Source organism: Emydura macquarii, unplaced genomic scaffold (assembly GCF_026122565.2).
Source record: "Emydura macquarii macquarii isolate MOO-44397 ecotype Brisbane River unplaced genomic scaffold, CSIRO-AGI_Emac_v2 contig_2273, whole genome shotgun sequence".
NCBI lineage: Eukaryota > Metazoa > Chordata > Testudines > Chelidae > Emydura > Emydura macquarii.
In genome coordinates, this window is record NW_027132410.1 from 53 (window position 1) to 115349 (window position 115297).

The following is a 115297-nucleotide window of genomic DNA, read 5'->3' on the forward strand; positions in this document are numbered from 1 at the left end:
CTCAGTAGCGCCTGCTCACACCCGATCTGGATTTGTCTACCTGTCCCAGAACTGACCTGCCAGCCTGACCAGGCCTCTATCTAGCAGAGAACCTCCCGACCCTCTGCTCCCAGGGGATCGCAGCCCCCAGGGTGCAGGGCCAGATTCCCATTTATGCCAACCCCTGTTACACCGCCCTGGCTGTGCAAAGGGCCCTGACAGTGAGTGTGAATGCCCTGGGTGCCCAGTCGAAGGCCCTGTCCATTGCCAGATCCATGTCAAGGGGCCATCGTGTAACTGAGAATTCCTAGCAGGACAGACTCTCCCATGAAATGGACGGAGCCATCGAACGCGGCCGGAGCCGTGTTTGTTTCAGACCCGCCTGTCACCCCTGGAGCCAGGCCAGCAAGTGGATCCTTCCCCAACCTGGCACCCTGAGCGTGCATTGACCTAAGGCCAGGCTCACTCGTGCTACATGTCAGTGTATAAAGAAACAGTCACATGCACACACACATTCACACCCAAGAAGTTCTGCATGAATTACCAGTCCTTTCAGGCGCTGGTCGAGCCAGCCTAGGCTGGGCACGAGGAGGGAGCCGGGCCTCTGTCGGTCGTGAATCTGATGCTCCAAGATGCCAATTGCAGAGCAAGTTTCCCTGTTCTTCCCCCATCTTTGATACTTGCTGGCTCTGCTGTCAGTCTGTGGCCGGGCTGTGTCATGCTGTCTCCGGGTTCAGTGCAGTTGTCAATCACCAGCTAATTGCAAGCAAGACTGTTCTCCTCTTTCTGTTCTGTCTTCGTTCCCAGAGTGGATCCGTCTGTCCTTTAGGGTGGTTTATTTGCACTTTGGGGGCGTGGCCAGGCATTCTTCGGCGTTCAGGGGCAGGCTGGCAGTCGGTGTCTTCACTCCCCTCTGTTGTCAGAGCAGTTTAGGTTGGCGTCTGCACATACAACACCTCAAAAAACAACAGGCCTAGCTCATCTCAGCTGAATTCCATTGACTTGATCGGGAATAAATGCTGCTCTTTGTCATTACCTCCAGCGTCCTGGCCCCGATCCAGCAAAACACTGCAGCAGGTGCTTAACTTTAACACATGCAGAGTCGCGCTGATTGCAATGGGATCGCTCTCCTGCTTAAACTAGGCATTTAGCTGCGTGGCTTGCTGGCTGGGGCCAGGTGCTCATCACCCTTAGATGTGCAAAGGATGCTAAGTGCATGTGTAACATAGCAGCGGCCAGAAGACAACCGAAATGTCAGCATCCCCCATCCCTCCTTTACCGCAGTCCTCTTTTGCCTTGACCGGTACGTGATGGTCCCTGACACATCCGTGGAGGAGGTGGTAAGTAAGCGCTTAAGAGATTATAAATGTCAGCGGGGGGCTGGGTCTAATTTATAGCAACTTCAGCCTCAGGCCTCTACGTCCTGCATCGCAGCTTTACAACTTCCTTTCCTGTGCGGTCCAGCACAGGGCGAGCGGGTGCGGTAGCCATCAGAAAAGTATTGTGAGAAGAATGAAACTGCACCGAAAACAAATAACCTTACCGCTTTTTTCAAAGGAGAATATTAGCTGTGTGAGATCTAGGGGCTGGGGGGGAGCCCTTGAACAGGCTAAGATGGGCCAGGGGGTCAGTCAGGGGATAGGATGCCTGGGTAGGTCACGAAAAGCCTGCTGCTTGTCTGCTGAAGTTCATGGGAACTCTGCCATTGACAGCAGGGGTGCGGGGCTCGTCCTGCAGAGGCTGCTGCACGAGCTTAACGGCACGCACGGCGAGCAGTCCCACTGCCATGCACTGAGCTACGCACGGGCGGGGCTGCAGCGGACTGAAATCGGTGGAGCTATGACACCCTGCACCAGCTGCACCGCCCTCCCCACCATGCATAAAGCTAAGCAGGTGCAGACACTTTTGCAGGATCGGGGCTTCTGGGGGGACTGAAAGGATGGTGCTGCTGGAGGTGAGAGGCCCCACAACCTCCTTCCACAGCTCTCGCTGCAAAACATGCCTCGCCTTGGGCAATGGGATGAATTCTACCTTGCTGGGGTTTGGTAAACGGTAGCATGTTCAAGTGGAACGGGACCTGGGGCGCCTGGATTCTCTTCCCAGCTCTGCCACGGACCTGCTGTGTGAGCTTGGCTTGGCTCCGTGCCTCAGTTTCCCCATCTGTAAAATAAGACTGGGCTCCTTACCTTGGGGCCTGAGCTTCTGGAAACTGCCCCTTCCCTTGGGTCTGTATTTGTCAGCCTACAAACCATGCTGGGAGACCCATGCTGCCCGGGAGAAGACAGGTGCTAGCCAGCAGCGAGGGAGAAGCTGTGCAGGTGAATTAATTTGGAGTTACACGGATGCAGTCGCCGGGTCATTTCATGTGATCTTGGGTAACCCGTGGCTCTGCTTATAAATGATACGTGTATTTTGGGATTGTTCGGGGATCCCGCAGTATCACACTCTTCTTTTACAGGGCAGCACAAACCTACAGAAAGAAAGAAAAGGCGCTTTCTTTGTAAAGGATTCTGAGGTCTGCGACTGGAAAGCGCTGTTACCGTGAGAAGCACTTCCTTCCCCAACGCTTTGCAAGTCAGATCTCCCTTCCCCTCCTGGTGAGTAGAACTGGAACTAGTTCTTCCTCTTTGCTGCTCCTGGACCTTGCCTGTCTTGCCTGCTGCAAACTCTTCCTGGGTTGGAAGCGGTGAGCAGCAAAGCGCTTGCAAATAGCAGGCTCGGTTTGGTTGCTAGTGTCTGCGTTGGGGGCTTCTAAAGGAAGCGGGGAGGATATTGTGAGTAGGCTGGTGTGCGGGGAGCGGTCACTTTATTCTTGTGAAATGAGAGAGCTCCCTGCAGAGACACTACACAGAGCAGAGGAAATCGTTGACTGACAGTCTCCAAAGAGTCTCTTTCCTATCCCTCCGTTCCAGAAATTCGCCTCCTCTGTCATCTCCGGCTGTCAAGAGCAGGGAGGGCAGCATGAAATATTCCAGCTACTAACAGCGACTGGGGCAACTGATTCTCTCTGGAAGCAGATCATGAGGATCTCCTTGTGCCTGCTGCTTTTCTCAGTGGTCCACGGTGGAGGTAAGCTGTGCTCATTGTTACAACAGTTTGGGGGGCGGAGGGGGCACCAACGAAGGCACGAGCCATGTCAGCAATAGATGGGAGGGGGCTAGATGGCTCACGAGGACTGTTTGGGGCTACACTAGGCTTCACCTTGAGGTCGCTGGCTCAAATCCACAGCAGCTTGGTGGCCATGCGGTGAGGATGGGGCTCAGTCCCGTCCCAAAGGGACGAGCATCCTTGGCACAAAACCACCACTGAAGCTGGTTCTAATGATCTCCCCTTGCTGGCAACCTGATCGGAACAGTCAAGGCCGGGGGAAACGGACTGTAAGAGGGTAGAGGGTCTGGTCCTTTAGCATTGTGGTGGATCCGTGCCAAAGGGACTGGAGTGCAGGTGAAAACCTGGCCCTCTGCGTCTGAATTTTCTTCATTTGGTTGCATTAAGCCATTGGGATGATTGCAGAGAAGCAGCAGCGCAGCACCAGTGCAAAGGAGAATCTGGCCTCTCAGTTTACCTACGCTCTGCCGTGGGCTTGAAACTCGCCATTTGCAGATATGTACGGGAACAAAGCGAGTGTGTGAATGTTTGCAAAGAGCAGCTAAGCAAAGGCTGCAGGCCGGCTGATTGAAAGCTGCCAGCTGAATTTGGCGAGTGGGCTGTGCTAGGGTTTTCACACCGCTGCAGCAGCTCTGCAGTGGAATAACAGCCGTGAACTGCACAGACACTAGCAACTTTCTTCAGCTCTGGGGCAACGCTGGTGATAAAGCCACTGGCCTAAATCTTCCGAAGTGACTGGTGGTTCGGATGTCTCCGTTTCTAGATACCCACCTTGAGATGCTGTCAAGGCAGATGTTTCGAGGATGGATCCCGTGAAAACAAGCCCCCTTTGAGGTGTCTCGAGTTGGGCACCCGAAAGCGGAGACGCCAGGGCATAGCTAGTCACTCATAAAATTCAGGCCGATTCGTGAACTCACCTGGGTTCTGCACACCATTTTGTGTTCTGTGCACGGAGGGGCAGTTTCATAAGTGCCTAAATCCTGCTGGCTTTCAATGAGATTTAGGCTCCTGAGGGCGAGATTTTCAAAGGTGTTTAGGTGCCTGAAGATGCAGAAAGGATCCTAGTAGGATTTTCAAAATCACCCTGGCACCTAACTCACCTAGGCACTTTGGTGCTTTCGAAAAGGCATCTCGGCACCTATGGGAGTTAGATGCCTAGTGGGATTTTCAAAGTCACTGTGGTGTCTAGCTGTATCTTTAAGTGCCGAAATACCTTTGGAGATCTGGCCCAAAGTGCCCAAGTCAGTTTTGAAAACAGGACTTAGGTGCCTAACTCACTTGGGTGCTTTGGAAAATGTCATCCCAAGTCTATTTGTGTTGCAACGTTTTGGAAGACGCTGCCTTGTGTTCTAGAGTCCCCTTGAGACGAGGCTGTCTCTAGGTTCCAAGGCACTGGGTACCTGTCTGGGGTAAGGCTTGTTTCCTTCAATAGCAAGATGCGGCTGGTGTCTTCTGCTCTGGGGTGATTTGTGTGGGTGGACTGGAAAAAGATCGGCTGCAGGCGTGATGTCAAAGCGAACTGATCCCTGAAGAGTGGGTGGTGCAGCGGGCTGGTAAGGGAATACAGCCCCTCTCACGGGTACAGATCCTGTGCAGGCCTGCAATGGCTGGCTGGTATCGTCCTCTAGACGCGGTTTGGTGCTCTGCCCCATGTGAAATGCTCTAAACCCACTTCTCGTCAGAGGGGATCAGAGTCCACATCCCAGTGTTAGTGGAGAGACCAAAGAGAGCCTGAAAACCTGCCCCGGCCTCACTCCTTCAGACCGATCCCTCCTGCGCAGGATTGTGGGGTTACTGGTGCGAGGTGATGCTGCCTCTGCTGAATCTGTTCTCTGGCAGCCTGCTTGATAGTCCTTCCGTTGCACCAGGGCCTGGATTAAGAGAAGCTCAGGCAAACGATTTGAGCGAACAAGTGTGGTTTAAACAAAGCCCAGTCAGCGAGTTCTTGTTCCCAGTTACACTGGTCTGAACGGTGGCCTGGCTCTGTGCCTTGGATTTACGTCAGTGTAAATAAGAGCAGAATTCAGCCCCGTGTCTCTGCGTTGCATGTATATTACTCTGACTTGGTCCGCACCGGGGCTGCACAGACAAACCAAAGCACCTTTTGTTCTCTGCTCCAAAGAGTTTAGCTACTATAGGTCAGACCCTCTGCTGGGGCCAGCTGGGATCGCCGGAGGAATTGCCACGGAGCTGTGTCGCCTGACACCAGCTGAGCATCTGACCCGTGTCATGTTAGAAAAGGCACAAGGGAGAACAACAGGATAATAGCGGAAGGGGAGCAAGACGGCAAACCTGAGATCTTGAGGTTGCAATGGTTAGTTGTGTCCATTACAGACGGGACCTGCTATATACGTTGTGCGTACTGCACATAGACAGGGCACGGGGCACAATTCCCCTCTCACTCACACTGGTTTTGCACGCATCTCATTTCACAGGAGTTGCCCCGATGCGCACCGGTGTCAATGGGAAGAGAATCAGGCTGGACGTGACCCCGATCCTCAGCAGCTGTAAATCCCTTGAAGCCAGTGGTGTTACGTCCGTTTACACCAGCTGAGGATCTGGCCTGCTGTCTCTAAGCTGATGATTTAGATGGGGCTGGTCCTGCTTTGAGCTGGGGCTTGGACTAGATACCTCCTGAGGTCCCTTCCAACCCTCATCTTCCAGGATAACTCCCAGTCCCACAGCACAAGGAACTTACTCTGGGTCGGTTGTACTCAGATCTCAAACCAAAGCCAACGCTGGTAGCCAATCAAGGTTGAGGCAAGTAAACATGCACAAACAAGGTGCAAGCTCAGATTTGAAAGGGAACAGACGTGTCTGTCAGAAGGAAGCTCTTACGTCCTGTGGCACTAACCCAAGCCAAGCAGCCTGGGGATGTCTTGCTTGTGTTTAGGAATCTTTGCTCCTCAGAGTCCAGAGAGCATAAAGAAGTCAATTTCTCCTTAACAGGCATTGTTACTCCCTGCCCCCAGCATCGAAACTGTGATGCGACGCAGGCTTGTGCACGTCACCTCTTCAGGGCGACGGAGAAGCAGACACCCAAGGCGTCTGTGCACAAAGGCTTGTCTGGTGTCTTGCTCGCCTTGTGGTGGCTCGGAGGAGAGAACCCTTCTTGTGGGAAATTAGCAGTTCACATGTGGTGATGCTTCTCCCCTGACAATGGGGAATTTACACCTTAGCAAACATGCTCAGAGTCACAGAGCAAACGTTTCAACTTTATTTTATGTCATGGGAGGCGGATATTAATACACGCCGCCTCCTGCACGCGGTCCATAAAGTCTAAAGACTACCCGCGTTTGTGTGCCTCTGATCTCTCCTTTAGTAACACTAACGCACAGGTGAGCCAGACGGGTTCCCTGCTCTGCATTTGTCAGCCTTCAGTGAGGTCTAGGGGTCTGCCAGCATCCCAATGCTCATCATGAATCAGATAGACGCAGCCAGGGGGTACTCTGCTGTGCTCTGGGGACGCGTGTGTGAAAGGATCAAGTCATGGGGTGATGGCGGGTTTCTCTGTTGCTAGAATACGCAGCTCAGCTTTGGATAATTCAGACCGAGAGAGCTTACAAACCGAAGGGAATTCACGGACAAGCAGCACAAATTACCGAGGGGCCAGGAAAACTGACTTGTGAAGAGAGGTTAAGAGAGCTGAACGGGTAGGAGCTGAGTCTGGTTCACACTAAGGTCCCTTTAGATCACGCTGGCAGGGGTAAAGGGGCCTGAAGTGGCTGTAAAGGACAGTTGCTCCCACTTTAAAGCGGTTTTAGATTGCCAGAGGGGTGTCCAGGGGCCTTAGTGTAAATGAGAATCAGGCTCATGGCTGGGTGCTATGCACGGATAAGGCTCTGGAGTGGGAGGGAGAGAATAGATCTTCATCGGGTGCAAACTGACACAGCTCCATTGCCTGCAGTGGAGACGTGTTTGCTGATTGACACCCAGCTGAGGATCTGGGCCCCCTGGCTTCTGTTCCCCGCCCCACAACGAGGCACAGTGTCAGTCAGGTTGCTGTTCCGTGCCTCAGTTTCCCCACTTTGAGCTCAATGGATGTAAAACCCTGTATGGTGAGTTGGTGGTTGGTATTGTTTGAGTACAAGGGTCAGTTTCTTAGAGGAAAGCGAAGTCTCAGGGTCATGCTGAGCATGGGACAGGACTTACTGGAGCTTCTTTCTGTGGACTGTCGTCAGGTAATTCAACCTTGTCCCTGTGGCCCTTTATGTAAAGGTGGGTGGTGAAGGGCGCTTGTGTTAAACAGGGCTGCCAACCCGCCAGGACTGTCCTGGAGCCATTCAAGGAGTCTTTGATGAAAGATTGTGTCATGAGATGAAACTGCCAGGTACACGTCCCACCACGTTTGGCCCCCCCGGGGTTAAAGCTGACACTGACTTGGCTCTGTTCTGGAGCATGCCATCTAAGGGAGCGGTTCAACCTGTGAGTTAAATGTAGCTCAGCCTGTGTGCGAAGCAGAGGAAACACAGACCACAGTGCCCAGAAAACTCACGCTGTTCTCAGTATGGCGGGCAGGAGACAGTGGCTATGTGTGTGATTCACTGTACAGTGCCCCACCTGATGTCCTGTGGGCTGAAGTGAGACTTCTGCTTCAGCTGTGTGCAGGAGTCAGTTTCACCTAGAGGCTCAGGCCTGGGCCCCAGCTGCTCTGCGTGACTGAGTCACCAGGAGGCTGCGGGAAGCAGGCAGCTGAGGGATCTCCTTGTTTCAGGGGAAGTCTTGGGTGAGTAAAGCCAGGGTGGGAAGTGTGCCGGGGAGGGGGGATGCCAGGTGTACAAGGGACAGGGGCAGAGCACACACAACTTTGACAGATGCTTGCACGGGGTAAATTAGAGCAGCCCTGAAGCTGCTCTAAGTTACGCCAGGGACCGCTCCAGTCTCTGAGCTGCCCGAGATAAGGGGCGTGGAAAGGTCTCATAGACCCACTCGCCCCAAATAGAAACTGGGCACAAGGGAGAACTGAGCCCTGGAGACCAGAGTCTGATTTACGCTCCCTGGCAGCGTAAAGGGCCTTTGGTGTGACTGAGACTCAGGCCCTCCATGTCCTGCTGTGGCTGCCTGCGCCCCATGGAGCGGGTCTACGAGGAAAGCGTCTGTAACAAGGGCGCTGGCCTCATCCCAAGCACAGCAGCGGCTGCCCTGCACCTTCGTGGGATGTTGCGCTAGATGGACCAATGGTCTGACCACGTGTGGAAGCTCCGGTCCCAGCGAACCCGCCCACCCCATCCACGTAGTCTCCATCCCGCCACCCCCAGCGGCCGTGACGAGGGAGATGGAAGCCGTTTCACAGCCTGTCCTTCCTCTGAGGGTCCACAGAGCAGCTTCTGCGCGCTGCGGGCGCCGAGAGAATGGCACACACTGAACCACACACAGGAAAAGGCTGATGAGCAGAAAACGCTCGCGCTTGGGGGCGTTATTTTTCAAGAGCTTTTTAGTTCGACGCTTTGCAAGAGCTGCTAGCGTCCAGGGGCTGCTGCGGAGCTGGTGTGGAAAGGGAAGGTGGGGCGCCATGCAGCCTCTGGTGGGAAGGGGTCCAAGATCTAGTCCATAAGGGCATCCCGCTGGGCACCGTCATCTAACTAACCATGAGTCAGAACTCCTTTCCCGCCCTTGCTGGCAGGCTGAAGAACGAAGCCGAGGCCCAGATGAGCCAGAGAGACTAGCCCGGAGTGTCACTGATGATATGCTGGTAGTACCCAGGGCCACACTGTGTGGCTTAGTGGTTAGAGCCCTGGGCTGGTGTTCAGAAGACCTGAGTGCTATTCCTGGCTCTCCTGCTGAGTGACCTTGGGCAAGCCGCGTCCCCTCTCCATGCCTCAGTTTCCCCACATGTAAAACAGGGGTGAATGATACTGATCTCATTTGGAAAGCACTCTGAGATAAGAGCCGGGTGTTCTTAATACATGGGATGCTGTGCATACGCAGTCTCTACCCCGGAGACCTTACATATAAACAGAGAAGACAGAGATTGGAAGGAAAGAGCATCCTATGAGTAGCCCCACTTTACGGGAGGGGGAACTGACACACAGGTAGATGAAGTGACTTGCCCAAGGTCACCCGTGTAGTCTGTGGCAGAGCTGGCAACACTGAACCCCGGTGTTCCTGAGGCCTGGCTCAGTGCCTTTAGCCCAAACACGCCCCTTCCACCTCTCCTGGAAGCGCGAGACAGTGGCATGGACAGGCCTGAGGAACAGCCTCCCAGCGACATGGTGGAAACCCCTTTGTCTGCCAGAGTTAGAAGTGGGGTAGAGCAAGGCTGACATTGGCCCTGGGGGCTGGCCCCACCCCGGTGCAGGTCAGTGCTGATGCACAGTCACAGTCACCACTGTCTTGGGGGCAGCTGCTCTGTGGTGAATAGAGGACTTCAGGCCCATCAGTCCAGCATGTTTCACCAGCACTAAATTCCACACACCGGAGCCAGGCCCCATTTCCCTGACAAGCCCAGGACCCGGTTAGCCCTTCACTCCTCACCTGCTCCTTGTATTTTTGAACCACCAGGTTGTAAAGAAACTGAAGTGGCTGCAATCGCAGGGAAATCCGTCCAGTTACAGCCTGTGAGATTGCCGGAGCCTAGGGGAGAAATCATCTGGAAAGTTAGATTAGACTCAGCAGTGACCTATCGGATTCTAACATTTAATGAAAGCAAACTTGAACTTGGGGCAGCCTCGCATTTTACCAAGAGAGTCACTTTCCACAATGAGACTCTCTCACTGCTGATTGATCCCGTTCAGAAGTCAGACAGTGGCCTCTATTCCTTGGTAATTGACATTGGAGGAGGCCGTGAAGACATCAGAAAATTCCGTCTCTCTGTGTTTGGTGAGTATCAAAGATCCCGTTTTGTACAGAGCTGGTGGCATCCCGCCTCCCTCAGCCTCTCTCACCAGGATCTCTCCTTCCAGACCAAGTTGGGAAGCCAAACCTCACGCTGCTCTCGGCCCACCTGGAGCCTGGACATTGCAACGTTACCCTCTCCTGCTCGGCGCCTGGCGCTGACAACATCACCTACAGCTGGTCCCGAGGCACGTCCCTGATCCTACCCGTTAGGGTCCTTCCGTCCCATGAGCACCAATCCCTGCTGCAGGTGGTGATTAATGCAGACAGCAGTGACGCTTCCTTCACATGCAAGGCTAGTAACCAAGTCAGCTGGGATGTGAACACTGTCGATGTCAAAACACCATGCAGCTCCCCAGCCACAGGTGCCACAGGTAATTCCGCAAGCAAATAAATGTGGATTTATGCAGAGCTCTGATGGGCAGAGCCACAGGTTTTTATAAAGCTGGTGTCTTTGCACCAGTGCAGAGCTTTGATTAATAACACCTGCCTCCAGGGCAGCACTGCTCATTCATAGATCTCAAAGCACTGGACAAAGGAGGGCAGTATCATTATCTGCGTTTTACAGGTGGGGAAACTGAGGCACCGGGCGAGGAAGTGACTTGCCCAAGGTTACCCAGTAGGCCAGCGGCAGAGTCAGAAACAAAACAAAAAAGAGTTTTGTTTTTTTTTAAATAAATTTGCCACAGAAAATTTTGACTTTTCCTCCGTAAGCCAAAATCCAAAGACTTTTGTTCAAAAACCATTTTTCCAGGTTTGGGGGTTTCTGACGCACTATAAAGGGTCCGCAGGAAGCGAACCCTTCCCATGAAAAATGGTTAACTTCATCAAAAAATCAACCTGGGTCCGGTTCTCAGATCCCAGCAGAGGGCACAGCGAGTGAAGCAGCTTACCAGGGCAAAACTCCTCTGTGAAGTGACAGGTTTTTGGAGCTGACCCAAGACCATGGAAGTTTCTCCTGCGTGATCTAAGAACTGCCACAAACCTCATACTCCCTTCCACTCCCAGTGCAGGGAACACGCCATCTTCCTGTCTTTGCTAGTAAGACCACAGAGCTCATCACAGTACATAGACAGACAGGGATACACCTGGGGTGTTAGCATGCACAAACTAAAGAGAGTTAGCCTGGCTCAATACTGCTTGGATGAGAGACCCTCTCAGAAAAGCCAGTGTCAAGCAAAACATTTCATTTCAATGCAACATGTTCTGATTTGACCTTTTCATCTTTAAACAAAAATGATATCAAAAGATGAAATTTGTTGCAAAATGAAAAGCAAAACATTGCATTCAGAAAATGGCATTTTTCTTCTGGTGTCAAAATATGAAGCATTTTCATAAACAAAATTTCACTGAAGTCTACATGTGTTTTCAAAATGTCACTTCTGACGAATACAGGAGGCTTCATCAGAGCTTTTCAATGAAACGTTTGTGACCAGCTCTAGTTAAAAGCATTGTAATGGGTGATGTCATATGCTCATAGAACCAGCAGTGAGGGAAAGAGAGCTGATTGGTCAGCCAAACTGGCAATCATCCAGAGAAACAGGGGCGGGACTCCTCTTCTCTGCAATGCACTCTGGGTAGGAAAGCCCTTTATAAAATTCCTGACTCACTCTAAGCAAGAGAGTGAGAGTTGTAGGGCTGATGAGGGAGGTCACATTGTCTGGAGGAGCCCGGCCCGGCCCGGCCCTGCTCTGCTGGACTTTGGCTGAGTAAACAGTCTGATGGCAAAAGGTCTGTTTTGTTGGGGTTTTTTATTTAGAAATTTTGATGCCTTTTTGTTTTTGCTAAATGCCTCTGAACTGGATCCTGCTGATTTACTTGGGCAGACTTCCTGCTGCACTTGGCCCGTAGCATGCTAAGGACATGAATGGCATGTGTTATGAGCACAGCTGTAGAAGGTGTTCTAGATGGTCATGTGCCATAGGTTAGGGTTGCAAACGCTTGTCATTTTGTTGTAAGTCTTAGGTGCTTTAAGCATTTTCATTAGAGCCCCAACTCCTGGAGTCATGCGAGTAGTGAGTCCCTCTGCTTTCTTTCTTTTTTTTTTTTTTTTTTTCTTAAATTAAGTTTCTAGCTATCAATGGGTTTGGGAGACTGACACACTGTACCCCATGTACACCAATCACACCATCAGGGTGCATCATTGATGTTCACCCTTACAGTGTAACTGTGCATGGTCTGATGCAAAGCATCTGATGTAAGGTGGTGGGGTTTTGTTTGTTTGTTTTTGGAATGCTCATGACACACTGAAGATGATCGTTATGGTAGCACGCTTCCTGCAATGTCATGCATCTGTACAGATACGAAACACTGCTGTGTCATATCCCCAAATGTGTGTCTCACATGGCGTGAATAAGAACACAGAGCTGTGTTTCCAGGCCCCGCACAGGCAGGCAGACAGGAACAATGGACTGGCCTAAGCACCTGTGAGCACTTTGGCTGAAGTGGAAGAAATCAGGCCCCTTGCTGGACAGGGCCGATCACCCGACCCCAGGGGATGTTGGGGAAACTTGTTAAAAGCTGAGGCCTCTTTGTCTCGGGGTCTCCCCTGGAATCCATCTTGTAAGCAACACCAAAGACTGCGAATCTACCCACAGGGAGGGGGGCCTGGTTGCTAGAGGCATTGCAACCAGCCTGTGTGGTAAGCAAATACAGACTGATGTATCAATCGTAGGTTAAGATTTGAGTTATCTTTTAGTTAGTTGTGATTAACTCCTTGACTTATTAATATCGGACTTAGATTCACTTAAAATCTTACTGTAGTCCAACTTGTTTGTCTTGTCTTAAACCAGCGCATGTGGATTGAGGGTGTGCAGAGACCTCCCCTAGCGTGACAGAGCTGGTGCATAGCCATTTCTTTGATAATTGATGGACACATGTAAATGAGCTAGCAGGGTGCAGTGTGCAGCACTGAACCCTGCAAGACGGCTGTTCCCAGGGTTGCATCTAGGACTGGGGGTGTTTGCTGGGGGTCTAACCTATGAGTGGCTGGCCAGAAATGCTCCTTCACTAGGCCAGGGACCGATTTCTTGCAGGAGGCTGGGCGTGCGCTGACCCAGGAGTGGGTGGTTCATACAGCAAAGCTGGGTAAGTCGGGGCCCAGGAGTGAGGCATTGGGGTGACACAGCTACACACCAGTGCAGGTTGCGGGGGGGGGAGCCGTTAGAAACAAATCTGAAAATATGACCTAAGTGAACCCTAGAGGCTTGGAAACCAGCGGGCAAATAAAGCAACAATAACGTAGATTTTGTAACCCAAGCTCTTGATGTTGTTGAATACAAGGGGTTGGCAGTATTTTTCAGCAGTCTGTTGGGCTCTCTAACAATTGACCGATCATTCATCAAAGCATCTACTCCGCATTAACTAACCCGGCACCAAAATGCTATCCAGTACGATGAAGAACGAGGGTTAGAAAAGGCCCTGACATTCTGCAGTGTAACGAGAGCTTGGCTTTCCACCGTTCTCTCTTCCAGATATTTTTGATGTTGTCCCCCTGTGGGTGCTAGTTACAGGGGTAGGTGTGCTGCTTCTGCTCGTGCTCTCCCTTATCTTCCTCTGCAAGCATCGGAAGAAGAAACGTAAGTGGTCAAAAAAGGAAGCTCCTCTAGTACAATGTCCCTTTCCAGTCATGAAAGCTGGCTAACGTGAGGGCCACCTACGGATGGCGGAGAGCTGTCCGTGCACCCTCAATCCTCCCTGTGAACTCTGGTGTTACACCGGAGGTGAGACTATCTGATCACAGTCGTCCTTTGACGCCATTCTGAAAAATCTATGAATCAGATGTGAGAAATTGCCCCTATAAACCCATAATAGCCCCATGAAACTGCTTCTCTTGTCTGTGGAGTTTTAAATGCCTGTTCTGATTCACTGCACTGTAGCCTGGGAACCCACCACCGAGGTAAGAGGCCAAGAGGCAGAGCAAATGCTAAGATTGCTGGAACGAAGATGGGTGGCTCTGGGGAACGTGAGGGCTGAGGGTGATATGTCACATCCCAGCAGCAGAAGGCTGGTGGAAAGCGGCCCATGCCTCTTAAAGCAAAGGGCTTTGCCTGGGGTAACTTTCACCCTGTGAGAATGGGATGCAGTGGGGTCTCTTGAACAAATCGCTTTGTTCTCTCTTCAAAGGCTCCAGCAAAGACGTTGACCAGGCCCTCACCATCTATGAGGAGGTGAATGATGTCCGCACCAGAAGAAACTCGGTGAGTCCCACGGGAATCCCTTTGTTTTCCCCTTTTGTAGGCACGGGCAGAGCAGTATGGTTACTGCTCACCTGGCTTAACGAGGGCAAAGGCTGAAATCTCTAACAGAGAGTGAATCTCATTGAACACTGCCCTGCTTTTCCAGTTAGAACGGATATCGCTTACAGCATTCGCACCCGGGTCTGATATAAAACCCCTGCTAGAATCATGGGAATTGCCAGACTGGGTCAGACCAAGGCATGTTGGTCCAGTATCATGTCTGCGTGGCCAGCACCAGGTGCCTCTGGAAGGCAAAAGAACCCTTCACTAGGCAGGTGTGGGATAAGCCTTCTTTGAGAGCAGGTTCGTTTTCACCCCTAGTAGAGATTGAGAGAGTTTTATCCCTTCCAAAACTCTGTTTGCATTAATTGTTATAACGCTGAATATCCTTGTTAGTCATATAAACGTCTCCCCTCTCTGACTCTTGCTCGGTTCCTGGCCTCCATGACATCCTGTGGGAATGAGTCCCACAGTCTAAAGCGGAGTTCATCGAAAAAGTTCCTTTTATGGGCTTTAGGTTTGTCACCTTTCACTTCCATTGAATGTCCCTGTCTCACCACACAAGTGGAGAACTGAGACTCCTGTGCTAACATCCTAGAAAGCCCCGCGTAATGATATGTATCTTAGTACTTCTGTTGCCGCTGCTTAGCCGTGGCGCACAAAGCAGTATATGAAGTCAGGTCAACTTCATTATCCCCATTTTTATGGATGGGGAAACTGAGGCACAGAGTGGGGAAGGGACTTGCTCAGGGTCAAAGCGGGGAGTGGAATCTAGGTTTCCTGATTCCCACACCAGTACAGTTTCCAGTTGGGGTGACTACCATTTGCCTGCCTAAATCCCCCCTAACGTTCCAAAGACTTGTGGCATTCTTTACGTCCCACCTAAACACGTGTGTCCTGTTGCTGCATGGCTGTTAAGGACCTGCCATGCTCCACCCCAGAGGTGGCTGCCCTGCCTGGGTGTGGGAAGTGAACCCTGTCTATAGTGTAGACATTCCTCTGCAGATAGAAGTGCTATAGAAATACAAGCTTGTTGTAAGGCATGAAGTGAGAAATAGATATTGCATTCACCTTGTTTAAAAAATATAGCAACATGCAGGATTCATTCATAACCAACTGCTGCCACCTTTTGGCCAGTGTACAGCGGATGCTCCCTTTCTGATTTCTGATCATCTGCTGCCACCTGGAACTCACTTCAGCTCACTTTTTTTTATTTGGAGTGTTAGTCGTAAAATACTTTCCCCGCAGTTTTCACATCATTTCTTGTTTTGTTACATTTCATTTCTCTGTATTTCTTAAGTCAGTGGAGCTAATGTCTTGTGAACAATGGGTTTTTCATACTAAAATGACAGCTATTAAATGTACAAAAGCAACCTCAAGTCAGAGGGGATACTACCAACATAGTCACCCACAGTGTTAACGTGTTGGTTCACGTGTATCTGCACCACTGCCCTCCACTGGCTGGAATCAGAACTTACCCGTGTGTCACAGGCCATGTACTGCTACTGGGGATATGCCTTTAGCTCCGGTTTCAGGGACGGGAACTTCTGTAACGGGGAATCTGAGCTCTAGCTGTGCTGATACTGAGGCGCTCTGGGGGACCCCAGACTTGTTCAGTGATCACTGAATGGCTGACCAAACCAGCCGATGCACCAAACGAGGTTCAGGTGATGGAGGGAATGGCCAGAGCTGATCCTTGTGGTCTGGCTGGCCTATGGAAAGGCTGCCATGACCTGTGAGGGTCCCCTCCAGCCAGTTTTCAGTCTGCACCACAGTGGCCTGTCCCAAGCTAAGACCTATTAGCTTTGAGTTTATCTTTAAGGAGACATTGTACCCAATACTCTGACACCTACTGCGTTCTCGTCAGCCATGTCTCTCGCATCTGGCTAAAAAAGCTGATCAAGTTTTTATCATCATGATTTACAGTCCCCCAGCCCTGCTTGTCGTTCACGGGTCCGTCATCCTCCAGGAACCTGATCCAAAGTTCATTTGAAGGCAGTGGAATGGTTCCTATTGACTTCATTGCCCCTTGGATCGGACCCTAGAGGATGGTTGAATTTTTTTTCTCTCAATAGTGGAGCCAGTATTCCTGATTTAAGAGAAGGAATTTGGTTTTCTTCCTATTCTCCCCTCCCTCCCCCCCACCCCATATGACTAAGATATTTAAACCAACCTGGTTATTTTTCCCCCTGAACAGAATAGAACTGCCCAGAGTCGAATTGTAGGAAATACCATCTACGCGGAGGTCACCTCCAACCTGCCAGTAAGTGCCCAGTGGTCCTTCCAACCCAAGTTCACTTTGCTGCTTTCAGACCTTAAGTTTTGTTTTACGTCAAGCTACGCCATGTGCCGGTATATGGATGAAGAGTCCCTTCTCAGACCTGTGACCAGATCCTCGGTGTAAATTGACATTGCTTCATTGATCTGGCCAATGGTTCTTGAAGAATCATAGAAATACCGGGCTAAAAGGGCCCATGAGGTCATCAAGTCCAACCCCCTGTGCTGAGGAAGGACCAGGTAAACCGAGGCCTGGTCCCGGGAAATTCAGAAGTGGTCAACGGGAGTTACGCAAGCTATTCTACGTAGCTTATGTAACTTACATGTACTTACTAAGTTCTCTTCTGTGTGTCGTCTCCAGTACGCTGTGCCGATGGGAAATGCGTACCCATCAATGCAGAGCTACGCTTTTTTTGGAGGCAGTTTTATTTAATTGACTTCCAGATCAACTGAGCGGGTGGTCTTCTGCTCAACTGATCTAGATAAATCGATCTGATGGCGGCGAATTTGCCACCCTCAGAGAAGACATACCCCTAGACCACCCCTGACAGGGGTCTGTCCAACTGGTTCTTAAAAGCCTCCAATGCTGGGGATTCTGCAACCAAGCTCTGGAACAGGCGTCCAGAGGTAACTCCCCTTAGAGTTTAGAAAACTTTTCCTAACATTAAACCTGCTGCCTGATTTGTGGAGTGGGACTGAGCATATTGTTGAAGAACTTCCAGCTGATCACGGATTAAGTTTCTGAGGTTTGACAGGTTCTAGGCTTGGTATCAGCCACAACAGAATCCAGTTCAATGTCCGGTGGGGAGCCCCCATGCGCACAATGCCCACACTCTCACTAAGTGTCGCTATTCTAAAATATCCAGAGCTGGTATCTGTTCATATTCCTAGGGTTCCCTGATCTCACTTTACATGCACAATCCCCTAAACACACTATTCTCCGTTCCCCAGTAACTGCTGGTGACTCACTTTCATGCTCCGGTTGATAGTTAGCCTAATGGTTTGAGGCCTAACTATCTCCCAGGGTGTAGACCGTAGGTGTCTTGCATCACTGCTCCATGAATTACCCTCAGGAGAGCTCTGAGCTATAAACTTGAATCTCCTTGCTGCAGACTAAGCCCGTTACTACTTGCCCTACCTTCAGTGGACATGGAGAATAACTGATCCCCCCCATCCTCTCTAGAACAGCCCTTCTCCTATTCGAAGGTTGTTATCGGATCCCTCCTCAGTCTCCAATTTGCTCAAGACCAAACATGCCCAGTATTGAAACGTTTCTCTAAATCCCCTCATTTTTGTGGCCCTCCTCTGGAGTCTTTCTCCAGTTTGTCCACATCTTCCCTCAAGGGCAGCACCCAGAACGGGACCCAGTACTCCAGCTGAAGCCCCACCAGTGCTGAGCAGAGCACGACCATTTTCTCCTGTGTTTTCCGTACACTGCTCCTGTTCACACACCCCACAATCTTAGCCTTTTTTGCAGCTGCATCCCCTTGCTGGCTTGTATTCAGTTTGATCCCCTGTAACCTCCAGATCCTTTTCAGCAGTTCTCCCACCTCCCCATTTGATAGTTGTACACTTGATATCCCCCCCTCCCTGCTTCCTAACGGAAGTACTTTGCACTTGGCTGTGTTGAATTTCGTCCTGTTGAATTCAGACCAGCTCTCCAATTTGTCAAGGTCTTTTCGAATTCTAATTCTGTCCTCCACTGAGCTTGCAACTTCTCTCCGCTTGGTGTCCTCTGCAAACTTTTTATACATATCTTCTCCACTCCATTATCCAAGTCATTAAGAAAAATATTGACTAGTGACTGGCCCCTGTGGGTCCCGCTAGATAATCCTGCTATTTTGACAACGAACCCTTGATAATTTTGACAATGGCTCTTCAATCCATGATGTTTTTGCTCTATTCAGATATGTTCTAATCAAAGCCTAATTCTCTTCTTGAGCACCCCCTGATAAAGGGCTGTGGTCTAGTGGTTTGTCCTGCCAATTGGGATACCTAGTCCTCAATCTTAGCTCTCCAGAGGACTGACTGAGTGAGTAAAGTGTGCTGAGATCTACTGATCAGAAATAGGAAGTTACCACAAGGATCCTTGGGTCAGGTCCTCAACAGGTGTAAATTTGCATTTCTCTGCTGAAGTCAATAGAATTATACTGACTTTACACCAGTTGAGAGCTGGGCCCTTTGTCCGTAATTTGCCCTTCATTGATGTGGATTGTCTTGGCTTTCCCATGTCAGCCTGAAGGCCACGCTCCCCAGATGACAGACGTCACGGTGTATGCTGCTGTCCAGAGGGTAAGTCTGTCTTGCTATGGTTGTAACCATATCGGGGCGAACCGTGGCCAAATAGCAGTGCTGGATTCTGCAAGGGTTTTATCCTACAGGTCTGGGCCTATGAGTGTCTAAAGGGTGAACTTTCAAGGGGCTTGGCCAGGTTCCCCTCCGTTTTAATGGGCGTTGGCAGCGTTGTTGTAGCCATGTTGGTCCCAGGATATGAGACAAGGTGGGGGAGGTCCTATCTTACGTTGGGCCGACTTCCGTTGGTGGAAGAGACACGCTTTCGAGCTACACGCAGCTCTTCTTCAGGAGCAGGTCTGGGGATGGCGATCAGTGTCTGAGTGAACACAAGTTGGGCTGGATTGCTCAGCCCACAGGGTCACGTGTGTTGGAGGCTCCTGGAAATGGAGTGGGCGATGGGGGATAGCATGTTATGCAGAAGAGGTCTGAAGTGGCATTAAGGATTAGCAGGCAGGGGTGTGTTAAACCTGGTTGACCTGGCCTGGTGCCTTGCATGAAATTTGCACCTTCAGGCTGTGGTTTGCAAAGGGCCCTAAGGGAGTTAGACACCCAGGATGGGATTTTTAAAGGTATTTAGGAGCCTAAAAAATGCAGATTTTCAAACCTCCCATCTGCATTTTTAGGCTCCTAAATAACCTTTGAAAATCTGGCCTCCATTTCCATTGACTTTGAAAACTCAAGTTGTAAAGGTTCGAGGGTAACCTAATGACTTAGATGGTCCCCATGGGGACTTGTGCTCCTGACATTAAAGGAGACGTCCTGACCCTACTGAAGTCAACGGGGCCAGGATTTCAGCACCCTTAGCCAAGCCTTAAAGGTTAGAGAAGAAGTCCCCCTGCCAGCCGGTGGGAGTCCTGCCCCTACGTACCATAGATGCTTTTGAAAATCCCAGAGTCGAACACACGAGTGGACCCTGGGCAGGGCGTTCCCAGGGGGAAGGATCGCTTTGCCCACAGGCCATGCCCAGCCGGCCCCATGACAGCAGTGACACAGCTAGTGATAACTCGGCACCGCCACCAGTCCCCCACATGGAGGCAGGGGCACAGGAGCTGGGACTGAGGTGAGCGTGCAGATGTCCCACCGATCTCCACCGGCCTTGAAGGGGTCCCAGGAGAAGCCTGCCTTTGCTTTACCATTCTGGGCGCTGCAGCCCCATCCAACAGGGGCATGCCCTGCGATCTCTAGGATCCTGTCCCTTAGGGACATTACCTGTCCTGATGCAATAAGGTTCAAAGCCCTCTGCAGCCCTCGTCTCCCCAGTGCCTGCCGGCTCGCTTTGGCAGTGATGAATGGCAAGGCCGACGTCTTGCCGAGTAACAAGCGTTTGCACGTGTCAATGCTAGAGCGTGGCAGGGAAGCTGGGCTTTGTTGCCCTGCTTACGGATCTTATAACCCGCCGTCTCGCTCTGATTCACAGCCTCGTTCCATCAAGAAGCAGAAAATCGACCCGGCCTTGCTCTCGACCATCTACATGGAGGTAACGGGTGGGATGCTCCAATCCTGCCGCGTGGAACCCCAGTGGTGCTAGAGACCCAATGAGCCCTACCAGTGGCTGAATGCCCCCTCCCCTGTGCCCCACCAGAGCAAAGAAGGGTTGCAAATCTGAGAGCAAAATGCCGGCCTTGTCCTCTGACCCCACTCCCCGCGATGGGGCGAGGGAGCAAGTGTTTACCCCTCCTCCCGCTCGTCAAAGGGAAGGAAAGAGGAAAATGCTACATAGCTGTGGGCCAAATTCCCTGCTCCCTCCGTTCCATCAGCTCTGGTTTCAATGGGCACAGATCCTGAGCTGGGGTAAAATGAGCCACCCCATTGGAGTCTGAGGGGTAAATCCTCACCTGGTGCGGATAGATGCAGTCCATGCTGGCTTATGCCGCCTGGAGATCTGGCCCCACATGTTTTTTCTCCTGCCTGGGGCCTGATTCTTCCACGCCCTGCGCTGACAGCGACTCCTCTCCAGCCGCGGCTCTGTTTCAAAGCAGAGCAAGGTGGTTCTGCTCTCCCAGAGCCGGCACTGGAGCAGTCTGACCCTAGTCCGTCGAAGGAACCCCAGGGGGGAGCAGTTGTCTTCTGTTCTCTACAGCTCTGTCCCGTCTGCCAAGCAAGCCCGCTCACGTGGGTTAACGCTCCCAGCAAGCCATCTTGCTCTGGCTTCGAAAGCATAGCCCAGCAGCCCTGGAGTGATAAAGCAAAGGACACTCAAGCAGATTCCTCAGTCTTGCACCAGCCGCTCACCACTAGACCCCAATGTCTATCGATTTGTTAAAGTTCAGGGCCGGGCCCCCAGCTCCCATACATCAGCTTAGTTTCCTTGTCATAGACCACCTGGGCGCCTCTCCCACCCAAATGCTATCCTTCTCACTCCCTCCCCATCAGGGCTTGATTTGGATGTGGTTAATTTCCTTTAAGAAAATTCTTATCCAGCCTCGTGGACCGGTCTCCTTCCCCCTTGTCCGCCCAGGATTGTAAATCTCAGTAGTAGACTGTGGGTTTGTTTTCACTGTGAGTTCCTGTTGTCGAAGCACATTCAAGGTGGCTGGTTTTCTTGTAGGTCCAAGGAGCTCCTTCCAGACCCAGGGATCCTCAAAAGCAGCGCTCATCTTCATCTTCACCTAGTCCTGGGCATCTGTATTCCTAGCATCAGCAGCCCCTCGCTGCATGACACACGCTGCCTTTAAATGCCTTTCCCTGGGAGGAAGCTCCTTGTTGATGGACGGACCTCCACCGGTGCAGATAAGCACAGCTTTGATCTGAGCGAGCTCTTTGGATGTACAAGACTTCACAGGAGTTGGGGGTTCTTCCACCTTGCAATCAGAGTGGAAATAGCACCACAACTGTATCTTCTTTCGTACCTTGCAATCCCAGGCCAAACCTTGAAGACTCACTGAAAACAAGTACAGAGGAGAACTGAACTCCTCTTTCAGCAGGAAAGGTTTTGCTTGAGATAAGACTTGATGTGGAAAGATGGCTGTTGGGGGGAGGGGGAGTATTTTTTTTGTTCATTTTAACCTTTTTCAACATTTCTTTGCAGTTCACATGCAGGAGTGTGTATAGATTCAAGTGCCTAAACAATAGATGTTGTGGTTTAATTAGCTTAATAGATTATTTATAATTTGAAATGTAACTCAGCAGGACAGATGGAGTGTGTAATGCACCCTCATGCCAGCGTAAGTCAGGAGTAACTCCACTGAAGTCAGCTGGGCCAGATACCCTGTGTAAAATAACCAAGCGCCAAGTTCCAGCTGTGTAAAACCAGGGTCAGTGAAAGGAGACTTCCTCCTGCCTCTGGGGGAGGTGTGTGGGAGGCAGGGAGTGGCACTGGAACTTGGGGTTAAAAGTTTTGGTGAGTGAGTTACAGAAGAGCTCAGACACAGGTCTCGCATCACCTCAGGTGCTAGTTCCAATCGTATTTTACACAAGACTAACATAAGGGGATGCTGGAAGGTCCAATTTAGGCACAAACTCTGTTTTTGTTTTAACTTTTTTTACAAAAAATAGCTTCTGTATGTCTTTTGAATGCTGCTTTTTGGTTGTTTCGGGGATTGGCGGCTGTCCACGTCATAGGTCATGCATTTAGGGGCAGAAATGGGAGCTGGCCCCCACGTAACTGTTTGCCAAAGCCGAGACTGGCATCTGGTTTGTGTGTTTAAAATCTCCTGGGATGGGATGGGAATTCTTTCCAGACTTCAGCTGGTGATGGTGTCCCACTGCAAAGCGTGACGATGGAGAGCCCTGCCTCTTCCTAAATAACGCTAGTGGCTCTCGGGGGGAGGGGCTGCGCTTATTTATCTGAATGCCTGGGTCAGGATATTCCACTCCAGTTGCACCCTGTGAAGCATGAATTGGGATCATTAACGGGAAGCTGTATTGAGAGCCCTGAGCAAGCACTTTCCATGCCTACTCCAAGAAGAAAGTTCAGCAGGACTGGGGAATTGTAATGGCGTGATGCTTTGCAGGGTTTGTAGGTGTGTAGAACTTCCAAGCCAGATCCTCAGCTGGTAAAACCGGCACCAGCTCTGCAGTTAATGCAGCTATGCTGCCTTAGGCCAGACCTTTCTCTGGTGTAATGTAGTTAGAGTAGCTGGGAGAGGAATACCTCCTGCATTATAGTTCAGATGAAGTGCAAGGCCCAGGAAAAATAAATACTCTTTTCTGACTAGTCGATGTGGTCAAATTTTTCTCTGTAAATAACTAAATGTTTATACAGGGACTTTCATTAGATCTCAAAGCACTCGCCAAATGTACCCCCCACCTTTTTTTTTTTTTTTTTCTGATTGCAAACGATTCATAAGATTTCAGTGGGAGGTGAGCAGTGCATAGACTTTGTCCTGGCCCTTGGCACGGGGCTGAATTTCAATCTCCAGACACACCTGCCACTGAATCACCAGAAATTTTGCACAGAGGGTTTGATCTTATGCCCCTTGCAGTTAATGGAAAAACTCCCGTTAACGTCAGGGGAGGAAGGGGAAGATGACCCTGCGTATGTAAGCTGAGGGGTCTCTCTCCCCCTGCCCACGGGCTGGGATTACAAGTTTTATAATCCATTCTGCTGCTGCAACTCGGTCTAAAGCATACTGAGTCGGGGTTTCTCCCCTCTGCATTATCTATATTTCCTCACCTTCCTGCTATTGTGGGGCATCTCTCCTTCAGGTTCATATACTACTGATCTCAGCTTATCAGCATCTACGTCAGCGCGCTGCCATCCCACTCTGGTGGGCTGACACGTGCGGGCTGTTCTTCCCCAAAAGCTGCTGTTAGCTCGTGTTTCTGGCGTTGGCTGGAGTCCCTGTGGACAGACTTCCCCACAACTGAGGGGTGAGCGTTGGCCTATCTATGTTTGCCAAAATTCATAGGCCTCAAGCTTTATGCTAACTGCTGAGGCTGGTGTCTACCAGGATGCAGGCCTGGGTGTTCCTGGGGTTAGCGCTCAATAAAATAAAGGCTAAAGCTAGTTCTAGGACTACAATTGAAGACGGACGAGAGACAAAAATTGAAGTCCTGTGACAACCTCGCGTTGAGGTGGATTCATATCTTCATGGGGGGTTTCAGCTTGAAATGTCAGCTCTCCGTGTTTCTAACAAGCAGAAATAGTCCACGTGCCGTGAGTCGAAGCCAGACGCGGGCGTCCGTCCGCACTTTCAGCTCCCGCCGAAGCCGTCATGTCATCGTCACGTATGTTAATAGGCTGCTGTGCATGTGGTGGTCCAGGGGCGTGCTTGCCATTAACACTGATGCACTGGTTTGCTACATCGCAGTACAGTTACTCTCGTGTCTTTGCATGTTTCCATCATCAAAATATAGCAAGCCCCAGGCTCGGGGTGTGTGCCCCAGTCCGTTCTTTACAAGCTCTGGCTCTCTCGCTCGGCCTATGGATTTTTGACGGCTGGTATCGATCTGACGGCGGCTGCCCCGTGAAGACGACACTGTCGCCTGGGTAATGGTTTGTTCTTAATAGCGTCTCTGCAGTGTTAACATCAGCTCTGCTCCGGAATGAATGTGAATCTCTCAGGGTTAAAATGAAAGCAGGTCAGTTCTCAACAGGCCCCACGGATTCCCCTTTGTTTAATTCACTGCCAGTTCGCTGCTCCAGCAAGGGTCTAACACTTGGCTTCCCAGTACCGCATGTGGGAACCTTTTAGCATTCATTTGTCAGCGGCTCCCCCTGAACACAGCCGCTTAAAGCGCACTGGTGCGTCTTACTCAGCACAGAGATTCGCTGCGTGATGTTCCCCGCCGTTTCTGCTGACATCGGTGATTAAAAATAAGTGGTTACTACTTTGTGTGGTGGTGTGTAAGTGCAGCGGTCCCAGGAGATGAGCGAGAGATGGTGAGTGAGGTAATATCTTTTACTGGGCCAACAGCTGGGGAGAGAGACAAGTTTTCCAGCTGACGCAGCGCCCTTCTTCGGGTAATAAGAAATATTGTCTCCGTTTATTACTCTGACACTTCTAAGCCACACGGCTGAGAGCAAGGGGGCTGGATATTATTGGACGTGTGGACTTTTGTGGGTGATGTACAGTGCCCCAAAATTCAGGAAAGCGTCCCTATTCAGGAAAGAGCAAAGCACGGGCTTAATTTTAAGCATGTGCTTAAGAATTGTTCCTCTCCATGGAACTTAATCACAGGCGTAGAGTTAAGCAAGCGCAGGCGTCTTTCCCGACTCGGGCTGAGTCGCAGTTACTGAGCTAATCAGCTACTGCCCTGCGCTACCACTGAAGGCATGATCATCCAGGGGAGCAGATGGCCTGGAAAAGCTTTGGATGCTGACGCTATGAAAAAGCGCAAGCCGCGCGTACAAGGCTGGCGTTTCCTAACCCCCCTGCCCGCCCGTCTCGCTTGTGAGCTGGTCGCATGTGAAGCAGAGGGGCCGAGGCACAACACGCACAGGCCCTGCGATGACGTGAGCAGATCCGCGCTGTAAGCGGCCGGTCGGTCGGTCGGTCCACTCAGCTGAATATCCCAGGCAGATCTTAGCCGATGTGAATCCGGATTCAGCGTCTCTCCATTGCCTCCAAGGCAACTCTGTTGGCTAACGCCCGTTGAGAATGTGTTTACGCCCGTAGCGGTGATGTAATGTGCAGCTGAGAAATGGCCCCAGACTGGTGATTTCTAGCCAGTGTGGCATTTGTACTGAGAGAGCTGCGGGGGCTCAAGTGATTTTTTTTACTTTCCTAACTGCCACAGCAAACCTGGAGGTGCCAGGGCTATGACCGGCCAAGCCCCGAGGTGCCGGGGCTCCCCCCTGCCACCAAATAAGCCCTGGGTATAGCAGCTCTATCGGAGAAAAGATTGACCCTGGGGTCTGAATCTTAGCCCCGCTCTTTTGTACCAAAGCTGAGGGCTGGGGCTGCGGCCATGCCCGGCACAAAGGCAGCTGGTGCGGTACAGCATCTCGGCCGAAGGAGATGCTGGGTTGAGCTATGTGGGCTCTAGGTGGGCTATCTAGCATACGGTGGGAGAGAACTTTGTTCCCTTCTGTCCAGCCGGCTACCCTGGGGATTTCGAGGCTGGCTGCGCTCGTTCTGGGGCTGAAAGTCCAGTACAAAAGGACTGTAAATGAACAGGGCCGTCGGTGACGTTGTTGGTGAAGTGATACAACTCAGAGGGGCACCCGCCTCCCTGCCCTGTGGGGCGGGAGATGCGAAGAAATCACGAGCGAGGCTGTGACGCTCGCGGGTCTGCTGTGCTGGATTCTGCACCACAGCCTAGGCCTGAAATGCGCCGTCTATGATGGCTGAAGGAAGTGGTTTCTTATGCAATGTGTCAAGAAAGCTCTGAGGAAGTTCACTTCACTGAATCTGAAGCGCAGTCACAAAGAGAGCCCTTGCCTCATTGCGCGTCTCTCCTTTACAACAGGTCCCTTCAGCCGGGGGTACAGGGGCCTTCATGCAGCTGTACCTGTAATTTAGTCCCCCATTAAGGCCCTTTTGCACGGCGAGGAGAAGTGAGAACTTAGATTATCTCGGATCTGATTTTGAAAACGTCCGTTGAGCAGGACAGGTAGACTTTGAGGAAGATGGCGGCACTTGCAATGATTTCCTGCCTTGTGCTAAGCATTTTACAAGGTAAGTCAAAGGTTTTGTGTTTCTTCTTGGAAAAGGGGGGCTTGCTCCACATTCCTCTCTCAGCAGTCCGGCTGTCCTGCCACTTCTCTCTAGGGCTGTAAGGCTGATCCCTTACGAAGGGCAAGTGTCTTTCTAATGTAGGTTCCAGCGTCGCCTCCGCCCTTTTTGGATCCTGATTGTGGATTTGGGTGTGTGCACGCGCGCTGCTGATTTGATTCTTTCTCAAACTCCCCTGCCTGGTGCTCGATAAGTTATACCTGGGAGGGGTGGAGGTGGGGGAAGGATATCTTGGTTGGTCTCCCTTAGCCTCTTGCTGTAGAAGTGACTGAGATGGTGAAAACCAGAGGGAGGGAAAAACGTGTATGGACTTTTCAAAAACTTCCCATGAAAATTTCTCAATCAAAGTTGACGTTCTGATCAAGTAAAGGATCAATGCCTCCTTTTAATAGCAGCCCTTAATTCAAGAACGGGGGGGGGCAGCAAAAATTGGCTGTGAGATGCAGTGCCTCAAAGGGAAAATCATGGGCAAGCTGGCTGGAGTTTTTTTTTTTTTTTTTAATTTCAAGTCTTTTTTTACAAAACTGGACAAGATTGTTTATTAACGACTGTGACTACTAATGTTAAAACTCCATGGTTCATAGCGGAGTCTCTCCCCTCATCCATGCACAGAGCGAAATGAAAAGCAGTAAAACAACAAGAAGGAGAAAACTCTCAATGGAAAGTTTTGGCTGAAAATGATCATAATCCTCTCCCTCCTTCAAGGCTGAGCGGAAGGCTGGTGTTTTTATTAATCCTTATGTTATCCATTACGTCTATGGCAGCTTCAAGGTGCTTGTGGGAGGGCCCTTCCTTTGCAACCGGTGCAGAAAAGGGAATAAGCCGAGCCTTTAATGGCAGTTTTTGTGTTTGGGAGAAGACAGAGATTGGCTGGCTGAAAGAGCAAAAAACCGCACCAGCTCATAATCACGCAGCAGCTTACGACACAGCACGTACAGTGAATCATGAGACTATAAAAGGAACTGAATTTCCTCCAAAGCCAGCCGCGGTCACCTCTAGGGCATTTTGTTTGCTCCAAGCAAGAAGCAATAATAAAAACAATCACCCCTAACTCTCCTCAGCTGTGGATCCCAAAGCGTTTTTAAAGGAGTTTGGTACCATTGTGCCCATTTCACAGAGGGAGACGCTAAGGCACAGAAAAGGGAAGCGACTTGCCCAACGTTACCTAACAGGACATCCAGCACTCCTGAGTCCCAGGCCAGTGTACTAGCCACTAGGCCATAGTGTCTCCAGTGACTGGCACCCATCCTGTTTGCGAGGTTATCAGTGCTAAAGGTCCAACATATAAATATGAATGTGTTTAACACACTTAGAGTGTGTGTGTGTGTGTGTGTGTGTGTGTCCGTCCGTCCGTCCGTGTCCCCTCGCACTCTGGGTGACAATCTACTACTACTACCAGCTAGTGGCGTTAGTTACCCCTTTAGCTCAAGTGGGAGACATCTGTTCTGACTGCTGATAATCCTGGACCCTAGAGATGGCCCCTGCTGGATTTGCTACTTGTGTCACTCATGAAAATGCTCATTCCACAATTAAACAAAAATCCCCAACCCACAGCAACTCCCTCAAAAGATGAAGTGGCCCTGAAAACAGGAAATGATGGGGACAGGAAGTTGCTCAGTGTAAAACAGCCTCTCCCACTAATTCTGAGCAGTTGATAGATGGGTTGCGGTGGACGGTACAGGAAATGTAAAAGATGAGACTGTTGTATGTGGATAATTGATTATCACCCCAGAGAAAAACTTGCGGGGGGGGGGGGAAAGAAAATAAAAACGAGAGCAGTCTAAGCCTAAACTGGAAATAAAAACAATATTTGGCGTTTCTGTAGCAACGTTACTTAACAAGGAGCAAAGAATGCAGACATTAACTGCACCTTGCCACAGCTCTCGCTGGGAATTAGCTGGGAATCGTTACACCGATGGGGAAACTGAGGCACGGAGCAAGGCAGTCACTTGCCCAAGGTCAGCGAGTCTGTGACAGTGCTGTCCGGGTGTAGCTGAACGTGGCGGGATCCAGCTGCTCGAGCAGATGAGGAGAATATTGTTGCATCAGTTAAATCTCGCCGGGCAGGAAGAATATTCCGTCCCATCCTGGCGCTTCATTGGAGCCGTAGCGCTTCATGCTGTCCAAGGGTCCCCGCCCTGGATGAGTGGCTGCTGTAGTCTGGCTGGGGCACCCAGCCCATGGAGGAGAAAGTGGGCGTGAGGTAACGTGCCTGCCCAGGCGGACACCGATGAAAGTCAACCTAACGTGAAACGTTCCATTTTGATTTTCCCACCCTTTGAGCTGAGCAGCCCACGTCTGGTCCCGAAGGCCGATTTGGGGCACTGGCCCCAAGAAACGGACATCACCCTCTTGCCAGTCTCCCTGATCTCTCTGTTTTGGGGGACAGGCATTCAGTGTCCTTTTATCCGTAGCGACACCTGCCACCCTTCTGCCCAGAGATCTGCATTTCCTTTAGCCGGATTGTCTTTAAATGGTGTTTCTTCCCTCCTTTCCAGCATTCGCTTCGCTTCTTCCTGCTCTTCCTCTCACTTCGCCCTCTGTGGGTCACTTGGATTTTTCCCTAGCTCACGCCTCTGTGCAGATTGTACCCTAGGCCCACAGAGAGTTCAGGCCTTAACTGTCATTTGTCCCCCCGTTTAAAATCGAATGGATTAGCCGACCGCTTATACGTTGGTTCTCACTGATGTCAAAATCTCAGTGCCCTTCTTGTTCCAGGCCCCCTTTGATACCAGCAGGCCCTGGTGCGTGCTACATCGTTGTTGGGAAAGAAGCGTCCGACAAGGTTTCAAAGGACAATATCACAGCGGTTCAGGAGCTAGTGGGCCCCCAGAAAGGCTCTGTTGTGCTAGGCACTTAGAAAATAACAATACCTACAGCCAGGGCTTGTTGCAGCTGTAGATCTGTGATACTCTGGGTCCGGACCCCCCAAGGAGAGAACAGAAGGTTAGGCCTCCCCCCCGAAAAGAGAGCAACTGAACCAACCAATCGCCCATTGTATTGTTGGACGAGGGGAGTATATCGAGTAAGGGCTTTTATGAACGTTTGTAGCAGGCTGAACTTGCTGTTCATTATGAAATATGTACACAGACTGTGCTGAAACCGATGCATTGTGTAACAAACCAGCATGCAATCAGTTGGTTCCATTGCTTATTTGGGGGGCCTAAACCTTCTCTTTTCCCGGGGGGGTGGGACCCTGATTGTCCCAAGATCTCAAAGTCCTTCACAAAGAAGAGCAATAGCATTAACCCCATTTTATAGGGGGGAAACTGAGGCACAGCGAGGGGCAGTGATTTGCCCTAGTTCACCCAACAACTAACTAAGAGTAATGCTTATTCCGTGGCTTCCCATTGCAACCCTGATGTTTGTCTGTTGGCAGCTTACGAGGCCACGAAGGGGCCAAGCAGTCAGATGAAGGAGCCGATCAATCAGGTGACCGGGATGGTCAATGGCACGGTGTATCTAAACCCCAGACGGCCAGGCTCAGGGGATTACCAGCAGATCACCTGGCGGTTCAACGACTCCTTAAAGATCCTGATTAAAAAAAAAAATCCCAATTTACCGAGTTACCCCAATGCCTATTTTCAAAATAAGCTGCGTTACCACGAGAATCACACCTTGGAAATTAACCAGCTGCAGGAGCAAGACAGCAGCACCTACACGATGGCTATGGAAGACTCCAAAAGCGAGGAGACCAGCGAATATTTCCAGCTGGCTGTGTACAGTGAGTCGGGAGCGGCTTCTTTGACCTGGGGTGGGAGATGGGGAGGCTGGGGGAGCTCGAAGAGCCTTGCTAATGCAGCCTCCTCTCTGGAATGCCCCCAAGGCAGGAGAAGGAGCAGGGTAACAGCCTGGAGGGGATAAAAAAGCTCCAGGAAGCAGAAGGGACATTGGGGGAAGGGGGTACATAAAAAAAAAAAGAGTTGATAACCGCCCTGGCTGTGCTGGTCAGGGTCATGGGCTTGTGGCTGAAGCTCTGGAGTGGTGCCTAGGAGGTTTAGTCACTTAAGCCCCAAGTTTAAAAAATGACAAAGGGTTTTGGATACCCCATTTTTGGGGCACACTTTAAAGGGCCCCGCTTTGCAGAAAGTGTGCAGCATCTGGGCTCTGAAAATCGACCTCCTCCAGGGGGCCCAGAATTGAGGGACATGCCCTCACTGGTCACATTGGAAAACCTGGGCATCATTCATAGATTCCCGGGCCAGAAGGGACCATGCTATCGTCTACTCTGACCTCCTGTGTAACCCCGGCCAGCCAGCAGCCCCCAAACAACCCTGACAGCAGATCTTTTAGGAAAGCATCCCACCTTGATTCAAAAATAGGCCGTGATGGCAAGTTGTTCCCCTGGTTAATTACTCTCACCATTCAAAATTGTACACCGTATCTGCAGTGTGAATTTGTCTAGTTAATAGATCCTTCTGCAGAAAATCTATATGGGCAACGCCCCAGCGGGAACATCTCAGCTTCACCAGAACACCACTACTTTACACCATCTGCAGATCTGGCCCCGGGTCACATCTCAGTCAGGGTTTGGCCTATAGTTTAATTTCCTCTTTTCTCTATTTCCAGAGCCCGTCCCTAAGCCCAGTGTGACGGCCACTGTGACAGCCAACAAAGATGGACGGTGCAAAGCCACCCTGAATTGCACGGTTAATGCCAGCAATGAGACCTACCGGTGGCGTAAGGATGAAAAGGATTGTGCGGGCGACCAGAGCACACTGGACGTTCAGTTAGAGGCAGACAGTTACGCAACTTATAAATGCATCGTCAGCAACCCCGTCAGCGAAGAGACGGGCGTCATATATCTAAGGCCCCATTGCCAGTGGACTGGTAATATTCACTTTGCATTCATTTCTCTTCCAGGGGTTTGCTGTGTCTCTCCCTAACCCTAACCCGGGGGTTTGCTGTGTCTCTCTGGATGTGTCTCTCCCTAACCCGGGGGTTTGCTGTGTCTCTTGGGATGTGTCGCTCCCTAGCCCTAACCTGGGGGTTTGCTGTGTCTCTTGGGATGTGTCGCTCCCTAACCCTAACCCGGGGGTTTGCTGTGTCTCTCTGGATGTGCAGGCTAGCCCGGCAGCCAGAGGTTTTGGTGACTCTTGAGTGAGATTCATTTCCCTGGTCCCTAGTGTGTCTTTCTCCCCACTGGGGACACCATTGCATCTGCTGCTGACCTGCCCTGGGCTCGGATTGCTTGTGAAGCACCAGCCACCCCGGTGCTGGGCTGAGAATGTCGTGCCGCAGGAGGGGTGGGGGAGGCTGCGTTTTGGATGACCGATGCTGGCCACGTGGTGTGATGCTGCCCAGGGTTGGAAGGTTGTCCCCATCTGTGCCTGTTACGCTGCGGAGAGCCGCCTGCTGTTGCTGTGCGGGGCTGTTGCTCACCTGACGGGCCGAGTCCATCGGCTCCAGGGGCCAAGGCCCGTGCTTTGGAGCTAGAGGCTGCAGGGACAGTCCCTGGGGGTGGGCCAGCGAAGGGCGTCCATCAGATACACGGGTGCGGTGTCTGTGTTAGCACCAGGTATAAAGTGATGCAGCGGGCGGGGGGGGGTCAGTGTGGTCCCCTCTCCACCCTAGGAGGGGCTCCCTGGGGAAGGTGCAATACAGCCTGCGTGTGCTAGGGGCGTCCCCGGGGATCAGCCACAGCTGCGGGAATTGCCCGGTGGTCTGTGCCAGCGTGGCTGTGCAGCAGGGCGCTGGGCTCTGGAGCTAACCGTGAGGTTCGGGGACCCTGCAGAGATAATGGGGGGATCCTCTGGGTTCGGGGGGGGGTCGTCTCCGTAGCTCATTTTGCACAGGGAGGAGAGGAACTTCGTCCTGGGTGATTGAAGCAGATGGAAGCAGCGGGGGGAGCTCTCTCTGCACCCACTGTGGGGGGCGGGGGGCTGGGGCGGAGGGTGCTCGAGCCAGGGAGAGGGGCCCCTTTGTTTTTTTGCTGTGCATGCTCCCCGAGCTCTCTACTCCTTCAACCCCTGGTCGTCCTTGTCCCTGCCCCCCAAGTTCCGTGTGGGTATTCCACGGCAGGGCCGAGCCAGCCCATCTTTGTTATTCATAAATAGCCTGCACGGCCTATAAATAACAGGCTCTTGTCATGTTTCAGAGAAAAACTCGGCCACGTGCTTGTCCCTGGCTCGGAAGATGGTCTATTCCATCGTGGCTTTTGGATTTCTCCTCCTCGTGCGCACCTGGGTCTAAGGCTGCTGTCCTGGTGGAAGCCAGGGAGCGCCCCGGCTGCCTCGCCTGCGTCCGCCTTTCTGTTCCCGGGCAAACATGGTGAAACACAAGATCAAAATGAGCTCCTGAAATAACCGAGTCAGACAGCCCCCCTCCATAGGGCCAACGCACCGGGGATTGAATCAGGGGCTGTGAGAACTGTGACGGGGTTCCCGTGGTGCAACCTGGACTGTGGGACACCTGAGATCTCCATCCAAACACCTCAACCTGGCCTGCATCAATGCTGATGCCAAGCTACAAACCTTTGAAACCAAAGCCATTCACAGGCAGGGACGCGCTCAGCCGAGTTACATGAATCATTTCCCAGCCGTTCATGAACCATCTGTTGAGAGGCTCCAGCCAATTCCCCCCCACCCCAGCTCCCGCCCTGAAAAAAAATGTTTTGGGGAGGGTGACGTGAAACAATTCCCTCCCTCCCCATTTTTTGGTTTGGCCACTGACCTGAAAAAAAACCCCATTATTTACACAGTGCTATTTGGGTGCTTTGTATAGTAAAGTTCTTTTAACTCATAGAATCGCAGCCATGTAGGGGTGGAAGGGACCTTGAGGAATGATCAAGTCCAGCCCCTTGCACTGAGGTAAGGCCTAGTAACCTAGACCAGCCCTAACAAATGCTTATGTATCGTTTCCCCTATGGAAGGCGTGTACACACACACACACACACACACACACTCACAGAGCTATTTTTTTTGTTGCTCTGAATTTTCTCAGTCAGTTACTCTCCGAACCTCCTTGTCCTGCGCCTTCCCAATGTGTTTACATATTTAATGCCAGCGCCGGTCCATTTCTGGTCCTCCTTGAGTGCAAACCGGTGCTTAGACTGAATAAATACCTGCCCGGTGAAGTTTTTCTCTCGCCTTCTTTCTCTCTGGCAGGGAAGGGGTTAAGTCGGGGTGCAGCTTCTTTGAAGTTGGGGGGGGGGGGATGAAGGAAGCTGTTGGGATGTTCCATTTGCCCTACAAACGGGGGTGGGGGGACGCTGATGTATAGCCCAGTTGTACAAACGAGCCATGAAAATAATCACTGGACTCCCAGGGATAAAGCATGAGAAAGGAGCGTGCGAAAACGGGAACTGAAATGCTTTGTGTGTTCAAGGGGGGGGACTAGGAATCATAGATTCCTCTCCCCATCTTCACCCCCCCCCCAATTAAAGGTGGTTCAATCACCTGCTGCAGGTGAGCCATACCTGGATGCTGACTGCCATGGTAACTGCTCCTCCTGGGGGAGATGGTTGGCCCTGTTAACCCTTAGGCTGCTGGTTTGCCCCCCATGCAGTTCACACCTTGGGGGCCAGGCCAGTCCCTGGGGGTTTGGGAAGGGGCCAGCAGGGGGCGCTGCGCTGGGGTGCTGGCTCCTGGGAGCACCCGGCCCCGACCTACCTCCCTGCTCCATCCATCGTTCCCCGGCACCCCCGTGCTCCGGGCTGCCCCCCCCATTGCAGAGGACAGACGGGGGAGGAAAAGGAAACGGGCCAATGCCACCTTGCTCCCCTCCCGCCCGGTGCATGGCTGGCAGCAGCTTGTCCCTGCCCCCTACGTGGGAGGTACGGGGGGGCAGTTTGTCTGTGTGGGCAGGACAGACAGGGCTTGGGATGCTGGGGGGGATGGGAATGCAAAGGGGAGACAGCTGGGGGGGGCAGGGAAGCAGGGCCGGGGGTTGGGGGTTGTGTGTGTTGCTGCAACGGGGTTATATAAGGATGAAGGGGGGGGATGAGTGGGGGGAGGAGGGAGGGGGAGCAGGGTGGGGGGGTGATAACGGAGGTAGTGCAAGGATATTACTCAATGGCTACTGTGAAGCACGGCCCGGCGGCGAGGGCCCTAGCCTGCAACTCTGGGTCCAGTGCCCAGCTCTACCAGACACTCCCTATGTGACCTTGGGCAAGCCCCTGAACCAGTCAGTGCCTCGGTTTCCCCAGTCTGTACCATGGGGAAGACAGCACGGCCCTGCCTCACAGCGGGGTGAGACCGGGACGTCAGGTAAGTAGCTGAGATGGGATGTGCAGGTGGTATGTCCAGGAGCCAGCTGTGTGCTGCAGAGCCTGCGGCGTTACGTACGGATCCTGCAGCACTCTGAAAACCCGCCGCCCTGAACACGGGCCTAATCTGAACTCAGGCGCTGGCCCTGCCTCTCAGCTCAGTGTGATGTCCCAGGTCCTGAACCCAGGCCTGGAAGTCCCCAGACAGCTGCTGCATCCTGACCCCCCATCCCTGTGTCTGCTGAAACCTGGGGGGCTGAGGACCAGCTAGTAGCACTATCGACTGGAGGATCGCCCGGCTCCACTGACCGGTCCAACCACGCTATTGAAGCCAGAAGGAGGCATGGGAGGTTCGTCTGAGCAACAAGGAGGTTTCCTGTCCTGCTGTGGCTGTATTAGCCTCTGCTGGTGCCTGTCCCCAGCCCTGTTCCTGCTCCGCTGCTGGTTCTTGCCTTCGTTCCTGTTCCCACCATGCTCTGTCCTCGCCTCTGTCCTCCATTTCCTGCCCTCACGCCTTGTCCTCCAGTCACTGATTACCGGTCCTGGCGCCGACCCGGCCTCCACTTGCTGACACGGAATCTCTCTTGACCCTTGGCTCTGACGTTTGGTATCTGACCTTGGCTCTGACCCTCAGCTTTGATTCCTGGTTCTCACTCTGGTGTTGACCCTCGTTCCCCAACTGGATGCCTACTCTGCCCATTAGAGCTGACTCCTGCTCTGACTACTAGGCCAGATCGCCTACGGCCCCGTCCATAACACTTGGTCCCATCCCAGCAACTCACCCATGCTGGAACCTGGCTCCAGGGCTAAAACCCTACAAAAGTGGCCACTGGGTTTCCAATGACCCAAAGGGACTTTGGCTTTACGCGTGATCTGCCTCGTTCACTTAGAAAAACGAGGCACAGGTGATAAAAGCGAGACATTCTGCTGTGGGAGAAGTAATTTAATTGGTTGGAACAGGGAGTTCCTCTCGATTTATGCTGGGGTGAATGAGAGGAGAGTCAGACACTAGGAGTGAAGTAGCCAGACTCCCTGGAAGAAGTCGGATCAGAAAAGTTTGTGATGTTCTTCTGCTGCCTCCCGTGTCTTGATAAGTCACAGCTGCCGGCCCCCATTACAGACACTCAGCCTGGGCCGCTGGGACGAGCTCAGGGTATCAGGGTCATGGTTAGACGACTAAATGCAGCCTTGGGTAGGTAAGTTCCCCAAGAACTCAGCATCCAGCAGCTCCCACTTCGGCCCACTTCATTTGGGTGCTGAGCTCTGTGCAAATCTGGCCGTCCAGCCTCCTTTTGTGAACAACGCCGCTCCCAAATGCTCACCTCGCTTTCCTCTTTCCACACAGAGAGGCCTCCTCTGAGATGTCTTTTCCTCCTGGATTTCTGAGAATGTCTAGGAGAAACTATTGGTTCGGTGTTAGGATGGTGACCGTGGGAGTACTAGGCTGGCTCTTCACGTGCCTCTTCCTCACAGGTAAAGTGTGTGTGGAACTGGTTGAGAAATCTCCACTGGAATGGAAGAAATTTCTGCAGACCTGAAACTTTCTGTGGGAAAGCTTTCATTTTGTTGAAAGCTTTCATTTTTTTCCAACAGAAAATTGGAAGGGGGAAAGAAATTTCTGATTGTTTTGACCTAAATCAGAATACTTTGTTCTGTTCAATTGACCCAAAACGTTTAATTTCAAATCAGTTCAACAAAATGTTAAACCAGCATTTCCCTGTCAGTCCATTGCCTCGTGGGAGTTGTAGTTTGGGCTCCTTTCTCTCCTCTGAGCTGGGCTTGCTGGAAGACTACATCTCCCATAATGCAATACAGGGTCCCCTCTTACCAACCTGTGTGGTGCATCATGGGAGTCACATGACTCTCCGTGCATTATGGGAGAGGGAGCCTGGCCCACAGGGTGTCAGGGGCATCCAGCTCCAAAACTACAGCTCCCATGAGGCAATGTGCCTCAATGGGAAAATGTAGATGAATGTTGAACTGATTTGAAACAAAGCATTTTGGGTCAGTTTAACAAATGTAAATGAAACATTGCTATTCAGGAATGTCAAATGTTTTCAATCAACAGTGCCGAAACAAATTCCTTCAACACTTCCAAACTGAAAAATTTCAGGATTTCCATTTGCCAAAAAAACTTTGGAATTTTGACTTTTCATCTCGATTTGGGATGAAAATGAATGTTGAAATATTGTAACTTCCCAGGGTATGGAAATTCTGAATGTCACTCAATCGGTAGATAGATGGAGGAAAGTATATGGGGATAGAGGGGCGTGCGTGGGGATGGATGGAAGGATGAATAGATAATATCGATCTGGATGAAATATCTGATCTGACTGAGAAATCAAACTCACTTTAAAGAACTCAGCTCTATCTGGGATGGACGTTTCTGTTCCATCGATTTCCTAACCTTTCTCTTTTTTTCTGTGTTTCTAGATGCACACGCCACCAAATCCCAGACGACCCAGCTGACTTTGAATGGGATGGTGGGAGGGTCGGTGGTTTTCCCTTTCAAGGTTCCCCCGTGGGTCCTCGTGGAGACCATCGTCTGGAATTCAGTCACAACCCTCGCCACAGTTACCCCCAGGAAAGGGAAACCAGCTGCTCTTAAAGTGCTGGATAAACGCTACAAAGGCCGGTTGAGGATCTTGGACCGTACCTATTCGCTGGTGATTAGCAACCTGAGCATGCTGGATAAGGGCATATACAGAGCCCAGATAAACACGGAGTTCACCACCACCGTGACAGAATACAGGCTGATCATATACCGTGAGTGTGGGTGTCTGCTGGGCGGGTGGGAGGCGTTTATACCAGCCGAGGGCTCGAGCCATTGGTCCGTGGAGTTGCTCCTGCTTTTCAAAGATGCTGAAACCCTGCAGATCCCTTGGATTTCAAGAGGAGATGCAGCTGTGGGGCACTTCTGGAAATCAGACTGGAGCAAGGGAGAGGAAAATAAAGCTCCCGTCTCCTTTAAATTCAAGACGTGTCTGTTTCAAGAGCCTGCCTTAAACAAAGACCCCTAAGGCCAGCTTCATCAAAGGATCAACAGCGAGCTAGGCAGCTCCTTTGAAGCTCTTTAATGAGTGCCTGGCATTCTAGCGCTCTGTTTTAATGAAGGGCTCATGGTAATTTCTCGTCTTCTACGGCTCAAATGTGGATCTCACAGCCCTGTGGGTAGGTGTTTATTTCAATACCAATATATATTTTTAGAGAAATTCCCCATAAAAATATTTGCAAATACCATCCAGCCCCGGCTTAGACACGTCCACAGTGCTTCATGTGTACATAATGCTGTTCATCTTGAAAGAGCTTGTCAAGCGATGGGCCTGCCCCTGCTCCCTTTGAAATCAAGGGCAAAAATCCAAAGGTAGCAGAACCCCAAAGGGCCTCTAAACAATAGTTTTGCTCCGACACAGGGCTCTTCATTCACAGATCTCAAAGTGCATTACAAAGGCATCAGCATTTCTGGCTTGGGTCAGTCCTCACAGAAGAGCCCTTGGGGCATAGGTACATGCCCCACATGTGGGTTTGAACCACTGTGGATCTTTGAATCTCAGGACAAACTTCCCTGGCCTTGGGGAGGTTGGGGGAATTTTTTTTCTCAGTTCTGTTTTTAGAGGGAAAACTGGTTTGTTTTGTTTTTTATTAAATGGATTTTATTTACCTGCAGTTTCTGCTTGGAAAATGTCAATTTTTTTTGGTCAAAAAGCCTCCATGGCCAAAAACTGTTTTCAGGCAAAAAACAAAAAATTTTCAAAGTATTTGGATTTGGACATCCTACCCTCGTGCCTCATGACAGCTGTAATTTGATGGCCCCACTGTCTTGTTCTCCTCCGTGGGCTTGGCTTCCCAGCCAGACTACATCTCCCACGATGCACTGCCAACAAGCACGACCTCCCCTCACTGACGCAAGACTGTGATGCATCATGGGAAACGTAGTCTGACCAGGAAGCCTGGTCTGTAGAGAAGAATGGAGGCAGAAGGCATCTGAACGATGACTCTCATGAGGCACCACAACTGTATATCAGAATTGAAATATTTTAGCTTTCGATTTTTTTACCAAAAACTTAGACGATTCCATGGGAAACCCCCGTCTCCCAACCCTCATTTTCTGGTCAGCCCTACGCGTACCCTGCATTAACACAGAGTAATTCATTGTCTCCAGCTAGTGCCTATATCATGTGCAGAAACTTAGGTTGCCATAGGAGACTCGTATCGTAATGACCTGGTCCTTTAGTTCATGCAGTAGTTGCTTAGGCTTTTAGATGCAGAAGGATGGGTTCATTTCATGCAGACGACCCCAGCCAAAGGCGTTGTTCCAGAATAATCCTGCGGCTGTGCTATGTGATGAGCCAAGAGGGTAGGGAAGCCACGGTGATGACCTGGGATTGCAGAGAGGGGATCAAAGTTATGTGCAGCGCAGGAATCCTCACTGTTCCCCTTCCCGTTTCATATTCCCTCCGACGTGCAGAGGAAATCCCAGTCCCAGATATTGCAGTTGCCATCCTGAACGGAACCTGCAACCTGCTGCTGAACTGCTCTGTCGCCCAGGGGGCGGAGGGGGCCACCTTCCTCTGGAAGTACACCCGCAGGAGGATCGTCCAGACCAAGCGAGGACCCGCCCTGCGCATCTGGAGCCGGCCAAGAGCTAGAGACATGCTCCACACCTGCCTGGCGAGGAACCCCGTCAGCCAGCGCTCGAAAACGATCTCCATAGACAACTACTGTGGTAACGTCCTACCTCCGCCTCCCTGGGCTTAACCTGCGAAGCTGAAAGGCATGATGGTGCAGTGACAGCCCTGGGGTCAGCGCGGCCGGGACACAACTGCAAGAGTTATGATCCCACTGCATGAAATTCACGTCTGTGCAGAGAGCCAGCTGGGTGCTTCTGCCCCATTTGGTCCTAGATGCAGGCCCCTGTCCTTACAGCACCCTGGCAATGGCCCAATCCTTTCAAATGTTGCCCTGTTGGGCATAGGCCAGGTCTGCCCTGTAGAGTTCTCTCGGCACAGATGTGCTGGGCCGGCCAAGCTCCCCACGTAGAAGCAACTGTAGTGACAATGAGTCCTTTTTGCCGATACAGCTTGTGTCGTTCAGGAAGGTGGCTTAACTACCCTGACCAAAGATCTCCTTATGTGGGTAAAAACTGTCTTCACTAGGCAGCTCTGCCGGTCTAGCTAAACGAAGATAACTGTCTCTGTCAGCTTTTCTAGTGCAGCCTAGTCTGTAGAGAGAGAGACGTGGAGGGCCTGCTTCTCCATTGCCCTGCCTCTTGCCCAGTCACTTAAACCAGTGGAGAGTCTGACCTCAGGAAGCCCCAAAAAATCCCTTCTCATGTAGCAGCATTTTGTACCCTATAGCACTGGTGTAAATGCCTGCACCTGGTTGCGAGCTGTTTGTACAGCGCCTTGCACCACGGGGGGCCTGCAAAGCAAAGAATAAGAAATAAAATGCAGGTTAAGCAGGAGCAGATAACTGTCTCCATAGTCAGAAAATAACCATGGAGACCTAGAGATGCTCATTGCAGAGGTAATTCTTCACTGCGTCTTTGTCTGTTTCAACAGAAAATGGCTCACCGGCACTTATTTTCCAAGTGATGAAGGACACGTTCTTCTTAATGGTCTTTGGATTCCTCTTCAGCATGACCAATATTGTAAAATAAGGGCCACGCGCTGCCTTCGAATGCAGACCGGAACGACGGGAATGCATGCAAAGGAAAGGTTCGTTGGTGAGTGGAGTACACAAGACGTAATGCCAGCAGCGTCAAAACGCCACCCACCCTCGCAGTAAGTTACCTCAGCTGCAGGCGTTCTAACCTGCAGCTGGACACGAAGAGCTTCCGCTGCAGAACTTATTCCTGTGGGTGTTTTTTTTTAAAAAGTCATTGTAGAATACAAGCAGCAAGAGAAGATGCAAAAGCATTTTACACCTGCCAGCAGAAGGTGATTGTCTCCTAACGTCTCCTGATGAGGGACGTGAAACGTCACACGTGAGATCCAGCCAACAGCATGATTCTTTGCTCATTGTTTTGACTTCTGTTTATCAATAAAATGCACTTCTCAGTCAGGCCTGAACTTGCTGATCTGCTCATAAAGATGCGGGGCTTGTTTTCCAGTTGTGTCAAGGCTCTTTTAGACCACTCTGGGTGTTGCTGTAATTTTTGCTGGGCACGGAGTAAAGGGGCCTTAGTGTAAATGAGAATCTATGCCCCAGGCACTTCAGCTAATAAAGACCCCTCTGCAAATGAATGGCCCTGATCCTCCCCGGCTTGTATGCCATGGGCCTGATTCACCATTGCACTATGCCAGTGCTGGATGACTGCTGTGGTATAAACCCGGTGGGCAGGAAACTCCTCCCCATTTAACTTCCAGCTTCCTCTCTCGTTCTTTTCTGCATGTGAGTTCTCAGTGCATTTATCTGGGCAGAGAGAGCCAGTTACGTGGGGGCGGGGGGTGTTGTCAATCCCACACGTTCAGAAATCATGAGCCAGGCTGCCTGGAAATTAGGCTTTGAAAATCACACTTTTTTTTTAATACTCAGTGGTGGGATTTTTCTTTGTCTTGTGGTTTTTTCAGCCTTCAGGGCTCTCGCTTTCAAGCCTTCCTGTACAACCGGGGCGGGGCGGGCTAGATTCATTTTTTTTTTTAATGAAAGCAAAGATTCTCGGGAAACCACCTTCATCCAGGAGCTGGGCTTGAAGAAAAACATGACAAAATGGTGAGAGTTGGTAATGTGCGGCGAACTTCCCTGCTGCCCAAACTGTAAATGGAGGACAGGGTAGGGGTCAGAGGAAGGACCTTCCTCTGTGAAGAGGAGGGGGAGTCCTTTATTTTGGCTTTTACACTCTTGATCCCACTTGGAATAGCCATGGGAAACACTTACCTGGCCTTGTCAGAAGCTCAGGTTGGCCCCAGGGGGCAATGAAGTGTATCCTGGGGCGTGTGGCTTCCCGGCTCTGAACGGTTTCAGCTCTTCCGTCCCAGCTCCTGGAGGTAAACAGTGAAAGGAACATTGGCACTGCGGATACCGCTATACAGCCCACGCAGTGCCCGGATTAGCCTGGCTTGAACCAGCTAGCGCGGGTGACAAGAGCAGGGTGGGCTTCACAAGAGGCTAGGGAACAACGTATGTGCCCAGGATCCATGCTGGGCTGGCACTACCCACAACCAAGCTGCTGCTGTGCTCTCTGTACAGACATTGTGAGCTGCACCGGCTGGATTCGAGCTTGCTCAGACAGGCTGGTCCAGGCACAGAACCTCTGCTGCTCTGCTGCTTGACTTTAGCAATTCACACCAACTTCCAAGGCCTCGGCAGCCCTTCCCTGGAACCGCAGGAAGGGAGCAGCCAGGCGAGAAGTCCAGGAGAACGTGATTTCCTTTGGCTAGAGACGAACGGGGTGACAAATGTCAGGGCGTCGAGCCGGCAGCGCGCAGAGCTGGCTAAGGAGCCACCTTTGTTGCAGAACAATTCAGGGTGTCATTGGCAGCTGCTGCTTCAGGATGCTCAGGACTTCACACGCCTGCTCCTGAACCAGCTGCTTTTTCCAGCCCACTTTCCTGCGTCTTGCCCAACGGGGACAAACTTCTGCATGGCGACGCTGCAGCATCGTGTCTCAACACAGAGGAGCAGGATGGCAGCACATCGCCCAATGTCCTCATGATCGAGCAATCTGTCCCTACACCCACCTCTGTCTGTCTGAGGGATTTATGCTGCCACCCATCACCCTACCAGCCGGGTGCCTTCCACCTAAAACCAATCACAATGCCAAGGTTCATAGTGGACTTCATGGAGTCTCTGGCCTTTATCCCTTCTGAGGGTCAAAACTGCATAAAAACATCATCCCCGAGTGCCGGCACCATGCCGTTGTGATGATTCATCACCTGTACTGTGGTAGCAACCAGGAGCCAAGACCCCATGGTGTTCGCTGCTGTAGAAACACAGAACAAAAAGCCAGTCCATGCCCTGAAGAGCTTGCAACAATTGATCAGGGAGACCAGGTGGGTGAAGTAATATCTTGTATTGGACCGACTTCTGTGCTGAAAGGTGCAAGTTTTCAAGCTACACGAAGCTCTTTTTAGGTCCAGGAAAGGTGCTCGGCATGTCACCGGTGACAGATTGGTTTGCGTAAGGAGTTAACACGTGTTGCAAGGTAAAGTGGGCCATTAATACCTCTGCATGCGTAGGACACAGGAGGGTGAGCGGGTTACAGATGGCTGTAATAAGCTAGGGTCGCTGTAGGGTCTAGCGAAGTTATGCATTTAAGCTCCCAGGAACCACCGCGGCTACAGCAGCATTGCCTACAACCATGGAGGCCAGTGTGCAGGCCCAGGAGATGATGTCCAGGTCTGTTAAAATCCTGCAAGCTAAGAACCGGCAAAATCAGACCAATCCCAGACATCTGAGAATGAGTTCGCGCATATAATTAGCCCCTCCAACCCCCCTCCATGTGAAACACTCTCGTGTGACCTTTGGGTAGAAGAAAAGTGACACCGTTTACAGTACAGCCCTGCTGCGGGTGTAAACCAGTCTGGCTCCACTGCCTTCAGTTCCAGGATCAAGAGCCACAGAGTTTCTTCAGCTGCGGTTCCCCTGCCTGCTGTCTCCCTCTCTGCTAAATCTCTCCTCCGAGGCAGTGCGGGGCCAGCAGGTGTCACCAGTGCCTGACAAATGCAGCCTGCCCTTGCGTGATACATGAGTTGTTCGTTGTTTCCTTCTCAGTCTGGGCTGTGGCTGGGGAATCTCTTTTTATAAATAGCTTTCCGTGGCAATGACTGGATTCCCCAAAGCGTGGGCTGGGCTATGCTAGAGAGAGGGTGCATTTAGTACTGGGAACTCCTTTTCCACCAGCTCGGTTTGCTTTTTAGCCCGTTATCTCTGACATCTCCCATGCAAACAGCGTGGGTGCCGGGGAAGATGCTTCTGGTACCCCAGTTGCTTCAGAGGAAGGTGCAAGGTACCCCCTGGTGGACAATAATGGAATGGCTTGCCCCGCGTGAACGTTCTTTCCTAATCTCTACCATTAGAGGTGAGTTTATGCTCTGATGCATGAGGGTTTATATCCTTTCTAAAAGATTACCAGTCTAATGTAACTTTGGGTGGTCTCTTTATCCATATATATGTATAATCTTTGCATTAATCCTGTTAAACGTTTGGTCTCAATATCTTGTAGCAAGGAGTTCCACAGATGAATTATGCATTGTGTCAAAAAGCTTTTCCTTTCGTCAGCTCTACATGAGTTGCCTTTCAGTTTAATGGAACATCCATTGTCCTTGGAGTGTGAAAGAGGGTGGATGTTCCCAATCTCCCTTCTCTGCACCATTCATATGAAAAATGCAATATGAAACGCTTTTTTAAAATATGTTCACATTTTTATTATTTTTGATGTTTTAAAATGCAATTGTGGGGAAATTCTCACTTTCTCTCAATTTTTCCTGAGGGAATGGGAAGGGGGGAAGGTAAAAATAAGTAAGAACTTTTTTCTCACCTTCTCTTACTTAAAAAGAAAATTCCATTGGAAAAGTCTGAAAAACTTGTTTAAAAAAAGGGAGACGGCGTAACAACTTCACCCACTTTTTTTACTTTTCTCCCACTTTCACTGTTTTACTTCCCGAGTCCTATTTCTTCAATGGAAGAAAAAGGCAGGGACAAAAAAATAAAAAAAGGGAGAGAAATGGGAAAACATCGGAAAACTCAAAACAAAAATTTTGAATGAATTTTTTTCATAAACAATTTTTTAAAAAATTGTCAGATGAACCAATTGTTTTCTCTTGGAATTTTTCCTGTAGAAAGAAAAAAACATCTGAACAATTGTAATTCTCAGTATTATTTTCCATCCCATTGCGTACATGTCCTAATAGTTTGTTTGCTTTTCTTTTGTTTTGCCTCTGCTCCTCACTGGGCGGCTATCGTCACTGAATTGCTCACAGTGGTATCCAAATTTATTTCCTGAATGGTTAATTAATTTAGAGCCGTATATGGTAAACTCCTTGGGGCCAACACACTTGTGAGAATTGGGCCTTCAAGTTGACTCTGTGAAGAGTGAGTGAAAGTTCATAAGATATCACAATAACCTATAACAACAAATGTAGATGGGAAAAGTTGCTAAAATGAGAGAGATTGAATTTGTCCCAAGTAAAAGGCTTGCTGATACAGCTAAGGAGACTGTGTTAAGATCATGCCAGGTAAAGAAGAAAAATTGTGGGACTGGAAATTAGTGAACCAAAATAGGTGGGTCAGAAATTAGGCCCTACTGGTGGACAAAATAATGTGGGGACAGGCTATTCCACCCAGCACGTCCATTCTGGAGTCCTTAAAGAAAAAGACTTCAAGAGAAAAATTGACTTCTGGAGCGAGCTTTCCCCTGGAACCTCAGGCCTTCATCATCGTGAACCTGAGATATGTCCTGACTAAACCGGACCAGAGAGGGACCCAGATGGCAACACCACCACCACTAGCTCCAGCTGAATCCTGAACACCATCTGCGACGTGAGACTGTCTCTCCCCTCACCCACCCCAACCTTCAATGCGTCCTTTTCCTTCTCCACGTCATTTCTTCTGCTTTGTAGCCCTCTCCCTTTTCCTGCTGTCTAAGAGACAGCCACGACTGCGTGTGTTACAACCCGGCTGTGAGCCTGTGACCTGAAAGAGGCAGCTAAATACAAGACCCTGAAAAGGCAGGTACCAAGTTGCCAGCTGTCAGACCATGAGCTGTGCCTGTGTTTGCCAGCTGTGGGGCTGCACGTGACACTCAGCACCAAAGACAACAGCTGCATTTTCTATCTTTGCTGGTCTTTTCGGTCCCCTTTTGTGTGCGTTTGTCTCGTTTTGTCTTCTAGGAAAAGGAATCAAACTGTAACCACGCCAGCAACAGTGATACCAGACCATCTCCGCTAACGTCTCCTTCCCCCCGACGGACAGTAACACCACCTCAGAGGCTGTCGGACAAAGCAGGTTCCCTGCTAAAAATGAAACGGGAAGGGAAGAAGAAATTTTGCTAAAACAAAAACTTTACTTAGTATTTTACAGTTCAGACGCTCTCCCTCTTTTTCCCTCTTTTCCCCGTCTCTAACAAAGAGTTAAGAAAGAGGCTTGCCATGGTGCGAAGCAGGCTCAGAGTTCTCTACACCGAATCCCAGCCTTGTTTAATGTGGGACAGTTTCAAGGTCATGTGCACACCTATGCACTATATAATAATAATGTGTTTAACAAATAGTGAGGTACATGAGCGGTTCCATGTACTCCTTCTAATGGGGATTACTTTTAACGCGTCACCGCTGCATTTCATCTCCCTCCATGCTGCCCATTCAGCAAGAACTCCTGCTAACAGCTGACCAGTATACGGAGAGCCCAGGGGTTAGGGCGTTAGCCTGGGGTTTCATAGAGTTTAAGGCCAGATGGAAGCATTAGATCATTTATTCTGATCTCCTGCACATCACAGGCCATTACATTCCACCCAGTTACACCTGTATCCAGCCCACTGGCTCTAGACTAAAGCATCAGCCATCAAGAGACTAAACCGTTGGCTGCCAAAGGCGGAGAATGGAAGAGACCAAGGTGCCACTGTGACAGAGATGGTGATTTCCCGCAATCTCTCGGGCAGATCTTACTGCTTCCCACAGGCAACGTGAGGCTGTCTGCAGGTAAAACGAGGGTAGAGCTCAGAGAGCACAGGACATAAGGCAAGGGTCTCAGGCTGGGTAGCCCTTCTAAACAGCTGCCATTAAGTACGTTTCCGCAGGCTGGCTTTTCAAATGTCGGCCCTGCGTGTGCTTAAGCAAAGCTGGGGGCGAAATCCCAGCTTGCGTTGCAGTAGGAGGAGGAAAGGCTGCAGACTCCCGCCTAGCAAGAAGGCGCAATGCCCTCGTGGGTCCTGACCGGACTGTAAAGTAAACCCATAACTCTGACTTCTGAATACGGTGCTGTCAACAGTGCAGATCTCCCAGTATTCTTAACTCAAAGCTTCTGGATTTAAGAGCGTGCGGGAAAATCTCAGTTTTCATTTTAAATAAAGGACGTTTCTAGCCTTGTGGTTGCAGAGAGAAGCTTGAAAACATGCACTGAATGACTTTAGAAGCGCAGAAAAAAAAAAGACAGACACAGAACTTATTAGTTACAATTTTGTTTTTACAAAAGAGCGCCTGATTTTTACAAAAAGCTCCTGATTTATAAGCCAGTCTCAGGATTTTGTGGGACCAGCTTTATGGAGTTTGGATGCTGCTTTACATGGCTCTTTGCATGCAGGGCATGTTATGTGCTTGTGAAAGTCTGAGATTGGAGTTGGAGGTTGGAGTTGAGGGTCTGTTTTACAGTGGGAGGTAGAGGAATGGAGACAGTGCTGCTAACGTCTGTGAGGTGACAGCATGATTCGTGGCAGGGGAATGGTTAAGGTGACAGATGGTTGGTTTTTTTGGTGAAGGGAGCTTCCTGCTGGTCATTTCTTCACTTCTCCGAAAGTGAATTGGCTGGATTTTTCATTTAAACAATCTTAGCTGTTACTTAACACTGGCTTTTTGTTTTGATCTATCTATCTATCTGTCACTGACATTTCATTATATATAGCTATGAGCTGCTGGAAAGCCAGGCAATGAAGCATTAAGCGACGTGATTCTATATACTTTGAATACTTTCCACCCAAGAAAAAAAAAAAAAAACCAGCAGATCAAAAACAGGAAACACTCATAGTCCCACGAGAGGCTTTTGACTTATTTAAATACACCTGTTCTGACTATGCTGTGTCGGCAGAAGGCAGACCTTTAAATACCAAGTTCACTGCAAGCAAAGTTTCACGCATCGAGAGATGGACTGCAGTGCATGCATTTTGCTGATCATTTCTTTTTGCTGTGCTGGGGGTATGTATGTTTTCCTGTGGTTAAAAGGGTTGGTGCAAATTGATTTTGGCGTATATTTGATATTCAGATCTATATGTGACAATGGCTTGTATAGTTCTTGTTGTATATGCTTCTGTGCTTTATAGAGAGAATACAAATCCGTATTGAAAGAGGAACAGCTTACTGCACTGTGTATGCTGTATTGTTCATTAGACTGTGAAGAGACCCTAAGTAGACAGCTCGATCAGTGAATTTACAATAGTGAATCATTTTACAATGTATATTAGACCTGGGTGAATAATTTGTAACAAATCATTCAGCTCCTGTTTCTGCCACCGTCACTCACAGTGTGTGCCGTACCTCACTTCACAAGTAATCCTGTAGACGTCAGTAGAACTAGTCAGGGAGTAAGATATTACTAGCAGAATCTGTCGCTTACTGTGTTACGCAGGGTGCCTATCACGGTGGGGTCCTAGTCTAGGACAGGCGTTCCGAGATGCTACTGCAATAAATAATCATGATAATGAATCAATACCTAGGAGGAATGGAGTGAGGAACTCGGAGGAATGGCGTGAAATTAGTGAAGGGGAAAACCTCGGCTGGCTGTCAGGCAAAATTTAGAAATGGTGAGCTCTCTGTCCGGCTGTCGAGTGTGTCTCAGAGTAAATGGTGACAGCCCCGTAGCTTGCCTCACTTAAAACTAGATGGGTCAAAGTGCTAGACAATGGATTGTGCAACAGTCTCCATGGAACAGCCTGTAAGGAGCCAGCATGTATTGGCCAGGCTACTGCTGGTGGGATGGATGAAATTACCTGAATTCTGCAAGTCTTTGCTCTCCCCGATTTCTATGTAGAGAAGAATCTGTTCTTTTCAGGGCGATGGAAGTGGAGAGGAGGGGGCTATACTGGCCACTATATGTCCAGGGAAGCACAGGCCGTGTCTTGGTAAGGGAGGGTGTGTCTAATGGTTGGTGGGATTGGAAGTCAGCACTTAGAGTAGGAGGGACGGGCGTCAGGACTCCTGGGCTCTATCAGGATTTGTCTGTCATTCAGGGGTGGCATAACAACCGCCAAAAATGAAGATGAAAAAAAATCTTTCAAATTATTTTAAGATGGTTTGGTTTTTAAAAAAAAAAAAAAAAAAAGCCCGTGCAAGACAACAAGGACGAGTCTCACATCAAACAAAGCCAAGGGGACCGGAGCTGAAGTCAATTGTCTCTCTCTAACTCGGATATTGTGCCTCCCTCTTAGACGGGGCTCAGGAATGGTGCATTGCACCCCTATTGCTCCTTCCATTCAAGGGTCTCAAAGCCCCTTCGAGGCATTAATGGCAGAGCCTCACAAACTCCCTGGGCCCTCGGCAGTGATATTATCCCCATTCCACAGAAGTGGAGGAACAGGAAGACTAAGCAATTGCCCATAATTACACACCAAGGCAGTAGCAGAGATGGGCATAGGACCCAGGCGTCCTGACTCCCAGCCGCCTGCACTGGCCAATAACTTAGACACCAGCCCAGAGCCAGGTATGGAACCCAGGCATCCTGACTCCCACTCTGCTCTTCTAACCACTAACAATGCCCAAGGCATCATCTACTGAATGTGCTGCAATAACGGGCAAAATGAGATGAGTTAAAGACCATGAGGCTGCCTCAGTTTGGAATTTCTCCCTGGTTTGGTTGGCTCAAAATTGGCTCCATATCAGGCGAATACACGCTCTAAATTCCCCGTGGGTTTTTCTGTGTCAGGGGCATACCAAAAAATCCCATTTGGCACAAGGGCTGCTTTAGATTCACCACCTGTCTATGCTCCCATCCCGAGCGCCTCCGTTGGAACGCTGCTGGCCCTTGACTCTAGCTGGGTGTTAACCTGGATTCTGTCTTACGCGGCTTTGCCTGTGGTCCAAGTCCAAATGAGATGCCTGCTTCAGACGGGCTGTGCGCCCAGTCTGGGAGCTCTGCCCTGCCCGAAGGATTTTCAAGGTGATCTCACTGGGCTTTTCCATCAGTGGCTATTAAGATCGTAACCACAACACACCACAACTGGTGTGTCACCATAGCCAGTAACCATATAGCAAATACCAAGCAAAAATAAAGCACAGCACACCTCTATGATGGTAACATGCCCTTGGTGCATAAGGTATTGTTGACAGAGACTGAATTCAGGGCCTCTGGGGCCTGATTCTCATTTATACTTCATTTAGCATAAATGAAAAACAAGCACATAATCTATTCCTGCCACATCCTGGGAACACACAACTACACGCTAGGTTAGCTGCTTTGTGAGCGTTTGTGGTATTTACTGAAACAGTCCGATGTAGGGTGAGTGGTTGTGTGTTTGCAGGCTAGGCCGGATGGGGATCTGCTATTCTGGGGGTGGGGAGACAAACCCTCCCCCCCTTTTTTGTGTGTGTTGGGGCAAGCCCCCTCCTCTCATGGAAATAATTAAAAGGAAACAGCGGGTGGTAAAATGAGTTGTTTTCTCTTCCAGTTTAACTGACAACAACACAGTCACTGATGAGCTGTCATCCCTCATCACTAAAGTTTCCTACAAAAACAAAGTTTTGGTCACCAAGAGGATTGGTGACTGTGAATCACTGTATCCTAGGCCATGGGGGGAAAAGGCTTCTTAGAGAGAGCCTCCAACCCAGGCATGCTGGTGCCTTCACCTTGTTATCTGCAGGAGAAACGGATGGCGTTGGGCATTTTTGACGGACCAGAGGTCACCCCAAGCTAGCTAGCTGTGTGCGCACGCACACACACAGACACACACACACAGAGTTGTCCCCGACACTTGAATGCAGCATTGAGCCCCACAAACTACCTTTCACTTGGTTTCCAAGTCCAAATGTTGTTTTTATGAACTGGTTTTTCTATGGCGCTTCTCAGCGCATTGTCTGAGCCCCTCGTGGGAGTTCGGCCTTCCAATAGCCTGGTGTGAAGGAGACGTATTGTCATCCTCCTCTTACAGATGGGGTTTGGGTTCCCAGCTTGAGACACTTGAAAGGCACCGGGTTTCCAGAAAGCGGGTGCTCAGCGCTCTCTGACAGGGCAGCCCCTCTCGGATGTCTCCCAGGTTGTTTGATTTCATCCTGTTACCCCTGTATTGAGCCCAATAACTTGTGCTTGGCTAAAGTGTCTCTTCCAGAAAGGTCCTCAGTCTTCATGTGAGACATCAAAAGACGGAGAATCCACCGCTTCCCCCGGCACTTTGTTCCAATGGCTAATCGCCCTCCCTGTGAGAAATCTGGGCCTTGTTTTGAAAGTTGGGCACCCAAAATCACGAGCCACTTTTGAAAATCTTAGCTGGGGAAACTGGGCACCAGCGCAATGCAGTGAAGGCTACGCGAGAAGTGTATAGCAAAGGCAGGAACTGAACATGGATTTCTTGGTCTGCAGTCTGGTGCCTTAAACACCAGATCATCTTTCCTCCCTGACCATCTCTCTCTAAAGGATTCGTGGCTGAGTTCCATCCGCTTTGCGATTTCTTTGCAAACATTTTGCAGCAATCCATCCTCGAGGGTTGATTCCAGTCTAGTTTTAAGGGATTCAACCAGGGGGCTCCCACCTGACCCCACAATCTAACAGGCCTCATTCGAAGGAGATTGCCCTGTGTGGGGAAATTTCCCCTGGCACAATTTCAGCTCCTTCCTCCTGGGCATTTCCCTTTGTTCTACCCCAAACAATTCCCCTCCTGTCAAATACTTAGAGACAGTGGCATAACTTCTTGTCTTCTTTGCAGTGGCGGAGTAAAGTTTTCCTTGCTGGGGATTCCCTGCGGCCCCTCTGACACTATGATCACATTTCGTATTAAGGGTCCACTTAGGATTAAAGAGCAAATTGATGATACAAGCATGTTACAGACACGTGCTATAGATCAGTGGTTTTCAACCTGTGGTCTGCAGACCCCTGCGGGGGCTACAGACTATGTCTAAGGTTTCCAAAGGGGCCCACACTGCTACTGTGTCATTTTTTCTAAGGAGCTGACAAATCATTTCCTGTCAGCTCTCATGGTACGCGAATCAACCCAGGCTTCTAAAAACTGGGCCAGCCCTTGCCACCCTGACCTGGCCGTGCAAACATTGCTGCTGAGTTCAGGGCGACAACGCTCCAGGTTCTCAGCTGCGGTCAATCGGCGTAGAGCTACAGCAACGTGCAATAGCCATGCTGGCCAAATGACGCCGGCTGGGGGGCTGGCCCCATGGACTGCAATGGAACAAAGCTGAGTGACACCCGTTGGGGATTTCTTAGAAAGAGACGCGTTGTCATTGTTCCTATTTTTGCTACTAAAATAGAGACAGAACATCCATTGAAATCATTTCCTATTTCTTGCAAGAACTGGCTGGCGTGTTCTCGACACCAGCCTCTTGGCCCTGGTGGATGTTGTGATGCTCCCAGCGTTGTACCACCCAGGGTTCTCGTTAATACAGACCTAAAGGTGTGTCTACAGCGTGCACAGCACATATGCTACCTGCCTGCCTCCCGCACGGGTATGAGCAGCTGTGCAGACGGTGAGGAAATGCTTAGGCAAGGAGAATAAAGACACGCCTGAACCCTGGGGCGTGCACCCTACGTGCTCTCTATCCACCCAAGCTGGGCCTTCTATGTCCACACTGTTATTTTTAGCAGCGTAGCGTCCCGCTGCCTCCCTCCCATCAGAGCCTTTCACTGCCACGTGGCGCTGCATGCAGCTTGCTTCACAGCGGTGTGTAACTACACAGATCCTACACGCTGCTGCCAGAGGAGCGCAGCAGCGTAGATGCAGCATAAGGCTGGATTGACTGGTTGCAATGCAAGGGCCAGGAGCTGAGCACACAAGGGAGAAATTTAGAGAGGCACAATTCATTCCCTGCTTCCCCCTTCCATCATCAGCCTCCGGCCCTCACCAAGTGTGTGGCGCCAGGTGCTGGGGGTGGAGCCAAAACCGCGCTCCCCCTTGTACCTCAGTGCAGCCCAAGACACAATCACACCCTTAGTAATGGGAACAGGGCTTGTTAGTTAGTGGGGCTTCGCCACCAAACTTTTGCTGGCTTTGACCTTGTCGCCAACTCTCGTAACTTCATCGTGGGTCTCCGGCTATTTGGCGGAGGTTTGCTCTGAGCCTCAGCTCCTGGAGTCACGTGATTAGGTGAGCATCTCAGATGTCATGACAAAACTAAGGAAAGTAAGTTTCTAGCGCTCCTGTTTGTGGACGAAAGCTGGAAAAGCAGGCCTGACTGCAACCCTAATGGCTCAGAAAGCAGACGGCAAATAAAAGAGCTCCAGAATGTATTATTTTTTTAAATGTATGACTCAAATGTGAAATTGCAGAACTACTAACTGTGGTATGTAACCTATCATTTAAATCAGATTCTGTACCAGATGACTGGAGGTGATAGCTAATGGGATACCAATTTTTTTAAAAAGGCTTTAAAAAGGCTTTTTTAAAAAAGGATCCTGGCAATCACAAGCCAGTAAACTTAACTTCAGTACTAGGCAAATCGGTTGAAACTATAGTAAAGAACAGAATTATCAGACACATAGAGGAGCATGATTTGTTGGGGAAGAGTCAACATGGTTTTTGTAAAGGGAAATCATGCCTCACCAATCTACTAGAATTCTTTGAGAGAGTCAACACGCATGTAGACAAGGGTGATCCAGTGGCTATAGTGTATTTAGATTTTCAGAAAGACTTTCACCAGGTCCCTCACCAAAGGCTCTCAAGCAAAGTAAACTATCATGGGGTCAGAGGGAAGGTCCTCTCCTGGATCAGTAACTGGTTGACACATAGGAAGCAAAGGGTAGGAATAAATGGTCAGTTTTCAGACTGGAGAGAGGTAAATAGTGGTGTCCCCCAGGGGTCTGTACGGGACCAGTACTGCTCGACTTATTTATAAATGATCTGGAAAAAGGGGTAAACAGTGAGGTGGCAAAATGTGCAGACGATACAAAACTCCTCAAGATAGTTAAGTCCAAAGCAGACTGCAAAGAGTTACAAAGGGAGCTCACAAAACTGGGTGACTGGGCAACAAAATGGCAGATGAAATTCAATGTTGATAAATGCAAAGTAATGCACATTGGAAAACATAATCCCAACTATACATACAAAATGATGGGGTCTAAAGTAGCTGTTACCACTCAAGAAAGAGACCTTGGAGTCATTGTGGGTAGTTCTCTGAAAACATCCACTCAATGTGCAGCCGCAGTAAAAATGTTAACAGAGTGTTGGGACGCATTAGGAAAGGGATAGATCATAAGACAGAAAATATAGCATTGCCTCTTTATGGTACACCCACATCTTGAATACTGCGTGCAGATCTGGTCGCCCCATCTCAAAAAAGATATATCACAATTGGAAAAGGTACAGAAAAGGGCAATAAAAATGATGAGGGGTGTGGAACAGCTTCCATATGAGGAGAGATTAATAAAACTGGGACTTTTCAGCTTGGAAAAGAGATGACTAAGGGGGATATGATGGAGGTCTATAAAACATTAATGGTGTGGAGAAAGTAAACAAGGTAGTGTTATATACTCCTTCTCATAACACAAGAACTAGGGGTCACCAAATGAAATTAAAAGGCAACAGGTTTAAAACAAACAAAAGGCAGTATTTCTTCACACAATGCATAGTCAACCTGTGGAACTCCTTGCCAGAGGATGCTGTGAAGGCCAACACTATAACGGGGTTCAAAAAAGAACTAGATCAGTTCATGAAGCATAGGTCCATCAATGGCTATTAGGCAAGGATTGCTGTATGCCAGAAGCTGGGAATGGGCGACAGGATGACGATTACCTGATCTGTTCATTCCCGCTGAAGCACCTGGCATTGGCCACTGTTGGAACACAAGATAATGGGCTAGATGGACCATTGGCCTGACCCAGCGTGGCTCTTCTTATATTCTTAAACATCTCATGATTTTTTTGATGTCTAACTCGTGGTTTTTGAACTCCTGGGCTGACGACGCTGTCTGTGTGCCTTCTGTACAATATCCACGCACGTCTCTGCTAACTCTGTCTCTTTGCTCCTGGCAGGCGTGAGCTCTGGGTTGGAAACCCTGGTCTATGGAATCCTGGGGAGGTCGACGCTGTTGAGCATAACACCTGAATTTCAGAATGTTACTGAGCAATTTAGCCAAGCTATATGGAAACGAGGTCCTTTGGCTGACCTCAAAAAGAAAATTATCATCGTTTATTCTGGAAACAATTATACAAATTACATGAAGGATCGGATCAAGTTTCACCACGAAAACTTCTCCTTGGAAATACTGGAGACCAGGAGAGAGGATGCAAACCACTATGAATACACGGTGATCAAAGGACCCGAGGAAAATTCTTTGCGCCTCCGGTTGGAAGTGTATGGTAATGAGCACAGGATTCATATGCAGGTTTGGGGAACTACACTGGGTCCCAGTAGCTGGTGTAGCGTTGTGACTAGCCAATCCATACGAGAAAAGGCTACTGTCGTGAGGAAATGGTGCCTGGCTTCGGTTATTCCAGCCTCACCAGCAGGGGATGCCATAGGGAGCGGGGCAAGAGTCCTGGCTGTGGGAGGAGCTCCCACCGACTCCAGTCCCAGCCCCTCCCTGCAAGGGGCGCTGTAAAGACCCTGGCACTCACCCACTTCAGCACCCACTCCCCTAACCAGCACACCTAGACTCCCTCCTTCCCACCCGCTACAGACACCCCAGCACCCATCCACAGCACGTTTTGTGCAGCCCTGGCTTGGGGCGCAAGCCCCTAAATTCATGAGTGCATGCAAATTATTCGCAAAACGCAAATGAGCCAATGGCATAATTTGCATAAGACACCACTCATGGAGCTGCACCAAACTCGGCAGCGAGGGGAGGCCGTAGGAGCTGCAGCTGCTTGCCCAGTTGAATTGCACCAATGGCCCTGGCATTTAGGCTGGAATCAGCCCCGGAGAGGGGGTGACCCAGAGCAGGACTGGGGCTGGTCACACCCCCACTGGCTTCTCTGAGAGCCAGAGCAGGCCAGCAGCATTTCACGCAGTTCCACCCTTCCCAGAGAATGAGCCCCTCTCCCTTCCCCATCGCTCCCTGCAGAGCAGGTGTCCAACCCCAACATCCAGATCATCAACAGCACCCAGGGCAACGACAGCTGCACCATGACCCTGGGTTGCACAGTGGAGCGAGGGGACAACGTGACCTACCACTGGAGCTGCGGCCAGGGCAAAGCCCCCCCGCTGTTCCTGCACAACGGAAGCCGTCTGCACCTCTCCCTCAGCCCGGAGGAGAGCAGCTTCTTCTGCCTTTGCAATGCCAGCAACCGAGTCAGCTGGCAACCCACCAGCTTCAGCTCCTCGGTGGAGTGCAGCAAGGAGCGAGGAGGTAAGCGGTGCAGGAGAGGGGGCAAATCCCCTCTCACTTTGCAGTGCCAGGCACACCTGGGGCCAAGGGGCGCTCGGCTGTTGACTTCACTGGCACCAGGGGTTGGTTGCAGAGGCCAGATCTCCTGCTGGAGCAAACCAGCTGTGCCAGGACTTGGCCCTACAACTTTACCTTGCATTGGGTCTTCCATGCAGATTCTGGGTCCAACTCCACCCTCAGAGACAGGGATGGGATGGGCGCCTGTCTCTGAGCTCAGAACCGGGCCCCGGGTCCTGCCAGCCCGGTTTAAACCCGTGGGTACCTCCCAAGACATGGACATTGAAATCAGCACTGATCCTCTAGCCGGTGCCGTTCAGCATAGCTCCATTGAAATAAACAGGCCTGAGACTCCTCTCGCATATGCCCGTGTAAAGCAGGACTAGCTCCAAGGACCCGTTTCAGCAGCCAGATGTGGGCTCGGGGCACTCAGAGCTCTGGGTAAGGAGCTGCATGTACGAAGCCGTTTGCAGTGGTCCTACAAACCCCAGAACTATGCCTCGTGTTCTTGAGCTTCCTCTGCTGGCACCTTATCTCCTCATGATTTACGTCTATACAGACACCACGTTCCTGTTATGCTGGGAGAGTAACAGGATGATCAGTTTCCCTAGGGGGGCTGAGGACTTAGAGGGCTGATTTACACCAGAGCCTTTTTACACCATTCTGGCTGCGTAAAGCGGCTTTACCAGTGGGTGTGACTGTAATTTGCATCCACTTTAAAGACCTCTTTGCCCTGCCAGGGCTTTCGTGTAAATGAAAACCCCATCTCCATTTCAAGGTCACTTGATTTCCAGCTCTAACCATGCAGGCAGCCCCGGCTTCTGTACAGTAAAGCCCAGGTTTGGTTATAAATCACCCCTAGACCGTAACATTAAAACCCTCAGTGGGAACTTCCTCTTGAGTAGCCTCTGGGGTATAGAGCTCGCTTTCTAATGGGGTTTTTCTGACACCTCCTTTATGATGCAGGGGACTTTTTCGGGGTGTTTTAATGAGACATTTAAACCTCAGCCTGGGACATTTTTCTTTGAAATCTCCATGCATTTGAACTGACATATCTGGAGGCTGCAACATTCAGATTTCTACCCTGCCCCTTGCTGTGCTGTGTTGGGGGAAAAAAACACATCCCCTTGTTATCAGTAGGGCCCGACCCTTTACAAACAGAGACCACATGTCAGTCCTTCTGCACAGGGTAACTAGTGCATGGAGGCTGGCTGGGAGCCAGCTCCAAACAAGAGGAACCGGTATACAAATTTTAAAAAGCCCACAAGGATTCTGTGTCTGGTTCTCCGTCACACTCAGGGAACTTGGTGTGAGTGGGAATCAGGCCCACGGTTGTTTTACACTAGCGTGCTGACCCCCCCTTGTCTCGCTGTTTCCTCTTCGACCCATTGTCTCTTGTGTTCCGTGTAGACTGTAAGCTCTTTGGGGCAGGGACCGTCCCCTTTGTTCTGTGTCAGCCCGCCACAGTGTAACACTGGTCTGAGTGGAGTCACGCTGCTGTGAAACCAGCGCGAAGACGTGATACGTGTAGCGGCTCCAGGCATTTTGCATGTGATGGGGGAGCATAAGAGTTTGTTCGGCATATAGGGTAAAGGGTGCTTGTCAGCGTGTGCCCTCACCTCCACGGTGCCCCCAATGCCTGGACACGGCGTTACAGGGGACCCTTTGTCCTCCTGTCTGTGGTGTCCACTTCCTTGACCCCGTGATGGCCAGTTCCAGCCCAGGTCTTCTTCCAACTTCCTCTCGGGGTCTTCTGGGACTCAGCCATCTGGCCAAGTCACGTGACAGTTCGCTCCCCTGCTGGGGTCACTAACGCCCCAACTTAAAGTGCACAAACAAACCACGTCCTCCTTTCTGTTCTGCCCCTCTCGGGCTTGACTGGCATCCTCTGCTCCCCCGGCCCGGCCGAGCTTCTCCTGAACGGCTTCTTCCCCACCATGATTGCCCCACTGCTGCCCTTCACGGGCACCCCAGAACTCTAAACGTCTCCCTGCTCCTGGCAGGCCCTGTGTTGGGGCTCCCCCCGACAGGGAGCCCAGCCTATTGCCTCCGGCAGTTCCTCGCACGGGAGAACTCTCCTTGTTCCTCTCTCCAGGATCCTCCTCCTTCCTCCACTGAGTTCCCAGCTCCATCGCCCTGCTTCAGCCCTGCAGCCCAGGTCACTAATTAGCCCTAATGCTGTCAGCTCGTCAGTGAGGCTGAGGGACAGCTGCCAAGTCATGCGTAAGGCTGAGCCCAGCTTGCCTCAACGGCCAACCTGCCCGTGATCGCGCCTAACACCGGAGAAGACAACGGCCCATTTTCAGAAGCGACTTAGGGTCAGATTTTTTTAAAGGAATTTAGGTGCCCAACTCCCATTGGTTTCAATGGGAGTTGGGCGCATACATATCTTTAAAAATACGGCCCCTAGCGACTTTTGAATTTCAACGAGATTTAGGCTCCTATGGTCCGGATCCTCGAAGGTATTTTAGGTTCCTGACTGCCTTTGAAACCAACGGGGGCTGGGAGTCTGAATACCTCTGAGGAGCTGGACCTTAAGTCACTTTTGAAAATGGCATGTAGGCTCCTAAATCACCTAGGTGCTTTTAAACATTTTACCCTGAGTCCCTGATCTAGCAAAACCCGAGTATTCTTTAGCTTTAAGCACCTGAGCAGCCCTAACACAGGCTCTGGATCCGAGTCTCCTGTGTACTGGTCTTTACACCAGTCTGGTAGTGTAAAGCGGTTGTCATTTACTACCACTTTTAAGTCCCCTTTACTCCGCCAGAGATGTGTGTGTAATGTAAAGGGGAGTGAGAATCAGCCCCAATGGGGCTATTTGCATGCTCAAAGTTAAGGATGGTGGATCAGGGCCTTGTGTGTCTGCACTTCCTGTGTTTTCTTTCAGATGTACAAAGATAATAAACCGTGATTAAAGAGATCAACGAAGCTGAGATGTGATCTTAAAGCCATACGAGCACTCGCTTCTGTTCAACTATCACCTCCCCTTAGAATGAGGCGTCAAAGGGCAGTGACAAGTTGTTGACCATTTTCTTTTCTTTTTAAATTACTTTTCAGGCTCTCTCAAAAATAAGGTCTTGATGGAATACATGGTGCCAATAATCGTGGTTCTGGTCCTCTGTGCGGGGGGTGTCAGCTACTATGTAAAACACAAAGGTAGGTTTTCAAGGCATTGTTATAGTCATAGGCCGCGTCTACACTACACGGTTGTCAACTTAACTTCCGTCAGCAGGCAGCCATCCCGGTAATTCCAGCACTGTTGCCTGTCTACACTTTGCTCCTTGTGTGGGCGGTTTTCGCACTCTTACCAGGGGAGCTTGTATCGATTGTACGGGCATTGTGGGGCATTGTGGGACAGCTCCTGAAAGCCAGTAAGAGTCGATGTAAGCAACGCCGTGTCTACACTGACGCTGCGTTGACCTGATTACATCCACCTTGACTTTACGCCGCTTGAGGGGATAAGTTAAGTCAGTGCAGCAGGAAGTTATGTCGGCGGGAGCCAAATTTAAGTGTAGACATTCTGCTGAACTGCTTCTTCCCCAGCATGATTCCCTCACTGATCCCCTTCACAGGCAACCCAGACCTCTGAGCCTCTCCCTGCTCCTTGTCGGCCCTCTGTGAGGGCTTCCCCACAGGAGCCTACCCTATGGGCTGCGGCAGCTCCTCCCAGAGGAGAACTAACTTCCCTTGTTCCTCCCTCCAGGCTCCTCCTCCTTCCTCTACTAAGTACATAGTTAGGTTGACGGAAGCTGCCATGCGTCGAGCTAACTCTGCAGTGTAGGTTAACACAGTTTTTGTCCTGGTGTAACGCTCCCAGTTAGGGCTGTAATTGTTTATACCAGTACAACTCTATACAGGAATAAGCACCTTTCCGGCTGGTCTAGCTCCATCTACCCTTGCGGGGCTGGAGGACTTTACGCCAGTATAGTCAAAGCAGTGCAACGTTTGTGCTTAGATGAGTCTTTAGGGTGAAATTTATCCCTGTGTGCAAAGTGCTCGCACCCAGCCCTTCCACCACTTAGCTCCTCCTTCATTAAACTATGGAACTCACTGCCACAAGATGTCACTGCAGCGAAGAACTTAGCAGTATTCAAAGAGGGGTCGGACATAGACACAGATAATGAGAAAATCTAGAGTTTTGTTCATCTGAGGTACTTACCTGGCCCCCCCTCATTGTAGCAACTGGCACCTCACAGTTTTTAATAAAGTCATCCTCACAGCACCCCTGTGATGGAGGGAAGTACTGTTATTTTGCACATGGGGACCTGAGGCATGGAGAGGTTTAGGCCAGAGGGAAAAGCATTGCAAGTATATAGCTATCCTGGCAATTCCCCCTAGTGTGGATGCAGTTTATGCTGCCAAAAATTGCTCTTGCTGGTGTAGCATATCCTGGCTCCCCAAACGAAATAAGCCATAGCCGCAAAAGCTCTTTATTTCTAGTATAACTGCGCCTTTGCTAGGGCTTTCGCTGGCATTAAAACATCATTAAAAGTCACATCCCTAACCACGTTATCTCTCCAGCCAAAGGTTCTAGTGCAGACCTGGCCTGCAGCATCTGGTGCGTGGCCATGGTCACCCATGAGTGCTGTGTCTTTGCACATTCTCAAGGGAACTCCACCTCGCAGCTTGTTTGATAGAAGGCTTATTTTCCACTGCGCATACAGATTAAAGAGACAGGAAGGAAACAACGATAAAAAAATATAACCACTTAAACATTCGTGTGACTCACATTAAACTTCATCATATACCGTTCTGATATGATCTCCACTCATGACTTCAAGGGGAAGCGAAGGATCTTAACTTAGATACAACACGGTAGGTATCTCAGATACATCCAGGATAAACAGAAAGACAAGGTGCAAATAATTCACGTTTGTGCTGCACTTTGTGCAGGCGCTTAAGTTAGTGCGATGCGAGTGCAAATCCGAACAAAAGTGTTTCACACCCACTTTGCACTGATGCAAATGATTGCACAAAGTGTCAGGCCATGGACAATCCTCATAGGAGTTGTAGTTTGGGTGCTTCATGTTCCTTTTGTTTTCTATAGGCGAGGTCCCTGGTTGAACTACGTCGCCCATGATGCACGTCTCCCTTCCCACTTCGTGAGGTGAGCTGGTATAGCGTAGGAATCCCTGGGCAAGGTGCATCATGGGAGACGCAGTCCAGCCAGAGAGCTCAGCTCATAGAGAAGAATGGGAGCATAAGGCATCTGGAACTACAACTCCCATGAGGCACTGTGGCACCATTTTAAATGAACATATTTCAGTTTTTGGCTTAAATATTTTTTTCAGGAATTTGATAGAATATTGAAATCTTCTGCCAAAAGCAGACACGTCTGATGAAAAAAAATTTGTTTAGTCAAAAACCTAATATTCTGTCAAAAAAACCCAGTTTGGATAGAAATTTTTTTTACCTGCCCTGTCCATAAGCCCTTCACGACACAAGGTTGAGTTGAAAGGGGACACAAGTGGTTTCAGGAGGCTGAACTTCAAAAAGCTTGGGAACTACAACCATAGAGGAAGCCAGAATTTCATTAGGACCTTATTCTGCCAGTGAACGCTTAGCCTGCGAGAACTGTGATGTATTCGGAACGCGGCCATGCCTGTATCTCCAAGACTCTAGCTTGCAAGGCTGACGTGGTCACCTCTGTCTGTCCCTCTTCTCTCTCCTGCCCTGACAACCCTTGCAATTGTTTTTCCAACCAGAAAAAAAAAAACATTCGGAGCTGAAGAAGAAAAAGGAAACGTGCACGATTTACTCACAAGTCCAGAAGGTGGAGGTGAGTGTGGGCGTGGGGTCTTAGTGTGCGACAGAGCCTGGGCCTGGCCTTCAATTACAGGGTTAGAGTCCCATATGCAATGTGGGGGAATTTCACCCCGGGGCAGAGGTCCACAAGGCCCATGGATCACGTCCCTTGGGTTTGAGTGGTGCACGGGGGTTCTGCCTGAAGGGGAACCGACACCCTTGTGGTCCTGATTTTAAACTGCATTAATGTCCAGCTGCATGCAGAAAACTCACTGTATCCAGCGAGCTCCTTCCTGCTCCCGGAGCCTGCGCCCTCGCGAGTCACTGAATCTGCTCATTTTACCGCCCCAATGAAGGTTATGCCCCCGTCTGCTGAGCAGGGCCGGAGGAGTGTGATGGATTCCACGCTGCCTCACGCAGTCTCTGCCAAATGGCCTGGCCCCGCTGAGTTTTCACAGGTGCAGTTTCAGAGGCGTTTCTGTGGGGTATGTCTGCACTGCACCTTATGTTCCCGGCCTCTGTGTTTCCAAGCCTGCGCCTGAGCATCCAGGATGCATTGTAAACCTGAACAACGAGAGTCCTGGAGCACCTTAAAGACTAACACATTTCTGCGGGCATAAGCTTTCGTGGGCTGCAACCCACTTGGTCAGATGCATGAAGTGGAAGTCACAGAGAGGGGGTGTATATATACATCCGAGGGCAGGAAACACAACAATGGGGAGGGCAAGTGCTAACAAAGTCAGTTCAGTTAGGGTAGATGAGGCCTATTCACAACCGTTGATTAGGAGGTGGTAATGTGTGAACAGTGACAATCACTTCTTGTAACGAGAGAACCATTCCAAGTCCCTGTTCAGACCCAGTCTGGTTGTGTCAAGTTTGCAGATCACTTCCAGCTCTGCAGTTTCTCGCTAAAGTCTGTTTTTGAAGTTTTTTTGTTGAAGAATGGCAACTTTCTAGTCAGCTACAGACTCTCCTGGGAGACTGAAGTGCTCTCCGACTGGCGTATGGATGTTACCATTTTTTATGTCTGATTTGTGTCCATTTATCCTTGTGCGCAGTGACAGCCCGGGTTGGCCAGTGTACATGGCAGAGGGACATTGCTGGCACCTGATGGCACATGGTACATTAGTAGATGTGCAGGCGACTGAGCTCCTGATGGTGTGGCTGATGTGGTTAGCACCTGTGATGCTGTCACTAGAGTCGATGTGCGGGCAGAGCTGGCAGCGGGTTTGTTGCAGGGATAGGTTCCTGGGTTAGTGTTCTTGTTGTGTGGTGTACGGTTGCTGGTATTTGCTGCAGGTTGGGGGTCTGTCTGTAAGCAAGGATGGGCCTGCCTCCCATGGCTTGACCGTGTGAGGGATCATCTGCTAGGATAGGTTGTAGGTCCTTAATGATGTGTTGGAGAGATTTTAGCTGGGGGCTGTCGGTGATGGCCAGTGGGGTTCTGTTGTTTTCTTTGTTGGGTCTGTCCTGTAGTAGGTGACTTCTGGGTACCCCTCTGGCTGTCAATTTGTTTCTTCACCTCTCCAGGTGGGTATTGTAGTTTTAAGAATCATCAGGAAGCGTTTGCTCAAGTTACAATCGCCAGATGTGGCTCTTATTCCTGGGCGAGTCGGAACTGAGGAGAAAGCAGGCAGCTTTTTGCCACTGGGTGTCGGTAGAGATGCATAACTGAATCCACACACAGCGTGGTCCAAACCTCACACCCGGTTACACTGGCGTCAAAGCCAGTCATTCCGCTGACGTTCATGGAGCTCTCCTGGATTCACACTGGGGAACTGAGAGCAGAATCGGGTTTTGGGGACCTTTTTGTTGCAAAAGCTGTGGTGGCTAATGCAGGACGGCAGGGGCCGGGTGGAGCAGCCGTTCAGCGCCTTTGGATTTCACCTGGCTTCGCACCCAGCAGCAATCACACTCCAGTGAGACGAGCTTGATCTCTGTCCGGACACGGGCAGGCAGTGGGCCCTAGCTGGGAGTTCTCTGCACGGCCACGTCTCCTGCCCCGCTCTCTACAGCACCTCTTGCTGGGAGAGGCTGGGGCTGGAGTGGCGGGGAGCATCCTCAAAGCCAAGCCCTTTTTGCACCTACAGCCCCCCCCCCTGCACATCCAGCCAGTTCTGCCGGCTGGTGCAGAGGGGCGTGCAGGCCTGTACGTCGGCCTGGGGGAATCTAGCCTTTAATTCGGCAGCAGCCAGGGTACCCAGGGTAATATCAGCTGCAAGTAGACAGAATTACTCCCAAGCCACTCCCAGTCACAGGTGGTTTCCTGGCCCACTTTTGGGTGTGTGGCGTGGGCTCCAGGAGGCTGAGCGTTGCGGTCAGCACATGTGGCTGCCCCCATCTGGGCAGGAAGTGGTGGGGGGTCCGTTGAAGGCGTTCGGCTCATGCTTTTCTCTTTGCACAGAAGCAGAAAAACTTTCACCTGCCTCCCGCGGTGGCCCACTCTGACTGCACCACCATCTACGTCTCTGCCACTGGGCTGCCTCCAGACACCACTCAGGTGAGAGGGGATTCTTGTCCAGTGAATTGCTAGTCCTGCAGGTAAAACCGCCTGTCATCAGCAATCCCCCCTGCAAAGACCTCCTTACCCCTATTGCATCCAGCCCTTCGCTGTAGGAAAATGAGGGGTCACAGCCATAAACACAGGCCAACCCATGCTGGGAAGGAAATAGGTCGGGCCAGATTCTTCACTGGGTTCAGTGAAGTGACTCCTGATTTACGCTGGCTGAGGCTCCGGCGCGGGTGGTGCAGATGAGGGTGTCTGAGGATGTTTGCCCAATTAATTCGCTGGCGCGGGAAGAGTCCGGCCTTGGATTGTCCCTCCATTCCCCTGATCACCCTGGCAGCCCTTCTCTGCACCTGGTCCAGTTTGAATTAGATGGCAGCAGTAGTAGGCTGTTATCTTCCAGTGGCCCATCACACACGCACACACACACACTCTGCCGGCATCTGACACGTCACCTTCTTCCTGCAGGGCTGGGAACAGGACAGGCAGTTCCTCAGCTTGCCCAGCTGTTGGACCAGCTGGTGCTTTGCTTCCCACTGCCTTTATGCTGAAAGTGGCAGGCGAGGCCATGGGGCTGCAGGACGTTATGTTTGCGCCTCCATTCGTGTGCGTTGCTGGATTTGCAAGCGCACTCACTGTCTGTCCTTGCACCATTTTCTTTCCCAGACTCAAGATCCAGGGCCGATGACAGTTTATGCCAGCGTGATGCCCGCAAAGAGCTGAGCCCCTCCCAGGGGAATGTGCAAAATCGTCGCCAGGCTGGAGAGACCTACAGACGTTTACCCTGTACGCAGCAGAAACCCACCTCTCCAGCTGGCTGAACTTTCGCCCGTGGCGTCTGCATGGAATCCCCCTTGTCTCCCACAGAAACGAGGTAAAAGGCCACGGTGCAATATCGTCTGGCAAAACGTCTCTCGTCCAAACTGAGCCCCAAAGGTTGTCAGCAAGAATCACAGCGTTCAGAGCCGCGGAGCAGCGGGGAAGAATCTACGTGAGGCAAGACATCCACTGGGGACTTGGCTATTGGCTTTACGTGAAAGGCACCCAAATGCAAAGGAGATGGGGGGCCGTATAAAACCCTAGATTGGATGGATAGATAGATGGACAAGCGCGGGAAAAGGAAGGCGGACTACAGGTGAGATTGGCTGGGGAGGGGAGACAGAGGGAGATGCAGAGAGGCTGCTCCAGTTGACCAGAGCTGCAGTGGAGAATGTTCTCGCAAAGTCTCCGAAAGAAGTCTCCTGCTGGAGGGTTTCAGATATAAAGAGAACTGGATCCCAAGGACCAGATCCTCAGCTGGTGTAAATCAGCCGACCTCCCTGGACTCCAATGGAGTGACACAGATTTACATCAGCAGCACATCTGGCTCATGTGGTTGTTACCCCTGTGCATTATCACCCCGCTGCTGCTAGGATAGCAATGTTAAAACCTGGCTCTTCGTTCCAGAGCAGGATCCGGCTGCACGTGGCTTGATTGAGCCAGTCCTGATTCAAACAGCTTCACATGGAGGATCAATTCCAGCAATGCTGAAACGTCCCATTCGACGTTTTTCAGAGCGCAAAGTTTCAGTTTTTCTTTCAGAAAGGACTTTTCATTTTGACTTATTTTTAATTTTGCTCTCTATATTGCAATGTGGCTTCTGCATTTGCATTCTGCTGCAGCGGTTTTATAAAACACTGACCTCAGAATGAAACATCGTCAGAGCGAAATGTTCGGACTGCCCCCAAACTATTTCAATTTGTCATTTTGATTCAGAACGAAGCCATATTTTGAAATCTCCAAAGTCCTTTGTGAATCAGAGCTTCTGCCATGCACACGGCTCCGGTTATACACAGCCCTTGGGCTGGCCCTATATGCAGGGGTGAATTTCACCACCAGACGGCAGACCCCTTTCAAACCCAGAAAACGTCACAGCCGTGGGCAGAACCTTTCCTGGCGTACTTCCCCCTCTGACCTGTGAGAAGGGGTAGAGATACTGCAATCAATGACACAGACTGTTTTAAAAAGGTTCTCGTGGTGCATTAACTTGCGAGGCAACATATCTAGTCACAGTGACTAGGCAACCGGACTCCTGGATTCTCGTCTTCACACCACCATGAACTGCTTGCGTGACCGTGGGTGAGTCACTTTGCCTCCCTGTGTCTCAGTTTTCCCCCCCCGACCTGTAAAATGGGGATATTGATACCGACTTACAGCACAGAGGGAGAAACGGCACTTGTAAATTGCTTTGGAAACCTCTGAGAACAACGTAGTATTACTCATGCAGCGTGATCTGACTGTGTGGGCCAGCTAAAGGAAAGGGGAAAACCGAGTACATTGACAATAAAATCTGCCACAGAAACGTGTTGGGGTTTTTATTGCTGGGATCCACACGAGAGCACTGAAAATCCAACCAACCTGAGCAGACCGAGCTCCAGCCATAGGCTTTCACATCCTCCTCGAGCTCCCTGCAAGAGGTGCTTTCCTCCAGGAAGGGAGCAGAGCCTGCAGCCCACAGTGCCGGAGTTCAAGCAGCGCCCAGTTTTGTTCTTAGTACAGATGTGGGGCCAGCTCTTCTGCTGCGGCTGTGGGGCTGCTCCCTGCTGCTGGGGAGATGCAAAGGGGCCCTTTGTGCTTCCCCAGTCCTGGGGTTGCTGGTGGAGAGAAGCGGTGGGCGTAACATGAGCTGGGCTCGCACCCTGGGCAGGATGGTGTCCTTAGCGTCCTGGCTTCTCAGAGAGCGCAGGGCCGTGACTGTGCTTTCTGCAGCGCATGTAGTTCACACCTCGCCGCCTCCTCCTCCGCGAGGGAGCAGGGTGTCTTTGCCGTGGGTGGCTCAGAGCTCAGCAGCAGGATGGCCATGTAAACCCAGCACAGGAATTTCAGACACACGAGACTCTGCATCTAATGGGCCCCGGCGGGTTTCCCAGGCCGGGGAGGCGTCTTCTGATCTAGAAAGGGGTGGATCCTTTCCTCCCCTTTTCTCCTGCTACAGGTCAGGCCACAGGGTCTGTAGCTCACAGCGTGGGCATCCTAGGCACACAGGAACTGGGTCAGGCCTGCACCTAGCCTGGTCTCCCACACCTGGCACTGACCCAGCACCAGCTAATGCTGAGGAAGTCTCAGCAGCGCATGTTGGGCTGATGGGGGATAATCTGCCTTCCCCGTGCCTCCCCCCCCCCCCAATGCTTAGGATGGAGGTAGGTTTTCTTGGTACTTATCTTTGGGGGGGGCATGTGTGTCATCGCACCAGAGTTACTCCTAGCTCCCCAGAGAGTAATGAGCTTTCATCAGTCAAGGGCATCGCGTCTCCCTTTAGATCCGCCTGCTTCTCCTGACAGAACCCAGGCCCCTCCCAGCGAGAGCAAATCCACCCAGATGCGACTGTCCAGAGGGAACGGACAGAGCTGGGCTGCGATGTCTACGAAGTGGATTCTGTATTGAGGCCGCTGGACACAGACAGGCCCCAGGGCTCTCTCTGGCTCCCAGCCCGTGTTGCCTTATGCACCATGGCGGCTCCTTAAACCCTAGCCTGGGCTAAGCCATTTTAGCAGGAACAGCTGGCTGCAATTCCAAGGTGCACACAAACTGCCTGGTGCTGGGGTCCCCTAGGTGGGCAGTGCTGGCCAGGGAAAGCATGTGTCTGTCTCACATTTAACAGATCTGCTGGGGAGCAGAAATCCATGGGGGGAGGGCAGGGGGTTAAACAGGAGCCATCCTCCCCCTCCCCCCCCCAGAGTGGAATCATTGATGCAGGGGGTGAATGACACCTCGCCTCCGTGGCACCTTGTCGATGGAAAGCAGTAGCGGGCTTTAAAGGTGAAACAGGATCACACAAAATCCCCCAACACTAACCCACTTTGTTTCAGTTTTGTAAGTGGCTTTTGCTCTTTGCACGTATCTGTGTGTGGCTAGCAAGAAAAGTGATCGGGGCTTTGATGAGAGGCCTGGCGCAGGGCAGGTACACCCCGACACCCTTTGGGGAGGGAGATGGGACGTTACAGCTGCATGGCTGAGTTTGGTCTATGGGCCTTAGCCTCAGGGCCATATGGCCTAATAGTTGAGGCCAATACGATGGCCCTCCTTGTCCGGGCTGCATGGCCTAATGGCCAGAGTCAATATGGCTGCCCTCTTCAGTAGGGTTGCATGGCCCAATGGTAAACGGGGATCTGTCCGAAACACACTGCCTCTGTCCTGAACCCACAACCGGATCAATGTCTAGTTCCCCGAGGCTACGCCCTATCCTGCCTTCCAGTGCGGTAGTCCACGGGTCCCCTGGGTCTCTGGGGTCATTGGCCGGCGAAGCTCTTGATGGCTCTGTCCCATCTTGGGCTTCTGCAGGCAGCCGGGTATCTGCCTGGGTCTCAGCATGCCCGGCCTCAGACATCCTCTCTCCATCTGTAAACTGGGTATAACAGTCCTTTATCTCCCAGGCTGTTGCAAGGAGACATTCATCAATATATTTGATTTTCTTGAATATGACACCACCCCCCATGGAGAAGACTATAAAAATGTTGGACCTGTTCATGTTTTTGCTTCCTTTCTTGTCTGTTGCTCATTTCTTCATTTTCCTCTAACTCTTCCTCCTTGTAAGTTTTTGTTTGCTCAGAGCCTTGTAATATCTGAGCAGCGTTAACCGGCCAGACTCTCCATCTGTCACCACAGCGAGGAGGGGCTCTGTGTGATCCTGCCCAAGTCACTTGATGAGCTGAGGGAACGGAACCAAAACCTTGTGAGGAGTCAGATGCTCCTTCCGAGCTAAGCAGCACTGGGAAAATATAATGAATCCAGTAAGTCAGCTGTGTCCCTGCCCCTCATTCTCAGCCTCACTGGGAAACCCTAAGGTTGAGACAGCGGATCAGTCTTGTGGGGACGTGGAACGTCAGAGCACTGCCTGTTCCGGCTCCCGCCTCCAGCCACATATTCCACCCTGCCCCGAAACGCCCCCTATGATGGCAGGGTTGGGAGAAGGGGGGTGTAGAACTGTCTACGGTGGTCGAACGTCTCCTGAGGATTCCCTACCAGGGCAGGAAAATCTCCAGCTGCCCAGAGCAGCGTAAAGGAGATGGAGCCAGGTGCTCGGGTTTGGCCTGTTACATGTTAAAGGAGCACATCTGGGCAGTCTAGGTCTGATAGTGATGCCCCTTGGCTGAGCAGCAGGAGATGTGGAGGCTTTCCTGTTCAGAGGAGAAAGCAGGGAGGGGGTATTTTCCACTGTAACTCGTTTATTTGTGTAACCCTTCTGCCAGGCAGAGCCGGCTGCAGCGGGTTCTATACTAGGAGTCCCTGTCAATGACACAACCCCAAACTGGCTCAAGCCCCCACCCAGTCACCTGGGAAATCGCACTCTATCCCCTGGGCGCCCCAAGGGGCAGGACTTCCCCTCTCGCTCGCACAGTCTGAGTGTAGAAAGTAACACTTGTAATAACAGAAGGGAAGTAACACAGCTCTGGTTTGGGAAACAGCGCAAGCAGAATTCATGAACTCAATGAGCCGAACCCACCCCAGAGCACAGGGCGTGTCCTTCTCCTTTCCCTTCTCGCTTTCCCCTGCACTGACCGTCGTAGCTGCAGTGTCCACCTCTTGGTTGGGGGCTCAGCCAGTCCCCCTCTGCAGGCTCCTGCCGGACGTAGGCTTGACCAGGCCTCCTCTGCTGCTGCCTCCTGCCACCTCCGGGCCGCATTGAGTCTCCGCTGCTGGCTCCCGTGGTCTGCTGGTGCCAACCGCTCCTGGCTCCCGCGTCTCCTGGCCCCCTCTGTCTACAGATGCTCACCGACCCTGGCATCTGCAGGCGCTGACTGCTCCTGGCTCCCGCTGTCACTGACAGATCCCACCGTCTGCAGCCATTGATCGCTGTTGCTCCCACCAGCTACCGGCGCTTGTAGGAGAGTAAAGAGTTAAAAGCTAGACAAGTGGCCAGGCCTAAATTACAGGGAACGGGGTCAAGGCACAGGCAAACCTTGTTTCTGCTAATTGGTGTAAATTCTAGTTAGAGCCTGTTATCTCTCTTCTTCTCCTTCCTTCCTGCCCATCTGCGCAGGGGATGAGTCTATCGCCAGTCCTGTGCAAGCTGTTTTGGTGAGAAGAAAGCGTTATCTTCCTTCTCCCCCGGCATGCCTTTACGTCAAAGAACGTTCGTGTAAAATGGATAGGTTTTAGGGTGATGTGCCTGCCCTCTGGATGGTAAACCTGTAAACAACAAACAGGGGCGGGTATGATTGTGTTCATTATGTAGTTGTTAATATCCATTATATAGGTGTCAGTGTAACCACATAAGGGTCTAGGGGGAGTTGCTGACAATGGATACATTTACAGACTGTTGTGGATAAAAGAATGGTAAAGCAACCCCCTCGTTGCTCACTCGCGGCGGTGAGGTGGAACGAGCCGGCAATAAAGGGTTCCCTCTCCCCAGTCCGCCCCCGGGACAACCTGTTTGATTATTTCTAACAGCGCTGACCAATCCCGCTGTCTCAGGTGCTGCCCACGGCTGGCACCTCTCTGCTGGTCGTCAGTCCAGGTTTCCCAGCTTCTTTAGTGATTCAGCTCTTAGTGAATTTCAGCTCATGGGAAAACTTCTGCTGACACAGGAGCAACGTCCCTGCTCTTAACAAAGAAAAGACTCCAAAAGGAATCATTAATTCTACCTTTTAACAGTGGGAGAGCATCAATCCATGCCTGAGGTAGTCCTTTGCCAGGGCTAGTGCCATCTCCACAGAAAACTTCTCACCCCCACGTTCCCCCTTTCACTGCTGAAACATCCGTCCGCCCCCCTTGTTGGGTTCTGTTCTGAGAGTGAATTTTTTTTATCAGACCAGGCTAAACACAGATCTGCTGCCATTTGCTCATACAATCGAAGGACAACATTTCATTACCCCTGCAGTTAACACAAAGTGACTTGTAACACAACACCACAATCCCAGACACACTGACCATTTCCCATCATGTTCAGCACCTAGTCTGCTTATGCAGTATGCTGAGTACTTAATTGTACTCATGCAAATACAAAGCCCATGCAAATAACGTGCCCCCCCCTGTCAGCCGCGGAGCAGGGGAAGGGCCACTCCGACACTCAGACCTTGCTTACATCTACAGAATCCATGAGTCCTGTTTACCTGGCAGAGAGGAGGTACCAGATTGGCACAACTCCCTTCTGCAGAGAACTCAGCCCAGGCACCTCTGCCCTGCCCCAGGAAGACTTGTCTCTGTCTTTCTTGGCCTCTTCTGGAATTTCACGGAGTAAATGCCACATTCCCCCCTCCATTTACAGGGGTTTCGTCTGGGAAATCCCTGAGGGTCAAAGCTGTTTTGCGAGGACCACATGGCCTCAAAATGTGAGCCTTCCTTTGGTGCAGCAGCTTAGCACAGACCCAGGAAGCTCAGGTGCTTTGCCCCACACAATCCCCTTCATGACTGTCGGGCCGCAGGGAGAGTTTCATCTTGACTTAGCACCAATTCAGAACATGCCCAGCACGTTGCCCCGGCAATGCGGTTCTTGGCCAAGTTCATTGCTCCTTTCCTTGGCTCTGGGTGGAGCCGAGCAACAAACATTTGCTTTTAGCTGGGAACATTTCGAAGTGCTGAAGGCGTTCTTCTTCCAAGGATTTGACTTTTCATTCCCCCCCAAAAAAGTGTCTTTTTTTTTACAGATGAAAATGTTCTGTTCTGAAATCCAGCCGGCCCCACGGCACAGGAGCTGCAGGAGCTGCCACTGAGGGATGAGTGCCGGGCAGGAACCAACCCCCACCAGGACCCGACTGAAACCACGCCAGGGCCTCCACCCCTCCCCTAGACTATTTACTGGGGCGCGACAGGCCATAAACATTTACAAATGGGTCCTGAGCCCCAAAAGACTGAGAACCACCGGTGTAGAATACGTATTCAGGAAGCCCTACTAGCACGGGTATAAATAGCCATGTAGCCAGCGAGCGACAGCGGAGGGAGAAGAGTAAAGATTGGCCCAAGGGGTGTGGGTACGTAGCTGCTGCACTGCTTTCTTCCAGACCAAGTGTTCTACACGGCTACTTGTAGTGGTGCTCGGCCTTTCCCACCTGCCTGCCCCACCCAAGCCTTTCACTGACATGTAGCTACACACCGCAGTGTGGATCCAGCCTGCTTTTCTCGGCAGCGTGTGGCTGCACCTCTCTGACACACCATCTCCTGTAGTCTGCAGCATTAGTACCAGTATTACTACTATCAGTGTACTAACACTAGTATTGCTAGTACTAATATTGCTAATACTATTACTAATCTTCACCGAGGGCGGCAAAAATCAGATCGATCTATCCGGATCGATGGAGCGGTCAGCTGAAGTCAACGTTCTAACACACACACACACACACACAAAAACCCCCATGTGGCATAGCGCTGCGTCAACGGGCCGCATTTCCCATCGGCACAGCACAGCGAAGGCTCCGTGTAGAAGAGGAGTTGTGAAGTCGACGGGCGTTACACACACTACTCTGCATTGCTTATGTGACTGCCGCCGAGTTTCCAGGTAAGTCCGGACCAGGCCTACTATAAACAACGTGGCGTATTACCAGCACTCATGCGCAGTGAAATGAGCTGTGGTTTCTTGTACTCAGAAGAGGAAACTGCTATTCTTCTTGTTGCGGCAGCCAGGGAGTGTTTGAACCACAAGAAACTGCACCAGAACTCGCACAGAATGGCGATGCCTTGGCGCGTGTATCTCACCCTCCTCCTTTTCTGTAAAGCCGGTAAGTGCAGGCTGTGACCGGAGTCTGTCCATTGTCTTTTGTGTGTGTTCGAAGGGGAAATACCGGTGTGAATTTATCATCTATACAGGCTGGAGGTTAACGGTCTCCATTGGCTACAATACAGGGCAGCTTTGCCCACCACCGTGCCTCATCTCCAGGCCTGAAGGACGCTCCCCCTAGCTGAAAGAGGGCAATTCAGTCTTTGGGGCTTATTCAGTCCCCCCACTTCTCTGCGGAGGCTGCCAGACAGTGAAATGACAGTGGGGTTTGTGCTACAAGCTACAACACACCAGAGCTATTTCACACTGGCCCCTGTCCGGGTTGCCTTCAGTTAGGAGCAGCCTCATGGAGAGTCTAGCTGGTCCTCCAGGCACTGTGACCCAGCAGATAGGAAAGACCCTCATGAGAGTCAGGGTCTAATCCTGGTTATGCCTCTCTGACAGCCAGTGACTTCCCTGCCCTGTGTCTGCGTCTTACCCCCCTGTAAAACGGGGCTAGTGATCTCTGCCCTCTCCGTCACTGTCCAAAGTATTATTGAGGCCAGGGACGTGCAGAAGTAGGGAGCAAAAGGGGCTTTGAAAAATGTCTCATGCCCCGTTGCAAAATGTTAGAAGTCTTACAAAATGTCCTAATGACAACAGAGGTCCACCCTGTCAGTCACACCAGCTGTGGGCCCTGGGACGCCAGCAATCAATTAATTGTCCTGGGCACTTCAGAATAACTATATTTATTTAGCGTGCGGCTCATATCTCTTGTTCATTGCTTCCTCCGTCCTGTTGCTTATGACACTTGATTGTAATGAGCTCTTCTATTTACTAGTGTAAGCAAACCAGAGACAAAATAGAATGTTGTCAAGCAGATGTAGGCACCCATTTATTCATTATCCCCCTGCTCTCGGGATCCCTGTACCCAACTGATTTCAGTGTGTCTGTCTGCATGTACAAGGGGCCACACTGACTTATCCTGATGCAATATTTTTCATTTTTATTTTTAATATTTAATTTTTAATATTTTAATGATTAAATTAGACAATTAAATGATAAACCCTTCCGAATGGAGGATCCTCTTTGTCCAGGGCCTAATGCATTTTAGGTGCTAGATTAATTATTGATTATCGATCATATGCATTATTGATGGGGTCTATTGTTGTTATTTAAAAAAGAAAAAAAAAAAGCCCTTCTGGTTTGCAGACAAAACTTGAACATGTGAAGTGAGTGAATGCTAAAGCTTCAGAAACCAGATGGAAAATGAAAAGAATCCAGCATTTTTCATGTTTTATAAATCTCACGCTTGCTAAATCAATCTCTTCATTTTGGGGGGCCTTGATTTTTGAGCCCTGGAGGCTGGCTGGTAACTCGCAACGCAGTGCAGTGCTTATGTTACGGGTGCGCACATGTTACAATCCCACCTTTCTGAGAGGAGGCCGGGTTTGGGACTTGCTGTTTCTTTCGGCTCACTTTGGGGTGCGAGGCTGTTGTTCAAGATGGTCTCTCACAGTATTCTTATCAGCAAGTTAAAGAAGTACGGGTTGGATGAATGGACTATAAAATGGATAGAGAACTGGCTAGAGCATAGGGCTCAACGAGTAGTGATCAATGGCTCCATGTCTAGCTGGCAACCGGTCACAAGCAGAGTGCCCCAGGGGTCGGTGATGGAGCTGGTTTTGTTCAATATCTTCATTAATGATCTGGAGGATGTGGTAGATTGCACCCTCAGCAAGTTTGCAGATGACACTAAGCTGCGGGGAGTGGTAGATACCCTGGAAGGTAGGGATAGGATACAGAAGGACCTAAACAAACTGGAGGATTGGGCCAAAAGAAATCTGATGAGGTTCAACAAGGACAAATGCAGAGTCCTGCACTTAGGACGGAAGAATCCCATGCACTGCTACAGTCTGGGGACTGACGGGCTAGGCAGCAGTTCTGCAGAAAAGGTCCTGGGGATTACAGTGGATCAGAAGCTGGATATGAGTCAGCAGTGTGCCCTCGTTGCCAAGAAGGCTAATAGCATATTGGGCTGCATTAGTAGGAGCATTGCCAGCAGATTGCGGAAAGTGATTATTCCCCTCTATTCAGCATTGGTGAGGACGCATTTGTAGTATTGTGTCCAGTTTTGGGCCCCCCACTGCAAAAAGGATGTGGAAAAGTTGGAGAGAGTCCAACGGAGGGCAACAAAAATGATGAGGGGGCTGGAGCACAAGACTTCTGAGGAGAGGCTGAGGGAACTAGGCTTGTTTAGTCTGCAGAAGAGAAGAATGAGGGGGGATTTGATAGCAGCCTTTAACTACCTGTTCTCAGTGGTGGCAGATGACAGAACTAGGAGCAATGGGCTCAAGTTGCAGTGGGGGAGGTCTAGGTTGGACATTAGGAAAAGTTATTCACTAGGAGGGTGGTGAAGCACTGGAATGGGTTACCTAAGGAGGTGGTGGGATCTCCATCTTTAGAGGTTTTTAAGCTGCGGCTTGACAAAGCCCTGGCTGGGATTATTTAGCTGAGGTTAGTCCTGCTTTGATCTTAGTCCTCTGTTAGTCATCTCTTGTCCAAAGCGTCCCAGTCTTATTAAAAGTCCCAGTCTTACTAATCTCTCCTAATAGGGAAGCTGTTCCATACCCCTCATCATTTCTGTTGCCTTTTCTGTACCTTTTCCAATTCCAATGTATCTTTTTTGAGATGGGGCACCCAGGTCCGCACACAGTATTCAAGGTGTGGGCGTGCTGTGGTATTATAAAGAGGTGATAGGGTATTTTCTGTCTTAATATCTGTCCTTTTCCTAATGATTCCCAACACTCTGTTAGCTTTTTTTACTGCAGCTGCACATTGAGTGGATGTTTTCAGAGAACTAGCCACAATGACTCCAAGGTCTCTTTCTTGAGTGGTAACAGCTAATTCAGACCCCATCATTTTGTATGTATAATTTGGGATTCTGCTTTCCAATGTTCATTACTTTGCACTTATCAACACTGAATTTCATCTGCCATTTTGTTGCCCAGTCACCCAGTTTTGTAAGACCCTTTTGTAACTCTTTGCAGTCTGCTTTGGACTTAACTATCTTGAGTAGTTTTGTCTCGTCAACAAATTTTGCCACCTCACTGTTTAGCCCTCTTTTCCAGATCGTTTATGAATATCTCGAACAACATTGGCCCCAGTACAGACCCCTGGGGGACACCACTATTTACCTCTCTCCAGTCTGAAAACTGACTCTTTATTCCTACCCTTTCTTTTCTGTCTTTTAACCAGTTAGTGATCCAAGAGAGGACGTTCGCTTTTATCTCATGACTGCTTCCCTTGCTTAATAGCCTTTGGTCAAAGGCTTTCTGAAAGCCCAAGTACACTATAGCCAGTGGCTGACTCTTATCCACATGCTCGTTGACCCCCTCTCAAAGAATTCGAATAGAAGCATGATTTCCATTTACAAAAGCTGTGTGGTCTCTTCCCCAACAAATCGTGTTCATCTGTGCGTTGGATAATTCTGTCCTTTACTATAGTTTCAGCCATTTTACCTGCTACTAAAGTCAGGCTCACTGGCCTGTAATTGCCAGGATCACCACTGGAGCCTTTTTTTAAAAATTGGTATCACATTAGCTCTCCCCCAGTCATCTTTCAGAGAAGCTCATTTCAATGATAGGTTACGTATCACACTTAGTGGTTTCCCCACAGCTTCCGTGCTGGAAAGAACACTCTGTGTCAGCTGCTTGGGTGACAAATCAGCATGGGTTATTCCACCCAAGCTACCCCCTATCAAACAGCTGTGGATCAGGTTCTGTATTTTCATGTCCAGTTTGACAGTTTCCTCTGACTTATGCTTAGTGTGAATTCTCAGGAACTGTGATGTGATTTCCCTAGCAGTGGACACTTCCTATCCCCTGCAGTGACAAAGATCACGGACACTGCAGTCAGGAGAAATATCATCTATATCCTGTCCACTTCATTTCTAAGTGCTAAGGCACCTTCTTTTTTAAGCTGCCGTTCTGGAGAAAGGTGTAAACCCTGCCTGACCACAAAACCTACATGGAACCTATTTAACACAGAGAACTTACAGCAAATGTCTGGTTTTTGCACCCTCATTTCCTACCCCTCGGCTTGATTTTTCCACTGCTCAGTAAGTACCTTGTGCCGTCATTTACACGTGTGTAAAGTAAGTGCAAAGTGGGTGTAGCACAGCCAGGGGCCAGAATCAGGCCAGCTCTCTTGACTTCAGTAAAGCAAGGCTGGTTTACACTGGTTGAGGTGCAAATGAGTATACAATGTGCAATATGGTGAAGAACCGGGGCTTCCATCTGTACATTCTTCAGACGCTAGCTGGGGAGATGCTCCTTCAGGGCACTGAACTGCCCTTAGCCACCTGCATGTCTTTAACCGCATGCTGAAACCATACTCCTGATGCCCTGTGGAAATCATCGAGCCAAGACATCACACCAGTGCACCATGACTGCCACGTTGCAATGCACTGTCATCCGACTGGGATGTCATCCGACTGCGGCATGGTCGAGGCACCGGAAGCAAACTCAGGACCCTCTAGTTCTCCTGTGAGCACTGGAACTAGCCTCACGGGGCACGAAGACTGACCCAGGGGGACTGGATTAGCCCCACCAACGCCGTGGTAGCTCTTAACTCCAGCTGCCATCTCCCCACTCAGAGGACGAGGTCCTGTCTCCCAATGAAGTCAGTGGCAACACATCAGTTGGCTTCAGCGGGGCCAGGAGTTCACCCCGTGGGTTTTTAAAGCCGATTTGCTTTATTCGTTGTCTCGCACTGTTTCTAGTCATTCCGGCTGGTTTTTCGGTAGTTTGCTGTGCCGTAGTCCTGAATGAACTATCCGCACTGCCGGAGGAACGGAGACGTAGATCCCAAAACGGAAGATTCATATTTATTACCCTAGCCCAGCTGAGATCAGGGCCCCTTGGGCTAGGCCTGTGCAAGCACACAGCAAGAGACAGCTCCTGCCTGCAGATCTTACAGCCTGACGAAACTAGACAGGCCAAAGGAAGGTCCATGATCCCCGTTCTCACAGATGGTGGAACTGAGACAAAGAGGGATGAAATGACTTGCCCAGGGTTGCATGTGAGTCTGTGGCAGGGCTGGGAACTTGGACGCAGATTTCTTGGGTCCCAGCCATTGTCTTAATGACCATATTATAAATTATTATCAGCCTTGCCTGCATCTCAGACCCGCTCTCCTTTTCCAGCCCCTCCCTGCCCTCAGCAGCCCCAGCCTCCATTCATCTCCCCCTTCATTTCTTGCCTCCACATTTTCTATTATGCCCTGCCCATCACTAAAGCAGCCACGGGCTTGATTCTCCGCTGTGCCTGAGCACAGCTGGGGGAGGGGAAGGGGGTAACATGGCTATAGCTTCCTGATTGTCACACAGCCAGCCCTGGTAAGTTAACGCTGCAGGTGGGCAGTGGGATAGCTGTCATAGTGGAGACTGGCTCTGCCACGTTCCCTCCCTTCTCATTCCCTGACACACACCCGCCTCTCCCCGGCCAGGCCATGGCCACCTCTGCCTTCCTTCCTCAGCAGGCAGCAGAGCTGTGGTGCAGGGATAGGGAGCAGAGCCTGGCAGCCAGTGGAGATTCCTCTGCCACAGGGGGATTCTCCAAGGCAGTTCTCCAGCTGCCACGTGAGAAGCGCAAAGTGAACTTGACAAACTGGGGAATCCAGCTTCAGAAAAACCCAGCCCCTAAAAACGTGTTTCTGCCGTCCTGGCCATGGGAAGAGAAGGAAAAAACCAAAAGAAAAACAGCACCCTCAGGAAGGCCAAGAGCACAAAATGCTTTATTCTACCATGGCTTGTCTAGTCTGAACTTGGAGGGGAATTTTATCCCATTGCTCTGAGATCGTCACTGGTTTTCGGTTCATTTCTGGGTCCAGTGTAAGGTGATGGGTTTAATGACATCTGAGATGCTCAAGCTAACAGCTCCCAGATTGAATCATCTGTAAACCGGTGGCAGCGCATTTTCAGCAAACTGATCTCACAGCGTGCAGATTGATGGATCTTCAGGGCAGGCTGTGAAGCTCAGCTATTTTCCTACGATTTGCTTGCATCTTTGGGGAGGAAGGCGGGTGGGAGGGAGTGATGGGGGCATTGGTCCTGTGAGAGTCTGTGTATGGTTCTGTAAGTATTTGTCATGTGCTTAGAAATTCAGGTGAGCACATTTTTAACAGGCTGAGAGCAATAAACTTCCGAGGCTCTTCTTAGCTGCTCTGCCTGGGGAGTGGGTGTGGAACGTGCTTGGTTTGTTGTGATGGGGTGTGTGGTCGATCTGCTCCTAAAACCTCCTTTTCCTTCCTTCCACGCACCAGGAATCTCCAAAGCAGACGCAGGCGCGACAGAGCTGAGCGGGATTCTGGGGGGGTCGGTCACCTTCCCTCTGGGGATCCCAGCAGAGCAATTCAAGAACGCTGCCTGGACTGTGAACACAACAGAAAGTCTAGTAACTGTAGCAGCAGGGACACCACCCACTGTCATTGTGATAGAGAAAAATTATGAGGGACGCCTGGGAACCCCTGAGAACAGCTACTCCCTACAGCTCACCGGCCTGAGGATGGAGGACGCAGGCCTCTACAAAGCTCAAGTGAACACGGCTAAAGACAAGGTCACCAAGCACTTCATGCTGCGCGTGTACCGTAAGTGTGGGGCAGGTTTTTTACTTTATGTTACTGTTAACATTTGATACAGTAAAAATTACACTTGGGGGCATTTTACCGAGACCGTTGAACACCCCTGTAACAAACACAGACCGTTTCACCAGCCAGGAAACCCTCTCCCGCCTGCCATCACGAGCCGGCTTTGCAGCATGTCTGAGTGTCCCCAGCTCATCACTCCCTTACACCCGGTTTATGGTGGGCGGACTCCACTGAAGGAAGTGGAGTCACACCAGTGCAGGTCCCATGCAACTGAGACCTGAATCAACCACGCTCTGTCTGGTTTTCTATGCCCTTGTCTACCGTGGAGAAAGAGACGCCAGTTCAGGGCTGCCAGGTGTCTGGCCAGGCGCCTGAAACTCCTGCATTTGGCGACACCCGTCGAGCAGCCCCGCAGCTGAGTGCTTATGCATCCATGAAGGCTGTGGAAAAGATACAGGCTTTTGCCTGCGGTGTCCTTCGGCCTCCTGGGGCCACTGTGCTGAGCCAGCAGCCAGCAGCCAGGCGCCTCCTCTGCCTCTCCTCGGCTGGATCAGAGTCTGGGAGAGTGAGAGGTGGCTGCAGTGGCTGGAGGAGAAGGTGGCAGTGACAGCGGCATGAGGTGAGGCCCCTCCCTTACCAACTGTGGCAGGTCCCCCAGCCGCCCCAGGCAACTAGTACACACCAATTCCCAGGTACTCCAGCAGTGACAGAAAACCCAGCATCCACCTATCCACCTCCAGCCTCCCCCTGCTACTCCACCACCCCTAGAAAGCCACCAGCTACTTCCCACCCACCCCACAGCATCCCATCCGCCCCCTCCTCCACACACCTTCCAGCAACCAGGCCCCCTCGCATCCTCCAACAGCCAGTTGCCAGCTTGTGTGCAGATCCGTGCTCCACCTCGGCTACTTGGGGGGCCGGCTGTGCTTCTCTCTGGGCCTCTGTGTAAAGTTTTGTTAAAGCTGAATGAAACTTGCAGAGTTAGTTCTGAAGAAAAACAGCCCCCAAACATTGTCAGCTGCTGTAATAATGCCTCGTCCAAATAATGCTGCTCCGAATTTTTCAACTGAAATTTCTTTTGGTAGAAAAATTAGGTTCTTTTCGACAATGAAATGTTTCACTTACACGGTTTGATTTTGACAAAATTTTCAGTTTTTCAACCAAAAGCATCAAAAGGCAATGAAAACATTCCCATGTCAAATTACAATCTCCATTTCGTTTTGGTTTTTGAAAGCCAAACAAACATTACAATTTGAAACCAAACGGCCTAGACCTGCCTTCAGAGCATAATAGCTGGAGACACCAGCACTTGCCTGCTGCATTCTTCTCTGCTTTCTCCCAGCGTGGGCTATACATGCACACCAAGTTTTGTGCACCACCCTGGGTGACATTTCATGCAAATTATTCAACGAGTTGATTTGCATATTTGCAAACAATTTGCATGTACCTTATAATAATAAATATCAGCTTAAAAGTCTCTGGATGGAGAGCTGGTGAAAGGCATCAGACTTTAAGTACCTCATCGCATACTACTGTTTCCCTGAATGGATTTTCAGCAAGGTGTGAACCCAGCACCTCTACAGATCCAGAGCCCAGATGCCCCCCCCACCCCTTGGAGTTATAGGAGTAACTGATAGAAGAACTAAGTTGTTTCCTTTTTTCTGGACCAGCTCCTTGAGGGCAGGAGAATTTAATAAAACACATTTTGCCAGTGAGTGACAAAGTTATTTGTGGTTCTGCACTTACAGGACAAGATTCCAGGGTTCTAGTCCTGGTTCTGGGAGAAAAGTAGTGTCAAGTGGTTACAGCAGGATAGAATCAGCATAACCAGGCGCATAATTTGGCACATTCGCATATGTTGGAAACCTGGATTCTGTTTCCATCTCTGCTGGGAATGACATTGTGCAATTTCTTGATTATGTTGTCTGTAAAATGCAACGTCTTGGCTAATAATAAAGGATGAGAAGGGCACAGAAATATTAACCCAGACCGTGGCTATTTCTGAATAGTGAGGGACTCCTGAATGCAAATATCGTCTGAACATGAATATCACATTCTGCATGCATCTGTACTGGGTGATTCCATCGCTTGAGTCGTTTAAATCCGGCACAGACATAGCCCAGCAAAGTGTGAGACAAGGAACAATCCTGCATTCCCAGCAGGATGTGACCTACGGGGTATTTCCCTTTCATTCTATAATGATGCCCGTGGTTCTGCTGTCCTGCTAGTTTGGGGCAGACACATGTAAGAACCTGCAGTGATTTTTCTTCACATTAGTGATCTCACATGTGGGTTTCTTTTCTCCATCCCTGCAGGGCAAGTGCCAGAGCCAACCATCATCTGTCGCTCGAAGACTTGTGGGAATGAAAGCTGTGACTACAATCTGACCTGCACGGTCAGGGACGGAGGGGAGAATGTGACCTACCGCTGGACTCAGCCAGAGAAAGGCGCTTCTGTAATCAATGAGTCCATTCTGCTCATCTCCCGGGAACCCCAGACTGCTCCCTGGAACCTCACCTGCACAGCACAGAACCCCGTCAGTACCAGCTCCAGGACAGCCTCTGCAGAGGATTTTTGCCCAGGTAACTCCCTCTGCAGGAAAGACTCCTGTTTAAATAAAAAACAAACAAACCATAAACGTCGATAGAAGCTAAAGGACCCACTCCTGCCATGTGCTGATCTCCCAAGTCAATGGCGGGATCAGGCTCATAACAGTGACAGTTTTACAGCACTGCTTGTGTTATAAGAGAGCATGGAGAACATATCACTGAGAACTGAATTGCACCCTCACAGGCATAACTGTATAAGAGCTTCTTTAACAGGGAGTAAAGAAGCAAAAAAGCTAGCAGTCTTTTCAGCTAGTAATGGAAGACCCAGCACTGGCTAAGCACAGGATTCAGAAGTTCAGCTGCTTTTCAGAGGTTATCCAAACCTTTTTGGTTCAAGACTAGAAATGTTGAGATTCAGGCCATGGCACAACATTTCTGGCAGTTCTAGGTCCTGGCTGGGTTATAAATAGCACCAGACTGGCATTTTTTGTGATATTTGGTAAAGCCGCTCATGAATTGTTTGTCAAAATGTTTTTGACCGAAAATGCAGTTGCTGCAAAATTGAAATTTTTCACGGGAAAATTTTGATTTTGCCAAAAAATAATTGATTTTTCAGTTAGGAAAATCTAAATGAAATATTTTGTTTCTGGTCAGTTCAGTGTGAAACTGCAGCTGACTAAGGTGCTGCGGTCCTTCATAGGAATTTTAATTTGGGTGTTTCGTGGCCCCATTCTTTTCTATGCACCAGGCTCATTGGTTGGACTACATCTCCCATGATGCACCGTGGCTTCTCCTCTGATTGTCAGGTGTGGCTGTGCATCATGGAAGATGTAGTCCAAGCAGGGAACATGACCCATCATGAAACGCTGTGGGCGGGAAGGACCAGAACTACAAATCCCAGGAGGCAGTGCGGCAACATAGCAAGATGCCGTTTAATGTCCAATGGGCCCATAAGAAAATGTTGTGATTTGGGAAATGCCTAAATGTCTCACGACGATCAAACCTGGTACAATATTTCCTTCCCACGTGTCTAAATTGAAATTGTTTTGTTCAGTGAAAAGCTTCAATCTTTGGTCTTGTCGTCATAATTGGGATGAAAACATTTTGGCCAGTCACATGGGATGGAAATTTTTGCTCCCCTTTGACATTTCGGCCTTTCTAGTTCTGGACGGGAGGAGGCATTGCAGGGATCTCCGTCCTCCTGCTTCTTCTCTGGGCGGTGGGAGCGGACGTGTCAAGAAGGGGAATCAAGAGCAGGGGGAACAGGAGTAGCTGCTGCCTGGCTGGGGAAGTTTTGAGGCTCAAAGTCAGTCCCCTCCCCCCGCCAGCTGGAACAGCACCAACAGCTGATGGGAGAAGCAGAACAGTCCAGGGGGCTGGGAGTTCCCCTACTTGCTTCCTTAAGATGTATCCCTCTTCTACCAGGGTGGGCGTAAAGAGGAAGAATGATAGACTGCAGTTCTCCTTCCTCATCAGAGGAAAAGAGAGAGTCTAATCCTGGCGTCTCCTCTAGCCAAAATCCAGGGGAAAGAGAAATGATGCGGGGATGCGGGGGGGGGGATGATGCGGAGGGGATGGGTGGTGGCTAGGAGCACAAGGGGTATTACTTATTGCACACACACACGCCTTTCCTTGGCAACATGGAGTTCTTTCAGATCCATTTATTCTCTTGTCCCCATGTTGCATCCCACCACGCATATCGCTATGCCATTTTACCACATGGCATCAGCACCCACCACAACCACCATCCCTGCTCAGCCTCTCCTACCACCTTAGCTGCCTTTCAGGGGGCCAGCCAGCACTGCCAACGCTAGCGATTTTATTGTGATATTTGGTGTTTGTCTACAAGCCCCAGCTCCAAGAATCATGAGATTAGATGAAAATCACAGCTTTCATTTGTGGGGAGGGGGAGGAGGAGGGAGAACTGAGTTTCTAGCCTTTGCATTATGGACCCCTATGGGTTCAATAAACAGAAGAAATATAAAATTTATTATGACTTCAAATCTCATGATTTTTGAACACTTGAGGTTGGCAATCCTGCACATCTTCAGCTGGTGTAAATCAGTGCAGCGCCACCGAAGTTCATGCAGCTACGCTGCTTTTCCACTTGCTGGGAACCCTGGAAGAAGTGGTAATTTAGGAGCAAACCTAGGTTCAAGTGGAAGAAACCCTTTTGCTCCATTGGAAAGCGTCATTGGGGAAACACACCAGGAGGCCTTGGCATTGATATAGGGAAATAACTCACGCTATTGCTGGGATCCTTTATGGGGCTGGAGTACTGAAAGAATCAGGAGGAACGCACAGCAAATATACATCAGTATAGCTCCATTGACTGCTGGCTTTATGTCTCCACTGTCCTGTGTAAATGTGAATCAGGAGTTCTGTATTTCCCCCTAACAAGTTGTTCCTATGGCCCCTTTACGTAGCAATGGAAGCATAAAGGGACCTTAAACAGGGGTGAAAATTATATTTACACTCCTTTTAAGCCTCCTTTACAATAGCCAAGCAGTGGCGAGGGGCCTTGGTGTGAATGTGACTGACACCCAAAATGCTCAGAATTTGTTTGATTGTATTGGTTGTTTGCCTGTGTGCAACAAATCTGTCATTTCTTCCTTGCTGTAAAGTGGCCAAATACTAATAATGTATTATTTGTGTTACTGTAGCCCTAGGAGCCCAGGCCATGAATGGGGATCCCATTGTGCTGGGAAAACACTGAACAAAAAAAGAGGGTCCCTACCCCAAAGAGATAAGACAAGAGACACCAGGTGGCTAGAGACAGATGGGGGAGCACGAGGAAACAATGAGAAAATGTTGGTCAGCAAGGCAGACAGTGGTCTCTGAATGAGGGTACTTTACCCGCACTCGGTGCTGATGCAGAACATGGCCTCCCAACCATCCCCCTACTGTTTGGCTGTCTGCAGCGGCAGGAAAGGTTTCTGCAAACTACCGGTGGTTCTTGGGTGACCTACAGCCCACACAGGCATCCTGTTTTAGGGTAGAGGAATGCACCTTTCTGTTACGTCTCGGGGCTGTTCTCTTCACTGTCACTAAACTATTTATCTTTTTTTTAAGCAAACTCACCTCAGCCACAAGCTGCTGACAGGACTTGGATCCCTGGAATTGTAGCTCTAGGGAGCATTGCTGTCATTTTCATTGTCATTGTCGGTCTGTGGTTGCTCAAGAACAGCAGGAAAAGAGGTGAGCTTCTTCACTGGGTTGGAGTAACAACAGCTTCTGAAGCACCATAGATGTGCATCACAGCAACGTAGGGCTAGAAGGGACCTCGAGAGGTCATCCCGTCCAGCCCCCTGCACTGAGTCAGGACCATGATGCATTGCAGGTCACAGGCCCCTGCCCCTGGGAGCTGACAGCACAAAGGCAGGATTGTGGCTGCAAAGCCCCTGCCACTGCCCTAGGAGGCGTTTTGATGGAGGCCGATGCAGTGCTGCTAAGAAAGCCAGGGGAGGGGGCTGGTACAGATTGCAAAGGGCCCCCCCCAGTTTAATTCCACTGGCAGCGCAGAGACGGGGAGAGTAGCTCTCCTGGTGGATTTAGGCTGCAGCAGCCTGTAGTGACGTCCGCTGTACAGAAGAGGCAGGGCTGGGCTCTGTTGACTATAAAGGGGATTCTTTATCAAGGCTGCTGGACAAAGACGGGCTCTGAGGTCCTCTCTGGCTTCCCAGCGCCCATTCCGTGCTGCCTAGTGCCGCTACAGTGGGCCCTGGTTGTCAGGTGTTGCCCCTTTCTACACTGGAGCAAGGGCAGAGTCGGGATGGAGGTATGGTGCTTTTATGCCACCGTTCTGCTCCCCATAGCCCCTTGGTGTAGGTTAGAGCAGCCTCGGGGCTGCTCTCATTACGCTTTGCTCCCTGTGGCCCTGGGGAGCTGAGACTAGCCGCAGCATAGCATGCTCCAGCCACGCACCTGATCTGCACCCTGCCCTTCTGCCAGCTCTCAATGGCCAGGGAGATCCTCTGTGCAGGGTGGGTCTCAGGAGGCCATTTCCACCCACTTTCAGTCCCCATGTGTAAGGATCTCCCTAAAGCCTGGCCTGGACTTTGCAATCCTGGAAGGGACTTCTGATTACAGCCCATCAGTGTGCGTCCTGGATTACCTGGGGGCGGGGGGGTCTCCAAAAAGCCACAAGGCAATCCCTGCCCCCGGGAGTAGCTGCCTCTGCAGCGGGGCTTTGCTTGGAGACTTTTCATCATCCATCATCTTAGCAGCAAGGCGGCTTCTCTGCTGGCCCCCTCTCCCCCCCCCCCCAGCAGCCTGTCCTTCCCCTAGTGCTAAGCCGTGGGCCGGGAAGGTTCCAGGGGTGAAGAAGGCTGAAAGAAGCTTTGCTCTTGGTTTGAGCTGTGCTCTCCTAATCCACGGCCCCTTTTGTTTCTTTCTGTCTCAGCCACACAGAAGTTGAGTCCAGGAGCTGCTGGCAGTGCAGGTAAGAGTCTGAGACTCAGAGACACGAAGGGCAGAAGGGACCAATACGATCATTTAGTTTGACCTCCCGCACGACGCAGGCCACAGAACCTCACCTGCCCACTCCTGTAACACACCCCGACCTGTGCCTGAGTTAGTAAAGTCCTCAAATCGTGGTTTTAAGGTCCAGAGAATCCACCAGCAAGTGAGCCGGGCACCATGCTGTGGAGGAAGGCGAAAAACCTCCAGAGCCTTTGCCAATCTGCCCTGGGGGGAAATTCCTTCCCGACCCCAAATATGGTGATCAGTTAAACCCTGAGCACGTGGGTAAGACTCACCAGCCAGACACCTGGAAAGAATTATCTGTAATAACCCAGAACCCCCCCCCCAGCTAACATCCCTGCACAGGCCATTGGCATATCTGCCACCAGCAGTCAAAGACCAGTCAATTGCCAACTAGGCTGTCCCATCAGACCATCCCCTCCAGAAACGTATCAAGCTCAGTTTTGAAGCCAGCTCGGTGTTTTGCCCCCACTGCTCCCCTTGGGAAGCTGTTCCAGAACTTCATTCCTTTGATGGTTAGAAACCTGCGTCTAGTTTCAAGTCTAAACTTCCTGCTGGCCAGTTTCTATCCATTAGTTCTTGTGTCCACATTGGTGCTGAACTTAAATAATTCCTCTCCCTCCCTGGTATGTATTTATAGAGCAATCATATCTCCCCTCAGCCTTCTTTGGGTTAGGCTAAACAAGCCGAGCCCTTTGAGTCTCCTCCTTTGGGTCCCATTGCCCCACCTGGCCTGCATCCCCCCCATATCTGCCCGCAGTGCATTTCACTTTCCAAGGCTGATTTTCAGCCCCTTTCTCTTTTGGGGCAAGCACAGGCACAGATTTTAAGGCCAGAAGGGACCTTATGATCCTGTACTATTACGGTCGCCTCCTGCAGCCCTTGGCGCCAGGTGCTGTACACACACAGCCCAAGAAGATAGCCCTTGTTCCCAGCAGCAAACGATCTGAGGAGTCTGGTTTCCTGCACAGCACCCAATTTCCCCCAGCGATTGCTGAGCTGAGCCCGAAGCAGAGCACAGTCCTGGCCCACTGCCAAATTAACTTTGTAAATAACTCCAGCCGGGGAACGCCACCAAACCCCTGGAGAGTTAATTCCTCCTGCTTCTCCCTCGCTGCCCAGTGTGGGTCGCAGGGGATGACACAACACACGAAGGAGCCACATCCGGGGCTGACTGGAGAGGGGAAGAGCTGGCTGATGTGAATGCAAGTTGTGGTTTACGCCTGGTCCCTAGCCGTTTGTTGTGTAAATTGCACCGTCTTCACACGCTGCAGGGGGTTACTATAACGTGCATTATTCCCCCCTCCCATCCCTCTCAGCCCTGCTCCCATCCAGCTCCCCCGAGCCTGGATATCATCTCTTGCCCTGCTCCCCCAAGACCTTAGCCCCATGTCCAGGAGGCAGGAGGAGCGAGTAAAGGCTGCACGGTCTGTGTCCGTGGCATTGACCCCCCTCGCCTCCCGCCTCTTGCCAGCTGCTCATCACACTGCCACCGCTCAGCTCCACCCCCAGCTCCAGCCGTCTCTCTCATTGGCAGAGACGACAGCAAGGTAGCAAGCTGAGTGGCTGGCCAGGGAAGAGGAGGCGGGACTCTGAGGCAGCCCCGCCCACCTAGAAAATATGGTAGGCGACCAAAAGCCAGAGAATGTAATGTAGAGGCAGGAATTAGGCCAGAGGCCCTGGCCTGGCACTGCAAATTAGGTAGGTTTGGTTGCTCAGCGCAGCCACCGGCAGGGTTGCAGTCTGGACTGCGGTGCAGGTGCCATTTTGTGTTTCAACTCACATGCAGCATGTCCCAGGGCCAGTCACACACACTGGGCTCTCGCTCCCTCTGCTGGCAACTTTACATGCATTCTTTCTTTGTCTGTTTTCTTCAATCTGGAATAAAAGGCACCTGGGCATGAAAACACCTCTTTTGCTCTCCGCTTCCGGGAAGGACAAAGATGTGGCCGTGAGGATGGGACTGTAAAAACGACAAGGAGCTCAGACAGTGGAAAGGTTCTGGCTGCATGAAACGGAGGAAGAATTGGAGGCACGGGACTTGTAACTTTGAACTGTATTTTTGTGTAAACGTGGCTGAAGAAGGCAGCAAAAGATCCCACAGGAGTTAAGAAAATGGAAGATGACATTGGCAAGTTTAAAGACTTGCGCAGAAATATAAGGAGGAATGGAGCTGCTTCATAAGCAGCTGTCCCATTCCAGGAATGTGGCTGTATTCAGAAGAATACTTAAGCACTTGAGTAAGTCCCAGTGCAGTTTATAGGATTTAAAGCTGGCTTCGTGAGGCAGTGTTACCTAGTGGTCAGTGCACTGACTAGGACTCAGGAGACCACAGTCCTAGTACCAGCTCTGCCACTAGCCTGCTGTGTGACCATGTAGGAGTTAATTTCCCTGCGCTGTGCCTCAATTTCCCCTTCTGTAAAATGGGGAGAATGATAATGACCTTCTTTGCAAAGTGCTTTGGGATCAGCTGATGAAAAGCTCTAGACAGGAGCTAGGTAGTAATTACTATTAAAGCTAACCATGTATTTAAGTGCTTTCCTGAATCAGAGCTACCACATACCAGAGATGAAGCTCTCAAGCTGCAGAGTACAAAGGTCTATCTAAGAAACCAAATGGAAGAAGAAAAGATGTAGGGATTGCTGCCGACTGACAAATACTTCCCGATCCCTGGTGTTTTGGTGACCAGTTTTGGAGCTGTCATCATCAACACAACATGCAAGCCAGAGGAGAATTAGCCCCATGTGTTGTACAGACTGGACAAAATGAGCCACTATGTTCTATTTCTCCTATGGAGACTTCATATTTGTTCTTTCTTTGTTGCTTTTCCTTAATCTGAAATAAAGGCTACATCAATGGAGAAGTACCTGGTTTACTCTTTGTGGCTGGAGTTGTCTTAATGTGGATATCGAAGTTCTCTAAAGACAGCATCTGGCATCTGGCAGATCCCTGATACCTCTGCTAGTTGGTTTAGCTGTAAGGCGATGTGGTTCTAAGTTCAGTTTTAAGTTGTAGTTGTTGTATCTGACAGCTGGGACCAATTTCTCAAATCTTCATTTTAAAAAATTAGCAACATTTTGAATTTTCACCCTCCCTTTCTTCTGCCCCCGCTCCTTCCCAAAAGGTGTTTTGTTTTGTTTTGTTTTGTTACATTTCCCCCGGTTTCAAAGCAAGTGTAGAACGGGTTGACATTTTTCAAGTTTCTACAGAAGTGTCCAGTTCCTGAAGAATTTTTAACTTAAACAAAAATAAGGTGGAGAATTGAAGAAATATATGTATTTTTCCCTCTTAAAATACCCAACCCCCATATGGTTTAGGGCTACTAGATTAACAACTTTAAAAGTCTTTTCTTTTACTAAAAATAAAAGCTCTGCAGTTAACTAGTCACCTGTTACGTATTCTTTGAACAGTTACTTAGTACTGTTCATCCCAAAGTATCCCAAAGTGCCTTACAAAAATGACGGATAACGTTTACAGAAATGTTGTCAACCATCATTGTAATGCAGCCACCTCTGAGGGGGAATATGACAGCTGTTCAATACTGCATAGCAACACTCCCCAGGGCTCACTCACACAGCACTGAAATGCAGATACCATGGGGATGGTCAGTTCCCGGCAACTCTTTAGCAGCATGCAGCACCTTCACAAAGCAATTTAGAGCAGGAAGTGAAAGAAAAGAAACCCTTATCCAACTGAAACTGCAAGGAGCATTGAAGGAGGCAGACTACACTTCCCAGAGTTAGAGTTTGGCCTAGTTCTGAGGTGAACACCCCTCGTCATTCACAAAGTGCCCAGGGACCTATACTAACTCCCATGTTATGAGCCCAGTACCATGTGCAGCATGGATTGGAATTAACACACCCGTTTCTCATAAGCCCAGTGAAAGGTACCCAGGCGAGAGGCGAATGCCTGTCCTCCCCACCTGTCTGAAGTTACCATACAGAACGGATGAGAGCACAGCAAGGGGGACTGCCCAGCCCCATGACGGGAAACCAGTGCCTCCCAGTTCCCAGTCTCCACTGTGAGCAGGCTCTGCTCCATTCACTTACTTCTCACGTTCTTTTCATTGCAGGGGCTGATGAAGAAAGCACCACGGTTTATGCTCAAGTTGGTACTTTCCCACTGGTGAGTTCGCCTATATCTCCCTTGTGGTGAAACCGTCACCTATTCCGGGGACTGGGCAGGCTTAGCCAGAAGAATAGCCAGGATTGGCTGATGCCACCGGTGCCTTGGATTTACCACACGTATGGGACTGTGGGGTCCCAGGTGGGGCTATCAGAAACATTGGGGGTCACTTTGTGATGGGGTGTGGAGGAGGAGGGGTTGGAAGCAGCCAGAAATTTTTGCAGGGCTCTTTGGAACATGTAATAACGCTCGGTCGACGCTGAAAGCGGCAGCTGCTCTCAGAGAGAATGGGCCCCTTCTGGTCCTTTGCCCTCGTTGTAGCTGCAAAGGGCTCTGACCCAGTAGAACCGGGCCTCCACGCTGCATGGCGTTCCATGCCCAGTGTCTACTCCAGAAGCCTCGGTGGGCAAGGAGCCTTTCAGATAAGAAGTGAGACTAAAGCTGAGCAAATAACTGATTTGCCAAACCAAAAAAATTTCCCAAAATTTTTGGTTCAAACTGAAACTACATTTTTTTTTTAAACCAAAGAAAAATGTTTAACTTGACCCAAAATGAATTTTTTTCATTCTGCCCCCAGTTCATTTTGGGTCTTTTTCAAGTGTATTTGACCCCCCCCCCCCGCCTTTTGTTAAAAATTTGAAATGAATTGTCGTTTCAAAACAAACAAAATAATCAAAATGTTTTGTTTCACAACGGAATCAAAGACATTTTTCAGAATGGAAGAGATGAAGCAAAGTATTCTGACTTTGAAGTTCTCTCTCCTGTCCTTTTTGGGCCAGAACGAGTTGCTGAATTGAGCCCCGATTTGCAAATAGTTGCAGTACTCCAAATGAAAAAAAAAAAGTGCATTTTGGGCAAATTTGCCGTTTGCCAAAAAGATTTCGCTCCGCTTTAATTCTGACCGCAGCTTTAGCCATGCTTGCCTCCTGTGCCGAAGGCACTCTGACCTGACTGCAAAGCACTGGTTAAAGCCACCACGCTCGTCTGCTGCTCAGTAACGGATGCTATGGGGGGAATCTGTCTGTTTAGAATGGCAGTAGAAAGGGGACTCAGAAAAGGGATCCAGAGACCAAGGACGACAAAACGATCTATTCCACGGTCCATCTCCCAAGCCAGGTAGGCATTCTACACCTTGCTCTCATGTGTATTTAAGTGACACAGGTTTCCTCCTCCCGGCCGGTCGAGTTAAATGCTGTAACTGCGGAACGTGAGCATGCTACAGGCCCAGTAACAATCATCCTCCCCTAGTCAGGGACAACAACCTGGACAACAATGAGACCTGGACGAAGAGATGACAACTGATGCTTAAAAATAGTGAACCGAGTTCTGTGCTGAGCCCGGCAGGTGACAGAGCACAGCAGGGGGCAATGCAAACAGAGTCGGGGCAAAGGAGAATTGATCTCCCCCTTTCTGCTCTGAGAGCTGGTCTGGGAAGAGGACCAGCCGCACAGCACAACTTAGAGCAGCCCCAGTAGCCCAGGACAGCGGGAACGCTCCGTACCCCAGCCACCAGCTGCACTCTTTGCCAGTCCACCCCCAGGCAGTACAGGGACAACCGCTACCACCAGGAAAACCCAGCTGCACCTGGGAGGTTTGGCTGGAGGCTGCCCTGCCCCTCTTTATGCCTCCAGATCAGCGCCGAGCAAGGCACAGACGTGGGGCTAGAGAGTCTCCTTTGCACGCACGGGTTGCCAGATTCTGTGGGCCCCGTTCTCCATCGTCCCACCCCACAGAGCACCTTGCGTAACTCCCCTGGACGTCGTAACTTCCCTTTAGCGTGCTGTCTGTGCTGCGCTGCGCCGATGGGAAATACAGAGCCATCGACGCAGCGTTACGCTTCTTTCTGGGGCCGATTAACAGAGTCGACTTCCAGGATCGATTGAGCCAGTCTTCACTGCCGCTCAGTCGAATGCGCAGAAGGCAGTGTAGACACACCCACGGTGGTTTAATTGAATCGATTAAGCAGGCCTTCACTTCCGCTCAATGGCTCTGGATAGAGCCATCTGCTGGGGGCAGATTCTCCACCGTCAGCATGTACAGAGCCAAAGACAGCTGTGTAGACGTTACGGCTCAGGCTGGAGCTGGGGGAGGGAAAGGGGCTTCAGAGCCCAAGTCACCACATATTCCCAGCTATTGCCAGCGTGGTTACCCAAGTCCTGCAAGCCTACGTCTGTCAACCTGGCATCTGAGATTTGCTGCTGCGAGCGGTTCAGGTGAACACACAAAGGATCCTCAGCGGGGTCAGGATTCTGCCCCAGATCTCCGAGAGCTTGGAGCCCTTGATTCCTGCCAGGCAGGGCCCAAGCATAACTCTTCAGGCCTAGTACAGACTTGTAACATGGGCCCCTTCCCACACACATACCCCTGGGGGTTGCAGCCTGGGCCTCCGGGCCCCGGTAAAGTGTATCCATCCCCCCCTTCCCCCCCGTGGGAGCCCTGCTGCCAGGAATAGCAAGTTTTGTCTCTTTCGTTGCAGTCGCCTCTGCAAACGGATGATGAGAAGCTGTGCAAAGGAGGCCAAGGATTCCTGGAGACGGGCGAGAAAACCGTTTATTCCACTGTCAACCAGCCAACCGATGCACAAGAGGTTTGCACCTCACAATCAGCACCCGTGCTCAGAGGGTGAAATCAGGGTTTGTAGGGCCAGGCTCCATATGGCTGCCCGAGGGCCGTGTTCTGTGTGCAGCTGAGCCCCGATCCTGCAGTGACATGCAGGCAGCCCCCAGCACCCGGCGCAGAGCAACGCTGACTCCAAAGAGGCGCTAGCCATGAGCTGTAGCACACAGCGTCAGAGTCTAAATTGGTTGCAACTTCCACGGACTTCAGCAAGATTCACCACCGAGTAACTGGGAGCAGAAATTGGCCCCCTATGGGGGAGAGGGATTGTTTGTAGTCAGCTGTGCGGGGTGACTGGAGCGTAAATATGACACAGAGCAGGAAAAACATCCTGCTTGTGACAGGTCTGGGAGTGGGCAGAGTTGGAATTTTCTCCTGTAGGGATCAGGGGAACCCCCTTCCCCGTGCTGAGAACTGGGTGACATTCTTCAACCTGAACTCCTCCTCTGTGACCCCTGCCCCCAGGGAAAGGAAGATTTGCTGCAAATCGAAAAGGTGGGGGGGAAAAACCCGTTTGGGTTGAACAGACCGTTTCAGTGCAGTGCGAAGCATTGCCAAACGTTCGTGCGTGGAAACAAAAGAAAATAATCAAAGGCAAATTTCACACATCACCGTGAACCAAACCCCTGATTAAAGGCAAAGCCGAGATGAACCATTCTGCAAAACCAAGATGAATTCTTGAAATGCTTTGGCGGTGCCAAATCTGCATTTTTTGCTGAAATGAAGTTTCAGTTGAAAAATTTCCCCCAGCTGTAATCTGAACCTGAGCCCAGCACCCCAGACACTCCCGTGAGTCCTTCCCCCCTCCCCCGCAGGAGAACAGGCCTGCAGTGGAACGTCCCGGGAACCTAGGCATGTTTGCAGCACTATGGAGCGCGCGCGATGCTGCGCTTCTGTTTCTTGGGCTTTCCCATCATTAACACTTATGCTCTTTGCTGTTTTTGTTCTTGCAGACTGTGGTCTCCAAAGCCACAAATGCTGATGAGTCTGCGGACACTCCGAGATCAAAAAAGGGAGGGAATATGACCAGATCATCTAATATCTCTCGGACAAGAGCCAACCGGTGGATACAGACAGGCCGACAGGGAAACAAACAATATTGCCAGCATGATAGACCGGCGTCTCCTATGCTGCCCCTACACCGGCCACAGTCTTCCACTTTAAGCTCTTACTTCAACTGTAAACTCTTTGGGGCAGGACGAAGTCTGTTTGTTCTGAATTTGTACAGCTCCTAACCCCATAGTATCCTGGACTATAACTGCGCCAGCCAGGCATTCACACAGTCCTGAACAGTATTTCTTGTTCTCCAAGAGCAACTTCCCTCTCAGCTGCAAACCCACCCTTTCACTCATTCTTAACACACTGTCCTCCCCGGTAATCCCCAAGCCCCACCTTACCGGACTGAGGCGCTTAGCTCCTCCATCTCCCAGAGAAGACCCAACATTGTGTTCCAGGAACCCTGTCAATATCAATCTGTCTAGAGCATTTTGATTACATTTTTGTGTTCTGATAAAGAAACATGGAGGGGGGCCAAGGGAACAAATCCAGGGCATTGTGGGGAATAATCTGAGGATCCTGGATAGGCGACATTTAAGGACACCGTCGAGAGACTATTTATGTGAATGGATTCTCCACTGTCTAGGGGGATTAGCCCAGGTGGAATTTAGTGGGTTGCTTCTACCTGCAGCGCCTCTGCTCTACAACCACACTGGCTAAGCACATGCCAGACGGTGGCGGACTGTCTGGAAATGATCAGCAAAGGAATAATTATTATCCCACAAGGGAGTTGTAATTGTAAACAGAAGATTTAAACTGTTGCACAAGCAAGACCCAGTGGGGATTGCTCAACTCAGGTGACTCAGCAAAGCCCACCAGGATATGTCTGGGCCAGTGTGTTCCATGCACATGGACTGAGGAGATAAAATAAGGGACAGTGGCATCATGCCTTGGCCTTTTCTCCTCCCCCACCAATGCTGGAAGCAACAAGACATCTGGACAATGGGGAGGCCTAGGCCTCAACTACTCCCTCACTGTTGCTCCTTAGCCTTGGCTATGTATATATATTCCTGCCATCTGATTTCTACCCCTTACATCTTACGAAGTGGGTTACAGCCCACGAAAGCTTATCCCTGCAGAAATGAATTTTGTTAAGCTTTAAAGTGCTGCAGGACTCTCGGTGTCTTTTCCATAGTTAATAAATCTGGTTTACATTTCCCCTGAAACTGTGTGTTTCGGTTGAAGTGTTTGGCAAATCTCAGCTCAGTTAACGAAGGCTGGTGTATATCCTCCCCACACTGAGGGAGAGGCAGACGAGGTAATAAACTTACATTGGGGAGGCTTCTGACCAGGGCAGGACTGTACAGTCCCAGGCTGCAAGACTAAATCACTGCGGGGGAATTGGCTGGTGCCTTTCTCCTTGTAATTCATGGGTGGCTCAAGGAGCGTTCATGCAATCTAGCCGGGTGCAGAGCTCCACAAGCTCTCGTGCTGTGTGATAACAGTGCCCAGAGGGGTTTGCTGCTTGCCACCAGCAAGGCATTGTGCGAGACAGCCCAGGCTGGAGAATTAAGGGGCATAGCGGTCCCACAGTTCCAGGTTGCACCCTGGGACCCCGTCACAGTGACCTTGGGCAAGTCACGTAGCCTCAGTTCCCCCATCGGTGTCCTGGGGATATGGCCCTGCCCTACCTCCCAGAGGCTCTGGAAGGATAACTACACTGGGAATTGTGAAACACTCAGATACCATGGAGGGGGGGACCAGATAAGTACTCTGTGCTGATGGCTTAAATACCCCGGGCTCCGTCTTCAGCTCTGCCGCCCTCTACAGCTGTCCTTGTACCATCTGTCCCAGTTCCAGGGCTAGCTGCACCTCTTCCCTCTCTGGTCTCTGCGTGCATCACCTCCGACGTTGGCCCTGGCGCCTTTACATCTCCTGGCGTGCGATTCCACAGTTCTCCCAAGCCTGGACCGAGCCCCGCGCTACAGAACCCTGTGCATCAGCTACTCTCCTCGTGCAGCTGTGACCGGGGTCGGCACGGGTGGTCCTTCCCTTTGGGAATCGGTGACCGGTGTATGTAGTGAGCAGACAGCCTCCTGCAGACAACAGCACTGGTTACTTTAGCCGTCAGAACAAAGCTTCTAGAGAAAGAGGATTTTTTTTAAAAACCGTCTACAGGCCGATCTTCGCCTACGTCCCCAGGGCTCTGAAATGTGACTAGCCACGTGGTTCGAAAAGGGGCATCTGTATTCGTGGATTATTACAGGGACGATCCAAATCCATCAGCCTCCCTCTCATCCCTCTTCTCCCCTGCCCTGGTCACCCACCCTCTCCCTTCCCATATCTTTCCATTTAGCTAACAGCACTAATTACACCCCCTTCCCCGCCAAAGTGCTGGGACCTGCATGACATTTGCCACCATCCTACGGATCGCTGTTTGAATGTTTTATCCACCCTCCTGCCCCTCCATTGTGTATTTAGATTATAAACCCTTCAGGGCAGAGACTGTCTGCTACCCTTGTGCTCGGTGCTGTACAAACACAATGCGCTCCCCTGCTTTCCGCACAGCCTTGGGCACTCCTGTAATAAACAACCAGCCTATAACAAATGAGACCCTGCAATTGACTAAAGTCACCTTTCACAGACTTTCCGCTCCAGCTTTAAACCAGCAGCACAGACCCTCAGCTGCTCCCTATTCATCACCCCGATTGCTACACGGATTTCTTTCGTATTGTTTCATTCCCCAAGAGGAAACCGGCCACTCAGCAGGAAAGGGGAAGGAAGACCGTGAATGCAGCTGTATGAGGTTGATTTTCAGAGCCCCAAGCTAACGAGAATGGCACCAAAAGAAAGAAGTGTGTGGTGGATTTGGATCTCGGCGCTGTGTGCTGGAACTGGTGAGTCCAGAGTCAGGGGCTGGCGGCGAGAATCGGTGGTGGGTTTTATTTCTAATGGGCTTTAGTGGCAACAGCTGCACCTGCAAGAGGCTGGATCTGTGTTTACGGAAGTAGCTGGCGCTCCGGTGCACAGCCTCTAAAAGGTTGGGGGTCCTTTATAACAGAGCATCAAACGAAAGCAAAATCGCCTGAGGCTAGGACAGAGACCTGGGAAGCAGGACTCCTGGCTTCTGGGCCCTGCTCTGGGAAGGTCTAACCATTAGAAAGAAAGGAGTGGGAATCTGGACTGTGAGCTCCACTGGAAGGCGTGGGGTAGTCACAGCAGGGAGCTGGGTAATGGTCCCAGCTTGGCCACTGACTGGTGTGACACCCTGAATAACGCTGCACAAGTTGTACCCCACCACCGGTCCCCCAGAGCCTGCGGTCCTTCCTCTGCACGGTGCTGTAGAAGAGACTGAAAGCTGCCCGTAGGATGCCTTAGCAATGCTGGAGGTGTTTCTTTTCTGACTCCTGAGCGCCATAAGCTGATGCCCTGAAACATAAGATTGAGCGGTCGTTTATCATGGCAAACAACCAATGTCACTGTTGGTTCGCGCTCCCCTTCGTACAGTCCGAAGTATTTGATTCTCCTGCCGCAGGGAGACCACAGAGTCAGCACCCTGGGGAACGCCTCCGCTACACAAAGAAGGGTGTGTTTAACTCAGGTTAGTCAACCCAGGTTCACAGAGCAATGGAGATACGGCAACTTGGCGCCTAACTTCGGTTAGCCACACACGTTCAAGCCTAATGAACAACCTGGTTTTGAACTGGCCTGGCTAAGCCAGGCTGGAAGTCGGGTTACTGTGTTAGCTAATCAGAGTTAAAAACCCCTCGGTGGGCGCAGGCGTAGCGTAGACACACCTGTGTGTGAAGCAGCGTTTCCTTCCACTCGGCTTAAACTCCCCTTTGCCGTGATGCCTCTAAAAAGAACTTGTCAATGGTAAGCTGCTGGTGAGCCAAGACCCCCACCTGTCATGCTGGTGGCTGTTGTCTCATTGTTTCCTTGTGCCCCCCGAGTGGTTATCTCTTGTCTATACTTAGATTAATTAGCCCTTTGGGAAAGGGGCTTGTCTTTCTTTGTTGTGTGTTTGTACAACCCCTGGCACCATGGAATGCTGGGCCATGACTGGGGTTCCGAAGCACAATGGTTATACAAACAAACCACAACTTGCTTTACGTTTCCCTGCCACTGATTTCCATCCACTGACCGTGGGCCGGATTCTCACCAACACTGAGCCATCCCTGGCTACGCTCAGACATTGCAGACGGTTTGCTGCACACTCCACAGAGCTGAGTTTGGTGCAGCTGGGAGAATTTCCCAACTGCCTGTTAGGGTCAGTTTGAAGCTGCCCAGGGCCCTGCTGTTTCCATCAGTCACCATGAGGCAGCAAAGTAACCGCTTGTTGCTCCCCTTGTCTTTCGCAACTTCGACAAACTGCATGAGACACAGAGGAAGCATGGCCGGATGGTGCTTCAACTCCTTGCTTCTAGGAGGGTTGCATTAGCGTGTGTGGGGCAAGAGCGGCTACACCCAGCCGGCGCTTCCTGCCGGAGGTCTGGTCGGTCATCACTAGGGAGTCACTGCTGTGACCCGTCCATGCCCAGGGCAGCCACCTGATAATGCCAAGGTAAGAGCAGTCTGTAAAAGGAGAGCAGGTTCTCCCAGCACTGGTGTGTGACACTGAAGTCAGGCTTCCCAACCAGCCACAAACTGCTTCTGATTCCCCACCCTGGTTATCAAGAAGCCAGCATACAAATACACACAGCCCCCTTTACTGCATTTCGGTCTCTGGCTCCCAATCGGCCACTAGGTCCAGTAAAGCGACCAGTTATTTAAACTCTCTGCTCTTTACCAAAAAGGTTCCTCCTGATCCCAAGGGGTCAGCCACAGCACCAGATCAATATCAGTTTGGATCTTACCCAAAATCCCACGCTGCCAGCCAATCCTTTAATAACTAAAACTAAAGGTTTCTTACAAAAAGAAAGAAAGAAACAAACAAACAATTTAAAAACTAGCTTTTTAATGCAATGACACTTACGGACAGGCCAGTGTTGGAAATGGCAACTCACAGCTTCATGTTACAAATATGCGAAAGCTAGGACAGAACAAAGTGCCTAACAAGAAGTTTATGGACTTTGATCTTCACGACAAGTCCTCGCCTCGGCACGGAAGGAGGATGAAGAGCGTGTTACGGCCTCGTCAACAATACGACACATCCAGTTGGCTCTGAGCCACATCCAGAGCTGCTTGTCAACATATGTACAAGAGTCTCTACTGGAAACAGCAAACGTTGGTGAAGAACCAATGGAGAGTCTTGTGAGAGGTGTCCTGGATTCTGATCGGACATGTAACTTGTTCAGCCTGGCCAAGGAATATGGCATCAAAACACTTGCTGATATGGCCAAGAAGACCAAATTTAAGTCTGGCAGTGGAGCGACAATCCCAGGTGCTGTCAGTCCAGCAATTGTCTTCAGCAGAGCCCTGTCCTTAGCGAGATGCAGAGATGTTTCAATGGCAACTCTTCTTAGCCACCCAATAGGACCCGGGCCTGCAGCCCTCTTCTGTGCTGATGGAACCATGAGAAGAACAGACAAAGCTGAATTAGAACATCTGCTGGAAGCTCAGGCTAAAAGAATCCATGAGCTAAGAGCATTCAGCAGAGAAGCCACAGTGTAGGTCCGAGATGCCATGGCTGTCAGACAAACGGTGGCTGGAGACGTATTCCACACATGCAGTGAACTGGCTGCTGAGTACTTGAGGCAGGGCTTAGGAGGATTTGAGAAGCTAATTCTCTAGTTGACAGATACGACAACAGTAACTCTGCAGGCTGCAGCGAGACAGCACTGGGCTGGATCTCAGGTTAGGTCCAAGAAATACCTGGTGATTGGGGGACGCCCTGTGCCTCCACGGGAAAAGTTTTGGAATGTGGCATCCAGCAAGCAGTCACTTGTCCAATTGCTCTGTGAGTATTTGGTTCCAAATGCACCGGAGATCGTAAGAACACACCCAGCAGAGGCGCACCTTCTTGCTGGAGGCTTTTCCAATGATGAAGTACCAAAATCCAACACCAGCAGAAATGTTGAAGAAGCCCAAGACTTGAATTGTCCTCAGGAGGACATGGATCCAAGGATACTTCTGCATCCTGTATGTGCTACTATGGTTGTTGGGTCTTTTGGTGTCGAAGCAACTGTAGTTATTAGGTCACGTGACACCAATGTTTTGGTCCTTGCTGTTCACTGCTTTCCACAAATGGGACACACACAACATGTGGATTGACACAGGCACCATCACCCGCCAGCACAACTGACAAGCATCCATCTGTATCCGTGCAAGCAATCTGTGACGCGCTCACTCCTGACTGCTGCAACATACTTCCTGCGGTGCACACAGTAGTAGGGTGTGACCCTGACTCATCCCTATTTGGTACTGGAGGGAAAAGAAATCTGTGTATAATACTGTCAGAACAAAGGGAGTTTACTGCTTCAGGGACCTTGCACAATTGAGAGAGTGATGGACAAGCTGTCATTTCTGCAGGAAGGAAGTTGGCAGTGGTGTGGTGTGACCAGGGCGAGAAGGAAAAGGAGACCCCCAGAGACCTAAATTCCTTGTGCCTCAATCTAGCCATCAGAAAGGACAAGTCTCTAGGCAACCGCCCACCATGTGAGGACAGTTTTGAAGAGCATGTCATAAGAGCTTCTTGGCAAAGACAGATTTAGCTATCTTTGCACATTGGGAAAGCAGATGTTGGATCACCATTGCATCACAGATGGGAAAATGTGGGTGCTGAAAGACTTCCTGTATTATTCAAGGGTCCAATGGGACCTGAGCTTCCACCAGACCTTATCTGTGCCTCTGTCAGAAGGGCACAATCCAGCGTGTCTGTCGTCAGAACAATCCGCCCTGCACAGATACATGTACAGGCCAAGGCAGTGAAGACTGTGGTAACTCAAACACTCTCGGCAGAGATCATTAGTGGTGAACAAGATGATAGAAAAGTCACCAGAGCTATTGCATTGCAAGGATCCCGGCATATGTTAATATTAGATTTGTTTTACCTTTTAGATTAGTGTTGTGATGCTTTGAGGTCACCGAGAAATCCAATCTGATGTCTTGAAATTATCCAAAGAGCCATTAAACTAACAAACAAATAGAAACATTTCAAAGGCGTCACTTTAGCATGTTGATGGTGTTCCATTTGTCCCTGTGTCTATGGTGGATGGCTCCACCTCATACATCACTGGAAAGCTTATTAGGTCTGCTTTAAGATGAGGTACAACGTGAGTGTGTTTAGACAGGGCACATTAAGTTGACCCAATAAGTGGTGTCTGCCCCTCGCTGATTTGTGCTGCCTGAATGGAGCAGGGGGGTCGGATCAGACTGAAGAATCCGGCCCGCTGTATGGCAAAGTTTGTTTTGTGCAGAAGAGAGAGGGATAAAGACAGAGCTGGCGTTAGTCGCTACAACTGCATTGTACACAATGAAACGACACACACAACATGGCAATGGTTTGATTTGACATTCCCCCACCCCCAAACCGCCACCAAAAAAGAAATTAATTTTTTCCCTGTACAAACTGTCTGCTGAATTCAAACCAGTTACTGGGGGGGGGGGAGTGGGAAATTTAACATTCCCTGACATATTTTTGCCCAGCTCTATTCACAGTGTCTGCTGTTTTTCAAAGCCTTTTCTCTTGGAATCCTGAGATCAGGAAATAATTTCAACTTCCTTTATCTGTTTTAAAAACAAACAAACAACCCACCAACCCTCCCTTCCCCCCCCTTCCCCCCCCCCCCCACACACACACACACACACTTCTAGCCTGCAGAGTTAGAAAGTGAAAAGCCTAAAAACAGGAAGCAATTATACCGTAGAAATCAGGAGGCAAACAGAGAGAATCTTAAGTGAATTTCTCGCTGAAAATCACGAGATTTAAATAAGTTTTGTGATTTTGGGGACCCTACCTCCTGATTTTTGAATGCTTGGGTTGGCAATTATGAATAACATTAATTATTTGTATTGTTGTAGTGCCTATGAGCCGTCATGTTCATGGACCCTACTGAACTAGGGTTGTGTACAAACAGAACACAAAAAGGCTGTGCCTGTGAAGTTCTAATGTGCAATTTGTCATTCAAGAAAACCTGTATTTGCAGTTGCCGGAGCAGCAGAAAAAGGCCAGTTGTCCAAAGACCCGGGACAAAGTGAAGACGGAAAAACAGAGAGCTATTTCACTTGGACATCAGAGAGAAAAGACAGAAATGCATCCTGGCTTGCTACAAACACAGCCACCTCTGCAGGAGAAGGCCTCACAACAGCCAACGCAACAGTTCTCATCACAGTCAAGGACATCACCAGGAACAAAACCAGTAAGTCTTGGGCAGAGAACTCTACCAACCCCTCAGTGAGCTGTTATACTCATGAGTGAATCCACCGGGCTAACCCTAATGGGATTTCTTGCACGAGGGGACGTGGCAGGCTAGCAGACAGGGGGAGATGGTTTGGTCATCCTGCAAAAACGTTCACGATTTCAAAAATGTTTCTGTTCTGCATCGGGATGAAACCAAGCCCTTTCCAACGGTGAAAGAACGAGAGGCAGAGAGAGGCCCACCCTAGAAGAGACAGTCTGGGATCGAGTCACGGCCAGATCTTTTCGAACGACTAGGAAATTGGAACTGGGTGTCACCGCAGCCACTCAAGCACCAGAGGCCCTGCCTTGAGCTGCTCAAGGGAAACCTCTGCTGGGCACGCGGGTGGGGTCAGAAACAAAGCAAGCGAGAGGTGAAGCTGTATTAAGAGAGGGAAAGACCAGCAGCATCCCAGCCTTGGGGTCATCCACTCAGCATGCCCTCTAGCCCATCAAAGCACCACTTCAATATTAACCCTTCCCTCCCCAGGGTTGCTTTATTAGCCTAGATTTCCTGGAAAGCCAATGAGGCTTCAGTCCCCCAGAAGCTGTTCAGCTGCCTGAGTCCATGGCAGTGTAAAGCCCAGGGCAAAGTGAGAAGTGGATTTACGGCACGGAGCCGACCTTTGAAGGCTGCGCATTCAGGGCTGCTCTGAATCAGCCTCGCTCTGTTGACAGGCCTGGCGCTGCCTGGATTTACACCACCTGAAGAGTTGGCCCTCACAGTGACTCAATTCCTTCTCTTCCCTTTGCAGGAGGCTCTGCTTCCAGTTCTATCAAGTACTGGGTCCCTCCGGCGTTCATGGTCACTGCGTTGATCACCCTGTACTTCACTTACAGGAAGAGCACAGAGACAGGTGCGGGAGTGGCTGGTGTGGGGCTGCTGAGGTTATTTTTGACCATTTTTACCAGGAAAGGGGGGGGGGCGTTCCTTGGAGCCAGCGCCCCGAGGGATTCATGTGATCCCACCCCGCCTCCTGCCCAGGGCTTTGTGCTCTGCAAATTCCAGGCCCGAGTCTGATCCCAGCTGCCCTGGTGCAAATTCAGGTTAGCATCAGCGAAGGCAGTGGGGGACTCTGAATTAGGCTGGCCAGTTTTCAAACCAGACAGTCCTTCTATTGGAGGGGGGGTTGTCCCCCCCCGGCTGATACTGAGACAAACCTGGAATGCGTGTGCGAGATCAGGTGGGCCAGGCTGGCGTGACGCCCCCTTGAAAGTGGCATCCTCTGTGGGGCGTGCCCTTGTACCGCACGCATCCATCGCCTTTCAGGATGTTACGCTGCACGCTGGGGCTCCAGCAGGGTCAGATTTTAGATCCTGCTACTCCCAAACCACAGCTGCCACCTGAGCTACAGGAGAATCCCAGTCAGACGCTAGCAGTGGAGGGTCTATGACACAGCGGGATAGTTTTGATTTCGTCCAGGGGAGGGCAGCGATGCACTCACCCACCAGCCAGTTCCTTAGGTGACCTCCTTGTGAAGCGAGTCAGGACTGAAGCTTCACTTTAGAGTCTCCTGCCATGGCCCTTTGCTCGCCCCGTCCTTCCGTCATCCTCCCCACCAGGCTGCTTTCTTTGGCCAATGCAGAAGAAGGTTAAAAACCATTTATCCTCCTGGTGCCTTCGCTTAACGCCGCCCTTTGGTTTTGTTCCTCAGAAAGCCGCAGCAGAGCCGGATCTGACACTCTGTACTTGGGTAAGATTCACTCCACCTTCACGTCATGCTGTGCTGTGCACATCGTTGTGGTATCTGAGCAGTGATTTAAGGACCTAACCTGGCCTGATTTCAGTGGGAGTTAGGCACCTCTATAGCGTTAATGATCTGGACCCAAGTGATTTAGGAGCACAAGTCTCGTGGACTTTCAGTGGGTGTTTGAGGCACAAAGGCTTTAATTCCCAAGGCCAATAGTATTAAAGTTTATTGAGATTGTGCCCAAGGACCAACCAAAAACGAGTTCCCCACAGTGCCAGTCGCGTCACAAGCACAGACCGAGATGGTCCCTGCCCCACACCCCGGACAGATTTGCTGCCTCTCTCCTGTATTTACAAGTCACGAGTGGGGAGAAGGTCCTATCCCGCCTGCACCGATTCAGACAGGCGGGGATTTTGCACGAGCACCGGCTGAAATTTTTCAAATGGAAAAAATGTTTGTCAAAACCAGGCTTTTTTAAAAGAAAATAGAATTTTTCCACAAATGCATTGAAGTGGCTGCGGTTTTAAAAAAGTTTCAGTGGAATTTTAATAAAAGCGTTCAGCCCGTTTGTCTTGCAAGCTTTTGTTTTTGTTTTGTTTTTAAGAAGAGACAGAAGGCGGGTGAGGTAATCGCTGTTATTAGACCAACTTCCAGTGGTGAAAGAAACACCTTTGAGCTACACAGAGCTCGTCTTCATGGCTGGGAAGAGCTCTGTGTAAACTTCAAAGCTGGTCCAATAAAAGATATTACTTCAACCACCTTGTCTCTAATATTCTGAGACCATCATGGCTACAACAACTCTGCAAACAAGATTTTCCTGCAGTTCATTTTCCTTTCCCTTCTTTTGCATTTTCCGTTCATTGTGCATTGCCAGTTTCGATTGCTCAACACACTTCGGCCTAGACCCTACAAACAGGTATTAGTGATTTGTATTGCAGCAGAACCTGGGAGCCCTGGTCATGGACCAGAACCCCGTGGTGCTAGGAGCTGTACAAACACAAAAAAAAAAAGACAGTTCCAGACCTAAAGGTATTTAAGGGCCTAATTCCCATTGATGGCGTGTTTTCAATGGGAGTTAGGCACCTAATACCATTGACGATCTGGGGCTGTGTCCCCATTGTGGCTTTGAGCAGGAACAGGTGTGGAGCAACAGCAGCAGCAGATTTTTAAATAACCTGCTTTTCGTTTGTTTTTCTTTGTGTGTTTATGCTTTGTATTGCAGACTCTGATTCACAAGACAGTCAAGCCGTTCACGGTGCAGCCCACGTTCTCCCCCATCCGGAGGTAGGTCCATAAAACATATTTCCCTCTCCAGTGAAATTGTTAGAAAAATCCTAAATAATCCCATGAGCTCCTGGTACCCCAGCAAATGAGTGCCCGTGCCAGGACAGGAACTGGGCTCGTTCTCTGAGGTAGCCTAGTCTAACGGAGAAGGCATGAGGCGAAGAGTCAGGAATCCTGCATTCTGTTCCTCTGCCAGGCTCCCCATCGGACCCTGGGCAAGTCACCTCGCTAGACCTCAGTTTCCTCATCTGTAAAATGGGGGGAAAGAAGTCCAGACCCTGCTTTGTAAAACAGCTCACGTCCCTAGATCTCAAAGCGTTCACCCCACAGCACCATTTATGGATGTAATGCAATGACCACTGCTTAGAAAGCCTTGGTGCGAGCAGGTGTGCCTGAGTGGGTCTTTAGTCCTAAACTGCATTAAACTCGTTATTCAAATTTAGCGCCTGATTCAGCCCTGTGTTAATCCAGTTTCATGCCAACATAACTTCACTGATTCCAGCAGACTTGCACCAATACAAAAGTGGCCTGAAACTACGGTCCTTTGTTCTCAGGGCAGCATTGCCCAGTGACAGAATATCTGGGCTCTGTAGTCACTGCACCTCTGTGCCTCAGTTTCCCCACATGGGAATAACAGTGCTTAGCAAGAGTGCAACGAGGCTCCACCCACTCACGTTTGGGAAACACCCCCAAGGCAAACGGCAGCGGATCAGCCTGTTAGAACATGCAGGCGAAGGTCAGTCTACCGTGGCTGTGTTTTTTATTGCAGGCGTGGAATCAGACTGACGAGGGGACGTTGCAGGCGAAGGAGTCTCTATCCACAGAGGAAACCGCACAAGTTTGCTCGGACCCAGATCCGTCCCCCGGCCAGGCAAGAAGTCACTGATCCTTGGTTTTACTTTTTAGAAAATAAAATAAACGCCACAGCACTGATTGCATTTCTCACGGTGATCAGCTGCGACAAAAACTAGGGTGAAATCCTGGGCCCCCTGACGCCAATGGCAAACCTTCAATTGATTTCAACTCAACCAGGATTTCATGCTTAGCGCAGTACCATGACAGTTGCTCTTTCCAGGGGCTCCTCTTGTACGCCCGGCTCCCAGCTTCCAGGCTGCGTGGTGCTTTGTCCTGCTCTGTCTGTCTCTCTCCTCAGGCCGTGCCTGTCTTCCCCACCTACATACCCTTTCCCCAAAAGCAACGCTCTGCAAAATCCCCTCCACCCAGCCCTTCGAATTTCTGAGTCGCCTGCAGGCACGCCTTCATCTTGGGGACCGCTCGGAGCTCTGGCTGAAGGACTGACACGTTTAAAACGATTGTAGCCCCGTCTGGATTAATAATGACCTCCCACACCAAGCACTTACCCTCTTCACCCATCGCGCTGGGAGAGCTGGGCTTATTAATACACAATTCGCCTTCTGAGTTTGCAAGGGGCCCCGCCAAAGGTTGCCTCTTCCAATCGCACCCGGGGCGACTTACCTCCGAGGCCAGGCCCCGGGTGACAGCGTTCCAGCCCTGCAGCTGCGCCTGTCGGGAGCCCACCCCTTCCCGGGGGCCAGAGCAGTCCACAGAAAATGAAAAACGCTCTCCCAGCTCCCCGGAGACCCCTTCCCGCTGGGCGACTGTGGGGAAAGTGGACCCAGCCTTTCCGACCCTCCCAGGAGCGTCTCAGCTCTTGCACTGCTAAAGCCATGCCTGAGGCCCGGGTAGGTCCAGTTTCTTGTGCACCAGGCCGGCCCCGCCGTGAAGCCATTGCTCAGGCGTCACCCGGTGCTCCAGGTGCACCCGTTCCAAGGGGCCAGGCCAGCCTGATCCGTGCAGCTGAGTGTGACCCCCGGAGGCCATTAACCCCTTCCTGGTTTGGGGGTGGGGGGAGCTGGCTGCCTGACTGCAGGGCCTTTGTTTGTGCTGTCCCAGGGGTAATGCCCTGGAGGTCGGTGGCGGGGGGGAGATGCCGACCCAAGTGAGATAAGAGCTAGGCCTCCTCAGTCCCGTTGGATCTGAGCTCCAAGCACAGCGGAGTTTGGAGATCACCAAGGAGGCTCCGAGCGGCGCCCAAAGACAAGTCGTCCTGCAAACGCCACAGCTGGCCCGGGGCCCGGTGGGCGTTAGGAGCGTCTGACGCACGATTATTCCAGAATCCACCCTATAGGGCCCGGGCGAGAGGGCAGTTCTCTGCTGCTCTTTACGGCTCCCCTCCTGCAGAGCCCGACGGCCAGCACCCACTGATGGGAGCTGCCGTGGGCTGCAGGGGAAGCTTTGGAAGGATTGTGGGCTGATTTGCCATTCGGTTTCCTTCCAGCCTGGTCTCATACGGTTTTTGCTTCTCTTTGCTTTAACAGAGTGCTGCACCCCCCACAGCAGACGCTACCGAAGCCCCTCCCAGCGATCCCGGGCTGGCAGACTCTGGCACAGCCTCCTAGCCCCTCAGCACGAAACCCACGGAGAAACCCACGGAGGCTTGGCTCAGTTCTGTAAGCCAGTCCTCCACCCTCCCATCAGCCCCGCTGCTGAAGAAGGGACGTGATAATCAATCGAGCCACTTACACGCTGCTTGTCTCCTAGAGATCTCACAGTGCTTTGCAGAGCGGGGTATGTATCAACAGCCCCATTGTAGACGGGGAAACTGAGGCACCGAAAGGCGAAGTGACACGCCTGTCAAGCCAGTAACAAAGCGAGGAAACAGAACCCAGAAATCCTAATGCCCCGCCTGGCACTGGACTGCATTGCCCAGCCGTGGATTGTGCACCGCTCCTCTTTGGATTGCAGATTTTGGCCCTGATTCTCTTCAGTGTTAAGCACATGCCTGAATCCTGGCGAGACGGGGGCCTTTTTGCGGTTACGGTGGTACCAGAACTGTAGAGCAGTCTAAGGGGGTGGGGGTCGTTTGCGTGCATGCGTGTAACACACCGGATTTGAGCCAATAAAGTAATATTTAATGTTTGAAACACAGCTGGCCCCTGAACCTGGAACGGGTGGGAGTTTGGGGGGGGCCAAGCCAGGAGGATTTGGCCATTTCACAGCTCCGGTTGAGCGCCCCCCACCGTCAGGCGCTCACTGGGCTGAGTGAGCCTCTTCTCTGGGTGATTTCTGGCTCAGTGCTGACCCTTCAGACTGCCCCCCCCCCCCCCGCCCTTGCTTAAAAGTAAAACCAAAGGGGTTGCCGTTGAAGGCTCCCAGAGGCAGGCAGGAAGCATAAGCCACATGCTGTGTCCTGGCCTGGAGTCTAACCCCCTGGCGCTTAGTGAGCGGAGAAAGCCCCAGGGGGTTACAGTGCAGCTCCAAGCCACAGTGCCCCCAGCTATCTGTCTCTTCCCCGTGGCAGTACCGGGGCGGGGAGCGGCGCTGGCCAGGCAGGGAGGCAGGTCCCTGGCTCAGCGAAGCTCCTGCTCGCTGGCGTGATTCTCACTCCCCTCAGCAAGGCAGGGCCTGCCCTTTTATAACGTTTAGCCCCTTTGTCAGGTGACGTCCTGCTCCCCCTCCTCAGGTGACCCCCAGACCCCAAGTGACTCGGGCCCCAATCCGCAGAGGTATTTAGGTGCCTAACTCCCATAGGCTCCCAAATACCTTTGAGGAGCTGAGCCTTCCAGCATCGCCAGGCAACCCCAACCTGGCTGAACGAGTCCCCCCGCTTGGAAGCCAGTCTGTTGTTTAGAGCACTCCCGATTTCACGGCCTGCTGCGTTCCGGCCCCAAACCATGGCAGCCGTGGGGTGCAACGCGGAGGTGAACAGACCCCAGAGGAAAGGCCGCACTTCCAAAACGGAGTTTTCAGCTCGGCCCAGATCCACCCCGATCGCTCACCGAATTCGCTTCCCTGCAGCATCCAGGCCCGCAGCGACACAGGCCGGACTCGGGTGTGGATGCTGATGCTTGGAGCTGCACGTCTGAAAAAGCCACACTAGGCTGTGTGTGACTTCAGTTACAACAGTGAACATGCAGGGGGCGCTGGTGCCCCATGGCCTGGCACGTGTGCTGTCACAGAGGTAAAACTCGCCCACGCCACGGCACTGACGTTTTACCTGTCTGTCTTAGGTGCCCGTTATTCTGATGTCTGCGCTCTTCCCAGTCTTTAATGCCCCCTGTGAGGCAGGGCAGCATCGTTCGTCTCATGTTACAGCCGGTGAATCAGTCGCTGACCTGCCTTCAGGATTTACTCCACATTTACACCAGGCAGTGAGCTGAGAATCCAGCCCTTGTCATGCAAACTGAGTAAAGGAAGAAATTATTTTTAACTAAAAGCCCTGGTCAGAGGCAGATAGCGATGCGGCTTCCTCTTTCACTCATTCACGGAAAGGCAGTTATCTGGAACACAAACGTCTTTCCGGGCCCGATATTTTCATCTGAGTGGGCCACAAAATTCCACCCACCAAATGACAAGTGGGGGGTATTCACCGCTCAGGGTCGGGAGGGGCGGATGGACTTTCTAGCTGGGTTTTTTTTTTTCCCTGTCTGAGCTATGGGGGATTCTGACCCCCTGGGGGGCAACGGGGGCTGGGTCTGACTGGGGACCCCGTGACTGGGTCTGTCAAAAAGTCCCCCTGGTAAACCACAGCTTTGACTCGACACGCTCACGGGAGGCTGGGTCCAGGAATTCACGCCAGCCACCGGGCTGGTGCAGTTCCCCACCCAGCAGCGGTGGGAGCTGGAGCGCTGACAAGGCAACACCTGTTGTGGCCCCGAGGCCCTTTGCACCTGCCCCAAGTGCAGAACCTCAGCCGGGGCCATGCTGGGGGCAGAGCAAGCACAGGGTGTGGGAGGACCAAAGGAGAAAGGGCGTGGTGAAGATGGAAGGGGGCGTGGTCAAGTTGGAAGGCGGGTCAGTGCTGTCAAGTTAGCAGGGGCAAGGGCAAAGACCCCCCGAAATGTGGTCCCTGGAGGTGCTGGCCTGGCACAAGACACTGTTCCTCCGAGCGAAGCTGTTTGTTTGGTCTCCTGCCAGTGCCACTGTGAACCCTCAGCAGACCTGGACCATGGAGCAGGGATGCACTTGATTTGCAAATGAGGTGTCAATGGGGGGAACTCTTGGCCGCCACTGAATGACTGTGCTAGGGGGCTGGGGAGTGGGTTGGGTGGGAGCTCTCTCTGCTGATTCCCATTTCACAGCACACACACACAGACATTAGATAATAACATAAACACTCTGGCTCAACAGTTGGAGGTGCTAGTTCTTAAAATTCAGACCAACACACTGGCAAACCAGAGAGACACTGGGCTTTAGGATGTCTGCTGGCTGACTGCTTCTGGCCCCGATGCCATGTTTCCCTACAAAGCCCCTAGCCTGCATGGAGGCCTGGGGACAAAAGCCTGACATTTACAGTGAGAGTTTCTGCACAGCCACAGGTGTGGTGCCTTGGGACGAAATGATTCCACCGGATCCTGAAGGTGATGCAGTTAGCATCTTTCCTCTGGGAGCTGCCATCCGACTCCTGGGCAGCTGGAAATCCTGGGGTAAAGTCTGCACAGCTGGCCATTGCTGCGTGGGCTGTAAAACTGGTGTGCAGAAATGACCCTGGCAGCTGGCCGGAGTTGCGGTAGAAATGACCCCAAAGGGGCATCAAATGAGAGCCCCGCTCTCTGCCTCGTCTTCACCAGCGTCCTGCCCTCTTGGGCGCCGGCACACGGTAACTAACCTGGGGTGCAAGCCTGCCGAGGTCACGGCGGGGCATAGCGTGAAGTGGAGTTAGCGGGTGGCAGAGAGACCCCGGCTCCCCCCAGGGCTTTACCTCAACCTGCTGCCATCTGCCAAAACGACAGACGGCCTCGGGTGTTGGTGCCCCCCCCGCTCTGCCTGTGGCACAAAACGGCTTAGCCTCCAGAGGCTGTAATACGTCAGCCTAATGCAGGCTAGCGGGCTCGCTGCGGGGGGTCAGGCCAGTTCAGTGGTTCCCAACCTTTTTGGCTTGAGGGCCACAGTTATAATTTTTACAAACCTGAAGGGCCACGAGTCTTCGCCAGCAGCCCCCTCCCCCCCTGCAGCCAGACGGAAGGAGTTCAGCAGGGAGGCTGCCTCCCCGTCCCCCTGGCAGGGAAACCACACGGGTCCTGTAGCCCCGAGCGCCCCACCTGGGTCCCTAGGCAGTGGCTCCCTTCTGCAGCCTGGGGGATGGGAGATCAGTGCCCTCCTCCCTCCGGCTCCAGCAGGGACCCCAGCATCTCAGGACCCAGGGGGGGGCGCTTTGCTCCCTGGTGCAGCTGGGGGAGGAGGGCGCTGATCTCCCCTTCCTCTGGCTGCAGCAAGAGGCCTGCACCCGTCTTGTAGCCCCGCAGAAACTCGCTCCGCCTGGGGCCCTAGGCAGCGGCTCCCTTCTGCACTCAGCAGGAGGGGAGCCGCGGGCCACTTTGAAAGCCCCCGAGGGCCACTTTTGGCCCCTGGGCCACAGGTTGGGAACCACTGGACTAGAACATCCGGAAGCCCCTTCCCGCCCAGCTGGGCCGAGCGCTGCGACGGGGCGTGGGGTTGATTACACAAGCACTGTGTCCAGGAGCAGCTCCATAGCAGGAATATCCCACCAGCTGGGTATCACCTGCGCCTTCAGCCTCCGAGCCCCGCACACTGCCTGGCCTGCGGCCCCGATTCCCCATCGCCCTGCACCTTATGCAGCCCTTTGCACCGGCGCAAACTGAACAGGAGACGCTGTTGGTTCCACATTTCACACTGCACCGGGGGGGAGAGGCCGTTCAAGGTCCCCTACGTCCAGGGACAGGAGGCTACCCCAACCGCAAATGAGTTTTCTGCCGCCACCAACCGTCTCTGAGGAAGAGCCGGGGCTGGGTCTTCCCTGGAAGCGGCAGAAGGGCAAAATAAGCCAAGGCGCAAGTGCAAAAGTCAAAGGAAATGACTGACGGCCCAGAAACCACAGCACCTATGTCAGGGGACTGGTTCGGGGGACACTGAGGCACATGCAGGTTGGTGGGTGCAAAGGGCCTGGGGTCTGGTTCCAAAGAAAACAGGGTGATTTAGGGGGACAAGGAAAGAATCCCCCAGCCTGTTCTGTGTGCTGAGCAAACTCTCCCTAGCAACCCCCCTCTCCCCGGGGCGCTTCTGCCATGAAATAAGAGGTGCTGCTCACGGGATCATTCTTCAGCACGTTTACACACGCGGGCACACCTGCTCGTGTGTGTTTGTGTGCCCCGTGTGCATGCACACACCCCGATCTAGGATGCCGCTGCTGGGGGAGAGCTCAGCCTTTTGTGGCCGACATTTCCGCTAGTGGGCGGCCCTGTGCATAGCAGTTGGCTGCAGCTTAACAAGGTGAGATTGACACACTGCACATCCCCCCAGGAAGGCAGGGGACGCTAGTGCTGGGGTGGGGGGGTGCGGAACGGAATATCCTGTCACCCCCACAGCTGATGATCAGGCTGCGGGCCGTTCCCACAGCCCCTCTGAGGCTGTGACTCAAGCCACTACTCAGGAACAGGGGCTGGGACCTTGGACTCATGAAATTACATCGGGGGTTTGCCCAGTTTTCCGCCATCAGGGGTTATTCATCAAGGTAGCTTCCCTGGTTTAGGGCCCCTGGCGTAACTTAGAATGCTGCGCCTCTGAGTCTCTGCAGAGCTCTGGGGTTAAAGTCCCCCCCGCTGCCCCGCAAGCCCTTTTAAACAAGCGTCCTGGGCGGGACGAGGCGCTGTATGGAAATATCCAGCTCCGCACACATTGGGCTCAAATAAACCCCCCCGAAATGGTAGCTTGGGGCTGCTGCGTGAGTGGAGGACGACCCCTAGCGGCCAGCTCCTGTACGGGGTGCAGCGAACACAGGCAGACTTTTTTTTCCTGGTGGAGCCCCCCCCTTTTGAGGCAGATTCCTGCCATTACACATCCGCTGCCATCTCTCACGCCTTTTCTTTAGTCTCCTGGGCATTTTCTCCTGCCTCCCCCTTTTTTATTTTAATTTATTTTTTTAATTTTGGTTGTTGCTCTTTTCCTCTCCTGTCCTCTGGTTTCTCTTTTGGCTCCAGTCTCCTTCAGTCTTAGGGCTAGTTCCCCAACTGGTGAAAATCTCCATCATACCCCTGGAGATCCCCCAAGCTGGTGTGAACCGGAGCGGCTCCATTGGAATCAACAGGGCAGATCCCTAGCCCCGGTGAATCGGTATCACGCCCCCTGGGGTCAATGCACACTTGTCATTGTTACAGCTCACAGCGTTACACAAAGGAGGGCTGCGTCACTGCAGATGGGGAAACTGAGGCATGGGGCGGGGAAATGACTTGCCTACGGTCATACAGGGTGTCTGGGGCAGAGCTAGGAACAGAACTGAGGTCTGCCAAGGCCCACTCGCGTGCTCTGTCCACTAGACTATGCGGCGTAGGAACTTCATGGTAAGAACCACCCTTGAAGAATGAGGCCGTGTCTGAGATTAGGTGGCCAAGTTCGCAGGGAACAAAGAATAAAGGCGCATTGGAACAAATGATGCAGAGCAGCAGGGGAGACTCCCCCAGAGAGGGGGAAACATGCGCAGCGATGCAGTCTCTCCATCAATTATATTTCTGCCCCGCTGTCTCATTTCAAACACGACCTCTCCCTTGCTGGAGTTTAATTAGTGAATTGACTAAAAGTCACATGGGAGTGGAGCAACGAGAGGCAAGGGCTTCAGCCATGCAGCGAGAGGCGCGTCACAGATGAACATCGCTCAGAGTTATTCCCAAAGAGGAGACCAGCCATCAGCACCGGGCAGATCATGCAGGGTAAGGGGCTGCTTAGATTGGGGCGGAAGGGCTTTAGAGACACAGGGCAGAAGCCTCCTTGAATGAGCCAGCAAAGGGAGAGAGAAAATACAGGATGTTTCCTGTGCCATGCAGATCCTTCCTCACCGTCTTTTCACCTCACTCTTGCCCTCCCTCCCTGTTCTTTCCTCCCTCACCCACCTCCCTGGTTTGGTTTTCCCTTTTAGCTAAATATCTTCTTGTCTGTCCTTATCGTGACAACATTCCCAGTGAAGCAGGGGCTGGGCAGCCTGCAGAATGCACTTGCCTTTCCTGTGATAAAGTTTCCTGTTCAGTGTTTGAAGAAACTCTCTGTTGTTGCATGATCCATCTCGTCAGCCTGTTCTGAAATTCTTTGTACGTGCCAGAAAGAAGCGTGTAGCGCCCATGATCACAGCATGAGCTGAGAGGAAAAAGCCATTTCCCTCTGTTACCCACCTCTTCCCCTCTACACACACCCCCAAACCCACTGCTGGCGGTTTCGCAAACAAACAGAACATACAGGAAACAAGAACACTGGGGAAAACACCGTCACCATCGCCTCTGCCTGTGTCCAGCCCGTTAGTCAGAGATGAAGTGGAACCTGGTTTTCACCACCTTTGAATTTGGTGACAAATCTAGAGGGAAAACAGCAGCCTGGAACCCGGTTCAGGTAAAAAAGGTTAAAAATAGCCTGAGTTACCTCCACAGCCAGCCCCGGCCAACTGGTGTGTTTTTTACAATCACATTTTCCTATTTTTCAAGCAGTTCTTTCCCTCCGGCTGTGTAGGTTAGTTCACACACCGAGGAAAACGGAGGAGGGGATCTGCTCTGTGTAGGTGGACAGCTATGGGCCAAAAGACTGATTGAAGTCAATGAGGCGGACAATTCACACTGACAATGAGATCTGTAACTGGGAAATGGTCTGCCACGGGAAGCGAGGGCAGCTCCCTTGCTTAGATCACTTAAAAGGACCTAGGAACCGCCAGATGAGATCAGACCATGGTCCATCTACTCCAATATCTCGTCTCAGAGAAATCCAGCACCAGCTGCTTCCGAGGAAGGTGGAAGAAACATCGCACTAGGCAGAGGTGGGATACTATGCCCTGCATGAGAGGTTCCTCCTGACTGCACATAGCTAGAAACTTGCATGAGGTTTAATAAAACCTGAAGCATGAGGTTTAATAGCCCTGCCAGAATTTTCCTCTATTATAACAACCCTGGATG

The 115297-nt window shown here is 51.0% G+C and overlaps 6 protein-coding genes across 6 annotated transcripts; all 6 read left to right on the forward strand.

Annotated features, from left to right (window-relative positions):
• Positions 1-2504: 2504 nt before the first annotated feature.
• Positions 2505-22889, forward strand: CD244 (CD244 molecule). Its single transcript, XM_067560296.1, has 12 exons — positions 2505-2576; positions 2892-3048; positions 9589-9906; positions 9990-10286; positions 11911-11933; positions 12813-12816; positions 13395-13506; positions 14054-14120; positions 16357-16422; positions 18693-18728; positions 20149-20208; positions 21280-22889. Exons 2-12 carry the CDS (start codon positions 3000-3002, stop codon positions 21364-21366), a joined length of 1119 nt encoding a protein of 372 aa, XP_067416397.1. The 5' UTR covers positions 2505-2576; positions 2892-2999; the 3' UTR covers positions 21367-22889.
• A 3222-nt stretch (positions 22890-26111) lies between these two features.
• Positions 26112-33426, forward strand: CD48 (CD48 molecule). The gene is made up of 4 exons (XM_067560293.1): positions 26112-26293; positions 29730-30074; positions 30920-31180; positions 32448-33426. The coding sequence occupies exons 1-4, from the start codon at positions 26245-26247 to the stop codon at positions 32540-32542; spliced, it is 750 nt and encodes a 249-aa protein (XP_067416394.1). The 5' UTR covers positions 26112-26244; the 3' UTR covers positions 32543-33426.
• Positions 33427-35977: 2551 nt separating this feature from the next.
• On the forward strand, positions 35978-40215 carry LOC137161184 (SLAM family member 5-like). The gene is made up of 4 exons (XM_067560295.1): positions 35978-36029; positions 36990-37322; positions 39025-39282; positions 40118-40215. Exons 1-4 carry the CDS (start codon positions 35978-35980, stop codon positions 40213-40215), a joined length of 741 nt encoding a protein of 246 aa, XP_067416396.1.
• Positions 40216-42858: 2643 nt separating this feature from the next.
• SLAMF1 (signaling lymphocytic activation molecule family member 1) lies at positions 42859-66257 on the forward strand. The gene is made up of 8 exons (XM_067560302.1): positions 42859-42896; positions 47295-47401; positions 54387-54713; positions 55418-55702; positions 58796-58894; positions 61444-61517; positions 63888-63983; positions 64656-66257. The coding sequence occupies exons 1-8, from the start codon at positions 42859-42861 to the stop codon at positions 64710-64712; spliced, it is 1083 nt and encodes a 360-aa protein (XP_067416403.1). The 3' UTR covers positions 64713-66257.
• A 6373-nt stretch (positions 66258-72630) lies between these two features.
• On the forward strand, positions 72631-95290 carry LOC137161192 (SLAM family member 9-like). The gene is made up of 9 exons (XM_067560304.1): positions 72631-72682; positions 78985-79308; positions 81624-81890; positions 84930-85055; positions 86260-86298; positions 90412-90464; positions 91494-91580; positions 92941-93051; positions 94034-95290. Exons 1-9 carry the CDS (start codon positions 72631-72633, stop codon positions 94313-94315), a joined length of 1341 nt encoding a protein of 446 aa, XP_067416405.1. The 3' UTR covers positions 94316-95290.
• Positions 95291-99590: 4300 nt separating this feature from the next.
• On the forward strand, positions 99591-106282 carry LOC137161193 (uncharacterized). The gene is made up of 6 exons (XM_067560305.1): positions 99591-99685; positions 102147-102376; positions 103170-103271; positions 104070-104108; positions 105328-105389; positions 106159-106282. Exons 1-6 carry the CDS (start codon positions 99591-99593, stop codon positions 106273-106275), a joined length of 645 nt encoding a protein of 214 aa, XP_067416406.1. The 3' UTR covers positions 106276-106282.
• The last annotated feature ends 9015 nt before the right edge of the window (positions 106283-115297 follow it).

Coding starts and splice junctions, on each gene's coding strand:
- CD244 (XM_067560296.1), top strand. CDS start 3,000: ATGAGGATCTCCTTGTGCCTGCTGCTTTTCTCAGTGGTCCACGGTGGA. Junction 3,049..9,588: donor CTCAGTGGTCCACGGTGGAG/GTAAGCTGTGCT, acceptor TTGAACCACCAG/GTTGTAAAGAAACTGAAGTG. Junction 14,121..16,356: donor TCCGCACCAGAAGAAACTCG/GTGAGTCCCACG, acceptor CCCCCTGAACAG/AATAGAACTGCCCAGAGTCG.
- CD48 (XM_067560293.1), top strand. CDS start 26,245: ATGGCGGCACTTGCAATGATTTCCTGCCTTGTGCTAAGCATTTTACAA. Junction 30,075..30,919: donor TTTCCAGCTGGCTGTGTACA/GTGAGTCGGGAG, acceptor CTCTATTTCCAG/AGCCCGTCCCTAAGCCCAGT. Junction 31,181..32,447: donor GCCCCATTGCCAGTGGACTG/GTAATATTCACT, acceptor GTCATGTTTCAG/AGAAAAACTCGGCCACGTGC.
- LOC137161184 (XM_067560295.1), top strand. CDS start 35,978: ATGGTGACCGTGGGAGTACTAGGCTGGCTCTTCACGTGCCTCTTCCTC. Junction 36,030..36,989: donor CACGTGCCTCTTCCTCACAG/GTAAAGTGTGTG, acceptor CTGTGTTTCTAG/ATGCACACGCCACCAAATCC. Junction 37,323..39,024: donor ATACAGGCTGATCATATACC/GTGAGTGTGGGT, acceptor TCCGACGTGCAG/AGGAAATCCCAGTCCCAGAT.
- SLAMF1 (XM_067560302.1), top strand. CDS start 42,859: ATGGAGGCCAGTGTGCAGGCCCAGGAGATGATGTCCAG. Junction 55,703..58,795: donor GTGCAGCAAGGAGCGAGGAG/GTAAGCGGTGCA, acceptor ATTACTTTTCAG/GCTCTCTCAAAAATAAGGTC. Junction 63,984..64,655: donor TGCCTCCAGACACCACTCAG/GTGAGAGGGGAT, acceptor TTTCTTTCCCAG/ACTCAAGATCCAGGGCCGAT.
- LOC137161192 (XM_067560304.1), top strand. CDS start 72,631: ATGGCGATGCCTTGGCGCGTGTATCTCACCCTCCTCCTTTTCTGTAAA. Junction 72,683..78,984: donor CCTCCTTTTCTGTAAAGCCG/GTAAGTGCAGGC, acceptor TCCACGCACCAG/GAATCTCCAAAGCAGACGCA. Junction 86,299..90,411: donor AGGAGCTGCTGGCAGTGCAG/GTAAGAGTCTGA, acceptor TTTTCATTGCAG/GGGCTGATGAAGAAAGCACC.
- LOC137161193 (XM_067560305.1), top strand. CDS start 99,591: ATGAGAAGAACAGACAAAGCTGAATTAGAACATCTGCTGGAAGCTCAG. Junction 102,377..103,169: donor CATCACCAGGAACAAAACCA/GTAAGTCTTGGG, acceptor TTCCCTTTGCAG/GAGGCTCTGCTTCCAGTTCT. Junction 105,390..106,158: donor ACGTTCTCCCCCATCCGGAG/GTAGGTCCATAA, acceptor TTTTTATTGCAG/GCGTGGAATCAGACTGACGA.